General features: G+C 40.9%; 3 protein-coding genes across 5 annotated transcripts; 1 reads left to right on the top strand and 2 right to left on the bottom strand.

Annotated features, from left to right (window-relative positions):
* Window positions 1-7,154: 7,154 nt before the first annotated feature.
* tiparp (TCDD-inducible poly(ADP-ribose) polymerase) lies at window positions 7,155-26,145 on the bottom strand. 2 transcript variants are annotated; one of them, XM_026368010.2, is made up of 7 exons: window positions 25,842-26,145; window positions 23,782-24,837; window positions 15,381-15,570; window positions 14,739-14,926; window positions 11,387-11,701; window positions 9,693-9,950; window positions 7,155-8,563 (listed from the first exon to the last, which is right to left on the bottom strand). In XM_026368010.2, exons 2-7 carry the CDS (start codon window positions 24,810-24,812, stop codon window positions 8,374-8,376), a joined length of 2,172 nt encoding a protein of 723 aa, XP_026223795.1. In that variant the 5' UTR covers window positions 24,813-24,837; window positions 25,842-26,145; the 3' UTR covers window positions 7,155-8,373. The 2 variants fall into 2 exon arrangements, with proteins under 2 accessions (XP_026223795.1, XP_026223805.1); XM_026368020.2 differs by lacking the exon at window positions 25,842-26,145 and adding an exon at window positions 25,254-25,783.
* Window positions 26,146-43,181: 17,036 nt separating this feature from the next.
* ssr3 (signal sequence receptor, gamma) lies at window positions 43,182-45,896 on the top strand. The gene is made up of 5 exons (XM_026363801.1): window positions 43,182-43,398; window positions 43,828-43,954; window positions 44,464-44,562; window positions 45,154-45,285; window positions 45,588-45,896. Exons 1-5 carry the CDS (start codon window positions 43,266-43,268, stop codon window positions 45,652-45,654), a joined length of 558 nt encoding a protein of 185 aa, XP_026219586.1. The 5' UTR covers window positions 43,182-43,265; the 3' UTR covers window positions 45,655-45,896.
* Window positions 45,897-46,039: 143 nt separating this feature from the next.
* On the bottom strand, window positions 46,040-116,643 carry kcnab1a (potassium voltage-gated channel, shaker-related subfamily, beta member 1 a). 2 transcript variants are annotated; one of them, XM_026363302.1, is made up of 14 exons: window positions 116,304-116,643; window positions 71,184-71,227; window positions 63,203-63,240; window positions 58,883-58,962; window positions 58,611-58,655; window positions 57,198-57,242; window positions 56,293-56,336; window positions 56,082-56,168; window positions 53,895-53,980; window positions 52,331-52,451; window positions 51,955-52,049; window positions 50,707-50,827; window positions 50,401-50,489; window positions 46,040-50,180 (listed from the first exon to the last, which is right to left on the bottom strand). In XM_026363302.1, the coding sequence occupies exons 1-14, from the start codon at window positions 116,588-116,590 to the stop codon at window positions 50,091-50,093; spliced, it is 1,272 nt and encodes a 423-aa protein (XP_026219087.1). In that variant the 5' UTR covers window positions 116,591-116,643; the 3' UTR covers window positions 46,040-50,090. The 2 variants fall into 2 exon arrangements, with proteins under 2 accessions (XP_026219087.1, XP_026219096.1); XM_026363311.1 differs by lacking the exon at window positions 116,304-116,643 and adding an exon at window positions 97,664-98,295.
* Between the last annotated feature and the right edge of the window lie 2,388 nt (window positions 116,644-119,031).

Genomic DNA, 119,031 nt, shown 5'->3' with positions numbered 1-119,031 from the left:
GGACACGTTTTGCGTCCCAGCTCGTTATATTCAGAACCACTGCTGTGCGTCAAGTGAAAATAAGATGGGTGTATTGATTCACATGCAGTCATCATTTGCCAACTACTGTCATTTAGTCACAGTGTAATTGTTAAGGGTGTTCAGTAAATAAAGGTGCCTGGGTAAATAAAGGGGTGGAGAGGATTTGTTATGTTCTGGGTGTGAGACATGCAAAGCTAAATGTCTGTGCGTGCTAGATTGCCCATGAGCATCTGACGATGAGATTTGCAAGACTGAGCGAGTATTTATGAAAAGCCTCTGTGTGTGCATGAGCTGTAATCCTTGAAGCCTTAGGGAAGTGCACACACATTCGGTCTTTTCCTGTTGCTTCCCATTAATTCCACCTGTATACACTAGGAATGAGCCCCCGCTGGCCCTCACCCTTCCTGCCTCCTCCCTCGTTCCACTCCTCCCTGACTCTAAATCCCCAGATGTAGGCTTACTGAACACCCAGAGAGACTCGGCTGCACTCCTCTGCTGCATGCTCGTCTTCACACTGCACACTGTGTTCCCAGCCACAGCTCCACATACAACGATTTGAATGGATAGGATGAGCATATTTATTCAAATCAACGTTTGAACAGCCATTTTGCTGGAACATGCAAGGCAGCTGCCACATGGCTGCTGAACTTATGATAATGTTGCCATGGGAATAAACACTGGCACAGTGCACGAGGCTCACAGACATGAGGTGTTGCCAGCTGTGCTGAACATTTGCATTGTGTGTGAGTCTGCTTGCACTACACACACAAACACACACACACACACACACACACACACACACACACACACACACACACACACACACACAAGACATTGTTTTTCCATTCAGAGGTTACACCATACACCATGTGCTCTCACCATAATTAATTATTGTTAATTAATTAATATGACTATTGCACATATACATCATAAACTCCCACTAGAAACTGGGAGATGAGACTTTTCTAAAATACAGTAGGTTCCCCCCACTAATAAAAAAAGATTTGGATGTCGACACATTTTATGAAAATGCTTTACATAGAACTCTGTCTAGACAGGTTCTACGTAATATCATTCATTAGAAATAATCTAGAGGGCACAAAATACATAATGCCTGCTGATTGTGTTATCCAACATGTAAAGCGGATACAGATGCCTGAAATGGTCATGTCCTAAAACAAGAACTATTAAGATATATGAAATGTCTTTCCAGACATTGCTAATTTTTAAATCCTCTCAGACTCTAGTTGAGATGCAACAGGACAACACAGATAGGAGTGTTAGATTTATCAAGATAGCACCACTGCCAGATAAAAGAAAAGTGTATAGTCATGCTATGAAAGTAATACCGGTTTCTTCATTTTTCAGTGTGGTTGAAGGACATTTCACACCCTCCCTGTGAGGGAGATTCCTGGCATTCTCATTGGTGACTAATAGGCAAGTGGGCAGCTGTGTTCCTCCTACTGTACATTACAACCCTTTAACTGCAGAAACAACTAAAAAACACAAAGAAATTCCAGCAATACGAACTTTCCAAGTGACTGAAAAAGGAGATCGCGTTCACATAGGGCACGTGAACTGAACTGGTGAATAATTGTGTGTGAACAAACAAGCTGTTTTCTGCTCCTCTCATGTCTGAGCCATGACTGACTGCGAGAGGGGATCATGATGTGCTTGTTAAGCCTTAATTATTAAGGCAGTGCTGTGGCACAGCTAACCTTTTGAACTCAGCGCAGACGGGCTTGCTTTGCGTGCATACTGGCTTACATGCGCCTGTATGCACACACGCTCCATATAACCTTTTGAACTCCAAACAGACACACTCAGACAGATGCACATGCATGTAGCGATACGCACGCATAAGCCTACATTTGTAGGCTTTTACAAGCAATCTCGTGTGAGTAAGCAGGGGCATACTAAATGAGTTCTTGATTAGAAACCATCTTTTCTGTCTTTCTTCCTTAAAACGCCACTAAGTGATTTGAAATGAGGGAGCAGAAGCTAGTTTGTTCTTGAATAATAATTAATTGCTAGAGCGAGTTATGCTGTGTTCTTAGAAACACATTTTCTTTGGCTTTAATTGTCTCTTCGAAGCACAGTTATAAACCAAAAGGAGTTTTGTTTGAGGATTCAAGTCCTTTTATTACATATGTCTATACAGGACACCTAGCAGAGTTGTCATAAAAATGATTCTGCATTTTGAAAAAGGTATCAGATGGATGCTTTACATTTAAAATTGAATTCATTTAGTTAATGGTGGTAATGGCTTAAAGTATTTAAAGTACCTACACATTGATGGATAAAAACAAGTCTAGTGTATTGTTGCAACTTAAAATTTTCACTGTGTGCCCATAGGTCATAATACACCAAGTGTGAGCAAAATTGTTTCCAACGGGCCTCCTCCACAATCTAAAAAATAATTATCAATGAAGCTGACAAAATAGTTTAATTCACCTTCCAAAAAGCCAAAACTAAGAAGCTGGTGCTCTCAACTCTGCCTCCGCAGTAAAAACACTAACACACTGTAGTAAAATGTGGCTCAGTGGTTTGGACACCACAGAAACATGCTACATGCTCAGATTATACTATACTAACAAAAGTACAAAGTAGATAAATTATACCACAAACTATAAATTAACATAGATAGACCCTCGTGCTGCAGACCAAGCACTACAAACACATTAGTTTCCTGTAATTTGAATATTCCCGCCTGCTCGGGTTCCTAATAGGCCTGTTCCAGAAGTCTCTTTGCCTCTCTGTCTCTCCCTCTGTCCTCCTCATTCTCATCTCTTCTTCCTGCCCCCTCTGTGCCAGACTCAAGTCCTCTAAACACCAATTAGATAAACAGGAGATGACAGCAGGACTGGTGGAGCACAGAGAAATAGATGATAAGGAGAACAGAGAAAGAAAAAGGCGACACAGAGACAGTATCACACACAAGCAGAAACAGAAGGCTTTAATTTTGTATTGGTTCGCATCACAGTAATAGTCTGCTTTTAGTTTTTGGCCACAAGTGGATTTTTCTGTACACTTGCACATGTCTGGCACTTCCATGCCTCATCATGACATTGCTTTTTCACTTTTTGAGAGGGGAATCCATCAGAAGGAAATGCCATACCTCTCAGGTGGCTCAGAGGAACTTTGGTGCTGTGATGGTATCTACCTCACTTCCCGAACCATGGCACTGGAGCTCGTTTTAGCTCCTGTTTTGTAGTTTCAGGTGGCAAAAAAAAGACCTAGTCCTCATCTTTGGGAAATTTGGGGAAGTTTCATCTTTACTCCTTAGAAAAAGGAAAGGTAGTGAAGCTTTTCCACAAAATCATCTAAGAGAAGACAGGTGATATAGTGTGTATGCTTGGCTTGTTGGCTGTCAGCTTGCATCACCTGCTTAGAAATAAAACTTGCTTTCTGGAGGGAATTACCTCGCTGCACTACACAGTTCCATTTTCTAAATCTTTTACAGCTTTATGGGGAAGTAATTAAATGGCAGAGAAAAAATGAGAAAACAAAATAAAGTGCTGGAGGTAATTATAAAGCCATAAACCAAGGATGCAGAAACAGTATAATGAGCCTCTAAATGGTCAGAAATATTTAGTAAGACAAAGGTCATGAACTCTGTCTCAGATTTACGCTGTGCACACGTGCACATCTGATTTCTTTCAATGGTCCTGCAAAACGGTCCCTAAAGCTCAGCTCCAGGCAGGGTCTAAAAGGTCACGATCTCCATGCCGCTTTAGAAGGTTGTGCAAAGTTCATGACACAAGCCTGACCATACTTGGCTGCTGGCTCTCTTAAAGGCTTAGAGCTGAAATTTGAAATGATAGAGAGGGAGGGAGAAAAAAAAATGCTAACTGGAATGTTCATTGGTTGCAGCTGGGCATTGTTGGAGCAATATGGACATGGGCTTAATGCAGGAAGTGTGTGTTTGTGGGTCTGCGTGCATACACGTCATGCATGCATGTCAGTGTGTTTATGCATGCATGCGTGTGAGAGCAGAGAAACAAGATAGTGGTTTAATACAGACCAAAGCCTAGACATTTCCAGATATGTGTCTGAATGAGTGTGTGTAAGTAATAAAAACATGTATGCAGGATCCCGTGTGTCTGCAGTGACCGATTAGAACAATGTAAAACACATAAGACAAAAGTGTGGGGCTACAGGGAAACAGGAGCATTTTGGCTGAGTACAGCAGAGCAGCAGACAGGAATTTATCATTTATTTGAATTCAGAGCAGTGAAAATGTTTATTTTGAAAAAAGGAAAAGAAAAAAAAATGGTATGAAAACATTGATGGTTTTGAATTACCCTCTTTGAAACTTCCAGGACATTATCTCAAGTTGTGTGGACTCAGAAACCTGTATTCAAAGCTTCGTGTAGAGAGAGGCAAACCATGAAACACGTGAACTCCAGGGTTACCACGGTAATAGGAAATAAATCTAGATAAATGTTTGCATCCTGTGATGTGAAAAAAGAAAAAACTAGATACAGAGGTTCCATCTGTATGAGCGTCCTACTAACTGGATGTCATGTTGAGAAATAACACGTTTGCTTTGTTTGATTATGTTCTGCTGTTTTTCTTGGTAACAACGTCGTCTATTGGAAGTTGAAATAACACTACAAGTTTATTACAGCTCTTGATTGAACAATCGGTGAAGGCAATTTTGCACACGCTCAATCATTTGAAAACTGTGTGTTACAAATCAGCGTGGGAGTGTTTAACTGTCTCATTTTCCCACCAAGAAAAACTCTTTTTCCACTCTGAATAATTATGACTGGGAGGTTTAATAAGCTCAATTCGAACTGGTGTGTGTTTGTGTGAGGGTGCACCTTTGAACTTACTGTACAGTGAGACTCAAGCGATTTATAAATCTATCCGAAATGATTCAGATCTGTTTAAGAAGCCTGTTCTTCATTCAAGTCTTACTTTAGATGTGGGAGCAGCCATGTCTGACATAAACACACATACACAAATTGTTGCAATGGGCTGCATCAAACATCACACACAATAATCGTGACTCCTTTGAATAATTCAAAGTTCTGTCACTGCACATATAAAGACTATACTTTATCGTTCTCTGGCACACACACATACACACACACAATTCTTTATCTTGCAACCTCATCTCTCCTCTGTCTCTTCTAGTTTTTCTTTTCTCATCTCCTCCATCTTCTCCTGTCCTGTCTCCCCTCCTCTAACCCCAGCCAGCAGGTCTACAAAGTGGTGCGCTCTTATTCTGTGTGCCAGCAGCAATTCCTGGAGGACAGTCAGGCAAACAAACCCAGCCGGTGCCCGCTGCATGACTCATGGAGAGACAGAGACTGAGAAAGGAGGAAGAGAGAGAGAGAGAGACAGGGAGCGAAGAGGGCAGAATCAATAAGATGAGAGGGCAAAAGTATTTTAAGCTGATAAAAGCTGATGAGAGGGGGCAGGTTGGAAAAGGAGATTGGAAAAAAAGCAAAAAGAGAACGAAAGATTGTGAGAGATTAAGAGGAGGAAGCTAAGAGAGAGAGAGAGTGAGAGAGAGAGACTGCTCTGAAAGAGAGAGAGGGTGCAAGAGATGGGGGCAAATAGAGGGCAACCTGTGCAATGTTGCATGCACACGAGAAGAGCAGACAGGCACGCAGCTCAGCGAGGAGGCACGAAGAGAGCAAAATAACTCCTCCCTCTCTCTAGCCCTGTCTATCCCCCCACCCTCCGCTTCGCTCTATCTCTCTCGTTCCCCTCTCCTCTGCCAAAAAGCAAAGCTCAGCACGACAGTCTTACACGGCATGGTGACCCAGGGCCGAGTAGGGAATGAGCCTTAGAGAGGCAGAGACAAAGAGGTGCAGCCGGCTGATGAAGCAAGTTCCAGGAAAAGCAGAGAGCGACAAAACTTCTTCACTTACATATAAACTGATTTTGAAGCAGTATTAGAACAACATGTACCAGATGCAAGTGTTAGCTGGTGATTAAAATGATATTTGTTTTACATCATCATCAAAAAGGCTAGAGGCTACTACTTTAAATTGAGTCTGAATGCAATGGGACTTGAGTTACTTTTTATTATTTATGTTAATCCATATATATACAGATAGGTCATTAAATAACAAAACAAATATACGTTTTTTGGAATTTGTCCTCCTGTACACCACCATATTAGATTTCGCATGATGTGAGCGAAGTCAATACCTAGCTGGTGTTCAGAGGCCTAATTTATTCCATTATTTATGGACCTAACTGTAATACCTGCAAATGAAAACAAGCCAGAGGCTGAGAAAGGAAAGCTTGGTAAAAACGATAAGACACAGAAAGACAACAGATGAAGTGAAAAGATTCAACAGGAAGTCTGTCTGGGAAAAGAGAAGCGAATGAGCTGCAGTGCAGAAGTAGGGAGGTGTTGAGGTCGTCTGTTTACCCACGTGAACTATCTCTGGGCTGGGATAGACAGCGCTCTCCGCCAGCCTCCCTCTGGACTGCATTAGACATGGCACCAAGATAATTCACTGCTGGGGACAGAGGAGAGAAAGAGCCCAGGGTGGTGGCAGACAGAGGGAGAATTCTTTTCTCATTTTAATACCACTGGACCACGACAAGAACAATATTAAAAAAAAAAACTGTCCTAAAACTGCTGACTCTGAAATATCACAGAGCTCTTATTAAGTCCAGTGTTGCAGTCAACAGTTATAGCAAGTGAAACTACCTCTTTCCCTCCACATTATATTGATCGTGAGTTTTATTCTTAATTCTTAGCCATGTTTTCACTGTGAGTTAGATTATATTTATAATAGCCTTGTTTCCGTCTTGTTTGATTTATCCACACAGAAACCAAAGGCAACAATATGAGGTTACAGTTATTTTGATTCTTGGACTTGAGGTCTGGTTCTCTGCCAGCTAAAAATATTTTGCCCCTGCTATTAGACTAGCTGTTTCCAAGCTTTGTACTAATCTGTCTTGTGCTTTACGTTTACTGTGCAGACATATGAGGTATTGATCTTCTCATGCACTTCTAGCAAATTAAACCTTCTCCACAAACCATATGAAGATTGCAATGTTCACAGGAATATCGAGGAGTGAGGTTAGCTAAAGACCATTACCAGCAAATTACTAATAAATCCGACTTAGCAGGTTTAAATGAAGCACCGGTTCACAGATTAGTCATTTTCTCTTTTGGATTCTTTATTTAATCAATGTTACATTAAACTAACATAAATAAACATTTTTATGAACAAAAGGCACACAGTTCAAATATAAACAAAGAACGTCTGAACAGTTTGTCTCAATAAAACCTGTCTACGGTCTCTGAGAGATGAGTTTCGGTGGGGAGGGGAGTTGTCGACAAAACGCTAAAGCGCTGCCGTCACTGTGGCAGCGCTGGGTCTCAGCATAAAACTGTACACCGAGGTGGTGTGCGCGAAAGGCAAAAAAACACCAACTGGGAACAGCACTGGCATCATGTGAAACGTCTGCCTGGACGTCCACAGTATGTGTGTGTGTTTGTCCATGTAGAAAAGTCCCGCTGAAACTCACGTCCATTGTCTGTTTGAAGAGGCCACAAGAGTCATGTCCACTAAATTAAAAAGGTTCAAACACGCAGCACATAGACTTGAACAAATGGGCCAGAGGCTGGGTAAACACTCACTATGATTTTTGTAGGAGAATGATTTGGGAGGGGGCTCAGTGTTGCCAGTGTCTCTATGAAAACCTCTGACTGGTTGGTTGCTGCTTCCTTGGAATAATACAGTTGGTCATTCACAGTACGGACAGGACGCCAACTGTTTACTACAGTCTTTGTCCTGATGTGGGGTTCACACACAGCCATACCACTAAGTCAAAATGATAAGGGGACTAGATTTGGTTGTTCCTGCATCCAGAATAATAAGGTATTTAAATCCTCTTGTGTCCAATGATAAACAATAAGCTCCTGTTCATACTAGACAACTAAATGTTGTGCGTGAGTCCAGTCAAGTTTGTTGCAGCTGTTGTCAGTTGTCACCTCTGAACACTGGCCGATACAGGCATTGTCCTTTGCTAGTCCAGTTTTGTCCAGTTCCAGTCTGCACCAGTCTGTTGTTTCTAACTGGACTCCAGTCTGGACGGATCCAGTTGACTGCAGACCTGGATCATGGCGTATTTGCAAATATACGACATACTTTCTTTTAACTCGTTTCGAGCAGCAGATGGGTGGAGTTAAGTCTAACAGAGTGATTCCAGTACAGTTTGTTACAGCAGCAGTCTCTAACACTAAATTGAAGCTTTCTATGGTCTAAACTGTTCCTTTTCATCTCAAGTGGCTCCACCCATGTACCACCTTAACAGAGTTAAACAAACTATGAGCAAATGCAAATAAAGACAGATCCAGGTCTGATCCAGGGCTTAGACAGCAACAATGCTGGGTACCTCCTCGTAGTGAATGATAAAATAGGGGTAGCTCTGGTCATCGTTGAAAATGACATAAATCTGGGGATCCACCCAGTTGTCCACACAGGAGTCATAAAGGTCGCTGGAAGGGTCACGGGGGTTGATGGGTGGAGGTCGTCTCATGGAGGGATTTCCTACTGTAAACCTGTGTAGACACAACAAAGAGCACAAAGTCTGGGTTAGTTATGTGGGTGGGACCATAATGAGTTTAAACTGGAAAGCAACAGTCATTCTGAAGTTAAAGAAGAATATTTTTCCATCTAAAGGAAGAATATTCTACGTGCAGTGATCACCAGCCTGCTGCTCCTTTATTTGTTTTAAGGCATCTTAAATAATATAAGCAGATGCTGCAACTCCATGAAATAAATGTACTGTAATTACATGAAATGAGCCAGCACTCCAGCTACCAGTTTGTTTTTCTTCTCTTAAATATTCATGCCAAAGCCTGAAGACCCATAATTCATCGATCTTTGTTGCACTTTCGCTGGGGTCATAAATAAAACATTTTCAAAATAAGAACCTTTTCAGTTGCAGACAAAAGCAGTTGGTAAAGATGTTCAATTTGGGACAAGAGACTGAACCACACTGCACTGATATTTATTCATTAGCAACCTCTTTGTGTGGCCTTGGATTCAACACAGGTTTAGAGGAGAGGGTTTATGTGTTATATGTTTCCAAAGCACCACGACTGTCTGCAGCAGCATAGCAAAGCTGGTGGTGTATGATGGGTTGAGCCAAAACAGCTGTTTTACATGTGTGGCTGTAGATTTGACTTGCAGAGGACTTGAGAAGGGAGCGGTGTGATGCACAGCATGACTTAATGATGGAAAGGAACCTCAAGATTTCCATCATCCAAATGAATGCTGATGTGTTATGTATATTTAACCTATATAGCACTAAGTGTAAGAGGGAGAGAGGGCCATAAAGAAATATTATTTAAGCAAAGTTATGTGCTGGAGGGATCATTCTGTCAAACACACTAAACAGCACATTTAGGAAGAATTTGAATTGCACCCCTATAAAAGCTAGATACTTATGGCTTTGATTAAGTATTTAGAAAAGTATGTTCCTTCCTGCTAACACCTCAAACCTGAGCACGATGATTAGGAACTAAATGGACTAGATGTCTGAATAAATACTGTGATTGAAAGGAACCAATGCTGTGATTTTATCAGTGTTATAAAGTTGCAAATAGAGAGCTGTGAAAGATTCCATCAATCAAACTACAAACTAAAATAAACCATCATCTTGTCAGTTACTGTGCCCACACACACCTGCCGGTGAGGACTTTGGCCAGGAACATGCAGTGGACTCCTTTGGGCGAGCGCTTGGAGAAGTTGTGGGAGTAGACCGCCTTTCGAGCAAAGTAGGAGCCCTGCCCAAACATGGTGGCGTGTTTGCCGCAGACCCGGGGGTCGAAGTTGTGCTTGCAGATGCCGTCCACCACATCGGCCGAGGTACCGTGGAAGAGGTGGCGCTCGCTCAACAGCCGGTCCATCTCTGACATACGCCGTGACATGTACTCCTTCTTCCTGTTAGAGGAGCGAGAGAGAGACAAAAGGTGAGATGGGGGGTTTTAGCTGTTATTTCTTTGTGCTGACTTACAGGCTGTGAATAAACGTCTCTGCTCTTCATTAACGACAACGGGCTAATGCTCTCTGAGGTGATGCATTAGCATAAACTCTATTCTATTTAAAGGTTGTGATCACACGCCTGTTTTCAGTAATACCAAGTAAGAAGAGTGGGTTTGTAGAGCAGCACGCACGCACACACACACACACACACACACACACACAGCTCGTTTGACGTGAGCGGATCAATCAGGCATGCAGAGGTGAAAGCATTTGGAGCCGGAGAGGCTGCGACCCAGGCGTGACCTCCCGACCTGGCAACTTGTGAACTGACATAGGCCGACACTGAATGCATCCAATTATGCACATGTGCACACACACCCACTTCATTTTCGAACTATCCAATTTTAGGATCAAGCAGCTCCACTTACTTTGACACCAACAATTCAGATGCCAACACACACACACACACACACACACACACTAGCAGACACGCAAACAAGCAGTTTTGGTTTCCCCGTCATAACCGAGTGTGAGAAGAGGAAATCAACAGGCATTCTGAGAGGGCATCACTTTCACAATCTGCACACACACGCACATTATCACTCACTGTCAGTCATTGCGAAACCATGTGGTACCAGTTGGTGTGGGTGCCTTTAACTGTCACAGCTGATAGGACCTGCCCTGCTATAACCACAGCGGTTAACCCGCTGTGTTTGCGACCGGAACATCATCATCACCAAACATCTCTCCATCTGTAGCGTTCACACACCACTGTGGATGAGTTCTCACGAAGTCTCACACAGCTGGTCTCATTTGCTCTATTTTTCCCCTTTTCTTCTTCCTTCACACAGTTTGTTAGTCTCCCTGTGTTTGTTGTTAAGAGATGTTTTTTTTGTGTGTTTCTATCTGCAAGAACATGCAGCTGTGTCGGAGAGCTGGTTAAATAGGTTAAAGTTAACAGGGAAACATAAAACTAGGGCATCACTTTAGCCTAATAATGTTATTTAAACGAGCCTATCAAAGATTTATTTCATGCTTATAAAATACTACATTGTGTCTCCAAATGAGATCAAATCTCTTATCTGGTGAAAACAAATCATCCATTTGTTAAACGGTGGCCATTTCAGCGACTCTGCAGTATACAAAAACTGCAGCTGCATCAGCTGCATCAGCTGCAGCTCTCAACATGTAAAGGGAAAAAAAACATTTAAAAGAACCGAAGAACCTCACAACATTAATCTTTCTTGCCACACTAAAAACATTTCCTGTGTTACCATGTTTTTGTGCACGCTGGTTTTGTTTATTGGAAATGACTCTTGATTTGAGGTTAGAGAAGAGATGATATCTTCAGCAATGAGGACATGTTTCAAAACATAAAATGAGTTCATTCTCACCTCTTGTACTTCTCCCAGAGAAAGGGGTTCTGCACACGCAGGATCTTGATAATCCTGAACTTGGTCTCCGACACTGTCTTGTGGAAAAGGCTGTACACCGTCCGGTAGCTGCGGTCTTCACGTGAGACGGGCACTTGCAGGAAGTCTTGGCTCATTGTCATGGGCAACCATGTTTCTGGAAAAAGGCTGGGTGGATTGGTCGTGGTTGGCGAGAGGGGATGCGACGTCGAGAGATCCATGGACGTGGAGGATGACGAGGAAGAGGAAGAGGAGGATGGACAGGGAAGGGGAGATGAAGAGAGGCCGCTCAAAGTCCTAGAGAGAACAAGAGAGAAAGCAAAGCAGGAACAAGCGATTAGATGTTTTATTTGAGCACAAGTATGGAAGTGAAACTTCAATATGATATTTATCTACTTCAGTAGTGGATGCAGAATTTGTGATACTTCCAGTTAATGAGTTACACGAAAAAGGCTCATGTGCTTAGAAACAAGTACTTGTACACAGATGTGCCGTTTAGTAACCAGTTGTATATTTACATATACATAATATTTAGTATAAAACATTTGCTGGTCCAACCTACTCAAAGGGATGACACTGTAAGCTGAATACTAAGGCCTTTTGGATTGCTGGTTAGATAAACTAGACATCGGAAGGTGTTAATTTGGGCTTTGGGAAGTTGTTACTTTCAGATGTTTTATGAAATAACTAAATAATTAAATTTTAAATAAAAAAAACCCCACTTTAAGAAATAATAAATATAATTCTACTGCTCCGGATGCATTGGATGTAATTCTTTTACTCAAATATGCTAGCATCATACTTTATGGCTTGTAAGTATCAAAATGAATTATATAGTCTCAGATTTTTGTCTCTATTGAGACAAACTGACCTACTGTAGTTCTATACGTTTTGTTTTTTAGCAACGAGCTGTACATCTCAGCATGCTGCCTAACTGCACTCCATCCTACAGCTGTATTCCCATGTGCTTCCAATCAAGGCTGCATCCAAACATAAAACAAAACAAATCTGCGATGAACAGAAGCGTCTGTGCTCCCGAAATCACATCCCGGCAACTCCCAACGACGACAGCGCTGCAGAGTGGGGCCTCTCCACGGCAGCCTTCATCGACCAAACAGAACAGCGGGGCCGTGCAAAATGAAACCCAGACACCAAACAAGACAACGGGGAGGCAAAGTGAAGCAGAGACAGGCACGAGAACAAGAGAAAGGGAGAAGAATAACGTGCCAATTGCAGAGCTGTCAGGGAAGTGACAAAAAAACTACTGTGTCTGGCATTTGAGTCAATAACAGTGGTTTGGCTGTCAAGTTATCGCTCTCTAAGTGTAAATGCTGTTAGCCCTATCAGCTATAAGAAAGTGTGCATGTGTGTTTTGTCAAGAGACTGTGATCAGTGTGATTCTGAGTCAGCATGACAGTTTCTCATCTTTTTTCTCTCCCTCTCTCTCTCTCTCTCTCATCCTGTCTGTCCGGTCTTGATCTCTCCCTGCAATCGATGTCTCTATTCCCCGTGTGCTTTGAAGAGATCACAGACAGCCTGCTGCAGAAAACAAGTGTGAAATGAACAGGGACAGATAACAAGAGGCTGATGGAGACGGGGCAGAGAAAGAGTGGAAAAAGGAGAAAGATTAGGACAGATAACAAGGGAGGGGAGAGAGGGAGGGAGAAGGCTGAAAATAACATCACGAGGAGAGATGACAGAAGGAGAGAGAGAGAGAGAGAGAGAGAGAGAGAGGTGGGGCGGGGGAGCGAGAGCCAGTGCCAATCAAGCTAATAACCTCAACCTCTAAGCCAAGCACAGATTGTTCCTGATGCACACATACACTTCCTTCCCTGCATTGACTCATTCGTTGCCATAAAACAATTTTTAAAAAGTGTAAAAACTAAAACCTGAACTGGTTCAAGCACTCCAACCACAAATGGATAAAAAAAAAATGCCCAGAAACAAATCTCTTATTCTAAATTCCAGCTCCCCATCGTCCCGTTTCGCACCTCTTCACTCACCAGCTCCACTCTGCAGTGCACACAGCCTGGAAACCATTTAGACCTCTCTCACTTCCTCTCACTGTGCTTGCTATCTCCCTGGCACTCTAACTTGCTGTCTTTCTCTGTCATTCTTTCTCTGTTTCCTGCTTCCTCCATCTAATTTTCTCACTCCTTCCTCCTCCTCCTCCTCCTCCTCCTCCTCCTCCTACATCTCCTGCTCTCCATTTTGTCTCGTCTTGACAGTCAGGGCCCTGCAGGAACAGCTCGTGCTAGCATTCACTCTATGTGTGGGACACTGGCAGGACACCACCAGAGCAGCCTGCTCTGCAAAGGAAGTGGGAAAGAAAAATCTGCAAACGGGCTGAGATGACTCCACTCGTTTCCAGTCTGGTATCGTTTGTTTGAGGAATATGAGAGACCAATGCAGCACGGCAAATTGTTTCACTGCTATAAAGAAAATGGCAGCTGAAAATTTAAATTCCTGTAATCAGCTTTTCTTGTTCACAGATTTTCCCACTACTTCAGAGGACATTTCTTGAATTCTGCAGGCTAGCTGGACTGAAACTCTCCCTTCTTTGTGTATCTCTTGTCATCTGTCTCATCTGTTCTTGTTTGCCTCATTATCTCATTTTCCGTCTGTCTGGTTTGGGCCCACTTTTTTTTTTTTCCTGCGCAGGACAGTTCCTCTGTCCTGGTGGCTCTGTTTGATTTGCCAAAAAATCGGAGCTGTGATATTTGTTAATGTGGGTTTCAGGTTCAGCACAGGCTGCCAATGCGCTACGGTCTTGGAATGGATTAAGAGGTGAATGTAGTGTTCAGAAGCTTTTTGAGCATTCAGCCCTGACTGTGACATTAGCATTGTGTACCGACCTCTGTGTCCCTGCCTGTCTCCTAACAGGAACTCGGGACACTCACAGAACACAGAGAGCCATTGGGAGACATACTGAAGAGCCAGCTTTGTGTGTGTGCGTGCGCGTGTATGTGTATTAGTTTGTACGCGCAGCCAGCCACTTAAATCGAGGACTTTGTTCTAATGAACAATGTGGGTTCCTGTCCAAAATGCCAAATGTTCTTTAACAAGGTTGGCATCCGAGTGCTGATGATTGGAAGGTAGAAAGAGAATAAAGGGAGGAGTGAAGGATGGAGACAAAGCAAGACTACCAATCAAGCAGATAACCCCTACCTCTCAACTTAGGACTAATGTTCCTGCCACTTAACCTTACTATTCTCTACCAGTGGCTTATCATAATGCACTGTTATCATAAATAGAAGTTAATATAGTGCATGGAAATCATACTTCCTACTATTCAAATAACTTCCACATTAACAAAACCAACGTCATTACTCACTGTAAATGAGGTGTAAGCATCACAGAGGACATGAACATGGGTCGCTTCTTGATCTGACGTCGGAAGCCAAAGACAGCATTTTGCTGGAAGCCCTCCCTGATGTTGAGGATATACTGATTCTGAAGCGTAATGAATCGGACCTCCTTAAGACCCCTCGAGCTCGCCTCCTCAATGAGCTTCACCACTGGCTGTAGAGGAGAGAAGGTGGAAGACTTGGTTTTAAAATCATTTCATATAGCTGAACGTTCTTTATCCAGAAGGAAGACGGTAAAGTTTAGAGAGGAAAATGCCTCTGAAGTGTGCACATTGCTCACATAACAATGATCTATGACAATAATAAATGTAATCATGAGATGCAAACATAAGGTGGGGGGGGGCTGTCAATCTTTAGTTATTTGGTGGAATAAATTGCAATTGGCTGGGGACAGCTGTGTCACAGAGGCTGATTAGGTGTGCATGTGTGATCCCATCACTTCAGCTAGACAATTGATTGGGCAGAGTTAATGGATTTCGCCTCAGAGAGCATGCACATGCACACGCACACACACACACACACACACACACACACACACACGCGCGCACACACACACACACACACACACACACACACACACACACACACACACACACTGAGTGGCTCACCTCGGAGTATTCCCTCCAGCCAAAGTTGTCTCTGCAGTAGTACTTCCACACTGTTTGACAGCTGGGGGCGGGGTTTGGGCTCAATGTGGACGTGGGTAGAGGGCTAGGGGGAGTGGACAGTCGTCGGACGCGGTCAAATTCTAGGTCACATACTCGCATCGCCCCGAAGTCCAAGGTAAACACTCGGCCCCTGAAACACAAAGATAAATTCAATGTATAAACACCAACCTGTTACAGTCAGCATGAACAAATAAAACACATTCACACAGTCAGCTGGCATGTGGCTGTGACATGGTGACCTTGTTACTAAATGGCCACAGTATCTATTTCCATCAGCAGCCACATGACCAGACAACCTTAATTTAACCTGAGTGCCCTGAAGCAAGATGACCAAACCTTTAATTGCTCGGCCGGCATGAGTCACACAGGATGACACCATCGACCGTCCTGTGTGCCACATGTTAGCATGCACAGACGAAAAAAGAGATGCATAAATACCATAGACTCACATGATAATTTAATTTTACTAGCTCTTTAACTAGAAGCAACGAGGTTCTGTCAGGATTTATCACAATGACGTGGCAGAGACGAGGCCTCTGTGTGACTGTGGCTTTATACTGTACTTACTGTACAGATATATTTACCTCAACCCCAGTTGAGCTATTACTTTAAAGTTTTGAGATACTGAAATTCATCACAGATCACATGAGGTAGTGAACAGCAACTCACTCACCCTAATTTGATAGAGACTGTCTGTCATGTCCAAGCACACATTACATGATAGATGGTTAAACACAGAGGGTTATACAGTTCTGAGCTTTCCCGTGTAATTCTGCCATCAATTCATACTAATACCAATGACCACATGCACAACATATGCTATAATACAAGCATCTGCTAACTAACTATAGTGGAAACAATAAGTGCACACATACAATTGCCTTTAACTACTCTCTGTCTCACTAAGCATGGGTCAAAACCCCAATGTGTGTGTGTCTCTGTGTTTGTCAGTTCCTCTACATTTGTCCTCCATAGGGCCTCTGGCAAATCCTTTCTAGGTCAGACATACCACTGACATGAATGTGTGCATCAACATCACATAGTGGCACGCTATGCCATGGACAGCAGACAGAAAACACACACACACGCACGCCCAGCACACATTCAAACAGAGAGACATGCAGACTTTGTAAAGCACCGACACTGGCAAAAAAAAAGGAATGAAAGCATGCACACAGCCTACCAGTGGTAACGGCTCACAGAAACTAATTAGATATTATAATAAAGGTTAGACCTTAGTGGGCGGATGTGTGTCTGGAAATATGCGTGTGCATATATACAAAGCTGGGGTTCTGTTCTGGTAAGATGAGTCTATTTTAATAGGAATAATGTGCATTCAAGGCTGAGACATCTAAAAAAACATACGACAGAGAGAGGGAGTGTGTGAACCTGATGAGTTATTAGTTTAACAAACTGTAGAAGTGAAACCTCATATTATAATGAGAACACTGTTACAAGGACTCAGTTTCATTTACAATGCAATTACTGGGGTTACAGGCACATGAACACACATATCGGTTTCGGTCAGGACTGTGATAATTGGGGAGGGGGGGGGGGGGTTGCTGACTCATTTTCCCAAAACAAGCACTCCCTGATCACAGACTCGATGTTTACAGTGCCACTGCTAAGTCATAGTGTGACTGCATTTTTTGTAAGAGGAAGTGAAACAGGGATTCTTCTGCTGAGCACGTGCAGAAACAAAACAGCAACTGAGGGCAAGTTGATGAAACAGATGTCCACAACAGTTATCGTTTGCTAGTAACTACAACGTATGTTGGTTTCATTAAAAGGAAAACAAAGATGTATGTTTAGATATTATAAGGTAGAGACGGCAAAGAGAGGTGGGAGATGAAGGATTTTGGAAATGGGTGATACAAGATAAGACAGGCATAAAGAAAAATGACTAAGGAATCGAGCTATAAATGCAGCACGAGCAAATTAGCTGTGAAAACTGCGTTTATTATTTCACCTCTGGGCTTTTTTTTTTTTCTTGCTCACTTTGTCTTCTTCGTTTTCTCTCACTTTGTTTGCTTGTCATCTTTCTGCCGTGTGCCGTGTTTCGCTGCTTCTTCCTGTTTCTCCACACTTCTCTATTCTCTATCTGTCTAAAAAGGCCTCTGCATGCGTTTCTGTGAAGTCAAGAGTGACTTGATGCACACACACACACACACACACACATTTGCAGGTTTTATTATAAGGAAGCTAAATGATCTTTGTCATATTTACAGGCAGCCGCCCCACTTCGCCGATTACTTCTATATCTCTGTCTGTGCTGCTCTTTCACACACTCAGACAAAGACAGGTCCCCAGAGAGGTCAGTCAATGATTTTCAAAGAGTCATTTTCCCTCCCTTGCTCCCAGACTAGTTTGTGCTCTTCTAAAAATAAAATTCCACCGGTTAAATTAGGTGCACCGAGATTCTGGGCTTTCAACACGGAGGCCAACCAAACTTTGAGAGAGGAGAGAGAGAGAAGGTGGTTGAACCTTTCAAGACCACTCTTGAAATGCTCCAAGTTTACACACACAAAATTCAACTGGAAATGCTAATTCAAAGAACATTTAGAGGATTTTTTTAAAGAATAAAAAACCCAGCTGGTGTTTTGGGATTTGCTGTTGGTGTGGGTGAAAGGGAAAAGGCCCACGAACAAAGCATGCGGTGCTGAAAATGCACCAAACCTGCATTTGTTCTCGTACTGGGCAGATCCCAACTGTGAATGTGTGGATTGGTGTTGAATAAAAGAGCAGGGTGTTGCTGGGATGAAAGAAAAAAAAAAAAAAGAAAGCATGTTCAGCAAAACCTTTCCCTGAATAAATAAAGGTTAAGAAAACTCAGTGCACTGTGTAAAATGGCTGTTAATCCCCCACACTGCCTTCAGGTCATACACACACACCTTGGAAGTTTCTCACGGCTGCGCGCACGCACCAGTGCCCGCATACCAGCATCAGTCAAGCTATTATGAACATCAGAGCCTAGAAGAAAAATAACACGAGCGCTTGCTCACCTTCGCACACACACGCACGCACGCACGCAAGCATTCTTTTGACGGATTCATGTACACACACGCAAACTTCATCCAGTCACACCTAGATAAGTCAGTCAGTCAACCACATCTGCTGACGAAGGTTTCCTACAAACACTCACACCACCTTGATGTCATGAAGTTATTTCCTCATTTTTGAGCTATTCACTTTCCACTTATCTATTCAAATGTGCTTCATTTTACTGTGTTTCTCAGCTCTGCAGACTGTGAATAACATGGAGTCGAACACACCAAGAGAGAGGACAGGAATAAAATGTACACCGCCAGCTCCTGCATGTCCTAGATCGTGTATCTCAGTGTATCTCCCTGTTCCCCTCTACACCACATCATTAAGCTCATAGTTCAGGGTGTCCTCTCTGCCTCTCTGTCTTTTAACACTCTCATTTTAAAGCTGCCCATGTAGCAAAAAACATGCAAGAGGAAAAAAAAAAAGGAGAAAGAGAAATGAGTAAAGCGTTTAAAATATTCATTTAGAAACACTTGAAAAAAGATAAAAGGTGATAAAAAAAGAGAGAGAGAGAGAAAGTGAAAGGGAGAAAAGCAGAATGGAAGAAGACACTGCTTGAGTGCAGAGGTAAAGCACATTAGCATTTCTATATCTCTTTAACACCTCATTACGATGGCAAAATGGAAAAAAAAAGTCAGAGAAAGGGTGTTAAAGAAGTGTTCAACACAGGACAAAGAAAGATTCAGTGAGGAACAATTACAGAGAAAAGGAGGAAGAGGTGGAGGGAAAAAAAAGGATGAAGGATGAAGGCAGACTGAGTAATAAGAGGCAGAGCGACCTGGACCTTGCCCCTCTGATTCATGGCCTGGTCTGTCTGACACATTATAAGCACGCACGCACACACAGTCTGATTATCTGACACCACTTCTTTTCACACATGCAATCACCCCATGCGCACAAAAGCTCTCGCAGACAGAATCATCCGTAATTGTCTTTGATTCGTGACACGGTGTGGTAACATAAAATCCCATGCAATATAAACACATGCAAACACACGCACGCGCGCACACACACCTTGGTATCAGGTCGCTCTGCCCTTGGTACTCTGTGACTCTTTATGTCAGTTAATGACAAGCAAGGCTTTTATCACCTGGTCGAAAAAAGGCTCTCTCTGTTGCTCTCCCCCTCACACACACACACACACACACACACACACACACACACACACACACACACACACACACACACACACACACACACACACACACACACACACACACACACACACACACACAAATAGGGGAAAAGAAATGTGTGTTTTGTTCATGGTTACACAAAAATCAAGATGTTTTTTCAAGATTTAAAGTCTCCTCTCTCCCAGGTATTACAGGAAATTGGAGTAATTATGAGAGATCTGGTTGAGAATTTGTGCCTTCCTGTAAACAACAAACCTCACTCTTCATTTAAGCCTCGGAGAACTAAAAGCACAGATGTTGTTTTTCATATTTTCTCTTCTTCACACACACACACACACACACACACACTACAGCACAGCATAAATCTGCTAACAAGCAACTGCTCCATGGAGGATTATTACAGTATAACTTTTAGAAGTGATGACTGTGACATTCCTCCTTACTGCTGAGTTCATGACTGAGGCGGATTAGCCAGACTTCCATTCCTGCTTATCATATGGATGGGATTAACCTGTGCTATGGATCATACACACATGGGAAAGGCTCACTAAGGAACACACTCACGTACACACAGATACTCTACAGTCACACACAAATGCTGATACGTTCTCTTTACCGTCTGCTCCTCTGTGGAAGAGGGTTTAACGGGCCTATGTTGCCATACCGACAGTAGAGCTTGTTAAGTCATCTGCTGCTCTTTAGATCACTAACAATGTTATCATGTGGCTGTGGTAACCACGGTGATGCCCTCACCCTGTCTATGTGTGTGTGTGTGTGGGCTTGTGCGTATAAAGAGACAGGCTGGGTTGAGTTTCTAAGGAGAAGTATCTAAAGAGCTCTCACACACACCCAAGTGCAACACAAAGCTCTGAGGAAAATGACTGACCTGAGAGCTAAACAGCCCAAACAGTGTGAACAGGACACAAGTTTACCGCGTATCCCCAGGCCGTCTCTCACCGTTCAACAGGCTGCTCAGCTCTCAGAGCCCCAAACCATTTCAGAGTTTACCCAGCGTCAACATATCACTAAGGCTTAATTGAAATTAAATAATGTTGACACCCGCAGAGGCAGGCCAACCACCAATCTCAAGTCATGTGCACGTCACGTGCTTCAGGAGCACAAATGTCACTCTCAGACAGTCAAACCTGATTTTAAATTCATAGTTAGAAACACGCTGTTGTTCACAGTTCAATGAATTGTGTGCTTAGAAAAACAAAACAGAAATACACAAGAAACACACAATTGACAGTTATAGGCCTCTAATCCTGAATTGGAAAGTCATGAGTATAAATACCACGTAAATAAAAGCTAGTGTTAATTAATCACATGACATTAATTAAAAAAAATAACTGATAAAGGTGTTTTTTGAAATTTAGTTTTAAATTCAGTGTCAACATCTTTACAAGAAAGTTATTTTAAAACAGGTCTCAGTCAGGCTCAACTTCAACACACTAGCTCATAACAAACAGAAACTATTTGTGTTTTTAAACCGTTTAGCGCACATAACAAACCAACTGACAGTGACCTCTGCTCAATGGTGAGGAAAACAACTATTATAATGGCTGTAATAATATATGTGATTATATGCCAAATGCACTTATTCAATTATTGAGGCATTTCAAGTTTCTACTGGAGTTTCAGTCGAGTGAACCAGATGGTCCTGTCTGACTGTGTGAAAGCGTAACACCCTCAAAATGCTTCTGACGAATTCGGGTTGACGCTACCAGGTGTGTATTCTGTTTGTGCAGCAATATGCACTTTGAATAGAGTTTCAGTTGAAAACACAAGTCAACAAGTCTGACACACGGACACGCAAATGTTTTTACACCCGCTCACACAAACCTGTGTGTGTAATGTCCACACACAGACGTAAACACAGATAAACACAGAAGGCCGCTCAAAGATCAGGGGTGTGGATGTGGTTGATGGTTTGGGGTATAGTGCTGCGTCAGTGACTGTGTTCACATGCACTGCACTTTTAACCCCAGGCAATTACGTGACTAAGAAAGTGCTTAGGTTTTCACATAACATTAACACATTATGGAGCCATAACAATATTTAAATATGGCATTTTACTGCTTGGAGATTAGCTCTAAGACACATCTACACCTTAAACAAACAGTCACTAGCCTTGTGTTTGATGATTTTTTGGGATAAGGAAGACAGTTTGACTGCTTGACAGTGTCTGAAGGTGCAGATATTACTAAAGCAAAACTAATAACTATTCTGATATATCAAGCCGCTTCAAACTAAAAACTAAAGCACGTTGGTGAATAGTTTCAGTGTGAAATGAATGGGATTTCTCAGTGTTTCGTGCCATTTCAAATACCAAATGTTGATTTAATTAATTGACAAAAAAATCCCTAACTTAGTCACAGACGAATAATGACTACTACTCGAAAACTTCAGTTTTAAGGAGCTTTAACAAGATTTTTATGAACAATTTCAGAAAAATTAATCTGAGGGAGACTTAAACTTATTATGTGGGCTACTGTGGGGGATAAATGGATTAAACTGTAAACAACCTCAGCTGGAATATGGTCAGCAGAGAGTATGTAGATGTGCTTTTCGTGTGTGAATGCGCCTGCATATAGTGCCACAGGAAGCAGTGCATGCTCCTTTATGTCACCCCTGTGGGGCTTGCCAAGTGCTTGCATGTGTGTGTATCTATGTGGGTGTGTGAAGGAGTCAAAGAGCCGTCTATCTCTGTCTGTTAAAAGGCGTGCGTGTGAGCACTGCAAGCCGCTGAGCTGCTCTTTGCAGCAGATTCGTGCGAGCGCCTGCGTGCCGAGCAGTGTGTGTGTGTGTTTGAGTGTACATAGTGGTGTGCGTGCCTATGACTGAGGGAAGGAGAGAAGCTGCCAAGTGCGTCTGTGTCAGTGACCGCATAAGGCAACTGAGGGTCACGGAAGTTCACAGCTTTCTGCCATGAGTGCTGTAAAGTGTTGTTTGGATGGAGCTCCGACCAATCACGGGGCTCGGTTCGGGAGCAGGGGAATAAAGGGAATAGATAACCAATATCAGGGCTGGGGGATGAAGTGTCAGACACACAAGGGCACGATAGCTGATATAAAGTCATGCATGCAGGGTACACATTAACTAAAAAAGGCACATGAAGGCCAAACTCACACACAGCATATAAAAAAAGGACTAATACACGCTTTCACACACACGAATAAATAAACCATTTACTGCATTAGGAGCTGTGAAAGTAACACTTATACACGCACATTCACTTGGCCACAGTCCATCAGCTACACATGTACAGAACAGCTGTAGAGTCAAAGCTTTCAGTTTGTCAAGGGTGGGTGAAACCAAAGAGGAAGCTCAGGTTAAGGTCTACTGTTTCCAGCACACCAAACCAGAAGTGGCTTAACATTCACCAGCAGCCTATCAGCTTACTGCACCATTGTTGCCATGTCGCAAGTGCCTATCAATTTACCACACAGTAGCCTTTTCAGCACTGCTTACAACAGGACAATGCAGTGCCATGGCTGCAACACACTGTACTTTCCAACTCCATTGATCTAATGAGAGGGTTACTTCTGCTATAATGTTATTAAAGTGCAGAGAGAAATTATAGTTGTGAAGGGTGAGGTTGTGATTTTTCTATATTTTGTTACTGCCTGCAAATCTAATAAAAACACTAAAACCACCAATGAACTGTAACATCTGAGAGTTTTGAACCTCATTGGATTCGTCTGTGCCGTACAGCTCCACTGTTGTTCAGTCAACCCAACTGTTGCCCTGGGTGACACACAAAAAAAATGCAACCTTGGTGTTTTTGAAAGAAAGTGCTCAAAAAGTTAAGAAGGACCATCTGAAATCCACAAGATAGACGTGTCAGTTAAAGTGTGATGGCGGTTCTTCGACCCCTTGAGGTTATTTGTCTGTAGCCTTATCCTTTAAGTGTGTTTATTCTAGATAAGAAAAGATTGGTTGGAAACTAATGTCTTTTAACTAGGGTGAAATTTGGTTTCAGTTCCTATTTCAAATTAATTGAATTGAAAGTGAATTGACCCACCTCCCCACAGGCACAGATACAAAACAGAAATACAGAAGAACCCTGTTACCGGTTCCCCTAACAATAGGATCCTGAATTTAAGGGGGCATGAAGCACTTCCGGTTGCAGTAAACACTTCAGATGAGATACTTACTGAAACTTGAGCCTGACTTGCTCATTGTCCGGGTTGCAGTACAGTCTCTCGAGCTGTTCCTGGGAGTCGTCTGCAATGCTCTGCCATGTCTGACTACTGGTCCTGTGGATCTGCCAGTGGAAGGGCAGGACAGTGTGGTGGTGGGCACAATCGCTGCCGTAAACACACTGTCCTTGAAGGAAATCCACACAAATGTCCACTGAGTCTGACTGGTGTGTGTGATACTGGAGCTGGGTGAGCAGCTCAAAAACCAGGTCCAAGGAGGCCTCTTCACTTTTATCCTGAAATAGAACTCCATTGTCGGGCTGCAGCAGGAGGGGAAGGGGATCCTGGCCTCCAGTGCAGTCCTTGACTGGAAGGTTTTTAGCCCCAGAGGTTAAGAGGTCATTGCTTTTGATGGTCCCCTCTTGGTGAGGAGCCTGTGGTGCAGCTGTGGGAGGTATATCCCCGCCGGGGGGTGTTATTGTCACTGTGCTCCCGGCCGCCCTGAGGCTGGGTTTCAGCTTAAAGCAGTGGCTGTCGGGAGTGGGGTCGGTGATCTTGGGTCGCTCCCCTCTTCTCTCCGTCTCCTCCAGCTCCGCAGTAGTATCGGCTATTTCCACATCACCGTCCCGGCTCATCAACCCCGGAACTCCAGCCCCAGCTGTGGCGTCGTCCCCGGCTCCCTGGTCTTTGAGACACACCTGGTCCATGCAGTTCTGTTTCACCACGGCCGCTGCGCACAGGTTACCCGGGGTCCGGCCCGGTTGGTTCCGGGGAACAAACACCCCATCCCCGGAAACGAGCGTGTCCGTGCTCAGTAAAGTTGTCAGTATAGGATCCTCCAAGGCGCGGTGGAGGCATTTGGCGTCCAGCTTCCTCTGCTTCTGCTTCTTGAAATAAGGTTTCACCAGAGGGATTTTGTCCGGCAGCCCCACCATCGGCTGTTCCGTGAAATCTCCCCCTTCGTCCATATTCAAACTCACATCCAGGGAGATCCTGCTCGGTACACAGTCTGCGGGTTTCTGGAGAACGTGCAAACTTTTCTCCATGTTCTCCTCCTAAAGCCGGACCGTCCTGAGAGAAAAGAAACAGAAGAAAGAGGAGGTGGTCATCACAGATAACACATAATCCGGTTTTAGTTTCCAGAGTGAAGTCATCCCGGATCACGGAGCCGCGATTAATAGGGTGACTGGACGCGCTGCTGCGTAACTGCGAAAACTCAGCTTTCCTTTCCTGGAAAGGAAAAAACCCTCGCCCTCCGAAACGAAACCCGTTTAACCCAACTAAATACTAAACACTACTGGCTGCCCTGCCGCTATTAGGACAGGGATAATACAGTAAGAGGCAACACGGTCATCTGCGGCCACTGTCACACGTTTAACCCCGTTTAATGCCATTAAAACCTGCTGCGCTGAGGCGCGTTTGGAAAAAGGAGAAACGCTGGGTGCAGCTTGTTGCAGTCAACACTAAGTGAAGCGGAAACATATTACCTAATCCTGCTGTAGGAAACTCGAGCACAGAGTCATCCGTGTCCGATTAAGCATTAAAAGAAAAACAAGAAGTGGACAGTTTTCTTGCTATTCTGGTGTCTTCGGTCGCTCACTAACGTCACGCCTGCAATTACAGCTGCGTCTCTGTGCAGGAGCGATAAAATCAGGAGTGTAACAAAACCCCTCTCTCCCGGGACTATATATTTTGATCATGGGAGTCCGATACGCTGCCCCTGCCGTCTACGTGCCGCTTACACATCGCTGCCCGAGCAAGTCTGCACGTAGGCTCCAGTCGGCACACGCACACACACACACACACACACACACACACATTGAAAGGCACTGCGGCGGAGCAGCGACTCCGGGAGCTGTGTTTATCTGTTTTTCACTACCTAGACTACGACAGATCTCCTCTCTCGATCCGAAATTCACTTCTTCCGCGGAGCCGGAGCTTCGCCGCTGTGCGCAGCGAAAGATTTACGGAGCCGCGCACGGGAAGGCTGCGGTACGCAGGGGCTGGTTCGTTAAAGGACAGGATTTAGAGGAAAAAACACCAGCAGGCTCTCGACGTTTGTGACAAAACTGTACCTGCGCGACGAAGTCGGCCCCAGTCCCCCCCCGGTTTCTACACTCTTTGGTGTGTAAAATCCAGTGCGTACATCGGCGGAGCTCCGGATCCAGTGTGGATCTGATGGTCTCCGTGTCTGGACTATTCTGTAATCCAGTTAGTTTGCTCGTGTCCCTCTGCTGCCCCCGCGGCTCTCATGCTCTTTCTCTATTGCATGCTGTCTGTCCGTGTCTTTGTATCCTTCTGCCGGATAGAGAGGAGCAGCAGAGCACAGACCGACAAACAGCAGAGCACAGCTGTGGAGAGAGCCTCTCTGCCTGGCTGCCTCCCGGCTCCGCGCAGCCAGCCAGGCCCCACCCCCGTAACCTGGTCACAGGCGGGGCTTCAGGGGCCTTCGTGCAGACTCCCGGAAGTAATAAAGAAAACAAACTCAATGCCATTACAGCATAGACCACCGTAATCCAGCTAAAACCAGTGATTAATACACTATTTAGACTTTTAACTGATGTAAAATTACCTCACAAGCAGTGCTCCACTACAAAATCCACATTCAAATTTTCTGTTTAATAAAATAAATTATCTGTGCTTTCGAACATGCCTGGATTAACCAGGGGTAGGACACTGGGCATTTACTTTGTTTGGCCCCTAAAACTAGATTTTGACCTAGGACACCATCTACAGGACAACAAGCTCAATAGATTCAGTAATGATACAACATACGTCATAGTATATTACCAAAACAAAAAGACCAGTGAACTGGGTGTAGGCCCATGGGGCTCTGGGAATCCGGGGGTAGCAGCCCACTTTGCCTGCATGATAATCTGGACTGGCTTTGAGTTAAAGTACCCTGCAGATGTTCCATGAGCCTGTGGTGGGGCAACAACATGAAGGTGGTGGACACTAATAGACTATGCACATTTTTCAGGATGTCTGGCTCTCTTTTGGACTACGAGCACTCTCAGCTACATGATGTGGCTGAGAGTAGGGTGCTGTCTAAAGTCCTGGTCAATCCTGGACAATCCCTCCCATCCACAGCACAATGTATTGACTTGACAGAGCAGCACGTCCAACCAAAGACTGATTAGTGTGATGTGCTCCACAAAGCACCATGGGAGATTCTTTCTCCCAGTGGCCATTAAACTGTACAACTCATCCCTGCTTTGAAACAGAGAGATAGAATCTAACTGTAACTGGATCAGGAACTTTACTGTTATTGTTTCATCACACCGTTTCACCATCATCATAATCTTAATTTATGTCATTATTGTCATCACATTTTTAGATTTTCTTTTGAACGGAGAGCAGCTGTAATGATTCCCTCTGGGATTAGTAATTTTTTAAAATCCTGAATCTTGAAAGAAGAATAAGAGTATGAGACAATGAGAGTATACAAGAAATTAGTTACCTCAATTCTTGTAAAGAAGTGAAACTACACAGAGACCATTTCAACGTTTTATCACACCAGATTATTTCACGAGACTAAACACGAAACCTGTTGAGACATAACCATAATTCAAAAGCCAAAAAGAATGAGTTTTTTTCCTTATGCTTATCTAATATCTTTTGGTATTTAGGAAGCCCAACTCTGTCCTGTGCACCTGATTTGTCATGTTTCCATAAGGGAGTGTAATGTTTACTGACTGCATGTTGAGTCAGCTTCCCTCTCCTCCCTGTTTTACCAGAAGCAGTTTTTAGGAACCTGCTGTGCTGCACAGCCTTCCTGCATCAGTTTCGCTGTTTGCAGAAAAGCCTGCTCAACTAAGCAGTTCCTAGTTTCTTAAGAGTGGATTTCTTGAAAGGGTTGGTTTGTTGCAAACCTTGCTATGTAGTTTGATATGTCAGAATAAAACAGAAACAATTCAGGGATTTTTGTACGTTACATAAAATGCTTGGTGTGCCAACAAATGTAATTTTAGGCAGTATTATTTCCAAATAAAACTGCCTACGGTGCAGGACATTAGATGACTACCTTTACAAATAAGCCTGCAGCGACAGTCGCAAGCTGTGCTGAATTATTCCCTTTCACCTGGCATTAGAGACAGATTTCTAATGGTCGTTGAAGTACGCCTTCAGTACGCACGTAATAACCCATTAAAGGTTGATGTAAAGTGTTTGAAGGTGAGATAACAGCACGATGGAGCAGTCACTTTTGTACTTTTCCTATTGTTCTCCGAAGCGAAATAACAGGAAATGAAAGTAACCCTCATTTCCTCCTCATGATCCCTGTGGGGCCACTATAAAGGAAACACTAAATCAAATATAATATTAATGCGATTATCTATTAATAGCCTAATTTATACATTTTAATAATTTCAGCATCTTCCACCATTAACCCCTTGATCTTTAATGGCAATGGTCAAAAAAGGATAAACTCTAGCTAATGTGCCAAAGCCTTTAACACGCAAACCTCCTTACTCCACGGCACCCACAAACCACCAGTGGCTCTTTGCACTGTTTCGAACTCATTTATTTTTCTACATACATGGCACAAGCTGCAGTTCAAGAGGTCAGACATTAACTGAAATGTGTACAAACATCCTACAGACAAACACTGATGCCGTCAAAGCTGTTCCAATGAGGCTTAGTAATTTGGAAATTATAGGCCTGCAGCTGAAGACATGGGAGAGCTGACGTATATGAGAGTAATTGCCTGGTTGCATACCGACAGATCTTGAGCATTCCTCCTCGGCTGACATGCATAACGGCGTCCTATTGTTCAAGTTTTGACTTGTCTCAGAGGACGCCCTATAAAAGACATACCTGCCTGCCAACTCAACCTTGCTTGTTGTCTCACAAATGTCAGTGAGTGATCTCAGCACATGAAACAACAAGTTTTGTGAGGATCCTTTAATACATCTGTGAAGGAGTGCTGTTATAAAACCTAAAGGAACCTTACAGGAATATTGCAGTCGTATCGCTGGAGATGAAAAGTAACATAATGTGAGTGTATTAGTATAGATGTTAGAGCAGCTATCTGGCAATTTAGTGGACAGTTCATCAGCCCACGGTGGAAAAATTTCTGTCCACTCCCTTCTCTGAAAAGGAGGTCAAAGGTCAGAGCAGCAGGGTGGATGCTTTCAGGAGCAGGAACACAAACCCAGGTGTGATTAAAACACCATAGCATTCACACTGAGTCCCAAATCAAACAGACAGTAGACTCATTTTACGAAGCAGTACATGAAAGGGCATTAGGTGGGTCTTTGTAAGTAACAAGGTGCCATGTTTCAGCCCCCACCCTTTGAATCTTATCTGTCCACATGCCTGCACACAGCACAATTACTGGAGGCAGATCAGTTAACACTGGTGACAGGCCTTCGGCTTTGACACTCCTGTTTTACACACAAAACAGTTCCATGGCAGAGGAGCATAAAAACACATTTGACGGAGGTAATGGGTGTTGAACTGGCACTGGAACTTGTGGGTGCCATAAACGACAATGAGAGTCTCATTGGATAAGTATCGTCATTATAGCCAGTAATTTTGTCACTTTTACATAAATCGTAATGTTCACATTACATTTTTGGATTTTACCTCATGTGTTACAATTTTGCACTGTAATTTAAGTCCATTTTGATGCTGTGTGTTCTTTAATTTTAACAGTTTGGTACTGTTTAAGACATCATAATGTGTTTTTACATAGAATCTATTAAAGGATCTGATTACTTCCTTCATCAAAGATAGTCTTCACCGTGAGTGACCTGAGACTGTTTGGTTAATATGACTAAAGTTCCAGATATGTGTAACTTCCAACGCCCATAGCAGGTGTTTTAATGTGTGAGTCATTCACACAGCTTGTGCCATGCTTTCAGATTGAAACTGGTTCTGTGTGCTGTTTTACCTCCTGTGGGCTGTGCCAAGACTACTTTTTTGTGACTAATAGTTTTCTTGTACAAATAAAGGAATTCCTGGGCAATTTGAAAAAAAAAAACAACTAATTGTTACTGGAAAAATCTCATCATAATATGGCTAATTGTGGGGTAGTTCAAATATTTTTAACTAGGTATATTCCAACTGTTTTAACTCTTGTTCTTTGTAGGTTGTTCTACTCAAAGACAGAACAGAACAGATTGAAAATGGTAGAACCACCAAGAATAATATAAACGTTATAACGGCATCATGCACGCAGATAGTCTTAAAATATATTGAAAAATGTTTTTGCATCTCTCACATTTTAGTATTATAGGTTATCTTTGAACATAAATGGTTTTGCATAGAAAAAATTTTATATTATACAAAGGTTCGGTGACGATGTAGCTAGAACAGTTTAATAAGATGTTATGCAAACACACACACGTACAATAACACACTATTTAACCTCTAGCTCTGACATACAAAACACGTAAGTGTTCTTGTCATTATGATCTAACCAGTCAGACTACCTGGAAATTTGTCTCCCTCACTGACAACAGTATGCAACTTGAAATAGCTAGTAGAGCTATGATAAGTATGCTAGTTAAAATAGATTAGGAGGAATCCTAAAACACCATCTACTTTTATTGTGTGTGTGTGTGTGTGTGTGTGTGTGTGTGTGTGTGTGTGTGAGTGATTGGTTTTGCATATACATTCCTACACGTGTCGCCTGCTCTTGCCAGTACATCAAATTGTAGACATTAATTCTATTACACGGTGAGCTATGTGCCCTTTTACAAAGCTGAGTCAAATGCAGCAGCGTATGTATATATACTTGATTTGTTGTCAACATGTGGGGCTATGTGTGTAAGACGTGTGTAAGACTCCTAACCATACATTAACCTTTACAGTAGAAGAAACCATCTCAGCCGATGTGTCTGAGAGGAGCCCTAAAGGTGAGAATGACCTACTCGGTTCAAAGCCTGGTGTCAGGGAAACATAACAGAAAGAACAGAACAGAAAAGCATGTGTGTGTGTGTGTGTGAGAGAGAGAGAGAGAGAGAGAGTGCCTGTGTGGGCGTGTGTGCTCTGGTGGTCCATTTGATGATCAATTCCAAGAGTTTACCATTAGTGTATGTTTGAGGTTCAAGGAGAGAGAGAAAAGAGTTTGAGAAGAAAGAAAGAGGAGGAGAGGGTGATAGGGAGGGGCACAGAAGAGGTTGGGGGTCAGCTACACAAAAGCCTCTTTGGCCCTGGTTTCCCAGGTCAGGGCTTAGAGGCCAGGAAGTAGCGCCACAATATCCGGCACTTCAGGTTAGGAGCTCCCACCCCCACCATACCTCAGTCTCTGTGCCTCACACACACAGGTCACCCAGTGTGCCTTGACAAAGTATGTTGATCAAAGCTAAGCTCTGGTTCTTTGTGGGGTGGGGTGGGGGAGGCAGTACAGAAGATTAGAAGAAGTGTGAGACTGTGTGTGTGTGTGTGTGTGTGTTCATGTGTGTGTTCATGTGTGTCAGCCTCTTTCTATAGTATAATAGTCAGTTTTTTTATGATTATACAGCCAGAAATACAGAGACGTTTAGCAGTAGCAGCAGGTATTGATAGTACATCCTGTTGTTTTATTTTTCTATCTAAATATATGGAAACTTTCTGGGGCAAGTCAAACACAAATGTACTTGACACAGCTTGTGTCACAGAACTGATCACTTTGCTCCATATATAATAAAAGGACATGAATATCTACATTTTACAGACTGGTAAGCAACACATGTAAAAATCAAAGCAGTAAAATATCAAGATAAGTGGACACTGATGTATTTGTGAACCTTTGGATAGTAATAATAATCAACAGCTCAGTAGGTAAGTAATAATCTCTTTAGCCGAGCCAGAGTCGTTTTCATAGTATTTGTTTTTTCTGTCTTGTAGGTGACATTGGGAAGTGCTAGGAAGATCAAGTTGCCCGTACATATTTTAATCAGGTCATGGCTGTTTTTGTTGTGGTTGTCGTTGGCAGGGGATACTTAAACAAGTGGAAAGGAGTTTGGGCAGGTTTGACTTTTTCTTTGTTTGCTTCATCATCTCAGATTTGAACAGAAGTGACACTCCAGAGTATACTGCCCTACACGCTTAGCGAGGAAGGAAGAGAGGAAGGTGAGTTAAAAGAAAAAAGGGAGAATTGAAAGGAAGTGGGAGGGAACAGAGATAAGGAATGAATGAGTCTAGATCTGTACCATCAAGAACAGACTGTGACCACATCTGGATGGTGGACAAATTAAAGGAAGAATGAGTGACACGGAGAGAAAATATAAAGAGAAATTTATCCTCGTGACTTATGTTTAAGTGAGTGTAGTGAGTGTGTTCTGCAGGGGTGAGGTAACATATAGAGAGAGTGAAGATGGAAAACAGGAGGCTGAGCAGGTGAGCATGAACCAACACGTCGCTTGGGGCAGAAACTGTGGTTATGGAGAGGAGAAGTGAGGAGAGGAGGAATTTTAATGACCCAGAAACCAGCCCAGCAGGTCTGGAGAGGCAGAATGCCACAGATACCTCCCTCGTCCTCCTTTAAATCGCCTGATTCACATTGGAGAAATGGACCCCTCCAATCTTGTTGACTTTAATATCCCTAGTGTTATTTGCAGCATCTTATTTCTAACCCTGTCATACTTTCAATAAGCATTAACCATGTATGGTAGTGATTGTCTTCTGTGTAGCTCTGTGTGTTTTGAATCCAATAGACCTGTTTCCATTCTGGCACAAAAGCTAGTTAATGATTCCTTCAAGTTTCTGTTTACAGCGACCTGTCCCTTTCCCTCTTCAGCTGATGTCTCAAGCTTAACTTTGACCCGTGTGTGTGATGTGCTTGCCACACTTCCTCAGAGCGGTGTGAGCTGCTATTTTCCTTTCTGTGTCAGACTCTGTTCTCTGTTTCACTCACTCACTCGAGCCTCAGGAATCCCTCTCTCTAAACCTATATTAATCAGTTCAGGAGCAGATGACTGACTGCCCTGCTGTAGTTTTCCTGGCATGTGACTTGTTCGTGCTTGTTTGCGTTTGGTGGGAAAGGGGTGGGGGAAGTTTTGGTTTTCATTCTCCATCCAGATTTTGATCCTAGCCTAGTATGGTTGTGGTTCATATGATACCAGGTCATTATGCAATTGTTCAGTGTTGTTTATCTGTGAATCAGATTATAATGTTATTTTACTTGAAACACACCCTATAACAATCAAATTATATGAATAAAATCAGCACGAGAAAGCACATTTCTTTTATTTGATCAGTTTTTTTATGTTCAGGCTCAACTCAAAAAGTAAAATTCACCTGTTCATTTTATTAGAAGTAATTTTGTGTGGACACTAATACTGACTTCTCTCTGATTCAGTCGGTTTCAGAGCCAGTAATCACCTCCTTGACTGAAATTAGCCATCACTGTTGTGTCTTCCTGTTGACCAGGGACTGAACTCGAACAAGCAATGCCTTATTGCCATGATAACCAGCCAGCACCACCCACAGCATGCAGGTTTCAACCACAGAAACTCAAGGTCCCACGAAACTGACAGAAAAGAGGACATAAAACCCTTTTTTGATCAGGAAGTGGCAAAAGACGCTTTGCTTGCATCTCTAAAAATGGTTTAAATGGTGGCGTTTGATTGGATCACGAATATCTTTGTATACTGTGCAATCAGCCACATTTTGTGAGAAGTTATCTGATGGCATTAAGTTACAGTATTTGTTGTATCTAGTGTAGAAAGAAGAACCTCAATAAACAACATGATACTGATGATCTCATGTGCCATTTTTCTGCATCAAACTTGATTTTAATCTCACTAGTGATTAGTATGATTGCCAGGTTGCCAAGTTTCAGTATACCTCCATCTGCCAAAACTCTTTGGACTCGAATGGCCCTGTGCCTTTTGTTCTTATCTCAACATAAATACAAAAACAGTTCATTCCTAAAGCATTGGAACAGCAAGGCTAATTCATACAAATCCATGTAAATTTTTCTGTGCCCCTCTGCTGTTGCTCTGAATGTTTTTGGTCTCATCAGCTCATAAAACCTTGATCAACAACTTTTGCGGCTTATCGCTGTACTTTTCAGCAAAATCCAACATGACTTTCCAATTCTTACTGCTGATGAGAGGTTTGCATCTTGTGGCAAAAAGCTGAAATTCCAAACTTTTGTCTCATGCTTTTGATCTTAAAAGCCAAATGTCTTCAGGTTTCAGCAAACCCAGAGGAGTAGGCCGTTCCAAATACTTTTTTTAGGGGACTATATAGTTTTAGTTTAGTTGGATCTGACTGTAAATGTATAATTGCAGAAAACTACTAAACAAGTAGATAAAAAACTTTATTTTAAAACCATAACATAGTCTTTCTTCTTTAACCTTCTGCACACATCCTCCTCTCACTCTTGTCTCATACAAGTTTCTCAGTTTTATTTTTATTCCTTCACATCTTTCTGTTTTTACCCTGTGTTTTTCATGTTATCTTCTCTCTTACTGATCTGTGATACTTTTTTCTACTTATCCTGTCATATTATGTTTCCTTTTTCTCCTCCCTCACTGACCATCCATCAGCACGAATGACAAGCGTACAAAGACATCAGAAGAACACAGAGAGAAACAGAAAAAAAAAACAATGAGAAAGACAGATGAAGGGCCGCTGGCAAGTGTTAAATTTTCAGCTATATTGACTGAAGGAGTGGTGGAGGATGGTAGAAAGAATGACACTCCACCATTTTCTGATGGGAAAAAACTGTTTGGCAGGCTGGTTGTATGCTCACACACACACATACACACACATGCACAAACACAGCAATGTTGACAGGAAAACAGCTTGTTGCCAGGACGAAGTATTCATTTATTGCTTCCCCTCTGTCTCTGTGCATGTACCATAGGGTACTGACACACACAAGCATTGTTCTGTACATTGTTCTGCATGTGTTTGTGCTTGCATGGCAACCACAGCAGTCTTACAGTAAAGCAGCAGTGAGTGTCAGACATGAACTATGAGTAATGGGACTAAAGGTGAAAGGTTTGTGCATGTACATACATGTTTCTTATTACATTTATGTGAGTCTGTACTGTACGTCCACCGGTGCGGGCGTGTGTGTAGTTATGTGGGGGTTATATGACAACTGACTCACACAGATGGCGAACTTTAGCCCTTGTACGTTCTCCACAGGAAGTATGTGCACAGCAGTTGCCTTTGTGTTGCGGCGGAGTTTGAAATGGAGTCAACCACCTCATTTCCTGGCAAAAGGGCAGAGTGGCGGAGAGGAGAGGAGAGGATAGAGAGGAGAGGAGAGGAGGTTGTAGAACAATAAAAAGCAGAAATCAGCTTTTTATGACACAGTGTCAAGGAAGAATGGGAAACAGGGTGGTGCTTTGAACAACAAGTCATCCTCGATCCACAGTTCATGAACTCCTGAGCATGAACACACTGCTTGCTCAAGTGTCCTTGAGCAAGGCTCTAAGTCCCTAGCTCTCTGCAGGTGTTATTCTGTATCTGACCCTGATCTCTAACCTCCTAGTGAAAGGAAACAACACAGGAGACCGTTTCTCCACATGGAGCCACCAGTGATCACAACCATTTTATTACTAATATCAGTAATTTGTGGCCTGCATAGAGAAAAATGAAGACTTTAGCTCCACCTCCTGGCCTGTTGCCTTCATACACCAGCTGCATGGGAGGGAGACAGAAGGAAAAGATTGTGTCAAAAAACAGATCTTAGTGACTCAGTTCCTGTTAAGTAAGGGTCGACATACAAAAACGTTTCACATGCACGTACACCACTCTGGATTCTGTAGTCTAAACATGTGGGTAAGAGGCTATTCAGTCTTCCCAGAAATTATACACAGTCCTAATCTGGGCCATTTGGATTGTTTCTTACAAAGTACCACACCTCCCGTTTCACTCTCTCTCTCTCTCTCTCTCTAACGCACAAACACACCACTGCAGACACATAAATTAAAGGAATAGTTTGACATACTGGGAAAAACACTCTTTTGCACTTACTTGCATAGGCTTAGATCACAGCATAGATGCAGTTGTTTCACTGAGTCTTTATGCTAAGCTAACAAAACTGTCTCCTGGTTCTAGCTTCTGCTTGTTAGAGAGAGAAACAAAGTAAAAAGGTGCAATCTGCAGATAGATTGGAATAGAAAGCAGAGAACGCATGATGTGGAGGGGAATAGAAACGTATTAAACAGTTGAGCAGATAGAGAGAAGTAGATGTGTAGAGGGAAACTAAAATACAGACAGCAGTGGGAGTTGATGCAACGGTAGGGAGGAGGTGGTAATATGGAAAATGTGCTCCTTGCTACTGGCTTTGTGCAATGGTTAAGTCATAGAGATTGTGTGATTCACTGGAGGACTGATGACCCATCTGGAACACAGCTGCAAGTGTACTGTGTGTGTGTGTGTCTGTGTGAGTGCACATGTCTCTGTGTACACATCAGTGTCTGTGCAGCTCATGGATGTGTTCAAGAGAACGGTGCTGCATCCGTGTGGGAGGTAAAGTTATCGTGTAGAAACTGAGAGGGAAAGGGTTTATCCCACCACTTCACACTCTTCTATGAAAGTATAATAGAATAAAAAAATAACTTACAATGACTATAATGAATCACCTAGTCCACTTATCTGGGAACATTGAGGAGGGTGGCAAAAGCCTAAATACTAACCAATTAGACAGATTACTGTCTTTTTCTCTTTCTAATGTCACTCACATCCTTCGAAATACATATTTACTGCAAAAACAATCTATGTAATACCTATTTTCTACTAAATGCCTCGCACACTAGAGGCAAGGCTTAATTTGAGTTGAGGTGCTTTTATCCAAAGCGACTTACAAGTGAGGTCCAAAGCAAGCAAATATCTGAGCCAAGACAGCACATTTTCCACATGAAGCAAGTGTTCTGAGTTTTATCAGAGACACCTTTTCGAGTGTACTAACTGGACCATTGACGTCTGTTTGTTCAAAATTAACTTTGCTACTCCTTGTTCTTAATTGCTGCTGTTATTCCTCTTAAACTTTCTATTGTTGCATAGCATACAGTTTACTTCCAATGGTAACTGTAGAGATTTTTAAACAATTAATTATAAGACAAGGACTAATCACTGTGTTTGTTGAGCACACCCCAGTGTACAATGCTACACAAGGGATGTGTTAGATAGAGATAGAGACACATACGTACTGACAGCCAGATGCAGTACTGAGCTATATATATATATATAAATATATATACAGTATATACTTCATCTAAAACTAAAGGAAGTTAAGTTTGTTTATTAGAGTTATTAATTGATAGTTTTCACGAATAAAATATACAGCTTGAAATAATTTCATCTTCATCCAGTGACATAATGTTTTGCAATAACACAGCAGACTGTGACTCATAACTAATTTAAGCTGCTATGATGCATCATGTATTTTTTGTCAACACTTCTGCAAACTAAACAGTCTTCCTCATGTTAGTGGCCACGCTTTAATACAATGCAGGGGAAATTCCCCATGTAAGACAGATGAGTACAGAAAACCTGATCTTCTCTACAGACACACCAAGCAGCAAGATAACGACTCTGGACGGTTACTTACCTTTTCAGGATTCCTTGCACTTGTCACTCACTCACCTTCCTTGGCCACCTAACCCTTTAAATGCTCCTATTAATAAATAAAAATCAAATTCAATGTGACTAAAACAACAATTCTTGTGTGTGTATTTGACAACATCTATCTGATGCACCTTTGGTAGAACCAGACTGTCTGCAGCAGCAGCCCCGGGCAGATTTGAGCCTATTATTTTATATCGAGTTTGTCATGCAGTGTAGCTAAGAAGAATTCCTGTCACCTCACATGTTTTCCCAAACCACACTATCTGTTCCCTCCTGCTCGCCATATGGTGTATTGTACACATCCAAACACGTCACACAAGCACATCAGAGTTGTTCACCAAAGCATGTGTTTATACATAAACATGTGCGCCCATAATCAAACAGTCCCACATCGTCTAATCCTCAGTTAACACTTAATCCACTAAAATGTGTATTCTTTTAGAGGTACACCACCTACCTAACTAATATTCAGTCTTTACCAACATGGGTTTTAACTAACTCTCCTCATATGTTCACATTTAGAAACAGGACATTGTTCCAGAGAAGTGTCCAATTTAGGCTCAATAATTTCTATTGAGACCAAAAAGATGAAATCATCTGCACAAAAACAAGATGTCACAGTAATGTCACTAAAGTGGACACTTCTCAGAGCTCTCCAGCATCTTGAAATCTCATCTATGAACATGATAAACAACACATCTGACACCCAGCTTGGAACAGCTTGACTTGCAGCCAGGAATTCAAACACTGTCTTACTGTGTTTAAAGACTGGCTAAACTCTTGACTCTCCACACATCCCTCTCTGTGTATATATTTGTCATTCACCGGGCATACAAAACATGCCAACACAATCAACTGCGCTCATTATTCATGCCTTATCTCTGACACAGTGACAAGCTAGTCTATGGTTAAACGACCAGGGCTGAATGTGCATTGTCATTGTGAAGCTGAGACCCTGCATTTAGGCTCAATTATGACTACACTGTAACCACCATGTGAGGTATTCAAGTGAGCGCACACCAGGGTTGCCACTGTGACAGGCACTGAACATATTTTGGCCACGGAGCCTCGCAGCTGCTTCAAGTGCCCGACCATCTCGATCACCTCCTCTGGCAGACGTTGACTTTGAATCATTCCCAAAACATCCCCACAGCAGGCTATAGCCAGAAAGATTGTGGTTTTGTTCAAGGATTACTAAACATGATATGTGGGAGGTCACAGTTTTTCTCTATTAAGCCAGACCTGCATGCCCAAGAAATGTAATAATGCTGTGGTCAGACAAACTGGATCGCACTCTCTGGCAGAAAACATGGACTGGGAACATTTTATTGATGACATCAGTGTCAAGTTAATTTTCTTTTCATGTGAATAGAAAGTGTAATCCAGTTGCAATTTGGTGCCCTATAAAATGTGTCTGTCATTGTTGTTCAGTTGTGTAGAAACATTTTTAGGTGACACTGTTATTTTTAACAGTCCACAACTTTACCACTGTGCTGTATTCTTACAGCTCTGATGAATTTTTCTTAACCGCCACAGGCAGCTGTCTTACATTCACGTCCAGAAACACAGCGTCAGGCTGATGTCAGCGTCAGCGTAATGCAGCACATGTGCTGACTCTGGAAACGTCTGTAGTCCGCGAAAATTATTTGACTCAAGGGACACAACAAGTGGCGTTCTTTTTGATAAATAGAAAGAACTAAATAGATAAATGGTAATAATGGTTTGCTATTAGCCTGCTCCTAGAAAGGGCCTATAAACATCTTCAAAGAAAAACAGTATGTGTGTGTTTGTGTGTGTGTGTGTGTGTGTGAGAGAGGTGGGGGTGGATTCCTACTATCCTGTTTGTGCAATGCCCAACACGTCCGGCATCTTTGTTTACAGCTCTCCTCTGCTCTTTTCACACAGAACTGATGAGAAAGACACACACATTAAAACACATTGCTTTTGGCAGGATGGGGGCACACACACACACACACACTCACATACACTCGGCGCTCCAGAGCCCACCGCAGTGACCTTTCAGATGCAGATGGAACAGCAGCTTCCCTCCGCTGCCAAAATGTCAACATCTTCTGCTCTCTCTCCGCTTCCAAGACAAGCCAACTTGGCAGCAGGTTAGCCTTCACGTCTCTGCACATTGGTTAAACACTCACAGTCTCACACAATGTCCTGTGCACGGAGTTCTCATTATTACTATTTGTTTGAAGGATGTAAGTTCCCACGTTTCACTCCGGAGCAAACTGCTTTGCAAACAGATGACCAGGCCAGGTTGCTCCCTGTCGGTGTAGACACACATTAAAACAGAACAGTACAATCTTATCTATTTGTTTCTGGATGAGAACGCCGTGAAATCTGGGATTTATTGGAGTGGAGGAATGAAATCACATCAGCATTTGTTTTGGGACTGAGCTCTGTCTAGAGGGTCACTATAACTCCGCCAAGGGAAGCTGAGCTGGTGTCATCGCAATCCACATCGTTATGAAAATGCCTGGGTCTAAGTGACCCGATAAATAATGTCTATGTATCCACGGCTACACCTCCACACCTACAGTGTCAGAACTATTGTTGTGAGAACTAATACACACTGCAAAGGACAAAAGATGTCCAACTGTTCTTGACACAGACTTAAAGTGAAATTTGGCTCTTTATTTTACCAACAATAGACGATAAATGATCAAAAACTACTTTCAAACAGGCTGTGTTTTCACTGAAACAAAGTCAAGCCACAAGATAGTTTTATTATTTTTATGGCCCAGGCGCTCGTAAATGCACAATCAAGAAATGTGTCGAGTGTTTTAGGTTGCGTGCATTGTGCTGCTAAAACCTCTTAAAAAATAATCCCAAAAATCCGTAATCATAACAATTGTTTTGTATTGTAAAAAATAAACAACCAAACAATCTTTGCTTTGTCTATATGTTCGTGTGTACTTCTGGGAGTGTGTGTGTGTGTGTGTGTGTGAGAGAGAGAGAGAGAGCATGGTGGCATGCACACATTTTATTGCCTTAACTCAAACGCATTTTCCTACCAATGACGAGGAAAGGGAATGGAGAAAATAGATCAAAGTTCAGTTTTGGTCTCTGGGGTCTCTCCATCTTTGCCTCTTTCTGTCTCTCACCCACCCACACACACACACACACACACACGCACAGACTCATATGATTGCATGCAGGTTCACATGCAAGCGCACAAGCCTGAGGGTGAGGAAACTATTTATGGCGAAAGTGGGCAGAAAGTGTAAACACATGTCTGGCATCCTTTGAAAAGACAAATATTTCACTCGTTTTCCTCCTTTCACCTCTCTGAGGGATACCCACCCCTCACCTCCACCCTCCACGTCTACCACATCACATTCTCCTCCGTGCCTTTGAGCCAAAGGGGGAACATAAATCACAGGACACAAATGAGATAGGAGCGGAGACGCAAATGAAAGGGAGGGATGTTGTTAGTGGGGGTGGAGGCTGGGTGTAATTTGCGTGAGTGGGAGAGCGAACAGAGTCCCTTCTTTAAAGAAAGAAAGATACGACGTACGAGATGCCAACACTCCCTTCACAAGTCGACCCTCTCCTCCTCTAATTCGCTCTTTACAGTCTCCACTCATGTGTCAAACAGACACAAGCCCCCCCTTTGTAGTTCTGAAAGTTGACGGTGAATGAAAAAAAGGCCCATCAGGGACCCATCTCCTCACCTACTTGTTCCTTCTGTTCATCCAAGAAGTTACATAAACAACTAAGTCGGCTTTGACAAAACAGGGCCATGACAGGGCCAGAAAGTGGCCCAGCTAAGTTGTTGAGTAGGAAGTGGTAGAGGTTCAGCACAGAAGTAAGTAACTGGTGATGTAACAGATAAAATGCTAGAAAGCCAGGAAGGTGCTTAACTAAAATGCATTACTACAACATTTGATTTGATCCGTAGCCCATCGTACTTAAGTTTAACAGTAGATATTTCAAAAAGACATTGCAAAGTTGTAGATTGCTTCCTTTCCTTAATTAAAACAGTCCCCAACAGGAAACTAAGAAACCAAAGGTTTAACGGAAAAGGAAAAAGCCTATAAACTCCAACTTAAGAATCCACACCACATGTGTGATAAAATATTATTACAGTAAATGTTCCTCTTTTAACTAACAGGAGACAGAGGAGTTTGTGTGACCACATGCTTGCTCAGTGATATTTATACCATTTGCAAATATTTTTGGAGTGGCAGGGAACTTCCATAATATCCAACACAGCGGAAAATGCTGTGACCACTTTTAAATCCAGCAAGTGTGGGCTCTAATTTGTAGCCCTGCTGTTTCTGTGTGTGTCATAGGTATTTAGTGCCTACATAATGCCAATTAATAGAAGTAAAGTAACATAAACACTGATAAGAATAAAAAAAGTCAATGGCACAATGCTGCTATTTTTATACAGTATCATTATTTACTGGATTGATAGAGTTAGGTGGAAAAGGATGATTCACTGTGGCGACCCCTGATGGGAAAAGCCGAAAGAGAAGAAGAAGATCATTATTTACTGGAGTTAACAGTCACAGACACATAAATACAATGTTGTGGCATGAAGATATGAGAAGCATGGGGCTCCTAGAGCTTAGCTTTTGGCATGTGAGGGGAATAATTTGTCACTATGATAGGTGATCTGTCATAAATACTCCTTAGGGTACAACTGGGGTGAGCTGAAACATATCAGCACTGCCAGGCAAGCTGCTGTGGAATAGTGTGTTTTTCCCTTATTCCCCATTGCCTGTGGCTGGTCACTATGGGTGTTTGCTCCTGTGGTTATGTCTGTGGTGCCACCAAAGCCAAGTACAAGCATACACACTTGCACATGAGGGTGAGAGAGACATAGATCACCAGCCTTGCCTGGCATTGTGTTGGCAGGCTTTTTGGCATCACCTCCTCCCTCCTGCTCCTCCTATTTGCCTTGGTCCTGCACCCCTGAAGTGCACAGTTAATCCTTAAGCTCTAGCCCCGTTTTAAGACAGGGACATCACGCAAACCTGCCCGTCTGCATTGTGCTCTTAGCACGCACACTCACATGCACACAAACCCATCTACTCACTCAGTCGCACGCACATGCTGCTTGCAAACACAGAGAGAGAAAGGGAACAGCTCAGCAGGGGTTTAAGCACTGCAGTGGCAGCAGCAGGCCAAATATGTGCGTGTTTTTCTGCAGTCCTATAACGGCAAGCATGTGACGGACTTGGATGACAAGATAAAGAAGATAAGGGACCTTTGCTGATGTTCATCCTCTACTATTGGCTCGTGTCTCTGTGGCTGCAGAGTCACACTCTGTTGCGCACCACAGATTGCTGCACGGTTGTCAAATGAGGATCAGTATGTGTAAATGAAGAGTTTTGAAAACGATCTTGAAGCTATGTATGAATTTAGCCGGAGAAGAGTTCTACAGAAACACACTAAGCAGATACAGTTACATTTAGGACCTGCTGGCTTACTGTTGCACTTATAGCAGTCCCTCAGATAATCTGGTCAGCAGGATGCTCGCACTAACATGCAAAGACATGTAGATATTGACATCTAGTGGGCGCAATGTGCATCCTGCAAGATAGTAAACTGTGCACCCTGCAACATGTTAACATGTACAAAAGGGATCCCTCGTCACTTATGGACTCTGTGCCTGTGCTGTTAGTTGGGTCACTTCACGCCAAAGGTGTCAGTTTTACTTTATTGTGATCAGAGATACATAAATTAAAACAAAATAAATCAAACTAAGAGAAAAGTGAGGAACTATGAGAGTTTTCTGGCTTTATGTGACCAGTGAAACGAAAACGGTGTGAAACGGTTCCTCTGTCGTCCTGCGGAGGGCAGCAGTGAGCTGTTGAGTGTTATTCATAGTATAAACAAAGAAGAAGAAAGACGCGTATTTCCGGGTTTATGCTGACGCGTCCCTCTTCTTCGGCTACACCGACGTGTCAGTCTTCTTGTGTCCAGAGCCGAGCAGCAGACAGGCCGGTAACACCGCAGACATGGCTCCTAAAAGCAGCAACAAACAGCAGTCAGAGGAGGACCTTCTCCTCCAGGACTTCAGCAGAAACCTTTCAGCGAAGTCTACGGCTCTGTTTTACGGAAATGCACTCATCGTCTCTGCCATCCCTATCTGTGAGTGCAGGTTGCTAGAGTGCTAACTAGCTTAGCTAGCACTATTTCATTGAAGGAAGAAAACTGTAAAAAGCTAAGAGTCTGAGAGTACTTACAAAGTTTTAGAGACATATCAGAGCATAATAACATATAATAATAAAAATACTATGCTATGCTGTAATGATTTTAGCTTGCTGCATGTGTTAACTCTAAGCATGGTTAAGCTGCTGTAAGTTAGTCTTGTTAGGTCAATGGTAAAAAGTCATTACATTAGGTCTTAGTTACTGCTACTGAACTACTTACTTAAAAACAATTTAACTTCCACATCACCAGTGTGTTTTGTTTAGTTACTAAGGAGCACCCGGTTTACAAGAGAGCATATTGCCCAGCCACTGACTTGACTTTGTGTTAAAGTGTCTCCAAAAACTGTGATTGATTCTGTCTTTTAAGGGCTATTTTGGAGGATTTGGCACATGGACCTTGTTCAGTCTGCAGTTCTGTATGCTGTGATGACTCTGGTCAGCACCTACCTGGTGGCCTTCGCCTACAAGAACGTCAAATTTGTTCTCAAACACAAGTAAGCTGGGAAAGACACTGTGCACGTGTCAGGTTTTAAAACGGATTGATTCTCTTTCTAGAGTAATAGTCAGGTTAGAGAAGTGCACATATGTTACTTAGACACTTTGATACAGTTTCTTTAGAAACACAGATTACTGCATTTATTACAGTGACTAAAAATCCTGATAATAGTGATTAGTATTGATTGATCTGATTAAGTTGTAGCAACAATTCCTCCTTGCTTTGAATTGCTTAAGGTCATTGAAAGCAAGTGGCAGTGGTATCAAAGCATGACACCACTGCCACAGTATTTAAACTGTATATAATATCAAACTACATTTGAACTTCTGCAGGTGACTTCGTAACAATTATAGGTGGAGTACTTGAGGTTGCATGAATCAGAATGTACTACAGTCTTTTCTCTTGAAAATCACTCTTTATTTTTGTTTAGTTTTTTTTTAGTTTGACATCTTTAAGGGATTTTTCTCACTCGCTTTTTTTTCCTTTTTTTTTTTTTTTACTCTACAGAGTTGCCCAAAAACGTGAGGATGCTGTTTCCAAGGAGGTAACCAGGAAATTGTCTGAGGCAGACAATCGCAAGATGTCCCGGAAGGAGAAAGATGAGAGGTGAGCGCTATCCCTGAATCTGATTTATCACTTTTGGGAGCTTTCTAAAGATTTATAAACTAGGTCTAGTTTTTTGAGTGTATTGTGTCAGACATTTGCATGCATTAAGATTGAATATGGTGCTGACTTCTTTAAAAAAAGAAAAAAAAAGACCTACTTGCTGACTGGTACAGCATAACGCACTCCCTCTAGAGTCACAAAAAATGCATGTGTTTGAGGGAAAAACCAAAACAGGGGTTGGGTACAAAAACAGGACAATACCAAAAACACATTTTAAGAAGACAAACTGAGTTCAAAGTTCACAGTCCAAATATCAGAGATCGTGATATTTTAAGGACCAATTTAATTGCACAAAGCAGCCAGAACATTTATGCTTTTTTTCGCCATGCTGACATGTCATGTTAAAATACTGAATAAAGTTGAATTAGAAAATAGTAATCACCTTTTTTTTTTACAATGGCTGCTTTGACAGCAAAGAGTTAAGATGTCATTTTGACTTTTGCTCAAGTCTGTTCTCTGTAATGCCCCTAAATCACACACTGACCTGTATGACCATGAAACTGATTAACATTGTTTGTTTCCTCTATCTAGGATCCTGTGGAAGAAGAATGAGGTTGCAGACTACGAAGCCACCACCTTCTCCATCTTCTACAACAACACTCTCTTCCTGGTGCTCGTCATCATCGCCTCCTTCTTCTTGCTCAAGAACTTCAACCCCACCGTGTATCCTTTGAATAATTTATGTCGCATGCTACATTAGGGATCAGTTAGATTAGACAGAAAAACATGTTTGACGCCAGTTTAATTTTCCTGTTTTTGGGGGTTTGAGCTTGTAGCAGTCTGCAACGTTGCCTCTAGATGTCACTAAATCTCACACAAGGTACCTTTAACAGTGTTGTGGGATTCCTTGAAAGTGTGTTGTTGATGGAAGCCAAATGCTACACATTTCCCATTTAGAATCTCTCTAAAATGTAAACCAGTAACGCCCACTTTATGTGTTTTTTCCTTAACCCAACTTTTTCCAGCAACTACATCCTGTCCATCAGTGCCTCCTCAGGACTCATCGCTCTGCTGTCCACTGGCTCCAAGTAAAGAGGGAAGAACAGAGGGGTTAAAAAGCTGGAGGGATAACGGGGTGGGATTTGGTTAGAGGGGAGGAATTAGGTGAAAGAAGGGTTTACACTATGTTGTTTTTGAAGTTAGGAAAGGGGTATAAAGGGGGAATGATATCATGTCAGCTTCATGAAATTCATGATCAAGTGTCTGGACAGTATTTCTCCAGGTCTGTTTTCTGTTTTTTTTTTGTAACAAATAAAGAAACCGGCTATACTTGTCTTCTGTGCTGGTCGTTCTTCACAGCCCTTTTAGAACAGCATTATAACTGACAACTGTTCAGGTTTTCACACATTCAATAAACCTGTTGAGCAAAAGTGAGGCACAGTTTTCATCATCAGTGCATTTATTTATATCACACTTTCATACATACTATTTACAAAGCAATCACTGATCAGGGGACAAAATAATACACTCATGGTTAGGATGTCACCTCAACAAAAAATAGAGCCCAGTTGTCAGAGCCCAAGTCTTTTCCATCCATAAGCGTATATGTTGTAAAAACCAACGCTGATCTGAATAAAATAGACTACACTACGTTTTCATTAGAACTGTTTAAGACGGTATACCAGACCAGAAAACCTTGGATTAAAGCTTATGTGACACACTGCAGGACATGTGTGATCTGAATCAGTTATAATGGAAAATTAATTAATTGTATTGCTTGTTTGCTTCTTGAGAAAACAGTTCAGTTAGCTGCAGAGCCTGTGGAGCTGGTAGTGACTCAGTCTGCCTTTTTAGAAGACTGATACTTGATGAAGCGAATGACTTGTTGAAGGGGCAGATATATGTTGTTGTACCAGGAGAACATAAATTACAAGGAAATGTCAACTTTTTAATCCATGACTGAGCCATTCTGTGGAAACAGTCTCAATAAAGGCAACAATAGAACTACAGTAATCTATTACCATACTTAGCCATCTGCTGTACATCAAGACTTAACAGACAATCAAAATTCAAGGAACTGTGTACTTCATCTTGAGGTGGTTTCCCCCAAAGTTCTCCAGTGTCCAAAACAGAGTAATATGTAACATATTCTGTAGTTTTGACAATGAAATAACAAGAATCTACGTAAGTATTGTTCTCCTCTTACATTGTCGAGCGGGACAGCATCCGGACACCATTTAACACTTCATAATGAAAGACATCCCTGATTTTCATTTATTTTTATTTTTTTGTTCTGTAGCAGGACTAACGTCAAGGCACTCTTTGGTGTGGAGAAGTCTCCACACACACACACACACACACCGACAGGCCACAGTCCAACATAATCACTGACTCAAACTGTTGGGCAACATGACTTGCACACAAAGTATGAGGTGTGATATCACACATTTAACCAGTAATAATTACAATAAGAAATACAGTAGAAACTGTTTTTTTACTGTAAAGAAAATATCCACCGACTGTTTGTCCATTACTACTTTGTGTGGAACAGCACAGCACTTATAACAGTAAGTAGAGTGAAATGGGCAAAAAAGTTTGTTTATTATTAAATGGCTGCTTTTTGCATTACAAAGATAAATGGTTACTATCCCTTGTGTTTACCACCAGTCAATGCAAACAGGCACGAGGAAGTCTATTTATCATCCAAGGCCAGACTTCCATAAATAAGCCATGAGCTAAATGCTGTTTATTGATGTTTTCTCCATTATGTGTGACTGAAATTTCCTTTGAGTAAAATCTAAAGGGTATTTGTGCTACAAGTGTACAACAAATGTGCACAGAGGACAAGACAGTGACTCAGGTGGAACCTGGCCAACATTTCTGTTGATCCCTTGATGGCTTGTTTTCCAAATGTTAGAGAACAAGAAAAACAATGCATGAAGGTGACAACCATGAACTGTGGGAGCTGAGCCGCCTGGTCAGAGATAATGCTTCAAGGTTTAGTGATTAGACAATGCAAAGCTCTTTATAATTTCCCATAACAGAAGCTCATTCTTTAAATAATGCCACTATTAATACAGATTTTGTAATCTGACTTTACAATGCAAAAATAAAATGAATTAACCCTCACTCCTTATAAATCTATAAAATATCATTCAGGAGACAGAAATCAATTCTGTGACAGTGTAAAGTCAGGCTGGAGGAGGAGAACAGCATGAAGAGTGATTCAAACACTGCAACGGATGCAGTGACACTGCAGAGGAGCAACAAAATAAATCTATTTACATCTTAGCTATATATCAGCTGTACAGTACAGTGAAGTCCTCTTATGCGAGAGAGGCTTCTTCATAATATCTTCTTCATGGTGTGCCGTAACATTTTATATACATGTGACATCTTCAAATGAAAACAATATCTCAAAATGTTAAAATAAATGTTATATTTATTAACTACTCTATAATAAATACGATAATTCTTTGCCACATCCCAAAATACTTCCCCCGTATGCCACACTGTGCCATTAACAAGCAGTTTGTGCAGTAATTATAACCAGGTTGGAGGTCAGTTATAACATATGTGTTTTTTATGCTATCTGCACATCTGCAAGGTTCATTGATTTAATCAGTGATGCAGAGTGCAGGTAGAAAAAGAAATCCTTAATGATTGCAGTAGTCCACTTCTTCTGCAGAGCGTTCTCTCCTCAATAATTTAGTGAAGTAGCAGCAGTTTCTCAAAAGACCACATGGGGGCGACCTGCTCCACTGTCCCCACTGACAGAGCCCCAGTCCTGCAGGTCCTCAAAGTCCCACGAGCTTCTGTGTGGCAGGGGCTCACCGACAGTAAACAGGCTTGCAGTATTTATGATCAAACTCCTTTTTGTTTAACAATGTGCTTTTGTGTAAAAGAAAAAAGAGGCACGCTATAGTAGGGGAAACATGCATCTGTTGGTTAATACGCACAGGATTTGCAGCCCATACTTAATACTAGTACTAAACTAAATACTGTACTGGATACATTTTGAAAGCTATTTCAAGCTGATAGAGAGCTGGTTTGTTGAGGCCTCATTCATGAACCTCTTTGTCAAGAAGTGTGAGCAAGTCACCTTATCGCTGCTAAAACCTCATAATTCATGGAAATAACCTCCAAGACTTTATCCCACAACTTTAACCTCTGACACAAACAGTGAGAGGATTGAACTCATATGGTAATTGTGTTTGCTGCCCTGCAAAGCAATTTAACGAGAGTCCTAACTAAGTTACTGGGATTCTAGATGCAATGGAGGCTGCTCCATGTCCACTTCACTGAGCTTCCTCTTAATTAGAAGTCTAAGCTTACACTGATTTATTCAGCTGTAGTACAATGATTCTTATAAATAAAATATGTGCTCAATATGAATTTTATGCTCAAATGAAACTACTTGTGGGTGGAAATCTGGACTAGGGATGTCACAATAACAGAAATTCGGTAGTCAGTACCATTACTATTAAAATTCTACGATGCTCTAATGCAAAATTTCAAAATCATGCTAATAATTAACTAATGAAATTAATGTATTCCTGCAACAAGAGCGGGATGGAGCCTTCAAGTAACAAAAATGGCATTACTGTTATTTTGAACAAAACAATAATTACCAACGTACCAAACAATAAAACAACAAGTCGCAGGAGTCTGGTGGACCTGTTGCTGCACCATCCCACAAGTTGTTGTTAGTGTTAATGTCCTTATTCTCTTAGCATTTAACGAAGTGAGACTACCCTTTACAGTTGTATGCTGAGCCCTTCACTGCCTCTGTGGCAGCTACTGAGCAGCTTTCTGTGCCGTCAGTACCATTAAAAACAAGTACAGTCACATTTCCAGACATCGACTTGGTTCTCATGACATCCCTAGTCTGGACATCTTAAAGGAAATCTTAAAACTGGCTGATCTAAGAGAATGTGAATAATTAACATAAATCTCTCAGCAGCTACTACTACTTGCCCTTGAGCAAGGCACATTTACTTAAATAGTCTATCAGTGTGTTTCTGTCTTTATCTACATGCTCTAAGTAAATGTGAACAGGAATATTTCTACAGCTGTACTTGCAAATGTTGTTGTGTAATTTATAAGTTGGGGAAGATGGGGATCAAGGTGTAGTGCTCTAAATTATATCAGTGTGGCGGGGATGGATCTGAACTTTAACATGGGTTTGATTCTGCATAGATATATCTGAATGGACCACAGCTGAACAGAGTAACACCTTGGTAGGGGCGCACAGAGTTTCTGGACTAGGTTGTATTTGAGGCGGCATAAAGCTGAGTTTGTTGAGTGTTATTTGACTGAGCTGGACTGCACCTGAGATGAACCTGGTAGCTGGTCTGAGCAGGTCAGAGCCTGAAACACAGATGTTACACTGCGCTTAGCAAAGCTAAGACACAAGTGAGCTGGAGTTGGAGCTGAGCGTGGCCCAAGGAGAGAACCACGGTTGAACGGTGTTTCCATGGTAGCAGTATGGTTAAGGTTAAGTAGGTAGGTACAGTCTACCTCCTGGTCTAAGAGCGGTAATCCCTCTTACTGTATGGTCTGTTGCCCAAGATGTGGTCAATTTCAGACACCACATGAGAGGTCATCTTGGGCAGAACCTGGGAAGAAGGCAAAGAGCAAAACAGAAGCAAAGGAAGTGAAACATACAAAGAGGTGAAGGGGAAAAACAGTAAAAGTATAGAAGTAGAGAGATTCAGCTGGTCCTAGAGGCAGTGTTTTGATCTAGAAATCAATACAACTGGAGGACAGCGGAGGACACGCTGAAGGAGACGCAGGTAAAAACAGCAATGTGTGAGACGTGTTTCTGCATGTTCCCACCTGTATGGCCCCGAGGTTCTCCGTTAGCTGTTCAGGATTGGACGTTCCCAAAAGGACTGAGCTCACTCCTTCATTTCTTAGACACCATGCTGGAGAGAAACAATCACTGATAATCACACGGTGTCCACTTGCTTATTATCATCCTCTAACAGACCACAAACAAACGGAGCATTTGGTCTTGTCCTTAATATGTTCTACCTGTCAGCACATAGCAATTTGTCAAGAGATAAATCTGGCAAAGCTTTTCTTTGTTTTAGTCCATGTCATAGTATTTGTTCTAACACAGTGCAGGCAGGGACGTCTTACCCACGGCCAGTTGAGGCAGAGTGCAGCCCAACTTTTCCGCAATATGGTTGAGCTCTTTCAGCTTGGCTTGCTGCTTCCTTCCATCCTCACTGACAATTTTCTCCTTCAACCACTGATATGACTGTGAGAAGAGAATAAGACACTGAGACTGGGTGAGCAAGTGAGGAATGAGAGAGATCATTTAAACAAACAAAAAAACAAACAAAAAAAAACAGGCAGAACACGAATATAATCTGATAAAAAGAAAGTGCGAGAATAAAAAGAACAAGTGGAGAAGTGAAGTCATTGAGGAGAGAAAAGTCAAGGAGAAGTCAAGAGGTGGAGGCTTGGAGGAGTACTGACCAAAAGTAAGCTCCCCGGCCTTGTTATGTAACGGAAAATTATCCACTGCACCAACAGAGGATTAGGCATTACAGACATGACTTCATTTAAATCTATTTCCTCTGCACAGACCAGGATCACAGACGTACCGGATGGGATGAACTCAGGACAACATGACCTTGAAACTTGGCTTTGACTACTTTTAAAACTTTTTCAAGTCGTTCTACAAACATGTGACGCTCACATATTTTAAGTCTGTTACAGAAACTCCTGCAAAACATGAACTTGTTGATTTTTCTACTTCTGTTTTGGAATAAAGCGCCTTCCCCTCTGTGTTCAGTCTTTTTTGATAAGCTGCGATAAGCTTCCTAGCAAACACTCTGAGATCTGAGAGAGATATTGATCTTCTCATGTAAACTTAATTCCTAAAATGTCAAACTCTCCCTTGAAAACCTTCAGTGTTGCACATTTACTTTTTTGATTGTGACCCCTAAAATCAACCAGTGTCTACTTCTGACCTGTAGTTGGAGTTTTGTGCCTCAGTGCGGAAATAAGCTTTATGTTTAACAGGCAGGAAAAAGTACTTTTAGGGAAAACAAGCATAGTTTTGTATTTTCCTTTTATTTTTCATTGGTCATTGATTAAAAAATATATATAACTTTTATAAAGATATTCTGTATAGAATTAAATCCACCCTAATTAGTTCAGTGAAGCAGGTACAGTGAGAATCTCCATCTGTTACAGTATCAGGTAACAGATGGACCAGTTCCTTTATGTCCCAGCTCTAGGTTTTATTTGTCTCATGATGTTTGCATAAGTTCGTTATTGTGCTTTTACTCTGATTTACGCTTTTATTCTGGGAACAGAGCAGGCAGCCGCTCAGATTTTGTACACGAACCAAATAATAACAAAAAGGAGCTTTCCTACCTTCATGGAGGCCCGAGAAGACTCAGGGATGCCATTCTCGTATTTTCCTGTGATGATGCCGCACGCCAGCGGTGACCACGTCATGGCACCAACTCCTGTCACCATGGAGACAGTAGAGAGTTTTAGTAAAGACACGTCAAAGAAAAAAAAACATGCGAAAACTGTGTCAGGGAGACAGAGTGATTAAAACGGTGACGAAAGTGAACAACAGAGACTGATTCAAATTTCATATTCATCTGACTAACTCTTCCTTACCAGGTTATGACCCACAGACAGGTTCTTGTGCTTTATGCTTGTGTCAGCATTTTGTTTTAGTCGCATTTCGTCACCAGGCACACACACACACACACACACACACCAAACAGAAGATACTTGCCTATCTTGTGGTAAAGTTCAGGCAGCTGCACTTCCACTTTCTCCCTCTGGAAGAGATGGTATTCTGCCTGCTCACACACCGGAGGGATCAGATTAAACTGTCTCGCCACTGAATACGCCTCCTAGAGATAAAGAGAGAGAAGAAAGCATGAAAAGAACTGATGCATGTTTGTTGTGGTGTAGTTGAGGTTAGGGGCCAAAGGCGAGAGAGATTGTGATGGGGTGAACTCGTAAGACATGGGAGAGGGGTGGTGCTAATTGGCCTCTGGCACAAACTCCAATCCACAGCTCACAAGTGGTAAGCCAATCAATATTCTCATCCATATCTCTCGAATCTCCACATTCAAATTTTCTCACACACACACACACACACACACACACACACACATAAACGTGGTCTGCTTGTTGCTTCTTTAACCGCTCTCATTTTGTACGTTTCCTGCTGGGTCACACTCGTCAGGATGAGCGAGCAGTGGGAGGGTGATGCTGTTCAGTGTAATGCAAGGATAATGTCAGGGCCATCACTCAACTTACAAATTACAAGTTGCCCTTCTGTGCTGCAGCCCGCGACATGCGCCTCCAGCGTGTGTGTCCAAGTGTGTGTGTGTATGAATACTGTATCGCTTCCTTGTCACGTACACTTTAAAGCCGCGCCTGCCGCCCCTTCATTATTGATGCTATCTAAATTACACGGCTTTCATCGGGGCTTGTGTTCTACAAAGATATCTGCTCCCTTTCACCGTGATCACAGAGAGAGGATGTCAACACAACATGCTGTGCTTGGAGGGGGAGGGAGGGAGATTAAGAGACCAGAGAGAAAGACGAAGGAAAGAATGTGTGTTGGGTCCTTAAATGTCACTTTAGGCGTGTTCATTTCATAACTCTGTACTTTGGCTCCAAACCCCTGTCTATGTGGTGAGACTTAGTCCAGGAGGTCGATTTGTTCTTCTGCTGGGCCTCAGTGGGAACTCTTCCTCAAAAAAAAAACAAAAAAAAACTTTTTCCTCAAACTTTTAAACAGTCCATTTTTCCATTTGCCTCCCATTTTCCCTATATTAGCCATGAATTTGTATGAGCAACATGTCTTACACGGCACATAATAATAAGCTGCTAATAATTTGCCCTAAACAGGTCAAGGTCAGACCTGCTTTCTATGGATCCCTGGATGACTGAGTTAACAATCCTCTCAGTGCAGAAGAACAGGATTTCCTGTTTCTGTAAAGTGGCTCTTTTGTTCGTTTTCTATTATTCTCCTACCTAAGCTATGAGATCTAATCTGCTAAAACAGCATGAAACTTTCCCTTGACACTGTATTACAGAAGAACAATAATTGCACTCCTCATTTCTGACTTTCAGAATCAAACTGTGCGCAGCAACTCAATAATGGGTGTTTGCTTGACTACCAACTGTACTAATTAACACCTATTCTGCTCCTTAAGTGTTGTTTAGAAACAAATCTGTTTCACTTGAGTTAAAGACCTTTTATTACTATAATACAAGTTCACTGAATAATAATTATCAACTTGACGATTTTTATTTCATTCTGAAAGCTCCTTGTTTCTTACCATGATCTCCATGGCCGTCCACCGAGATGTCCCCCAGTACATTGCCATCCCTTGGTTGATCACATAAGTCATGGCCCTAACAATCTCTGGAGGGACATAGACAAATAGCAACATTACATTAGTCATACGGTATTAATTAACAGTCCCCAAAAAGAGGGATGAAACCAAGAAAACAAGACCAACAAACGGTGGCCTCGAAGGAGCTCCAGCTTTTTTATTTCGATTTTTTAAATGTTGTATCAGTTTGTGATGAACAGATGAAGAAAAGCGGCCCTCCCGCCTTCTCAGGTCTCTCTTACCTGCTGACGGCTCATAACCCATCTCTAGGACTCCGGGGACAAACTAACAAGCTCACATACTAAAGCCCCTCTGATCACATTCAAGCCGCTGCATTTTTAATGATGCAATTAGCTCCAACACATCTGACTGTCTGAGCCAAAGGCAGTCAGAGCCAACAAAAACTCAGATTAGGACTGTCATTAAGGTTATTCATCATCACCCCGCACTTACTCCAATTATACTGCAATCGTTCACTGTGGCAGGACCCTTGCATTTCACTTCTTGGAAAGACAATGAATTAGGAGGGATAAGAAGGCTGGAAAAAAAAAACACTGGCTGACAAGCAAGAGGTAGCGATAGATGGAGCAGAACTTTAGTAGGAGTAGATAAGCACAATAATATATAATTAAGAGCTAAAAAGCAGGTTTTCGTTTCGTAAGTGATCATTTTCAACATAAAACACAGATGCCTTACTAATGCCATCCTGCCAAGCGAAATAACACAGTACACAATTCTGTCTCTCTCCCATCTCTTGCTCGTTCTGTGTTTCTCTCCGTCCCTTTGCCCACCCTCCTGCCATCCAGCTCAGTGTGTCTTCAACGACAAGCTGCGCTACTATTTAAATGCCTCGATTTCCGGACGATTGAACCAGAGAAGAAGAGGGACTACAAAAGAAGTTTGAAGAAGCAAGGGCAATGAAGCTAGGAGCTCAAGGAAAAGGGGCAGTCAGTGCAGATGGTGAGCAAAAGAAAGCTGAGTTTGCACTGCACTAAAAATCTATAAAGAGGCGAGGGATGAGAAAAGGAGGAAATCAAGATATTTGTGAGTGTGCAATATCACTTTCTACACAGCTGCACTGAATTATAAAAAAAAGACCTTTTATCACATTTGTAGCTTCGAAAATGTAAAAATCTCTTAATGATTTTCAAGCAAACTGCCACATTACTAATGATGTATTGTAATTGAAGTCATATTAACTCGACTGGACAGTTGCAGATTCTTCTAGTTTAAACCTATGTGGATTTAACTCACAGAAACATATTTACAAAATCCCCTGAATGAGAGTAAACCTAACATTCTGCACAGTGTCCTTACTGATGATCTCTGGACACTATTTCATAAAACATTGTGAGAAACCTAATTGGCTATGCCACACAAATCATTTATAATCGTTAATGAGGATCTAATACAGCACTAATAAGCTGCTTCTTGAATGAATTATGTAACACTGTAGCTGTACTGCACAGCATGTGCAGGGAAATGGATCTTAAAGGAGTTTAACACAGCTCTAACCTCACTAGTTGAAATAAAGACACCACACACACTGATGATGTAAAACACTGCGTTTCATTATTTGTGGAAATTTGATTCATACGAAGAAGTTTGACAGAGATGCCAGAAACTCTAGTTCGTAAAAAACTCCTAAATGTCACACTTTTCGTTTTGGTCGTTTTATAATTACTCTTCTTCAGCAGTGGTTTAACACCACCAGCTGTTTAGCTTCATCTACTAACTCCCAGTATTCTAATAACAGCAGGGGGTAATTTGATGTTTCCATTTCACATCACATTTGCTTAATTTCTTAGAACTTAGCCATTCTTTTCATAGTTTTCTTTGGTCTTGTTGATAAAAATCTCCAAAGTGACTAACAATGTGCCTGAAGCAGATGTGGCTTTAATACCATTTCCACAGAAATACCAACCATTTGCTCTGCACTGCCTCATCTGAATGCAGCCACCTGTGCGTGTGAACTCTGAGCCCTGTGTGAGACGTGCTAACTCTGGCTGCTGCGCCGCTATATAAACAGGGCCCTGCGAAGCATCGCTACCCCTTCCTTGCTCGACATCAGTGTCAAGTGGTTTGATTACTCGCTTAGGTGTAAAGCTGAATGCTGATTAGCCGACTCACCTTCCATGGGAGTATTGCTGTCTGGGCGGTTGGCAAAAACAACATCTACGTACTCCAACTGCATCCTTTGTAGAGAGCCCTTCAAACCTGAGAGACATGCAAAGCTTTAGATTGTAGAAAGTGACTGAACTGGCACAACAAAGTACTAAGTAGAAGAAAGTTTGTTGTAAATGAAAAACTAAAAGACTGTGAGTGTGTTTGCACGTCTTACCTTCTATAATGTGTTTCCTTGAAAGCCCCCTTTCTGTCTCTGCTCTGATGCGACAAAACATAAATCACCGATAAGCTGCTTTTTTGGTCTTTAGTTCAACTTTTCAACAATTAAAATGGTAAAATTCACATGCATTCATACACTGTTTATATACAGTAAGTACTTGCAGTACTTGTGTACGACTTTGACATTCTGTGAACTTCCTGGTACTGAATCAATTACTTGAAAAGAGAACAAATAATACTACAAAAGTACTAACTTTTTGACCCCAGCCTGTTGACAAAATACATCAGAATGTGCATATCAGGCTGTTTTCTGTAAATGGGTCAGTGCCGTTTCAACTGTTCAGCATCCAAACTCTGGAGCAGAGAGACGAAGGGCTGAATCCTCCCTGCAGGAACGCTCAGGAACGGAGAGAATAACTTTATCCTTATCACCAGACCCAGCTGGCCAGTCTCTGTCGAGGAGCCTGACAGCCTGTGTGTGTGTGTGTGTGTGTGTGTGTTATAAAACAGATTTCTTTATACTCTCTCTCTCCCTCTCTCTCTCTCTACAGACTCAGCAGAGGAATTGGTTGTTCCCTGTTGGTTGTTACTGTATGTGACATGATGTTGCTCAGGCTGGTAACAGAGAGAAATTGCCACAAAAAAGCTCAAAACAAAGAAGAAAACTTTGGTGTCGCTGAGGTTTTATTGTTATTAAAATAAACTAACAAGAAACCTATAGATAATTTTTATAATGTCAACTGATATTTCTGGGCTGATGCACTCGTTTTATGCATATGATATATATAATGTGTTCTCAGGTCTTTGAGTGAAGCGCCCTGAATAAATAAAATTTAACTATATCACCAGACCCAGCTGGTTATTTACAATATGTCAAGCATGGAAATGTTTCTTACTTACTTTCCTCCCCAGTAGAGTTTAGTTGTAATAACCAAGCTGGATCGCCTGAGAAAGTGCAGACACAGATTAAGAAAGATGCAGCTCAGTGTACTCTCTTGTTTAGACATAGAGTCCATACTGTAAATGCATCTCAACTTTCAATCACGTGGTCCCATCCTGAACGTGTTTAGCACCAGCTCCGCTCCACTTGCTAATCCGTGCATTTAAAATCACATTCAGCTGAACTCACTGTGTCTGAAGTACATTAATCACCAATGTAAATGAGATAAACTAATCAGGGGTACACACTAATCAAAAAACGTACTTTAGTGTCATTACACGTCTGGAGCTCTGTTAAATCAATAAATCCATTACTTCTTCCTTTGTGCCGTAAAAATAAGCCAAGCACACATGATTTATGTTGTCACTGCATTAAGGGACAAACTCAACAGATTATGTTGAGATTTATTAATTAAATGTGGGAGATGATGAAGTCACGAGTTCCTGTTGTTTATTCAGTACTTAATGCTGTGGGTTAGACTATGCGTTCATTTCCCACAAATGGATGGAGTGGTTTATCAACTCTCCACTCATTAACGCGCTCTCTGACAAGCCTAAGATGTCAGGTTGAGTGTGTCTTTAGTGCGGCAGCATCAAACCGCCCAGTGGTGTAACGTTGTCAGCTCAGTATGTGATACTAAGCTGCAAAATGATGGAACCACTAGCCAACTCAGCCAGAAGAGAATCACTTAAATGTTATCACATTAGAGCTGCTTCGACTGACACATCAAAAAGAGAGAGCCGTACCTCAGATTACTTTTAGTTAAGAGACGAGGTAGAAACAATGAAACCACTGTTCTTTTGTTCTCTAATGTTTGTTAAGCTTAATCTGTATCTATTGTATAATACGAATCTGATACTTTTTAATCTACAGCACATGTATTTCTCTCAAACCCAACATTATACAGAAACAAGTGCACAACTACAAACACACATAAACACATTGGAGACACCACTTCCAGCTGAATTTCTTTTGATGTTACTTTAAATCTCTCCTCCCTGTTTCCTACAGAGCTGATCAATGATACAAATTGAGCATGTTTTTAAATAAGTCCACAAAGGGAATATTTGAAATCTATGGAAACAGGAAACGCCTGCAGACAGACTTTTATACAGAACTGTTCTGTGCAGAAATACCCAATTTGTATAAATTATAATCGTGGTCTGATTTGAAGAAATAATAATAATTAAACAGTCTCTGACGATGCAGGAATTGATGTTGATGTGTTTCACCTAAAGATCAAACACAACAGTCCATTACACATTCACACATTTATCACACTTCTCTTGCAACAGACATCGCATCGCCCTTCTCCATCTTCCTCTCTCAACCAGGAGTGATGAAGCAATCACACACATTAATGTTGCCATTACCTCCAGCATTTCTTCTTGATAATGTTTCCTAGAATGATTTCTGCCCTGCAAGGCAACACAAATGAGGAGCAGTTATTAAACAGAAATTTGAATTCACAAACATCTCCTCTACAATATCAACGCAGCAGTTCGCTCTCGCCTAAATGGCCCCAGTGCGGCATGAATAGACCGCGAGCTGCATCTTTAAGCTATTTCTACACATTTGGACGGGGGTTTTGTATTTCAGTTTTATTTGTATATACTGTATATGAAAAGGTTCACATGACGCCCACCTGCCACCTGCGTAGACCTCCGCTGTGTCAAACAGGTTGACTCCACTCTCATATGCAATTGTCATTAACTGCTCTGCAACCTGGTAAGAGGATACACACACAGAAACGCACACAGAAACACACACACACGAAGGTCAGTGTGCAGAATTTTTAAGGCTCTTGCCAAAGGAAGCTGCCTTTAAAGAGATGTACAGTAGCACTCGGGCTGTGTTTCCACTGCTACCATAACCCTTACTCAGACTCATGTTTTATTAAAATATTATTTCTTAGATATTTTGGAGTATTATTAAACATGGAATTATTTATACACAAAAAATCTAAATGGCCGAATCAAGCAGCCTAATTTGATACAACAGATATGAGACCAAACCCCAAACAGGGGCAAGAAGCCATGAAGGGACAGAGACCAAGGCCGTGCATCTTAACAATACACAATGTAGTTCAGAAAAAGGGATTTCTGGAAAGCACAACTATTTGTTTACTTATTTATATTTTAAATCTCAATTTCAGCCAAACACAAATAATTTAAACACGACTGCAGTAACACTATTAATATGAGTATCCCTGCCTGTCACCTGGGAGACTGTGGTTCAATTCCCTGACAGGGAGAGTTACCTTTAAGGGTAGCTCAGCCATTTCAACCCACAGCCATATGTCAAAGTGTGCTTGCATAAGACAATGGATCTCCAAGTAATGGCACTTTGAACGGCAGCAGTCCTCAACAACAGTTTCCTCATATAATATTAATTAATATAACTATTAACTATTCATTATGTGGCACTATTTATTTATATATTGTAAGTCTGTTGATATGCAGACTGTGAGCAAGTGGAATCACAGTTTAATTACGTGTGTGTTAAAATTATTTGACTGAACTGTCAACTTATAGCTCACTAAAAAAGTGCTTATGCTCTACATGTATGGCATATGTGCAGATATTCCACTGCATTTGTGCAGGCATGGTGACCGTAAACCATCAGACTGTGATCCAATTTCCCAGAGGTGAGTCCTATTACATGGGGACTTTAAGTGAATTTGCCATCATTTCCCTGCAGAGTATTGTGGGGACAGAACAATTAGTCTGTGCAGATGATGCTTCTGTGTTTGTTTCTGCATGTACGCCTACATGTGTGTATCTGTTTGACTGCCTTTGCGTATATTCTTGAAGTATGTAGGTGTTTGTATGAGTTGCAGTTTCAGTGGTGGCAGACAGTGGAGGTGTGTTGCTCCTGAAGAATTAGATAATGTCTCCTCAAAGAGTCTGTCTCAACCTTCTCTCTGCAACCAGTACACGCTGGGCAGCAGTCCAAATGTGTGTCAGAAAATGATACAACAACAGTTGTTATCTTTATTTTTGTTGAAATAAAATGTGTTTTTTGATGGATGCAATTAAAGTACCTGAGATGAGGCCAGACAATAAAACCACACAACAACTGAGACAAAAACTGAAGATAAAAAGATGTAATATAAGAAATAAAATAAAGACATCATAAAAGCTGATTTAAAGATTATACAGTAAAACGTTAAAAGAATCAATAAAAATGGGTGTTAAAAGTTATTTTTTATTGCAGACAGTGGATGACTCATTTTGTATTTTGGAACCGAGCCTGAACACAACCAATGACATCTTAAACCTACAGAGACGCATGTGATAGCCTGTGATCACCACCTGAGGTTAACAGACATTAATGCTAATGCATTAGTTTCTCTCAGGTACCAGGGGATGTAAATGTGTTAGCAAAAGTTCTGAGTGGCAGAAAAGGAGACAGAAATCCATCACTGACAAGTAGTTTAGTTGTGTTTGAAAGTGAAGGACAGAGCTGTGCCCACTTGTCAAAATGTCTCATTCAGTCTCTGAGCTGCAGGCTGCTACTGAGGCAAACAGAGCAGAATGAAAAGACAGAGTCGTATAATGGAAAGCTTAAAGAAAAAAAAACAGGGGTCAGTTAGGGAGAGAACAATGTTAAGAAAAAGGGAATGTCAGAGGAAATGAACGGCGTGTTCCTTCTGTAACCAGCCTCTGTGGAGAGTAAATGGGAAACAATCTCTGTCACAACTGGAGGAGCCTCGGGGGGGGGTAATTTTCAATAAAGTAAGAGGACGGTGGACTTAAAGTTTATTTTTGCAGAGGCAAGGCAGAAGAAATAAGATAGAAGATAAAGTTTGCAAGAAAGCGTTGGATGGACGAATACGTTGAAAAGTAGAGAAGCTCAAGAAGCACAAGAGTTCATAAACTGTAAGAAACATACTGAAGACAGATGAAGACACTTTGGTGACTGCTCATTCACGATGAGTCGCATAAACAAACCAAAAGGTCAATCACTGTCTTGGAGGGCGTACAGCGATATTCACAAGGTCGGGACGTTTGTGTTAGTGGTGACGAATCGCTGCTGAATCAGGCTTCTGACTGATTGCGACGTCTGGTCATTTCAGATGAACTGAATGTGACTGATAGCCTTGACGTGGAGGATCATAAAACACGAACATGCTGTGCACATGCACCTCCACTGCTACGTGCAGAAGAACACAGAGTTGTTGTGAATACACGGGTGGGTACGCTTCAGGCTTCTTTCTGTGGTGTTTGTTTGTTTTGCTGGGTTTGTGGGGCACAAAGGGTACAAGAGAACAGGTTTCTCCGTGCATGCAACAGATGTAATGAAAAAATAAAACACTGTCTTTCTCACCACCCCAAGCATCAAGGCCACAGTAACATCCCACATACTACCCACACAGCCTTGTGATGATTTTATGACTCTCTCCACACATGCTACATCAAAGTTAACATTGACAAGAGATACTTTTCTTCAACTTCATTATTTATGGATCCACTTTTGCCCTTTTTGAATGAGTAAGCAATGTAAACTCGCATCCCACGTTCACTCTTCTGAACTTTCTGTCTGGGAACATATTGGTGGTCAGACAAGACCGGAGAGAAACAAACTTTAAAATAACTTTCTCTGTTAGAGGTTTATAAAAGGTAAATATATCTTCTATCTTCTGTATAATAGTAATACAGCCATTAGTTACACTTAATATCCCCTTTCTATCAGAAATATTCACTATTTGCACGTATGTGCAGCCCTCACACGCAGTGCATGTATTAACTGTGTTGTGTGTCAGAGATGTCGTCCACTTGTTAATCAGGACAGGGACACTAAACTCTGCTGAGGACATGTAGGGTATTTTAAGTGCTCCTAATAACAGTGACATTGAACTGAGCACATTCAGGACACCCCAGTAGCATTGCATGTAATGGTAGAGCTGTAGCTGTTGTAGAATCGCTTCAAGTTGCATGTCCACCATTTCCAATAGCAGGAATGCCTGGTTTTCTATTGCTTGAGTTTAAAAAAGCAATGTGTGAAACAGATTTTCTGTGAGCCACATCAGCCCTGACCAGCGAGTCCCATATGAATGCCTGCTGGTATCCGAGTGATACCAGTGACATTGAACTGGGGACGTTTAGAATAATGGAAGAAAAGGGTTGTGAAGCTTTGAGCATACCACGTGAGTTGATGTCACTAAGCCCTGAGGTTAAAAAAAAAAAAATCTGTTACATAAACTCGCTGTTCTGTGTCGCCTGCGGTGCGCTCTGTTCTCTCCTCCCTAAGTGTCACTCTAAGTGTGTGCATATGTGTGTGTCCGTGCATGTGAGGAATAAGGCCAAGACCCCCAGCAGCAACATCAGCAGAGCATGTTAGAGTTCATAAACATATGAGTAAACAAATACATAAATGTACGTATAATATTGAACACAGTCATCGCAGCTGAGTCTTTGAGAAATTTGTGATGTTGAGTGTAGTAACATTCATCCTTGCTCATCCTAGCATGAGCAATAAAAGGTTGTAGGCTAACTGTGTCTGCAGGCTTTCCAGCTTTACAGCCAAACAAGTGTACTGTATGTTTTACTCAAGGTTACTGCAACACCACCCAGTTGAAAGAACATGGACTGGCAGATGTCCTTCAGTCACACTGACAGGGCTCTGGGTCATGTGTCGCTTTATTCTGACCAACTGGTGCAAAAGCATCAAGTCAAATGTGCATTAGTAATGTGCTGCAAATCTTTTAGCTGAAAATGCTCTGTTGTTACTTTGCATGCGAGATGTCCACGCCTACGTATGTGGCATATACTGTACAGTACCACATGTAATGAATGTGAGATCAAAGAAACTGTTAAATAAATATCCTGTGGGTTTGTACGATGTCAAACTGTACGTAATATCAACAAAGTCAATCAATAAACAGAATCCTTTAGAACTACATGAAGCAGAATCCATAAAAAAATCAAAGAAGAAATCGTAGAAATAAAAAATCGTTTCATACCTCGTCTGTTATCTGTCCTCCAAATGTCACCCATGTACCTGGAGAGACAGAGACATTTGAGCGTTAGGAAACATTTCTGTCCCGTCAGTTCTTTCTCTTGGTGCCTGCGTGTGTGTGTGTGTTCGACATCTCGAGGTAAACACTGTACTAATCCTGAGGCTGTGTCACCAGTCGAGAGAAGCTGTCAAGTTCCCAGGAGAAAAATCTGTCCTGTTCAGAGCTGCAGCTCACTACTTAAAGAATCACCTTGTGTTGTACCTGTTAGCACTTTCTGTCTTCACGTGTGAGTGTTTGTGTTTGTTACGGCCCGGTATCTTTGAAAGACCCTTTGTGCACTGTGCTTATATCAGTCTGTGTGTGTGTATAATGAGCGTATGTGCATATAAATCTAACTACAAGCTCCTGATTGCCTGTGCCAACTATGCCGATAATCCCGACAAAAGGCTAAACCATCCACGGCACGTTCCCTGACTGAGTTAAACGTGTAGCTTTGTTTTGGCAGAAAGCGTTTCCCATTGAAATTATGTCAAAACAGTTCTAGTTATCTAAAACTGTTCCACTGTGCCAGGCAGAGAGAGGGAGAAACACCTTTTTATATCAGGAACATGTCAGTCAAGTGCAAACCTTTAAACACAGCGTGGCTTAGGTATACGCTGGGATGCCTGACAAGATATGAGGCCCTGTGTGCTGCTTTGTGTTTAACAGAGTAGGACCAAGGACATTGTTTACCACATTTTTCCTCATTTGGGGTAAAAGGAACTTCATGAAAATGCATGAATTGCCTGAAATGACAGATTTATTTTTATCCAACAAGGTGCAGACCTGGCCCACTCGGTGCAGTTTGGAGTTCAGGTTCTAACACAAGGACACATATGGACATGTGGACAGTGTTATTGTATCTGTAGCAACAACAATACGTCACAGAGTGTGCAGAGACTAATACAGAGGCTGTACGCATAATAAAATGACAATGACTTCACCTGATCCGGTCAATATGTATTTAGTTTGAGTATAATATTTAATTTATTCGTTATTATTCACCTTCAGGCCATGAGATTCTCCACTTCTCCCTGCTCTCACTCACTCTGTTTCCCAGTGCCCACAGTTTCACACTAAATGAAAAGACTCTCGTGACTCGTCTGATTATCTGAATAAACAGAACCTGCTTATTTTAACTCTGTGGTTTCACCACACAGGTATCAGAAGCAGAAGAAAGCTGAAGTCCTCAACGTGCATCATCAACTATAACGTTTTTCAGCAGCGGCAGGTGGACCGCTGAGTGAAACAACGATAATCACCGGTGGATGAAGTTGCTTTAGTAGTAGCCATGGCAACCTCAGTAAACCTTAACTACACCTACAGCAGAGTCATTACAGATAATCATTATTATACAGTACTGTATTTTTAAAGTTTGTTATTTACCAGGCAGAGTTTGACCGTATGTGTGTCTGTGTGTGTGTAGCAGTGTGTTTGATCAGCTCTTTAAGCCGTCTCATAGTGGAAATATAATCCCAGTCAACAACATCCAGTCACAGCACTGGGCTTTGTGTCTGAGTGGGAGACTCAGCATGGGACGAACACCCCCCCCCCCCCAGACCTTCAGTGTCAAGACCACCGCTCTTACAGGCCCGACAGAACTTTCTGCATGATGGAAATTAAGGCCCCGTCGACAACAAACAGCTCTTTTTTTTACTAGTGGCTGGACGTGGAAAGTGCCAGAAGTGGCACTTGATGTTGCCATGCAACAACAGTAAATCTTTTCTGAGGTGTTAAAGTCAACAGGCAAATCTAAACTAACTCCTCATAAAACAACTTCAGAGTATGTACATTAATATTTTACTTTTAAATTCACTTCACTTTCTTCTTACTTCCCACGTTGTACTTTCATAATTTGCCATTTATGGTGAGGTTTCTGCTTTTTATCCCCACATCAAGCCTTGATAGGTGATGAGATGATTCAGAACTGACAGGGAAGAAATATCGGGGAGAAGGGGAAGTAAAGGGGAAAGCATAAGAGAAGCATAACAAATGAGAGGATGATGAGATAGAGTTGCAGATTTGGCAAGAGATTCATTTAGTCTTTCAGCTTTGTGTGAGTCCTTTAAGCCTGATTCGTGAGCCTTGAATCCAGTCCTGTGCCTGGCAGCGTGATAGATGGCACACATTTAGATGAAACATTTCTCTTTGGTGTCTCAGTTTAACTGACCTCCTAACACTCTTTTTCAGCGTTTTTCAGCCCGTCTGCCTACAGATACAGTAGAAGGGCTGAGTCATAATGTTTTCTTGGATAAATTTCTTGCTGCAATAAAAAATTGCAGTAAATCTCTGGTTTTGTTTGCGAAGTACTGGTTGATGTAGACAAGGCAAAAAAAGTTAATCATTTTAACTTATATTGTGCAACTACAGTATATGGAAATGATAATATTATATCATAATTGAGTTTACAAGGTAATTAAACCAAGTTAATTATGTGACTCACATGTAACTTAATAACAATGAATGGTTCAGAACCTGTTTCAAAAAAAGATTTGCAACTGAGTTAAAGTACAATTGTGCTTTTCATTACTGTGCGTGTGTGTGTGTGTTTTGTTAATGCTTAAAGGTCTTGCATGCTTCTTAAATCGTAAACACGCACTTACACCCTCCTTTTGCACCTATTTTCAGTTCTGCTGCATGCCCTTGTCTCCTCTGCTGCCTCTTCCACTTCTATTGATTTTTTCAAAACAATTCGACTTGAATCATCTTCATCTCCCGTTATATCTGTGTATGTTTCTGTCATGTCTACTCTTTGAACAACAATGCTGCTCACAGAGGGTGGGCAGAACAGCATAAATATCTTACAATGCAACACAATACAAAGCTATTACTTATTTTCTGCAAAACTGACAGTGCTAAAAAAAAGTTAAGGAAACACTTAATCATCACAGTGTAACGTCAAGACAGTTAGACTATAGGGACATCAATCTGTCCATTCAGGAACCACGAGTGATCAGTTTCACCTTCTTTGGTGCAAATGAAACAAATGAAAAGGTACAATAGAAAATCAAAAGCAAGACAACAACAATGGTTTTGCATATGGTGACCACAGACAAATGCTCTCTCCTTGTCCTTCCTGATTGATTTGTCTCATTGCTTGAGTTTTTATCAATATTGGTTGCATGAGGCAGAACCTGCTGTGTCTCCTTGCACAGTCTGAGGAGCACGGAGGAGATGCCAGGAGACCGGCCGTTACACCAGAAGAGATGGACGGAGCCACAGAAGGGCAACGACACGGCAGCTGGTATTTGCTCTTTTGTGAGAGGAGAGATAAAAGGAGCTCTGTGAGAGCCCTTTACGATGACCTCCAGCAGGCTACTAGTGTGTATGTTTCTGACCAAACTGTCAGAAACAGAGTGCATGAGGGTGGCAGGAGGGCATGACATCCTCCGGTACAACCTTTGCTCACAGCCCAGCACAGTGCAGTTCGTGATGTGAGATTTAAGTTTACAAGACACAGTGCCACTCTAAACCTTAGAGAGTTTAACCATCAACTCTCTGACGCATTGTGAAAAGAAGATTTATTAGTTTTAATATGATATTGCACTAAGGGAATGTGCTGAATCAATCAAATCTAAATCTAATTTTTGATTTAATGCAGTTAAGCAGAGCAGACAGTAAGAAAAGAAAAAAAGGCCAATCTCTATTATACTATGAACATGCAGTGGTCATGTATGTGTGTGTGTGTGTGTGTGTTAGGACATGAAAAAAAGTAGGTTCACACCAAAGTGCTGGTGGTTCAGTTAATGCTGATCATGAACTTCTGCATCAGCTTTGCAGTTTTGTTTTGTCAGCAAATTGAACTGAATATGATTATGCAAACACACAAACACTGTTTTTCCAGTTTTCCCACCAATTGGCATCATTGGAACTATCGAGTGTGTTGGCAGCACAGTGAAGCCACCACAGCCCTCCCTGAGGTCCCTGTAGAGATATTGAATTATCTGCAGCACCAGATTGCCTGTGCACAGGTCATGGTGAATACACTAATCACTTATCAATTAATCCACCCTCCAAGCCTCTCTCTCTCCCAGGATGATGCTGTTTTTTCTTTTTTAACAATTCAGCTAAAATTATCTAGTGAAAGGACAGAAAAAAGCTGTTACACAGGACATTTTCAGATAACATTATGGTCTGTTTGTATATGGGAAAAAACTATATTGCTAGTGTAACAGAAATAAATCATGTTGTAATGTCAGTGTGTGACTCTGATAATAAACAGAACACTTAATTTTAATAAGTCTACACTTAGTTTTAATGTAAAAGGTTTCTCAACCTGGAGTACTGCCAGCTGAAAGAGGCAGCATTACTGTTACAGTACATGCTTCCAGTGATTTTCTTATGGTTTTCTTGAAACCTAAATGAAAGTGTATGTGTGTGTGTGTGTGTGTGTGTGTGTGTGTGTGTGTGTGTGTGTGTGTGTGTGTGTGTGTGTGTGTGTGTGTGTGTGTGTGTGTGTGTGTGTGTATGTGACCCACTTGACACTCATCTTAGCTCAGCTCAGCACAAACCTCTATTCAACCTCTTTTAACCAAATAACAAGCTGCTCATACCTGCACCAAGAATGGCACGGAGTTGAGCGAAAATGTGTTTTAGACAGGAAGACGTGAGAATAGATTGAAAAAATAAGGAGAAAAAGGTAAAGCAAGAGAGAAACAAGTAAATGTTGGATCAGATGCTGGTTTAGACAAACAAAAGCATAAGAGGGTGGAAAAGACGAGGGTAATAACTATGTTTATAGAGAGAAAGACAGAGAGACATTAATACTGCCAGGACAAGGGTAGAGCGGCCAAGACAGGAGTAGAATCGATCCTCTTCAGGATCCTCTACATCTATGTCATCAACCCTCCCTCTGTCCAACGTGCAGAATGATAATTAATCTGCCTGAACAGATCCTGTAAAACATTATCATGCAGCAAATGAATCCAAAACAAACATTCACCTTTCATTTAAAAGATACTTTCTTTAGATTTCTTGGAATCCTCAAATTATACAGCTATTACTTATTCAGCCAAACACATTGACTATAGTTTATGTACATGCTAATTTGTATCAAATATGGGTGAATGAATCCAGCCAAGTAGAAAATTATCCAGGATGATGAATGTTATAATGGACTGCAATGAAACAAGCTCAAACTCAACAGCTAAAAGTTACAGTAACAAAAGAAGAAAGAAAAAGCAAAAAAAAAAGCAAAAAAAGACGATTTAAGATTTAAAGTACAATGACATGGTCAGTTTCACAGATAGTGTGTAATTGTGCATTAATACCCAACAAAGATAGTGTCAAACAGGACATATATATAAGGTACAGGCTTTAAAAAACTTTAACAATCATTTATTACTTTGTCTGTAGCTGTATAAAGGAATAATTTGTAAGTGAGCCACTCCATGTCAAAGTCTTTGTGCTCCTTTATCATTAAATAGCTAAGCTAAGTCTAAAACGCATCCTGCAGGTTTCATTGTTCTAAAAGCAGCCTAAGATCCTGAGTCACAGTGTAGCTGTGAACCATCAATCCATAAGAAATATATTTTCAAGAATATCCGTAAACATAATATATTCTAAAGCAGTAAAACCCACACTTGGCGGCTGGATCGTCTAGTGGTAACATCGCACGCCCTCAATCTCGGGATTTGCGACTACATTTGTGCAAACAGCCTGTGCGATTTCTGAACAGCAAAAAGACTGGTTTTCTGTGAAAAGAAGTCTTCAGCTGATTAAAACATTATGTAAATGAAGTCTGTGCTGGTGAGGCACTGTTTCTCTCAGGGCATCATCATGCGGTCGCTCTTTAAAGAGTGCGACTCCTGTGACAGTTGCATCTCCTACTGGCTTTAGTTCACAAAACCAGGGAGTAATGGAAACAATTGACTTAATCAAGATTTATTAAGAGTGGATATGTGTTTTATTACTTTTTCTATCTACAGCTCTGTCATGGGTGTTGTGCTGCTCAGTTTTGCTGTTAAACGGAGGTGGAGTTGTGTACTGTATCCACACACTGTATGTACAAACACTGCGTCCGGACAGTATTCCTTCAAGTGAGACAGTTCAACACCGTTGAGCATCCTGCTCTTTGCCCTCTCTTCCTCTCCCCTGCCAGCATCATGTTCGCCCAGGGCGCAGCATGTGGCAGGCAGCTGGCATTATACTGACCTTTTCTGCATGGTGCAGTTCAGCCAGTTTGAGTCAAACCTCTCTGTCTACCGTGAACCACCTGGGGTTACGGCGCTCAGAGGCGGCCTGGGAGCCAGACATTACACCATGAAAAACAGCAGTTCTACTTGGTACCAAGAAGTCTCTTTCAGTGTAATCTGCCAGCGACACCAGGAAAAATCCTTTTGATTCAACTTCACGGTACCTTTAATTCATTACATGTCTTGAGGCAGCTTTGTCACTTCTGTTTGTCCTCGTTATGATCATAAATGCACCTGATTCGCTCATTGAAACCACCTGACAGTAAATAGGTTTTAATCAGTTAATCTCACAGTATGTTGTAGGAGAAGTAGAAATACTATAAATCATGATTTCTTTGTCACAATTCTTCACATTAACTTAAGAATCCACGGATCTTTAAAAGTGAAAGCAGCTCTAAACTCTGCACATGCTCAATGTCAATCTGCACTAAGTGGAGCAACAAGAAAACACATTCCCTTCAATGCAGGGGGACATTTAATAATCAGGTTAGGCCTGTCAAAGTGAAAATAAAAGAAGTTTAACACCGTGCTTTCAGTGATATTTAATGCTTCCCAAATGATGCATTTATCACAAACCTAAAAATAGTCAGTACTCTGTGCCAAATGTGGTGAGATGGTGTTTCATGTGTAAACAGAGCAGACAGGAGCAGCTGAGAGAAGTAAAGTGGGCCATGCTGAAATCCATGCATGGGAAATCCCTCCATATGAAATCAGCAAGAGCCCCTCAGTAAATGTAGGCAGGCTTAGCAGCAGAAGACGTACATATTGACTCTAGGATTTGTAGACGTTAAAGGGAGATGCACAGGTCTCCGCAGTGTGATAAATAATCAACAGAAGTTTAAACCTGAACTGGAAGGTTTTCAAACTCACAGGCAAACCAGGTAGAAACAACATCATGATCCATCGTTTTCCCCGTCTCTTACCACTGCTGACCAAAAACAGACTCAGTGTTGTTTGTGAACACATCCTGCTGAAGGTCAGCCCATATAAGCTGCCTAAAGCTCATGTCCCATGAGCAGTAGACGATTTGATCCGATCTAAGCTGTGGGGGCCGATCTGCACCCTGAGGGGCTTCTTCTGAGCAGGTGAGGATAGTGTTTTTTCTAATCCCGAGGACACTGGCAGATCTGATACTGAACAGTACATCTTAAAGTATTATACTTCTGGTTGTGTCACTACTTTGAAATACAGTCATTCAGGATCTTCTGACTTTAGGACAGATGTGTGTTCACTCAACCAAGGTATCTGTGTCACATCTGCCACATCAGTTTCACACGCTCTTCAATCCACAATCACACGTCACACTGAGCACAGAATTTCTTCGGCTTTATTGTTCATTTACTCTGATTTGACTTCATTTCCTTTTTCTTTATGCATTTTTAGTTTTGAACTAAATTTCCTTCCCTAACAAGTAAATTGGATTTTAGGGGTGTGATGATTTCTTATTTACTGTAATTTCACATCTCGTGTTAGTTGAAGGACTGTGCTGAGTGTAGCAGGGCAGCGAGAGGGAGGGCTGAGTAATGAGGAGAGAATTGATATTTGAGTCTCGTGCTGCTGCTACAGTAGCTTGATTCCCCAAAGTTGCATTTTGTACCTCTAAGTGTGGAATATTACTTATAGGCAAAGCTCATCTATGACTACACATATTGTACTGAGTAGGGTAGACACATCAAACATACATACATATACATATGTATAGTTCATGTAGTGTGTCTTGTCATGTGAATAAGAGTGCAGAGTCTACTCACCCAGTCCTAAGCAAGATACTCTGAGTCCTGACTTTCCAAGATTCCTGCAAAAACACAGACAAACAAATAGGATTAACCACCTCGTCAAAAAGAGAGTCAGTTGTGACGATTCACGAAAATCCTGGTTCATCTTTAGATCATGTTGATAATATTAAAAAAGAATTATTATCAGTCATTAACCCATTGCAACCTCTGTCTTAGTTAAATTTATTATAGACATTTCAATCAGAAAGAGATTAATAATGGTGCATGTGAGATGACTTTGGGAATAATAAGAAAGTTGCTTGACGTGTCAGTGCTGTGCATGATCACCTGACTGCTTAACAGAATTTCTGCTTAACAGATTGGTTTATCTGACAGAGGAAACTGAATTCCTTTTTCACAGACCTGCAGATATAAGAAGTGGCACCTCCAACCATGTCTGATCAGGTTTACTGTATGAGTACAGTATAAGTCATGCTCTTTTTCCAAACAGTGAACAGCCTGTCCTTCCACAGTAGATGACCACTCACTGAGTTGCATCCTCATTAATACAAAAACTCATGGACATGCTGACTAAGTCACTACCTCTGCCCTCTTCATTCCCTCAGGAACAAATAAATAAATAATTATGATTGTAATTATTACTCACCCATCATGTACACTTAATAACCCTAATATAAATATCAACTACTTGGGGACAGCACAGTAAGCACAACACTGACACAGCAAGAGTCAGTTAACAGCTGCAACATTGTTCATGAGCACCTGAAAAATCTGTGAGGTCAATATCCAATATTCATAAGAGCAGTGAGACTCAACAAAACAGGAAAGTTGTGAGCTGTAAATTCAAAACATTGAGCTGAACTAAAATGTGTTGTATAAATGCATTTATTTGATTTGACAGGAGGGAAAGGAACGTGTTGCCTCTCATATTACATTTATACAGCTGAGCTTGTCCTTCCAGGCTGCAGCACAGCGACTAGACGTGCAAGCCCCTGCCATGTCCAATCAAGCTTGAGAAACCGTTATTGTCCTGTCATGTCAGCTTCCTCCGAGAGCGTCCACTGGACTGATGACTAAACTGATGCTACAGGACACACACACACACTTTTGAGGATACTTCAGAGTGTTGAGCAGGTGCAAAGCTGCAAAACTGCTGCTCCGATTCATCAGCTTGTTGTCAGTACAGGTGGCACAGTTTTCCTGGGGGAGGAGTTTACAATATGTCAAGTCGGCACTTTCCCACTTGCTCAGGAACCTTATTTGGAGAGCGCACTAGAGTTTTTAAAGTCCATGTCATCATTTTTATCTGGAAATATGCTGTGTTTATCACACTTTACAGTAGAAAGAACAAGTAACATCTGATGTTCTCTCTGTATACAATTAGAATAAGAACCAGGTTAGAACAGATTTAATGTTTGTACAGCTCATAAAACAAATAAAGCAGAACTCTTTTTTAATGAGGGCATCTGAAATGCAAGAAACCAAAGATCATATTTGATCTTTGAATAATTCAGTCACCTGCATTATTCACAATACATGCATGGTCTCATTAAAATCACTGAGATTTAGAGGCTAAGCTGTGTGTACATTATTCACTGCAACCAGCAATCTTTCATTTTTGTTCACCTGTCGAAACCAATTAAGTTATTGATTGCTGACCTGTGTCCTTCCGAATAGTTAATTGGGCATGAAAAATCACACCAACCTCATTTTTGGATGATGTGTATTACACTGTTTATGCCATGTTTCTGGTATTTCCACCCACAGCCAAGGTGATGCAGAGGTTGTTGAAAACAATGTAAACTGTCCACAGGAATGGCAGAGAGTGTAATTGTTATTATAATGTTTGGCTGAGATGAACTAGAATCCTGGAGAGGGTAGAACCAGGCTCAGCCCTCTCAGCGGACCTGAACAAGAAGAAAAAGATTATATAAAGTTGTGAAAAAGTAACTTTTACTGTCAAGAGTTAAGGTTTGCCTATAGTAGGAGCAATCATTTGAATTTAGATCATGGAGACCAGAGGTGCTGAGTCAGGCGGAGGACGCCCAGCCCACGATTAATGATTATGCTGCTGTTTCCCAGCTATGACCATGACTGATGATGATACAGGTGCACTCTATTTCAGGTCTAAAAAGAAAAGCTTGGCTGAAGCTAGAGCTGAGCCAGATCACCTAACAAAAGAAACCACAATTCATTTAGACCAAGTGCATCAGTTCAAATTGGACCAGTGTGGGCTATGTATGAGATGGAGCTGTTTTCACTGCTAAACTTCTGGGTTGTGACTCTACAGCCTTACAATTATTTAAGATTATTGTTTCCGGCAGTCTGCCCTCACAAACTATCCACATTATTTAACCAAATAATTAGAGTAACAGCTTCTCCTAAAACACACATCAACGAGTAGATTCACAATATAACTTTAACTCGTCAGCGCAGCTGTAAACTCACATGAATCCACTCCTCATTATGCTCTTCAAGAGGAGGCTGGGAGTTATATTATATCCCATATTGTTTGAAGTCATAAAGGAACAAATAACTTTTCTCAGATCAGCTTGGCTGATGCAGGTACTGCTGAGCGTACACAATACATCTCCTCAATCAGCCTTCAGAGGGATAGACCGGAAGATGGATGGAGGCACGAGCAGCAGTGAAGAGGATAATAGAGGAGATGGAAAGAATGATGCGGAAAGGAGAATAAAATAAGATTTCCCCACTTGGGAAATGGAGGGAAAAAGTGATGTCCCTAATTTAAAACTCCTTTCAAATGGATCTTCATAGATATGCAAACACTTCTAGTCACACATAAAAAAATAGCCAACCCCCCCACCACACAAACAAACACACACCCTAATTCAGCCACCCTCGCCCATCAAATATTTATTGGAATATGAACCCCCCTGTAGCTGCTGTAGCAAACACATCTACCATAACAAGCTTTCCCCATCAACGAGGCCATTCATCTCCACTTGAACATGCCTTCGTTCGCCTGATGATAGACAGTCATGGATTTCTCTAATACCCTCAGCAATATTCTTCTCTCTCTTCATCTGCCAAAGCACTAGCTCTCTCTTTCGCATGTCAGCAGTCAGCGCCGCAGATCTGTCACTGATTCACCCAGTTTCTCCTCCGCTATGATCGCAGAGGGAGCTGCTCAGTGTTGAGGAAGAAAAACACATATAGGTTGTGCTTACTGGATGCATTTTAAACAACATTAGTTTTTACTAGACAGTTATTGGCTAAGAAGTAGTCAGTGATTGATCTAAATGTTTTAATGTTAGGAGCTGAGTGGACAAATTGCCTTTTTGCTCTTATACTAATAGGCCCTATCATCAGGAGATTAATGACTAAATCTTATTAAAGCACTTTACAAGTGTGACTTATCAAATTAAACTGATTAACTTTAATAATTTGTAAACACTTTATTTCACAAGTGGGAAGGTGAATAAGAGCTGCTTTGTATGTTTTATTTAATCAACTGCATTGAGGTTAGCGACCTCTGTTGTAAAATGAAACTGATGATACAAGTATTACATTTTATAGTATTGGGTTATGTGAAACAGAATAAAACTGCAGACCTTATAAATAGATGATGGTCAACATTGTTGTGCTTGGTGTGATTATTGATTCCTCTTTTGTGACCGATTTGAAAGTGAAAATAAAATTGATGTTCATGATACAGAAAAAAAAAAGCCACAAGAGACCACCCGACACACTTTTCCAATGAGTGTAAAACAGCCATGTATGTGTGTGTGTGTGTTAGTGTGTGTGTCAGAGATAGGACGAGGAGAAGGCAGGGGTGCATGCCTAGGGCCACCTGAGCTCCAAATAAAGTAGGTTAAATGTTACAATAATTACCCAACACACAAGGTTTGTCTGTAGCAGCTTCACAGTTATCGCACTATTAGTCAGGTTACTTATTATAACTCTATTTTACAAGGATTATTTGTGCTGTATATCACTGTCTGTGAAGGCATCATTGGAATTGGCTAACATCCGTGCTCATGAGTCTACAGTACATAATACATTGAACTGGCAGGGTGTCTGTGGCAGGACACTACAAAGGAAGCTGCTGCTTACTAAAAAGAACATTGCTGCACGCCTGAAGTTACAGCACTACATCTGGCATAAAAAGGCCACTGCATATCATGAAAACATCATCCCAATCAGCCTGACCAGCTTGCAGAGATTGGAGGGAAGATGAATTCCCAAGTGTATCAAAAAATTCTTCAGCATAATGTGAGAATGTCTGTACGTCAGCTGAAGCTCTGGTGAAGTTGTGTGGAGCACGTCCACAACAGAAGGGCTTCAGAAAAACTAAATCCACCTTTTGGAGTGGCCGAGTCAGAGCCCAGAGCTCAACTCAACAGAGTTCCTATGAAAAGACTTGAAGAGAGCCACACACGAGACGTCCAAAGAATATGACAGAGCTAAAACAGTTCTGCAGGAAGAATGTTCAGGTCTGATCCACAGCTACAGGAAGCACCTGATAGAGGTTATTGCTGCTTAGTGGGGGTCAACTAGTAATTAATTTCAAGGGTTCACATACTTTTTCCACTATCACTTAGACACTTGTTTTTTATAGTTGTTCTCAATAAAGATCAGACTTTTTTTTGTATGTTAGTTGTTGAGGCATCATATTTGTTAATATTCTTGACTTATATAAAGATCAGGTCACATTTTATCACAAATTAATTCAGAAAACCATGAGGTTCACACTTTCCACTGCATACTCAGTGGGCTTAACATTCAAGTTAATTATAGGTGCAGTACCCTGTCAAGAGATACCCATAAATAATAGGTATTATTGTTACTGGAAAGCAAGCTGCCGGTGTAGAAAATCGCCTGTCAACACTATAATCTATACTGACTTTATTTGTGGTTGAGCAAAGAAAATAGAAGACATACAGTTTTGTGTATCATTCATAAGCATATAATAATCTTTAAAAACTCTCCAGAACTTGTCTGCTGCGCTCATCAACTGTCAGATATTCAACTCTGAAGGTCTGACAAGGTCCCAGATTTGAAACTTAGGGTTTCTAACTGCTCCTGCGTTGTTTGTTCTCCACAATCTTCTATCACAGATTCCTTCAACACATGTCCGCTGAATTTAAATTACCCAAGGGAATAACCGCTCCTGTTTGAAGTATGGTCAGGTGACAGTGATGTAAAGAGGAAGAGACAGGCAGTAGAAAGCTATTATATCCTCCTAAGTAATGTTTGTCTAGTAATAATTAGGGAGAGAGAATGTGACACTTATGTTGATAATCTGTAAAAGAAACTTATAAAAATAAATTTGCATAAAATCTATTGGTAAAAAAAGCTGCAGTACTAATGACTTCGGTTGAGAGGAAAAGAGAGCCATCTGTAGATGATTATCATGTTATGTGGACTAATTATCTCTCCATATTTAATTGACTGAGTAATTACACTAAGAGAGGGAGATGGGAATGATGATTGATTAAAAAAACAACAAGCTAAAACAGATTTTCTGCAGTGTCAACCATGAGACAACCTGTTAGCCAATATCAATAAAATTCAGATGAGAAACCTTTGAACTTCTGAAATGTCAGATTAAATTAAGTTTACATGGTTATACAATAGATGATGTACCATTTAAAATAAAAAATATATATAACATGTAAAATAAACACCTAAATACACAATGTTGAAAGTAAATCATGTGTGTGGAAACAATACAGTATATGAATATATTTGTAAGTTGCAAACATGTATTTGCACCTGCTTGCATGTTACATGTACATATAGCATGTGGTTTTACCTGTTCAGCAGTACAAGCTGAACTTTTTCTTTGAACTAAAGAGCAATCTCAGCAGTGGGGCTATTTTGTGCCTATCAAAACCTGGGCACTGTGTGGGTGGGGGGAATGTGTGTGAAGGAGGGTGGTAGCTCTTAAAACCTACATCCAGGCAAAGTAATGCAGCAGTCTGAGTATGAGAGTAATATAAAAGCTGTCACCTAGCGAGTGAAGCGAGACAACACTGCCAAAGGGACTGGTAGCAAGCGCAGTTTCAGCCAATCAGTCTTTTGACACCTTCACAGTTACAGCTACAATATATATACTGTCACAAGAGCAGATCATTGTGAGTATGGAGAGATTTGCATGCATATGTGCGCATGTTAAATCTGGGATTGAACCATTTAAAGATGCATTACTCATTATTTATAAGTATGCTGTGCAGCTATTTGATGACTGCGGAGTATACAGAGTGTATTTGTTGCCATGCGCTGAGTCATACATGTGTAAAAAGAATCACAACAGGCTTTTCATTGTGCTCCTCAAGAAAAATAGCAGAACTCTACAGCTCCAGGTACTCCGGCTTCCTCCCACCTCCAAAGACATGCATGTTAGGTTAATCGGTGACTCTATATTGCTCATAGGTGTGAAAGGTTGTCTGTCTCTGTATGTTTGCCCTGCGATGGACTGGCGACCTGTCCAGGGTGACAGGCCCGATGACAGCTGGGATAGGCTCCAGCACTCGTGTGACCTTTGAGTGGACAAGCGGTTAAGAAAATGGGTGGATGGATGATTCAGCACTTAAATTTGTATTTCATACTTGCTCATTTTACTAAAACATTCATACACATCTAAACTGCAATCACAAATATGTTTAGGAGGAGACTTATGTGAATGTTGGATTTTATTAAGACCTAATGTAGGTTTATTTTGTGGATGCATGAAGCACTGCCCTACACTGCACAATGTAACAGTGGCCAGTGGTGGGGAACAAGCAGAGTCCAGGACTTTCATACCAGCAGACTAAATTTGAGTCTGGGTTAAGTCATAATAACACAATAATTTCACAAAACACTGCTATTTTGAAATAATATGTGTAACTACAGTGAGACAGGACCAGTAAAGTTAATACATCTTGAATTATGTTAAAATCAGTCTCATGTGGACAGCACACAAACCATTTAGAGTTTTACACCTCTTCCGTGGTCTGGCTTCTTAACCGGGGGTGAAACAGCCACAGAATATTTTTCACAACTTTACAACCCCCATTGCAAGTCAGAGCCACTCATATACTAATTGTCGGCTGTAGCTCATTGTTGTTCTAGATGGGACATTCTCACCATGTCTGCACCAACCCTGTTCAACTGAGTGTCCACAGCTCAAAACCAAAGGACAAGCATCATGATGACTCTTATGAATAGAGTTCATGTCATTTTATGGGGAAAATGAGGAAGTTACGCTGACTGAAAACTTTTTAGAGGTAAAAAAGTGCATGTTGCACACATTTGTCATCACAGTACGTGAGCTAAATGTCCTCCCAGCCTTCCTAACTTTTTTGGTAATTATATTTGATTGCTATTTGCTTTTAAAATGTTTCCAGTCTCTCTCAGATGGCCCTTACATCATCAAGGTAAGTGGGTGTTGTACATGAGTCAGCGCATGCGAACGGTTGCCTGAGCATGGTGGTATGCAAATTAACAACAGAAAAACAAAAACAAAACTTATTTGGTTGTGGTTTAATTGTATATTGAGTAGATTACCGATTTCTAACAAAAAATGGAGGCCTGCTGTCATTTTCATCAATAATTCATGAAGTTACTGCTGTTGTTTGGCACAGATTCGGGAATCAAACTCAGGTTGCTGAAGTGAAAGCTGTAAACCGCTCCTTCACCACTGTATAACTGTAGGTTAATTTATTCACAAAAGGTGTTACATCTTAATAAAAGCCAACACACATCATGTTAATTTTAATAGTCATAGTAGAATGAACAAATGTATTTAAGCAGGACTCAATGTCTATGAGATGTAGCACAGCACCCACACCAAAGCAAAATTGCTGACGCTTTCAAGTGCTACATCTGCACAATACCTCTTTGCATTACACATATCTAACTTATATACAAATGTATATCCTTTACCTTGCCTACAGCATCTGTATGTAGCCTGGTGCACATATCTCAGTTTATACAGTCACTTTGGAAAACATTCACACCCTTTCAAGCATTAAAATGGAAAATGCTAATTTAACTTGGAATTGAATAAAAAAAATTGCTTTCCTTAGTGACCATATAAACCCATAATACCTTGGTCAGGTGGACCTTGTTTGGTTTAATTAAAATTTTAGTTATTTCCTGAACTTGACTGTAGTCACCATCACCTGTGACAAACTGAACTGATTGGAAATAAACTCAGAGGCCACTGGTGGTCGGTGTATCTGTACAATCTCATGCAATAGTATGCCTCAATAACTGTGAAATTAGTGGTGCCAAACAGCACTTGAAAGACTGTGAGAGCATGATGGAAACCAATCTATCTCATGTTATCATTATGAAACTGGCTGTTTTTCCATTTTTCATTTATGTTATCAAGTTATTGAGTCATATTCTTTCTTGTGCACCTCGTTTTAGCAAATATAAATGTGTCAGCATTGAACAACTACAACTGATGAGGTCCTTCCACATGGCTGAGACTCATGGGAGTTGTAGTGCTTCAGTGCCAACAACATAATTGTGTCTTTCTCTGATGAGGTTCTTAAATTTTACTGTCAGTTGCAGATCTAGATAATAGATAATTTTGTGTTTCACCTTTGTGGAAAGACAGATAAAAGATGTCCTGTAGGGGAAAATAAAATAAAAAACTAAAAGCTATAGGGGACTAAAATAAATAAATCCAGCTTTCTCTATACAAAAATAACAAAGAACATACAGTGCACTGAAATGTAACCCCACAGTTAAAACATAACACTATGAGCAATAATGGATTGTTATGTAGCAACATCCATCCTTTTTGCACTGTACAAGTAGGACGGCTGTCCTGGTGGAGGTTTGAAAAAATACACGCATACCTCTTGATTTTTCTCCTGAGGTAAATTTGCATTGAGTTGGATACTTAAAATGCAAATTACCCACAATTAGCTTCACACTCCAGAGAGAAAAACACAGCATGTATCTGCACCCTTACAACAGCATTCTTGTAGTACATTCGATGATCAAACACGTTTTCAAGCTATTCAGTTACAACTATGCATGTATATACAGCTACTGCCAGTCATCGGGTGTACGTGTCACAGGCACAGTCGACTAGTTATAAACGGACGCTACCAAGCTCAACTCTATGTGTGCGTGCAGTGACTCAGGGTGTCTGCGTGGGCAACAGAACCTCACATTTCATGCCTGAATCGTTTCGGCAAAACTCTCTGATCTATTTGTTGTCAAGTGGCCTTGCTGTTCAGCAACAGAGCCTGACTGGTTTCCAAGGTTAAGTAAACCCAGTACATCTGAGAAAGCACAAGCCATTTCCACAAACCAACGCTGCAGAATCTCTTTTGAAAGAGAGATAATTCTGTCTTCTGCAGTCCTATTATTTTTCCTTTTGCTCCTTGTTACAGCTGTTGAACCAAGCAGGTATCAATCATCCTAAAACAGTGCCCCATCTTCCTTTCACACATACAATATACACACACAAATCAATTTTCTTTCAATTTTCCGAGGTGCTGATGGGAATACAAAGCTTTTCAAAATGCTGTCAAACACTGTACTTCAGGGGGCTTACTGCAGAAGATTATGAAAAATTGTTGTGGTGATCTGCAGCTAATTCAAGTGCAAACGAAGGACAGAGTGTGAGGAAAATGCTGATGAAGAAGAAGTGGTGGAAGAAATCCCTTTCTTTTTGCAAACTGTGTGTTAAGAGTAGAAACCTTGCTGTTAATAGCACTGTTTGTGTTTCTGACAGCAGAGTTCTTGTGAAATTCTGTTAAAATCAAAGATGTGGACGTCGTGCAAACACAGTGGTTTGAGGGAAACTCTTTAAAAACAACAGTGGCAAAGTCTCAAGAGGCAAAGAGTCAAGATTTTTCTACTGAACTTGTTATTACACCAGACACTAGCAGCAGAATCAAGCTACGTGGGCTCATGCATGGTCAACATATATATTTCTGAACATAAAAAAACCTAAAAAACATTGTTTGGTGTGAGTTTTTTGTCAAGAAAAAAATCTATGTACTCTTCATAGAGTGTAAGAACAGCAAGTTCTGGTTTAATTTTCACCAAACCTTGACTGTGGACAGAAATGACTCAGAGCCTGGAGGCAAAACAAAACGAGTACCAAATGTAATTCTTAGAAGATCCCAGATTCTCCCTCAATAGAGACAGCAGCCGCTCAGAGAAGCAGAGGCACACACTCCAGCTTTAAAGTGGTAATGTAATTCTGAATGCAAATATGCAAATGTGCCGATTTCTACTTCTGCTTACTGTACACGAACAGCTGGACGATCAGCTGGATGTCAAATGCCTAATGTAGTGTTGTTTTACATGTTAGACTAAATCAGTCTGTAAATAAATAAATAGGGATTTAATTCTTCTGCCGGTAGTTTTTGCAACAAAATTAGGAATTACCAAGCTAAAATCAAAGAGTAATAAATATAACACACCCTTCTTCACACATACAGTAGATCTGTGGATTCATCACAAGTTTAAAGGGCTGCTACAGTAGCAGGAAGTGGAGACATCACATTAATAAACAGACTAGAGCTCAGTCACTTACAGTGATGACTTTGCAAACTGCATTATTAAAACTTACAAATTAGGCCGACAAACAGGGATGTCAGCCAGGACAATGACTGCAAAATAAAAGTCAGCACAATTTTTCCTGTCGGATGTCCAACAATCTGTCGACTTACTGCTGCCACCTAACCAGCATCTCGGTTGTTGTAAAGGGGAACACAAGGTTGATTTGTTCCCCCTGTGTTGAGGCGCACTGCTGTGCTGCAGAGATCCAGCCAGGGACAGAAGGAGGTGGACGCAGCGAGACAACTTAGAGACTGCACCATCAGTTGAAATCCCTGAAGATAAAATCTAATGAGTAGCATCTAATTTCCCTCAACAACCTCTGCCAAGATGGCAGGCAGATTGTTTAAGTACTGTATCTGAATGCGAGATCGGGAGTATTTACAAATTGCTTTAAGCCATAACTGTACCACCCCTAATTGGAAATTGATAAATCACCAAAAACTATAGACTATTAGACTATTAAGCAATACAAAGTGATGCTGCGAGTCAGCAGCATGTTCAGATCAATTGGCCAATAAATACACTAATTAAGACTTTAATCAATAAAGGAGATTAACGAATAGACACACACACATATACAGGGACACATGTTCACACACAAACAGACAACAGGTTAAAAACATGCATACGGTAAAGCCTAAAGATTTAAGCTGCAATTATCTGTATTTGACAATATAACCTGCTGTATAAAACGCCTGTTAACATGACATTTGAAAACACATCACATGATTTATGTGTAACTTACTTGCTTTGCTATGAAAAATGTTCAATCTTTCCAAAATGGGCTTTCATCTAATTTACTGCAGGTATACTTGGTAATAATTCTTATGACCTTACTCTACAACAAGTCATTTTCTGCTAGGAAATGGAAATTTGAACCTTTACACTTTTTTTTCTATTAAACAAATGGTAATTGACTGTGACCTGTGACATTTTCATACATACTGTATATGAAATATCGCAACTGTATTAGGAATTGTGTGTTGTGTAGGCTACATCCTTACCATGCCATTTCATGGGGATTAGTCTGTGCAGTACGTCAATAGTCAGTGAGTCTGGGAACAATACTATGAGATCAACCTACAGTACCTGATATTACACCCTATTCACGTGGTCTAATCCATGCAGCCTAAAGCAGGGAAACTATGCTGCCCTAATATACATACACACAACAATGAGACCAGACCTATGATTAAATATTTAAACGGGTGAGCCCATTGTTCATCTACTGGGTCATGACTGTTACATTAGAAAAGCACAACAGTAAAACCTGTCAGTGCATTAATTCAAGGGAAAGTACACCAGGACTGTCCTAATTGAGCAGTGACTAAATCAACATTCAATAAATGAGAACATGTCAATGGTCAAAGACACACAGTGCAGAAGCGATGAGGGAAATCAATTGTAGGCTGATGATTCTTATATTTATATTACGGCTTCTTCTGAGAAGTGAGATGTGCAGTAGTTACTGTATGCAGCTTCCAGCAGGCATTTTCCAGGAAGGAGTACTGTAGTTGTCCTCAGTTGATGATTACTATCACATTTTACGTACTTAGAGTTTACTGTATTGTTAATATTAGCCTGTTGGCTGTTTATAGGGTGTGTATTCTATTTCCACACCCACAGTGAAATCCCACTGAGGTGGTTGTAATTATTTTTTATCGTCTGTATATCTCATAATGTTCTGCTGGCTAATAAATGTCAGATGCATATGGTAATAAACAATATGCTAATAAAACTATGTGTGTGCTTTCATTTTGTTGGCAAAGTCCCATCCTTACCCACAATTTGTGGTAGAGGACTAAGGCTGCACTGAACTGAACTGAAGCAAACCTAATTGCTGCATCTTAGGGAGGGAATGGAATTCATATAATTTGATATCCATTTCCGTCAATGCAGCAAAAGCAATATAAATAATAACTAGTTCCTTTTAAATTAGGGGAAATCCCATTTAAGACTCTTTCCCCAATGACACAGTGACACTTGCTGTTGAAAGGAGCAGATTAAAAGAAAACACGTTCAGTTTGAAAGGCTGTGAAATCATGTAGGGGCATTTCATCATGTGTAAAGCTGCAACCAAACTCGGACAACTCTGACACACTCAAACACATCCACACAAACTAACACACATACACACTCACAGGCAAATACCCATAAAAACACACACTACCTAAGCAAACACTGTTATTTGAATGGAGCTATATAAACATACAAAAAAACTTGCACATAGCAGTGAGAATTGAATGTGACAGACACTTAGTTGTACAATCATACATACACTAACACACACACACACACACACACACATCCAAGTTGCTATTAAATCAAATTTTCTTGGATTGCTGGTTTGATGCAGAGAAAAGTTGGAGCCAGCAGATTTTCTGGGCATCAATGAGTGTGTGTGTGTGTGTGTGTGTGTGTGTGTGTGTGTGTGTGTGTGTGTGTGTGTGTGTGTGTGTGTGTGTGTGTGTGTGTGTGTGTGGTCTGCTGTTATTTTCTATAACAGCAGACCAGACATGCTCCAGTGGATTTTCAGTAAATGACTTACACACCAAAACACACACCATCCATAAACATCCACATGCACACATATTGCACCATACAGAAACACACTCACACAATGAACAGTTTAATAAATATGATAAAATGCTGTGGACCATGAAAAGTGTAATATACAAATACATATTATTATAATAAATAAATGACTATAAACAAAGGAAAACTAAATGAATAAGGATAGTTTTTACAAAACATTTTAATAAACATTACAAAAATGATTGTTGGAAATGTTTTGATGTCATTCTGTAAATCCGTGTGGACTAAAAGACCATGAGAGGAAGACAGAGTTTCTCTTTTCATCAAGGAAAAGCAGCTGCAGCCTTTCAAAGAGCTAGAGGTGGCAGAGTTCAGATGCGTGTATTGTCTTTTTACACATAAAAGGACAATGTTGTTGCTGTTACAACATAGAGACTAAAGATATGGGTAAGCACTTGTTTTCCTTTTTTACAGTATGCATGTGGGCATGCTCTACTATTAGTTCACAGTACTTTTCCAATGTGTGTTACAATAAACATGGTGACTGACATTAAAACCGCAGCACCAATCAAAGCAGCTAAATCCAGCCTCAGTGTCCTGGCTGCTAAATCCCTTTAGGGATCAACAAATGTCTTCAGCTCTTTGATTCAGTTCTACAGTAAATAAAGGTTAATGAAAGAAAACAAATCTTAAATGAATTGTAACAAGATGACCTTTCCGCTAAAAACCACCAATGGGTTTAGAATAAATATTCTGGTTTTGCAACAAAAGCAAACTGCAATGCATCCAGTGCATCCGTGTGGAACCACCAACGACACTCACCAACAGTATTATAGTGACTAACAACATCTGGCAATAAAAGGAGGCGTGAAGAGTGAAGAGGCACATGGACTTCTGTCTTTTTGTGAATTAGATTATGCTTGAAAATCACCACTTTTTAAATTAAATTAAAGTAGCAACTTCCCACAGTTCGGCCTATAAATGAGTTCATGCCGACACATTCAGAAACCCTTGTCAGATCATTTCACCTTACACCATTCACCAACACAGCATCGCTGCCCACTCGGACGTGCACCACACTGCAGATGTCCTGGCTGTCTTTCCACCTACATGTATGTGCTACCATATGTGCTGTCTATACTCTATCTATAGCAAGAGGAGTGAAGTGAGAGCCGCAATTATTCCATGTCATGGCTGACGTTCATTATTTCAACTCATCCTACTGCGCCCGACTGCATCTGCTGTGAACACGGTCCTGTCAGAGAAGTGACCATTAATTTACTCACTGTCAGACATGCGGACTGGACTTCCCAGGTGTGTTTGTCTTTGCCAGGTGCTTATGTAATGTCTTCATTAGATTCTCCGGAGTGAATGTGAGCCACCATGCTTCAATTAAAAAATGCTTGCTAAGTAATATGAACTGATTACTAATGTGCTGACTGGCTAAGCACTAATGAATTGCAAAATTATTTCTAAACAAAAGAAATTCACATTATTAGAAATTGAATCTCTGATGAGTCTCCCTTTGCCTCTTTGCTTCTTCATTTCCTCTCCAATCCAAAAAATGTGAGTAGTTTTAAAATTACACTGTGGCTCTAATAACTGGTTTACTATCAAAACCTCCTCATTGCTCTTAAATATGCATACAGGATTATGACAGTGTCATTAGAATACAATTTATCTTGTGATTCGATTAACATTTGACCTTTCAGCATAAAAGCTATATCACAGTCTTTCCTGTCTTTCTTTAATTATATTGTATTGTATCACAACAGCATGAAGCCTACTGTAGAAAAAAACACATCTCTTGAAAAGTGAAGTAAGACCAGTTACCACGGAACAGTAGTCCTGACCTGGATAACTGAGAATCACAAGTACTTTATGCTGGATGTGCTACAGTGGGTTTAAAATTACAGCTAAAATTACGTAAGAAGTCAAGACTCACCACAGGAAGATTTTATTGTGACAGCTTTGAAGAGGAGACGGAGGAGAACAAGCCAGCACACACCTTTTTATCTCCCTTCAATTCATCTATGCTCTACTCAAGACTCACATAGATACAGATGTTCAATATGAAAGAGTGTGTGTTTACAGGCCTGTGTGTGAATATGTGGTGTGCATTTTCAAAAAGAGAGAGTGAGAGAGCGAGAGACATACATGAAAGAACAACCTGCATTAACATTTAATTGAACAGTAAAATTGATAAATTAAATTAGCCACAAACTGCATTTTTTCAGTGCCACACTGTAAACCTACAGTCTGCAGCAACCACAAACACAATCCACCAAGTCAACACTCACAAACACATGCATGCACACACACACATACACTCACACAACAGAGGCTTTTGCTTGCAGCTTTTGCCATCATTCAGATCTCCATGGAGACGGAAGTCAATTATATGGCCTTCATATAGATACACACACACAAACACACACACACACAAATACACAGTTTCTCTTGCTCAACTCTACCACACATGAAGATACAATGGAGCGAGAAAACTGGTGTTGATGCATGTGTGTGTGTGTGTGTGTGTGTTTATCGCACATACAGTAACTTACTCTCGTTTAATGTGACTTTCCTTTTCCTCATCCATTACACATTGCAGGTTCAACCCATTCGACCAGTCGAAGCAATGCTGTTTCTGGAAACTGAGCCCACGTCTCTCAGATGCTTATTCAAAGAGAGACATTTTGGAGGAGTAAATACACAGCATGGCCAAAAGAAAATCACCACCAGCCACCAAAGATTTCACAAAGGTGTTACGTGTAAGCCCTTCATTGGCTTCCATTCATTACTGCAGTGATTAAAATGTTTCAGCTGGATACGACTACCTAAATATACTGAATGACCAGTTTTCTCCATCTTTGGATTTTTTTTTTTTCTCTCTTCCCTGATGGCACGGGCATTCCAAGATGACAATGTCAATATTTATCGGGCTCAAATTGTGTGAGTTAAGGGAGCATGAAACATCATTTTCACACATGGATTGGCCATCATAGAGTTCAGACCCTTACCCCCTGAGATTCCATGGGATGTGCTGGAAAAGACTACACAGCTGACCATTCCCATCATCAATACAAGATCATGTTTAGAAATAAATGCAGTTCAGAATGGAAATTAATATGGCAACATTGCATAAGCTTAATGACATGACACCACAGCAAAGACAATCAATTTATAAATACATCTTTGTTGGTGCTTGGGGCAAAGAATTTAATGTTAAAGCCAATCATCATGTGTTGATGGAGAAATTGCGTCCGACACAAAATCTTTCACAAAAAACTTTCATTTTTTGTCTAAGTTTTTAATGAGTTTTATATTAGGAACATCTCCTCCTAAGGAATCTGTGCACATCTTGCTGTCTTAACACCTTTTTTCTTGCAAGTCCTAACCAATTAGGTCACCTTCAGGTCTCTTCAGATGGGTCTCCTATCTTTTGGTGGAGATACAAGTAATGTTGTAACTTGGGAATGTTGTTAACATCAGGGTAGGACTAAAAACCCCAAGGCGATAGTATTAAATTATTTATTTAGTCCTACTAATAGTCCAAAATAACCAGTTTATGATCACATATGACAAACAAACAAAACTTCAACAATAAATTAAATACATTTGGGCATTTTTGTTTGAAACTATTGATCAATAGTTCTGGTCAGCACTTTAGTAATCATCCAATCATTCATACTCTGTTTCAGTTAATCAGATATAACGGATTTTCTTTTCACTCAATTCATCATCTTAAGTGTAAAATGCAGATGAAACAAGTGGGTGTTAATAGATTTGTTGTCATCTGTATGTGTGCATGTGTGCGCATGTCATATGGGTATTTAAGAGTCTGCCTGTGCAGACAGAAAACATGACATCAACCCACAGTTCGGTGATTTTCAGCGACATGGATCAAAGGACACAGCACAGTAACACCTATTGCTCACAGCGCTTAGTAAGTCACTGCTGTCGGAGGGACGGAAAGGGTGAAAAGACGAAAAGAGAAGGATATAAAAGGAAAGGCATAAATACAGAAAAGGAGACTGGAGGGGTATAATCTGAGGAACGAAGAACAGGCAAATTGAAAAAGAACATCTGTAAGGGAAGGAAATGTGTTGCACTTTCACTGAGTACATACTGTATAGCCCAGTGTCCAGATCCCAGAACTGAGCATTTGCTCAAATTCTAATAATAATTATTCTGTCAGCTTCTCTCATTTTCTCTCTTTTTACTTCACACTGCATTTCAGCCTGCACCACAATTGGACAGAAATTCAGTGTAACTCCAGTATCAGCACGTCAGCAAAATGACTACCCCATTAAAAATGATGCAGAGAGGAAGAGAGCATCAACAGATGACAGTAACATCGCCTTCATCAAGCTGGATGTTAATATTCGCATTACAACATGCCAGAGATCAAAGCACAGTGAAGTCGAGTTAAACCGAAAGGCTGTACATCCTCAAAGGTTGTTATGATCTTTGATTTCTAACAGACATATTACAGAGCAGGCAGAGCAAAGAGCTTTATGTTGTTACCATTTCCTCAGGATTTGTGAATGTGCAAGAGGGAAAGAAAGCGACGACAGCATGAAGACACAAAAGTCATCTGCAAATACTAGAGCCGACTCAAAACTCCTTCCCCGTGACTATTTGTTAAAGTGAGAAATGAGGATAATTGCTTTAATTAGCTCACATACAAAAGTTGGCAACAAGAAAACACCTGACTGAGACAAATTAAGCAGCGGCTGTAAAAATATCCTCTGTACATCAGCAGCAATAAAGTCCTCCCTTCATGTTCCTTTTGTTTCAATATATTAGAAAGTGATGGATGTGATTTTTAGACTAAGCCACAAAGGATGTAATGGCACGTTGCTGTAGTAGCACCCTCAATAAAAATGAAATAAAGAGAGTGAAATGACGTACTTCGTTGAACCCTATTGGGAGTTATTGTTGGACAGCAGCCAGACAGTAGGTTTCAGTGCTACTATATTGACATTTAACCAGGAGGAACCAGGTATCAAACCACTGACACTGAGGTTTGTAGATGAATACTGCTGCCCCATTAAAGAGTTTTTGGATGTAAGGGTGACTACTGTGACAAACTGCTCTGATCATCTATCATAACATAAATGTTTACATTTAAAATGAGCCCGTGTCATGAAGTTGTTTGTTACTTTACAGCCAACAATTATTCACAGCTTCGGAAGCTTACTGTAGTTATCTATGAAGTCTTAATTTTTATTTTTATTTTATTCTTCCCACAATCACTTATATGACTTTTTGCATGTATAACTGAGTACAACGCCACTGAGAGACCTTGGTAAAGTGTGTGTCTTTTGGCCATTTGTAATATTTGTTGGATCAAAACTGAAATGGCAGTTTAATGCAGCTAAGAGAAGGTATCATGGCCAAACGTCTTTGAAAGCAGCTTTTTAAAGAAGGTACAAACTATTTTGCCTTTAGAGGTGATTGAAAGATGTGCATTTCATTTTAAACATACCGAACCTTTTAGTCATTCAACATTTTGAATCTGGAGTGAATATGGGTTAAACTTAGTTAGACCATCTTCAGGAATACGATAATGGCTACCAAACAGAAAACTAGAATATGTAAAAGTAAGCCACTTATATGAACATGCCATCTTAAAGTCAGTAGTTGATTCTCATTTCTACTCATTTTGTTTCTCAAAGATTTCACTTTACTTTTTCACACTTTGACACAAAAAAGCGTAAACCCACATCATGTGATACAATGAAATTTTGTATTTATTTTATAAGAGAGGCTGCTTTGAGTTTTTAAAGTCAAGTTAGGTTTTGATCTAATATTGTTAATTATAGAAGATGCACTTGCTCATTATTCATCTGCAGTGTTTTTAGAGTGACATGGTAAATTCTTTAGTCTTAGTCTACTCAGATTTTTGATAAATATTCAATTAGAGTAATTTGGGCAGTCTACTGACAGGAAAGAGCTGGGATCCTGAGGGTATCAGTTGTTAAACATGTTAGAAGTGGCTATAAAAACACTTGTTAGGATGTTGAGCTGTGCTTACACTAAGACAGATTTAACTAGCTGGAGATGTATTCTGTATGAGAGTGTGGAGTAGAGTAGGGTGCTCCAGCTCAGTTTGGGTAAAAACATCTGCTCTGACCATCTTGAAACTATCCACTCACTTGGCACAAACTGTGCAGTGACATCCCACAAACTTCAAATGGCAAACAGTCAAGAGCAGGCCAGACCCATCAAACTGCTCCTTAATCACTCGGCCTTTGAATATTTATATGTGCTAATTAAAAGGCAAACACACTTGTGTTTTATTCTGACACACGTACATGTCCTTCAAACTGATATTCATCTTGTTGCATCCCAGTTAGTTACCGCTGCAATTAAGGGAACATCCTGCTGCTGTTGGGCTTCGAGCAAGCAACACACCACAAGAACATGTTGCACTGTACTTTAAAAACAAAGACTCCAAGAATAGGCCGATAACAATGACTCAAAAGAGAAAAAACCCTGTTTGCGTTAATTGCTACGAAGCCTCTGTGTTTACAGTGACACAGTTTTTGTGATGAAGGATTAATTACCAACTTAGGAAAGCTTTAGGGGAGAACCAAATTTCATGGGAGGACGGATTCTTCTTGAGCTAAAGATCTGCACTTTCAACGGATCAACAGGCTGGTAATCACAACAAAATGGGGGTAAAAAGAAAAGTTAAATTACTGATGAACGTTCTTAGTTCACGTGATCTGTTTCACTTTCTTTTGTGCTTCCTCTCACAGCGCCTCAGTAGCCATATATCGGTTTTGTTTGTCAGTCTTTCTACTAATACTATCAAATAAAAGCAAAAATGCCAAAAAGCAATCTTACAGTTCTGTGCTTGTTCTCTTTTCTATTCTGTTGGGCAGCCAAACATGGAATCATTAGCAAGTGCTGCAATAAGATCTGTGATGTCATCCTGCACTTCTTTCTTGCTTCCCGGCCGCTGAGCTCACTACTCAACAAAGCTGACAAGTCATTCTGCCACTTCTTGTAATTAAAAAGCCGAGGTGAGTGGAGTGAAGACAGCACCAGAAGCATTTGAGTTGAGATGACCTTGGGATGAAATCAGAGATACTGCAAAAACAATGGGAACAATATGTTACTATACCTTCAATCTGAATCCACAACAAGCGAATGAGCAGGCTGTACATTCAGAGTCAGCTGCCACTGAGATTGAAATATTTTATTCAGCAAACAATGACGTACAATTCTTATCAACTGCTGTCAAATATGAGATAAAAGATTTGTACTTGGAGCTAATCTATGCTGCAGAAATGTCACTATAATTAATAACGCTACACTATATTTATCAGGACACCCAAGGGCACAGTTCACAGACTAACTGACAGACTACTAGCAACAATGATTGTTTATTATTGGGCGCACAGTTCAATATAATAACTATCATTTTTCTTCAATTTGACACATTGCCTGTGATGTATTTCACTGTTGCTTTAATATTCCGATGCACCACTCTGCACAGCTCCACAGCACTAAAACTTTTACATTATATTTCTTCTGCCAGTGATCAGCAGGAATAAGTAAAAGTATTTAACATTTGTATAAGGAGTTACATCTAAAAATCATGTTGACTGTTTAAATGTCAACATCCTTTTGTCAATGAAAACGTTACAAAAATGTTAAAGTTTTTAAAGTTGACTAAAATTAGTTTGTTTTGTATATGTGCGTGTGTGTGCATGTGGATGAATGTGCATGTGTGTGTGTTGTAAAGTGTTGAAATGATGGTACTACTGAGCCAAGGACATTATTACCATAGCAACAAGAACAGATAATGCGTTGGTTAGGGCCGTTGAGTATTTGTTGTGTGGTGGTTTGGAGCATGACCAGAAGGCATAAAGAATTCCTTCCTTTATTCATTATCACCACTTTATCCTTTTTTTTTTTTTTCTTGTGTATAATCAGTTGTTTGTCTGAGAAGAAGCCATGTGGAATTGAAAAGCCTCCATCTTTCTAGGACACGAGCACATACGAACACAGTGACTTATGGTGCCCATATAAAATATAAGATAACAAATCTTAAAGGAGTCTTTCATACACCTTTACACCTCCCTTATGGAAATGGTACACCGCTCAAACACACAAACATACACACACACACACACACACACTTTTACAGTAGTTGCTAATCTGGCTTTTCACACCACTGCACTGTGCAACCTCTCTCCAGGCGATGTACAGTAGCTGAGCCGACACACAGCTTCATCTGCCAAATTAACAGTGTGTGATTTGGCTCATGCAAAAGCATGCCCAATTTTCACAAAACCTTAAGGAAATTTTCTCCAACACATGTTGAAGGGGTTTAGCTTTTTTGTTGCAGACTCTTGCATAATTGTTCCACATACAGTCTCATCAGAGGAGACCACTGATAATGCTGTTTTTATCTTTCATTCTACCAACTTGCACTGAAATATCAAACTCAAATCATTTTTAATGCAACAAATCTAAGTGCACTATTGAAAAGAAGCTCTTTACGAATTTGAGTTGTGAAAAAAATGTACTATTTTGCTAATACTGCATTTTCATTGGTTCATGTTTTTTAGAATCACTAGTATTTGGCCTTGACTGCTGTAGACCATTAAACGCCTCCCATGTTCTGCATCTGCTGCCTCTTCCACCCACCACCGCACAAAAGAGACTTTGTCCATTTAAACCTCTTAAGGCTGTGCAGGGAGTCCAAAAGACAGAACGGCTACAGAGAGCTGAAGTGAAACAGAACATCCAGGTCCTGTTATTCTCTGATGTTTCAAAAGGTGTTTCAAAAAATCCCACTGACATTTGCAGAACGTCATAACAGAGCCTTTTTCAGCAGCGTGTGTTGTTTCATGCCACAGGTTTACACATGGATGATATATTGCTAAGCCCTTGAGGTACACCATTTCCCATACGCCCTAGATCATCGTGGGCTAAACACCACAGCTCAGTGAAAGAGGAATTGCATGTAGCTCATACATGTTTGTAATAAAAGCAGGACAGGGGAGACTGCGAGCTGTAATCATTTTTAGGCGAAAGAGGTAACACACTGAAAATATAAAAAAGCACTGTAATGAGAGTGTTGGTGAATTTTGTTGATACTATCAAAACCAAGTCACGACGACAAAATCACTGCTTTTTGGTGAGTTGCACCCCGTTAGCTCAAAACATATCGCATACATGAATTTTAAATCTTTTCAGGAAAGCCGTACATTTACTCTCTGAATCTGCTTCACCTATGTGACTGATTGACTGATGCAAATGTTTACTGAGACTGACAGTGAAGGAAACAGTTATCTACTGAATGAGTTCTATCCCGTAATGCATCAGTGTGACAGTGCACACTTTTGTGACAAACTCAAAAACATTAACCAGTGGATCTTTTGATGCCATGGATGTGTTTCTAAAGTCACCATAATCTAGTATGTTATTACTGTATTTAGATATTCAGAGATGCACCCACCACCCCCACCAGTCCACATACTGTATGCACTAACTAAGCCTCCTCTACTCCACTGCTCTGCTGGGGTCAGAACTTATTAAAATTTAAATGATTTCCACTCAGTCAAGCTTGCACAGTGTGCCAGTAAACAACATGTTACACCAGCCAATCAATTAATAACCCAAGAATTTAAAAACAGTAGATGCAGTTATAGTATAGAGGCCTCAGCAGAACAAATAAAAGAAGAGGTAAACGATAATAAGCACAGATTTTCATCCATTATTCACCAGCTAGGAGCTTGTTCTTGTTAATACAGACAAATACAAGCTCTACGATGTGTCATGGTTATTAACAGAGACAATTTGCCACATCTTTGATGTGTTTCAAATATCAATAATTAAAAACCCAGAACCATGTAGATTGTGTGTGCGTCACATGATGGAAGCTGCCTAACAAGCACATGAAATGAAACTCACACAGGCCCACACTGAGAAGCACACACATCTTGTCGTGCTCTCACCCACACTGCAGTGCCAGAGCAGATGGTTTATACAACCCTGGGTTCACATCCTGAAACAAAAAGAGAGGGAAAGCAAGACAAGGGACCATCCCAAAGCATTACTGTTAGCAGAAGACACCGCAGCACTGAATTTCAGATTTCCACTCGTAGTCTGTTGCCATTTAGCTGAGGAGTCTTTGACCTGACACCGTCTGCAAAGAAGAACATTTCCGCAAGCCAGAAATCTCCAACAAACATTTAAGTTAAACTCAGTGGTGACATGTTGTGATTTTTTTCCAAACTTCATCTTCAAATGCACGCACTTTGTTACTATCACAGTCAGGGGGAATGTTAGCAGCAATAATACATCATCATCATCTTAGTTTTAAGCTGATACCTACAGTAGTACCTCATGTATCAGTTTTCTTATTAACAAGATTCTGTCAGTGTGATGTGCTCGGAGAGGCAATGGTCGCTGACATCATACATGGCGGCGGCAGATCCACTGCCAGTGTCTATTTCAGGGCAGACTGGTCAATACTCTGAACAATCAAACCCCATCAAGAGGTGTCAGGAGATTTCTCATTTACAGACAGACGCCTGTCAGTCTTCCCAGCCATGGGGCCCTGATCTTCACAAACCTTCACAAAGCTAATGTCATGATCAATTTTCCCTGTCAATGCTGATTGACAAAAAAATATTTGATATGATTACACAACACTGGCAAGGGGCCATTGAGGTACAGAGATATGGATCCAAGAAATGTCACTTAGGTTTATTTAAGACTTTCCGACATGTTTCCAAAGGTCCTTCATAGGAAACATAAAACTGAGGTTTTCTACTCTCTCTTCTTCAAAACTAAATCTGGTTATTGCTACAGTAACTAAATGAACGTCATTTGTGAGGTCACTGCCCCAAACTTATGACCTCTCGTTTCCAAAGCAGGGTGACGTGGCATCAAGCCGCAGTCACCTGTTTCCTAGCTCTCATTACTGGTCAAGCCACATCTCAACCCACTTACATTACATATCGTCTAGACTGCTTCAGAGTCTAGACAACATGTAATTTAAGGAGTCCACAGTGATTGACGCTCAAAATTAAGTCTAATACTTTGTAAAGGAGTTGAAAAGACCACCAGGTTTGGATCATTAAATAGAGATCTGCTACATTCTGCTGATTTTCAATTTCCTTCATGTCCTCTGCTGCCTAGTTAAAAAATTAAGTTGATAGATAGACTCTTATTTCCATGTACAGAAGGGTACTAAAGCAGAAGAAATTGTGCATGATGATAAGCCAGCAACACAGTTACCGAAACAAAGGATATCCAGATCAGTAACTAAATTAAATTTACAGTGCGATTTACTGCAATCTGCTATAGAGCCACTCACATTTTGAACTGTCTCAGATTTGTTTGCTTTAATGGTGCAGAATAGGTGAAAATTATCCCTTAAATAGGTCAAAATGTCTCTGAAGGAAAAATAAATTTCCCTGCAAAGCTTTGCAAAATAAGTGTGCCTCATTAACCTGGCATGACAAGAGCTCACGTCGTATTCCAGCAGTCTGCAGAATTTTCACTTTAAAGTCCTAAATTTTACCTACAGCAAAACTGTCGTCAGATTGATGCTGAATAGTGACAACGTTTATGCGAAAAGAGTTTTATTAAGTGGCTTTGTTTAATAGAATATTAACAACCCTGTATATGCTGAATAGTGAGCTCTGCCTTCAGCCTGCAAACTGCCACCGTGTCTTCAGCGTGCACGCACAAAACAAAACTCTGGCGCACACACCAGCCTGATTTCACAGCGATCTGCCGAGCTTAGAAAGACAGTAATGGCACCATATTTTTACGTAAGATTCGCAGCTTGAGGCCATGAGAGTCAAACACAAAAGTCAGCTGAGCAGCAGCACTGCTGAGGTCAAATCCGACTCAGACGCTCTGCCCACACTGCAGAGCAGCCTCACCAAACCACAGGCAGAGAGGCAGAGAGAAGAGAGGGAGCTACAAAATGTGTTTAGGTGTGTGGGAGAGAGGCAGAAGCAAAGGAGTCCTTTTCCATTCATGGCATCTGAAAGCATCAGAATTCGAAGAGAAACGAGAAAAAGAGGGAAAGAGGTGTAGGATTTATGTGAGACAGCAAGTGTATGTGTGAAACATATGAGTGTAAATGAACTGTGGGAAGAAGGAAAGAAGGAGCGTGGAGACATAGTGATAGACAGAACAGACAAAGAACCTGTAGGAAGTGTCAATAACTCCCCAGGTAGCAGACAGCATTTATTCACAAACCCTGTCAGGTTTCCTTGTGACATCCAGTTTGAATGAGCAGCTGCTGTTCAAGTCGGTGTAGCAACCAGAAACTGAGGATCCCATTTGAAATGTTCACTGAAAACATGCTGCAGGCTTGGCAGGAGGTGCATCAGAATGTGCTGGCAAATGCTTTATGAAATGACACAATATGATAGCAACAAAAGACATATGATGGATTTCAAGAAGGATAAAGGGACTTTTGTGGGTTTCAGAGATGCAGTAAGTCATTTAATGCAGTTTTATTGTTTGTATAAGAGGATCATTTAAAACAGTACCTAACAAATATCTCTGTATTAGGCATAGCTGGTGGTGGATTACATGGTTAAATCAGTCTCAACCCTTTCATGCATAGTGGTCAGTACAGTGGACAGCTATTTAAAAGCTGTGTATGCACGGGTTAGAGTTAAGGTTAGTGGAGCCGTGGACAATAGTTCTCTGTCTTTTTGTAGAAAATCCTAGAAACTCTGCAGTTCATCTGTCAGCAACTACATTTAACATTTTTGAAAAGTATTAGAATATGTTAAAATAAAAAGATATGTCAGATTATTATATTAATAATAAAAATTCATAATTAATGTTAATATTACTAATTATTTTTAATCATATATTATTTTTTCATAGCTTTTACACAGTATACGATTTTCTGCTGTTGGTTTGTTAAATGCATGTTTTGTTTTTTGTTTTTAGACTGAGGTTCTCATAATTCATGAATGAAAGGATTAAGATTTTTCTCAAATATATTCATTAGCATGATATAAAGTAGCAAATATGTTCAAAATCCTATATCAAATAATATTTATTAAAATTACCTTTCATAGATACTTCACATTCACATGTGTAAAAATTAAAATTAAATTAAGTATTCTGATAATATCATGACACAGTGCAGCCAAAAGTTAATTAACAAAATTAAATAATTGCAACGTCATCCCGGATCTTCAGAAAACTTGACATAAAATCTGTTCTCCCTGTATTTTAAACAACTTGCACCACAAAGACGTGAATACGATGAAAACATGTGTGTATGTATGTAAGTATGTAGCAGATTAGATGAAGTAGATTAAAAACTACACCTAACAACAGAATACCTGGTGTTTTACAGGAAACATAGATGCAGCACAACATGCACACGGTCCTAACTCCGACACACACACCTGTACTTCATGCCCGTGTATTTCCCCGTCGACTCTTTGAGCGAGATGTGGCGAGGGGTGAAGGAGCCGAAGCTGCGGGCAATGATGGCCACTGTCCGGAACTTGGCCCGGGCTTGGTTCACCACGTTGGGGCTGGTGGCGCTCTGCTTGCTGTGGTCCCCATTGCCCCTCTTCAGGTTGTGATCCGTACAGGCGATGGACACCTGCATGGCTGACCTCCAGTTAAGGGAGCAGAGTCCGAGATGCAAAGAATAACTACAGACGACGGAGGTGGAATGGAAAGAGAGACCAGCAGGGAAACCTGCCTCAAACAGTGCGTCTCTGTATGCAGTTTGATCCTTGTCCTCTTTTATTCAAACTTTGTTCTGTGAGGCAAAAGAAAGACACAAAAGCCTGTCCTCTGTTTTTTTGCACTCACATCGAGTCTTCCATTTTATGTCTTTTTCGTTGTAGAAGAGAGGCAGCGGAACAGGTCAATCATCAAAAGCCCAAAAAGAACAAAGACTCCTCAGTCCTTAGTGGGATCCCCAATTAATTCCCTCACCAGTCTTCCTTTCTCCTGTGTCCTGCCTGTGATGCCGAGCTCGAGGTATTGTTTCAGCTGCAGAATGACAGATGATCAGAGGAGCAGGAGAGAGTGCACAGGAATGAAACAGAGAGAGACGGAGATGCGACCCAGGCGCTGTGCTGTGCCTGGTCTGAGTGTGGGAAGGGAGAGAGAGAGAGCGATAGCATGTGCGAGAGAAGGGAGAGGAGGGTGAAGGAGGAGGGGACAGGGTCAGAGAACTGATACAAAAAGAGGGGAGACAGGATGGAGGAAACAAGGGAGGAGTCACTGTCACATCCTGGCAGTGGGCACCATCACACTTCTACCATCAGCACTTTTTCCCATCTTGTCCACTTCGTCCACTTTCCGATGTTGAAGCGTGTCACTAACGTGCTTATGCTCCAGTTTCTCCCCTTCCCTGTTTCTCCCTCTTCTCTGTCTTACTGATATGTGCTATCTATCTGATGTTTGGAAGTTCTGCTATTTATTCCCTCCTCCCGTCGTTTCTGTTTTTATTTCTGAGCCGAGTAGATCCTTCGCCAGCAGCGCACCTTCAGGGAACTGTGAGGCATGTAGTGCAACACACAGCTCGCTCTCTCTCTCTCTCTCTCTCTCCCTCTCTCTCCATGTCTCTCACTCCCCCTGTCTTTCTGTCACCCTTTCTCTCTCCGTCTCTTTAGCTCCCACTCTACCTGTCTCACTCACTCTCTCGCTCTGTTTTATCATGTCACCCATCACTGACGGTTCCTTCCTCTCCTCCTCCAGCTATAATTCCCATGCTGTCAAGCTTTTCCCTTTATTCCCCCTGTTCCTTACACAAACTGTAGGTTTTGCTTTTTCGACTCTTTCCTGTCTCTTTCTCCCTCTTCTCTAGACCACCAAATCCTCGATGAAACAAACATTGGTTGGCACTGTTTGCCTCCTTTGGCAGTTTTGCCTCAAAAACTGCTTCATAGTTCAAACACTTGGCTTTTAACTGTGAGGTGTATTGGAAGGCAATGCAGTGTAAAAAGTGGATTTAATTTTTTTTGTACACAAAATAATATGAAAGCTGTATTTGTAAGTCACAAACACACATGTGCTGACACCTGAGTCAGATTTACCAATATGATCCACATCCTCTCACACACTGTACACACAGCACCCATAGGAAGCTACAAATCAAAGCAAACAAGAGGAGAATGGATGCATGATGGGGATGGACCTCCACACCTTCCCCCATCTGTATGGTTGGGGGAGGTGTGAAGAGGTTGGAATAGGGAGAGGAAAAGCGATTAAAAACAGCACACTGAGGCATACAGTAACAGAGCTGAAAGCATAACGACAATCATTGCATGTAGTGTGTGTGTGTGTGTGTGTGTTTGATTAAAAATATCCAAGTGTGTGTGTGTGTGTGTGTGTGTGTGTGTTTAAACAGTAAGGTGTTTATGTTGTGTACTTTCCGATAATTCTATAAGGGGTGTCAAGCAGAGGTAAATGGAGCATTTTGCTCCAGGGTCTCTCAGCTGCCTGTGCTGTGTGTCTGTCTCTCTATGGTTGTACGGACTTTAGCTTGATACTATCTTTTTAAGGTAATTTTGGCAGCCCCTAACACTTTAGAAGTCTGATTTGGTTTTAGGGTTACATTATCCATGCTTAACATCACCACGTTCAAAATAGAAAGGAATTCCTTGAATAAATAACTTTTTATATTACCTCCATCGTCCCTGCGCTTCCTTCATTGAGAACACAAACACAGCTCAGATCAATCTCACACCTAATGGAAAAGCAGTTTTTTTCAGGAGCTCATACCAGATCACATCTCGGGGGGGAAACACACATTCCCAACCAATCCCACATATGGAATTGGAGTTGGCTTAAATCCTCTTTCCATTAATGAGAAACGGATATGTGCTGAGTGAAAAAAAGGGCTACGGTTTTGGTGCATTACTGTACTGGAGTGTGTGCAATACATCGGTCTCCATCCATCACTGTCAAAACAACAAAGCCGCTGGATTAAATTGGAGAAAATTGTTGCAAACAAATAAATGTCACACTTAGTGCAGCCCTCTCTCTGTACTGTAGTCCCTGACACATACATTATCTAATTTTATATTCAAGCTGTAAATCACTCCTGTGACCTGCAATGTCCAACACAACACAAGTGACCATTCACACATTCAAAAAGCTGCCACAGCATCAGCTGCTATTCATCGTGAATGAGACATTCCTTTGCAGCTTTTCACAGACTCAAGGCACAACCAATGTGGACTGATCATAATTTAAAAACATGGGGTCTATGTTATTTTATAATATAATTTCCTTCTGTCAATCAGTGTCACCATAGATCCCAGCCATGCACCAAATATAAATACATACAATGCATTTTAATCCAACATGCTTTTTTTGTTGTTGTTTTCTTGATGCGCAAAACAATTCAGTTTATTAGATCAATCAACCAATAAACACAATTTGCCACTATTTTAATTACTGAATGACCACTTAAGTCACAATAAAAAAAAATAATTTCTTTGGCTAAAATCAAAATTCCTGATTGTTCACTACTAAAATAAAATCAAAATTCTGACTGCAGCCGTCTTATATCCAGAAGAAGAAATTCAAGCAGTCTGATGTTGTTGTGAAAACTCTAAAAAACATAGGAGATGCTTTCCTATCTCCTTTAGATGTTGATTAATTCATCCATATTTATGAAGTTGTGACAAAGAAAAGCAACAAAGAGGGGTACGTAATAAAAATGAAGACACACAGATATAGTATTCTGTGAGTCAGACAGGTCAACACCATATCACCATGTCAAAAAAAACAGCAATATGATTAGAAATGAGTGATGAACTCCCACCCAGAGAGGAGGTTGAGTAAGAAGTCTTGGTAGATCATTAATCAGCATTTAAAGGTCACTTACTGCTGTTCTGTTCCCTGAAATCACCACCATGACACCCTGAGCATGATTTAAAGATTAATGATAATGTCTCTATGTGTGTGTGTATGTGTGCACAGGAAAAGCAACTCAGATAATCCATGATGTATCACAACCATCATTACCCCTCCAGCCAAGTTAAACTCAAATTGATTCAGCAGTCAGCCACTCTATATCAGAGTCTTTGTTGTTTGGGTCTCGTAACGGTGTCTGTGCTGTAGAACCAACCAACCAAATGTCAGAGTGACTTACACTTGTTTGCTGGTTGTATCTAAAAATAAAATCTCGTAGGTTTAAAATATGCCCCCATTCATACACATGATCTATTAGTCACATTGCACATTTTAAGTTTATTTTTTTTCACATTTTTTCTGATTATCATCTGTTATGTTCTTGTTTTCCCAGCAGCTGCTCCATGACACACTCATAACTCTGAGTGTAAGGCAGCGACTGTGTCCTACTTACACACTATGTGTGTGTGTGTGTGTGTGTGTGTGTGTGTGTGTGTGTGTGTGTGTGTGTGTGTGTGTGTGTGTGTGTGTGTGTGTGTGTGTGTGCGTGTGTGTGTGTGTGTGTGTGTGCATGCTCCACTTCATGCTGTCAAAAAAGTCAACACAATACACTTTGAAATCTCCATGAGATGTAACATACCATGGACTGTGTGTATGTCTAGCCCTCCACAGGTCAATGTTGTCTGACCAAATGCTATGTGAGTTTTATTTTTAGGGATTTTATATTTATTTGAAAGTTTGATTGCCTTATAGACATCTTTTTTCTTTTTCATTTAAACATGGTTTGGTTGCCCTTTTTCTTCTTAGCACATGATGTCAGTAACCAGGTGTTTGTGTCATGTTCAATAGACATCATCATATTTTAAAATGAACCAATTTGTTATTTATTAGTTTATTTTTTTGCAGGTGATACAAACATAATCAAGTTTTACAGGAGGACAGTCTCGCAACTGTTTGTTGAAGGTTGATTCTTCCACAATGTTCACAAATATAATGAGTAGATACTGACTGAGGAGGTACCATCCTCAAAGTAACAGTGTGGTTCCCGACATGTACCTGAAACCCATGCTGGATTAAAGATTAAAAAGGTTGAGAACCACCACATTAGAAGGCGCAGATAAATTTTTGTGGCAAAGGAAACAACAGAAAAAAAAAAAAAACAAATAGAAGAAAAGAAAGAAATGTCCCACGAGCTGATGTTCTTCAAATCAAAGAGCGATGCCCCTTGTCCATTCCCTCTACAAACACACGCATTTAATGACAGGCTTTCTGCATAATTTGTTTCTTCCTGCTAAAACTGTTGTAAATCATATAGTAATGACTGAAAGAGATATCAAAAAATGCCTTTTACAGAATTTCAATAACATAAAAAGATTCCTATGTAATCTGGGTGGCTGAAGACATGATCAGAGAACAACATAAAGGAAGAGTGCAGAGCAAAGGAACAATACACTCAATACACAGCTCTTTGTAATTACACGCATAGTGTTGCTAAATCTATCTAAGTTTTTCCAGCCGTGACTGACGGTGCAGGTCAAAGGGCAGAAAGAGAAAGACAAAGACAGAGGAAGGGCACGAGTGCTTCATTAGTCAATCATGTCCATTAGAATCCATAAAAGCAGCATTTCAATTTCACCTCTGTCCCTGCCTTGATCTCGTTCTCAGTACAAATGTAGACACCATGAAGCTGGAACACTTCCCTCAGTTCCAGGACTTTCCACCTTTTTATTTTTGCAGAACTAACATTTGGTTACTACAATACACACTCACACATTGTGAGTCAGAACACAACTGACGTCTGTTTTCAGTCACGTTGTGGAGCTTGCCTTCTCATTTCTTGTGCTAATATTATTTTTATTGTATAAATTATTCTGCAGATTTTTCCAAATGCAATGGGGAAACAATCATAATGTGTGAATGTGGCAAATTTAAACTACAAGCATCAACATATTGATACATTACAGTTATTGAGACCACAAATTATTTTGGCGAGAGCTCATATACATCACTGGGAATGCAGCGTGATTTTATTTCCCTGCGCAATGGGGCATCTAGGATAATAAAATTGAAAATACATCTCCATAATTCTGCAGATATATGTCACACGTACACCTGGGGATTTATTCCTGTATTACTTCTATCATTAAAGCAGTTTAAAAGTTGAAGTGGAATACATCAAGGACACTACAGCCATAAAGTGTATTACGGTGATGAGTCTTGACCTGTAGGTCATCGTCATGTCCATCATGTGCCATTAATCATTTTCATGAAGACTTATAGCCAAAAGGGCCTTATTCATCATGCACATGTATGTTGTGACTCTGCACCTGCAAGTCAAAAAGTGCTTGGCAAACATTATTCCACCAATATGAATGTGTGTATACAGCAGTGGCAAATGAGCAAAGGAACAATCATCCCCACACAGCTTTGCATAAAATGCTGCATTTCCGTCAGCCAGTCACTGAGCACTGAGGTGTGTCATAATGGGCAGATGCCAGACCCTCTGCAGCTGCCACCTCCACACACAATATCAACATTACCCTTGAAAATAAAACCACATCTCCCTCAGACCAAAAGGAGCGCAGTGCTGATTAATTACTACAGTACATGACACCACTTGTCCTAAAGAACATCTCACCTTTAATTTCTGATAAATGTTCGCCTTCGTAAATCATGTCAAATAGCATAATCATGCCCAAACAACACAGAGACAGCCCTCACTGAGAGGACCTGCAGCACTACCTAACACACACAGCATACAGTACTTTACAAAAACACATCTGCAGTGCATCAGAAACTCTGGACTATTGATGATAAGGAGAAGAAAGTATTTAATGAGTGTTTAGTTCCATTAGGAATCTGACTATAAATACTAAAAATAACCACATGGGCACATGTTGGCTGACAGCCTAATAACATCTCTCTTTACACACACACAGAGGCAGGTCACCACGGGGTCATATTCCCAAGTGTATCCATTTAGCGGCTGGCATTGTTCACAGAGGAGCATTGAATTACAGCAGGTTATTTAGACATGAAACTGGTGATGATAAGATGGGTCACAGTGTCGTGACCTATCTGTCACTAACAAAAGCAGTCACCTCCCCCCCTGTGATGAGGACAGCCTTACAGTGGATTTGTTGCAAGGAAAACAAACTAAATTGCAATGCAGCACTTGTGTATCAAAAACAATGGCACCTGTTAGGTTGATGATTTAATACAGTGTCTCCATTGCCTTTAACGCTATAATTAATTTCATCAATTTTAATGAAACACTTCAGCAGAGCCAATTTCAGAGTAAAATTAATTAGTGGGGATGCACTAGTAGTAATGTAGGTAAAGTGCGGGTGGTGTAACAAGCAACTGCATGTCCATGCAATGGAAATGAGAGATCAAAAAATAGCTTACCACTGTTACAGGGTCAACTCTGGACTGTGTTACTAAAAAGCAGCTTATGTAAGGAACTATAGGCAGACGGCATGACGCTGGCAAAACTTACACTTTCTTATTGAACTGGCACAACCTGTTTCACCTGAAAGATGGTGAATCCCATATATCTTAGTAACAATTCGCTGAATTAGATATTGTAGACTAAGTACAGTACAAAATGCTAAAACCTGCTTACTCTCTATTTTTAACCAAAAGCTATTGGCTGTCAAACTATTACCACCAACATGTTATATATGAAGCCACATCTGTAAAGGTTCTTGGTCAACTGAGGTTCAGGGTTCAGGTTCAGGGTGGGAGGCCTGCAGGCTGATTTCAGCTGAGATCAGCCAGACTCATTTAGGCCTGCAGCCTTGGTCCTGTGCTTAAATTATCGTCATAATGTATCACTATCTCTATCATAAAGGACAAGGCACCATCTGCTACGTTGGGCCATTTGCTAATGTCTATGACGTATCACTGTAAATGACAACAGTACAAGGACACTGATGAACGTCCATGGTCAACATTCGTTTAACCTACAGAAAGTCCTGTTGGTGGATGTGCATTACTCATATTCAGTGTTAGCTCCAGAAAGCTGTTTAGATACACTTTGTATTCTGTTTTATGTTTTTTTATTTTTCTCAAACTTAAAGAAAACAAAATATCAATGGATGCAGCTCTCCCCCCCCAGTGTGTACCATGAGCTAGAACAAGAGAGTGTGAGATGTGATGTCATATTTTTCACAGCGTTGGTCACCATGGTAATATCTGTGCATAAAGTCATAAGGGCTGTTAACACAATATGTGTGGGGTGAAAGGTTTTTGTATGCACAATAAATAAAAGATCTCATTATACAGTGCCTGTAAGCAAGGCACTGTGCTCCCCACACTTCTCCTGGAGAGCTACTGCAGTCCTATGTTTGAAGTGACTGTCGAGTTTTTCTCCTGTGTGTGTGTTTGTAGGTTAATACTTTTCTGTATCCATATAGGATCAATAAATCTGTAAATCTAAATCCATAGGAGTCATTTAAGTGAAAAAACAAAATCTTTACTTTGTGTCCATCTCTACTTTGTGCCGTATGACACGCAGTACAACATACAGTAGATCTCAGCACAGAAAATGGTTTAAACTGTAGATAAGAGAAAACCTACCAGTCCCCGACTTCTTAAGCCTTTAAAATATATCAATGAAAAAGGGTCTGAAACGCTACATGGTGCATTCAAAGAGGAATTTCTGAGAGCAAAACTGTAAGTAACTTTTTGTAAACTTTTGTCTATTGTACCTAAAAGCATGACATAATGAGGGTGTTCTTCAACTTCAGACTCCTACACTACCTGCACCACAATTAGCCATTTGTTGCGGAGAACAGTGTTCCTGACTGCTAGAGAGTCTCCAGATATGGACACTTGATAGTCAAGAGTGGTAACAACGAGAGAAAACCGTCATCTCAGTAATAGCATTGCTATGGAAACAGTATGGAGGCGGCATGTGTGTGGGAAAAAGCAGCAATAAAATAACACCAGGAAAGAATAAAGATGCCAGATGGCAACCATGCAGCATCTGGAGAAACAAAGTGTATACTGGTTACCTTACCAGAGAGGAAAGTCTACATGGAAACTGGCATAAAAAATGTTTTTACTTTAATCTGCCATTGCATGACTGTATTACACGACCAAGGGGATGTGAAGTATGCTGCTAAAATGTCATTTAGCATTACATTCAGCTCTTAAATCACTTTTACAACAATTCAGTGAGTACTGTCAGTGCTAGTGTGCTAGACAGAAAAGAAAAAAAGATTAATAAAAAAATTAAGCATCTCTAACAGCAGAAATATTTCTACAGTTTCCACTTGGCTTTTAGAAAATCAAGTCAACTTTTAAAAAGAAATCTACAGCAAAACGCTGCTGCATTCCTGCAGAGCCGACACTGAGAAGATTAAGAACTTGCCTTTGTGTTTATGACCTTTATCTAATAATTCCCTTGGATACATACACTTAATCGCTCTCTCCCCCTTCCTCTCTCTCACATGCAAAGATTTCTGCTGCAGGTCCTCTCTCCTCATCATGTTTGTGTTGGGTTTATGTAAATGTACTGTACTGAATGTGTGTGAGGCGCCTGGGTGCACATTAGAAAATGCAGTCGGACTTTTAAATAATTTTGTGCAACAAACAGTCATTTATTGTGCTAAAATCTAAAACAAATGGGCCAAACACAAGTAATGACATGTTCTTAAAATCACAGGGGGCACTGAATGTTTTTTGATGAGATATCAAATAGCAATTTAGCTCAAAATGCTCATTCCTATGACATACCTGAGGTGGCTCTTTCTGTGATCTGGTTGATTGGGAAACTCTGCTCTGAATTATTTTTACATTGAAACCTCAGATGAAACAGATGGCACGCCTGTTTTGCATCTGTATGCATCATTTGCATGTGCAATCATGTATATGTGCAGTTAAATCAGCGTTTTAGCATCTGTTGGAGGGGAGACAGAGCCAGAGAAAGGGAAGTTGCATGTGCGTCACCTACCAGCTCTGGTGAGTTCATCGGTTTGTTAATTGGATTCTATCAAACACCTGTGTCTAGTCTAATGTGCAGCTCCCTGTGCTTCAGTTTCACGCTCTAATTACCTGATGATTACTGGCTAGGTCTGTAAAAATGTACTGTGCCATACATTTACTTTTACTCTTGCAGCACTACGGGAACACATCTCATTGGAGATACAGTTGTTGTGAGCTTGGCTGTGGGTTGCCCTGGCCTCTTTTAATTGTCATACAGTTTTACCAATTTACAGAATTATAAATAAAGAGGGTGCATAATTAAGGACTTTAAAGTTTCTATTATTGAATTGTTTTGATGATTAGACCACTGCTCAAAATTCAAGTATGTGTGCAGACAACCCATGGTCTCCCTCACTCAGCTGCTACATTTGATGGGACAGGATAAATTACACACAGTAGTATTTAACCAACTAGAGTCTGTATTTACACTCCCACCAATGTATTTATTTGAGTTCAATGTGATAATTAATTTCATACTAAGGACACATTTTTAAACTTGGGTCATAAGCAGCCTCTCTTATCTATCATCTACTAACAAGTTTTTGGTTGCAGAACTTTTGATAGCATTCACTCAGTTTGATCTCTTCTCCCATAATAATCATTAATAAAATTACTTAAACCATAAAAGTGTTAAATTAAGCCACTCGAGGATGAAGGGAAGGTGAAGCAGTTCTATGATGGAGGGCTCTCTAACCCTGCCAAGCCACTTGGCTCACCTGATAAGTGCTTTACTAGGGTCGTGTTAATCACTAAAGTGACACCACATAAGAAGTGTGTGTGTGTTAAAGCTGCAAGGTTGCTTTAAGGTTGAAACTAAAGCCAAACTTTAGGGGGATATAACACAACACATAAAGCAAAGATACAGTACTTATCATTGAAAGGCAACTTTTATTTCTGATTATTTCAGCAACTACACTAATAAAAAACTAAGAAGCAGCTTTTGTTAAACTGACCTGAAAACAGCATGAATACCAGTGATGGATGACCTGGGTCATGGCTTTTTAAGCATATTGTGGAAAAATAAAATTAACAAGCAGCAAGACTACCTGTCGGTTCTAGTGTACACAGCCACTGCAGAGGTTTGACAGCAGATGTTCTTTCTTTTCTTTGTCCTTGATAAAATCCATTTGAATGATCTGCCCACAGTCTTCTAAACAGCAGAGAGAGAGGACACTTTCCAAAAGCCTTTTATTACTGTAAGGTTATTATACTACAGGATCAAAAAGATCTTGTAATGATGCTGATATGTTTGTAAAAACTGAAGTCTTGTTACTGTGGAGGAATGTGTGAAATCTTGAAATCGTACATTGCAGTGGGATACTGCAGTCAGCAGCCACAGATCGCTGCACCTGTGCTGCATTGCTGCACCGAAGCCACTTAAACATGTAACTGGCATCTGAAACAGGAGAATCTGCACCGGTTTTTTAAAGTATTGCTGACCATACAGTATATTGGCACAGTGTTTTTCTACATTTGCTGCAGTATTGATACAGTGACACACAATGCAGTAAAGTCAAATATGTGTGTGTGTGTGTGTGTGTGTGTGTGTGTGTGTGTGTGTGTGTGTGTGTGTGTGTGTGTGTGTGTGTGTGTGTGTGTGTGTGTGTGTGTGTGTGTGTGTGTGTGTGTGTGTGTGCGCGCGCTACGTCTACACTACACTTTAGTTGTTATCTTGACAGCAGTCTTTCCTATCCCTCTCTTTATCCCTCTTCTACCACCTCTTTAAATAGCCCTTAAGGGAAACCACAGTGTATTACCTTTTCCTACAAAGGATAGCACTGCAGGAACACACATCCTCAGTCGCACCCATACACACACACACACACACACACACACACACACTGGCAAAGACTCAAGCTACACTCCCTTATATCAGTGAAGACACACTTAAATATATATACACTAAGGAAAGATGAGAAAAGTGCTGATCTGAGGAAGTATAAACTTTGCCTGCAGAGTTTAGAGCTGTAAAGTGGATATTAATGGTGACACTGTCTGGTCCAAGCGTGACTGCACAAAAAACATATAAAGAGCCAATTAAAGAAAGAAAGAAAGAAAGTGAAGAGAAATGCACAATGGGAAGGTAAAACAGCAGCATGAAAACAACAATAAGACTGAAAGGAGAAAATTGGTTTAGTGGAAGTGAGGGGAAATGAGAGAGAGAATTAAAAATAAGGAAATGAGGAGGTAATTGTTTATCTGCTCAAAAGAGCTGGGTTCATATTGTATTGCCCCTTCTTGAGCTTTGGTTTCAAAGACCTCTCAACAATCCACAGGAGGTGACAGTCCTACGGAGTGCACCACTGCATGAGCACTGCAGCATCTCTGGAAGCTCTGTTCCACTTTGGTACAATATTTTCTCCTTTCTCAGCAAACATACAGACTCATAAATAGCTGACGTTTTGCTGCTTTGATTCACTGTCATCGTGGATGCAGATCTTTGTTGCTTTTTGTTTTGTAATCGATAAATGGAAAACTGATATACTTTGTGATAAATGTGTGCACAGACAAATAAAACTGTGAGTGTAGTAAAACTGACTGCAGACACTCACTGCTAATCAATCTAACGTCAACAGGTGCTCTTTCTGTCTCTCACACACAAAGAAACAGCTTGATGCCTTCACGGCCATGATCAAAGTGATGGCAGGGCCACAGCACCCCCTAGTGGTATCAGCATTAACTAGCACCATCCGACAAATTACTGTCAACATGTAAGATACAGTATCACTCTGTCTCTCTCGTTTGATCTCTGTCTCCCAGGACTCTTTTTTTGCATCTCCTTTCTATAACTAACCCACACATGCACTTTATTACTATTAAACATGTTTTAAATGTGTTTCCATTGTATCTGCAGGGGTTTGTCCCACCCCCACACTGTTAGGACCTCATGTGTCCTGTAACATCATCACAAATTAAGCATTTAACTGCTCTTATCTTTAAAGACATATGTTAAGTGAGCAGAATATGTTTCATCCTTGCCACAAATACACAGAACTATTAGTAAATCCATGTGATGATGAGTTACATGCATGTGTGCTCAGACCTCAGAGTCTGAGAGTTGTGTTACTTTGGCTGTGGACTCATTTGCAGAGTCACCTTGAACATCACCTAACAGATTCATATTTTAAGGACTGAGCATGTGTGTGTGTGTGTGTTTGTTGGCACAGCCTTTTTTACTTTTACATGTAGCAGTGAGGAAGAGTAAGATGAAGCTCCATGGGACGTTATCCTCATGGGACCTGACTAAGACTGAAGGAGAGAACTGCCTCTTAAATAACCACTTATCAGTCCTCATTAATAATGTACAAATACCAAGAGAGGGGAGGAGCGAGGCAGCCATACCTAAAGACCAGAGCAGAGAGCGAGGAAGACAGAGAAGCCAAGACAGAGCGATAGCTCAAGTGTGTCTTTATACAAGAGGTTTTAACAGTGTGTACCCAGTAAATCATAAGAAAAGAACGATGACAGATTAAAAGGGGGAAATATTGTTATCTCGCTTGTAAGTCACTTTGGATAAAAGTGTATGACAAATAACTACATGTAAATGTAAATATAAATTCTTCTAAAGTACATACTTAACTACAGTATCTAACTGCAGTTTATAATAAGATATTCTTTATTGGACAGCACTCAGACCTCTGTCTCATATTGGGTACTTCAGATCTTATAAAGCAACTTTAACTTTGGTTTTTAAAGTTTTTTTTTCTCAAGCTGTAATCGTTTTTAAAGCCGAGAGCGTTTCAGGGACAGGTCAGCCAGACGAGGTGATCCACAGTGACAGTTTGTCCAGTCACAACAGCAGTCGACTCCTGTCTGGCACGCTCCTAAATAACCACAAGCAAACTGATGCCCTATTGATTCATGCAGTTGGATAGTGCTGACACGGTGTGTGTGTGTGTGTGTGTGTGTGTGTGTGTGTGTGTGTGTGTAGACACTCTACAAAAGAGATGCTCCCATAGAAAACTTGTTTTCTCACTGCAGCAGGTAGAAAATTGTGCTTGACTGACATCTACCCACTTCACTACCCATTTGTTTTGCACCTGTTCTGACAGAGCAATTACAGCTTTATCATTTATGTATATTAGTGCATAGAGTTTCGTGTTGTTGTGGTCTGTAATTACCAGGGTACAGTAGCTCCATCGAACTTGTGGTGAAATACAAGATCCTAACATTCGCACTTCAAGCAACACTGAAATCTACAAACACCTATGTAGTGACTAAAAACATCACATATTTAGATCGAAACAAACAGAGGTGCAGCGTGTATCACACTCACACCATAACTCTCTGATTTAAGTCCAGCACACCTTAATCTAAGAACAAATTAATAATCAGCTACCTGACTGTCAGTATCTGTTTTGAGTGTGTTTGAGTGTGTCATGATATAATTGGACACTTGCATCCACACACAGACATGTTCCTATGACTGACTGATCAATTAAGTATTTAGTGAGGATACCAGCTCCTGTGTTAAATATTCACTTGTTTTCCAAGATGAATAAAGGATGAGCAATTGACGCATTTATCTGCATGCTTACGTGTGTGTGTGTGTGTGTGTGTTACTTGCTCTGTGAATCACTGTTTGAATACACAATTTTGCTTTGCAAGTGTTGAATAGTAACAAACCGCAGCTTCATCAATCTCCCACCACTTACATTCCTTTAGGCCAGTGCTAAAAACTATTTTACCTAATTTTATCTTTTTATTTCCAGCTTCCTTTACTTTTATTTGCATGTTTTTCATCTCTCTTTGTCCCTCCATCTCACCTTCTCCCCGCCACTCATTCAAACTAGCTGTTTCTCTATGTTGTGCACCATAACAAAACAAACGTGCATGCCTGGACAGCTTCTCCTTACATAGGCAGATGCCAGAGTCTAAACACAGTTAGAGAACAAAAGACTCCACTCGAGAGAGAGCACGGCTCTGTGAGTGGCTCTGGTGACTAAACTCTCAGTCTTAAACATTTGTTCTGGTTTTGTTTTGGCTCAGAAACAGTGTCATTAATCTTAGAGAAGAGGGTTGAGGATTTTTTCCTCAGCCAAAATGCATCCATTTCACATTGTTTGTCTAAATCCCAAAATACAACAAAGAAAGAACGAAAATACAAAGAGAAGGTGAGTGACAGAGGAGAAGAGAAACAACTGTTCACACTGTTGCTCTGTCACCTTCACACCACGGCCCATCAGCAGGCACAGCTCAGTCAGATGGACCGACGAACACCCACACTGTCCACACACACACACACACAAACATGCACGCTGGTGCACCAGTGAGCACATGGCATATGCTTCATAATGTGACTTCCTGCCCCTTGGAGGCCTAAATGCCCTCTCACTGTCACTGCCCTGTCCAGTTTTGCATGCACTGTATTTAATAGTATCATGGGCTTTTGATTAATCTGTTCCACTACTGGACTGATTGAATTGACTTCCACTTTAATTAAGTGTGTGTGATCCAAAATCAGCAAAGTGCATTCGCCTCTGTATCTTATTTGGCATTCAGGCTAAAAGGGGATGTACTCATAGGCAGACACACATTGGCAATAGTTAATTTCTGTCTGAATATTAATTTAGTTTCCCTAATGACAACATGGTCACTACAAAACTTCAACTGGCATAATCAACATTTTAGAAATATAACAAGAGTAATGTACGTTCAATAACCCTCCAATGCCCATTTCGAGGAAGTGATCTATCTCGTTATATATACATTTCTGCAGACTTAATTTCTTAACGTGTTTCAGCCAAAGCGAGACGACAACTTTCTCTTGAAATGACAGATGGTAGAAACGTTGAATAATAGCAAACAGCTGTATCCTCTGTACCCTCTTCAATTCAAACAAAGAAGACTAGTCTGTAGCAAGTAAAGCAAAAGAGAAGAATGACAGAGCTGAGATAGACGCCAGAATGAACCTGTGGCGGATGTTCATTTACAATTAGAGAAGACATGCACGCTGGCAAACTGTCAGTCAGCTTTTTACTTTTTTTATTATTATTAATGCTTGCCAAGTCTGTCTGAAACAAAAGAACTGATCTCTACTTTTCTAATATAGTTCATAAACACTGTCACATAGCATAGAAGCAGGCAACATCTGGACCAGTGGAAATACATATTGTATGAATACAGCTCCATGTCACCATGGCCTACATGGTCAAAATGCACATTAACTATACAATGAACATGCACAAATAAGAAGCAGCAGTTGCTGTCTCACAAACACACACACACACACATACACAGTTATGATCATTCACGACTGAAAACACACACCACGCTCAGCACAGATGCAAACGCTCGTGAATAATAAATTGTAGGGCATGTGAGGGCATGCTGTGGAGCTGAGGGTCATATCAGCATGTCTCTTATTCCTCTTTTCCATCTGTGCTCTTTGTATAATTTAAAAATTGTGCATGTGAGTGTAATGTGCAGCCTGCAGTCAGAACCCCTCCAAGGAGTCACATGATGATCAATAAGATAATAAAGCTGTGTTATGTTTGGTACACGATCTTAGTTTCTGCTGCCCAACTTTTCTCCAGTCTTTAACTTTTTATTTCTAGTGAAATATTGGATATTTTTACCTTTTCAAACCCTCATAAAATATTCAAAGGAAAAAAAAAACTTTTTAGTCTGACCATTATAATAACCTACAAAGTGTGTTCGTAAGGAGAGCTATCTTTGTTTTGTTACATGCAGGCGGCCAAAAGGGCTGTGTTATGAAAAGCTTCCACAGACTTTATCATGTCACGACTCAGTCCTGTCTACAGAGCCAGAAGGGTTTCAAAGGAAAGCTAGTTGCAAGGGTACTGAGGGCACTGTGCTGATTTGCATCTCCTCCTCTGGGGTGTTCACATGTTAATAATAGCTTTTATTTATAATTATTGCATTGTTTTTCGTTTGTGCGTGGTCTTTGTGGGGTTTGTTTGTTTAATAATTAGTGAGAGATAAGGTTTTCCAAATTTCAGAGGTTCTGGGTAAAGTAATGGTCTTTCACTCTTGACCACTAATTCACACTGACCTGGAAAAGGACGTGGTCAGCCAGCTGTTTTATTAGGTTACCATGGCAATAACCACCAACCTTCAAACACACACAGGTCCATGTACACACATATGCCGAGGTCCCCGAGGCGAAACGCTACGAGCACATGGCCATATGAGCTCCCACAGCCAGACTGACCCAACTGGGATACAGACTACCGCCACACTCCTCCTCCCTACTTCCCCCTTTCTCTCTCGTCATTGGTCAGACACGGAGGGGTGATGGAAATGTCACACTCTGTGCTGTCGTTTCTTCTGTGCCAACACAACAACAGAGTAAGTTTAGGTTGTGTTATGTTTGCAGAATATAGCCAACGTTATTGGTGATGAGAGAGCCGGGGGAACGAACGAGCAGTATGAATAACCAAAATACCGTTCATGGAAACTCTAAGCCAGCGGTCTCTCTAAATATAAAACGTGCATGGAATTTTAAACCACACTGTGCAGCCTGGTTTAGACATTGTTTGCATAAATTTCTTATGATTAACAAGTGTATTTTGTTCTCTTTATCAACCTGGAGCTCGGCTTTGTAGTGTTGTTTTTCAGTATAGCTCATGACTAAGTAGATAAAATAACATAATGCAATTAAGAGCTATTAATGTATTGTGGTTTCTGGGGTGATGCTACTGTAAGTATATGTTGGTTGCATAGGACAGCAGTGAATAAGTGTTACCGTGTCAATGTGAAACAAGTGGTTGTAGTAAAAGACCATCTAATACAGGCAACACTCACGGATAAATACAGGTTTAAGCACATTAACAAGCTACAACCAAGAGCAGAAATCTTATCAGAGAATGAAATGCTTCACTCAAAGTCCTCCTCCTCTGTTCTTCTCAACAACGCAATATAGGCAAAGCAGCTACATGCTGCTTCTTAGCCTGAAGGCAGAGCAGAGATCCACAATGTCCCAATCACACTCACTTTAACCACTCACCAACATGATGCTTAGTCACAGATGACAAACTAGAAAGCAAGAAAACAACAGACAGCAGTGGGTCTCTAGCAGCGCCTCAGGAACGCTCCCTAATGAGATGCATTTTCTTCAAAACAAAACCCATTTCAGTTTGAACATGATCAATTTGGAGAAAGATTGAAACCATTTTTCTTTACATTGTTGCACATGAATAAATTCTAATTATGGCCATGATTCACTCATTTAAAATACATACAACATTTTGATTTTGAGTTTACCTTTAAAAACTCTGTGTAGACTATAACATATTTTATTTCCTGAGTTCTACCTTTTAAACTGTTTGTGTACATTAAGTTATAAACATTCATACTCAAACATTTTGAGCTTTCAGTTTGGTAAAAGTTTGAGATATTTAACAATTTGTGTGTCACATTTATACACAATGTGTCAATTGTGTATAAATGTGTTAAAGCTTTAGTAAATTTATTACAAATGTGTTTGCATGGGAGCAGTGTAGACAGAGTGAGGCTCTCCGTTCTAACCAATCAGAGAACTTCAACAATTTCTGCTTGATTTCGAAGTTTTGCTGCTTCTTATTTATTTATTATAAATCTTATTGGATTACCATTTGTTATAAGAGTGGTTTGTGAAGAAGCATTGAGTTGTGTTCAGAGTTACTAAACTAAATAGCACCCCATGACATAAACATATCCCTTCAGTGAGGGATCAGTCAGCTGGTGAGCTTGACATTGGGATCAATGGGGACGATTGATGCATGAGGTAGTGGTCATTACATAATGCAGCGCAGGTGACCTTAACATTGTTGAACACTGAGATACAGTATGTGGGACAATAGCTGGGCTCAGTGGGTAAAGGTGCAGATCACTCTTCTCTCAATCCAGTCACGGACACGTAAACTTGTCAATCACTAATAAAATGAGAAAAATGTGAACACAACATCAAGAAAACAAACATGACATCATACGCGGGCCAAAAAAGGGACGAGCCAGGCAACCAACAATAACCAGAGCGACGCATGACGTCAAACAGTACAACAAACAAAAGAAGGTCCAGGCAGTCAAATCAGACAGAAACATAACAGCAACTGTCAGACCAATGCATTAGTTGTCATGGCAACCAATTGGCTTGAAAATGTAGACCTATGAGTATTAAGTCTCATCACCCCCCCCCCCCACACACACACACACACACACAGGTGAGGTTACCTGTAAACCATGCTTGTCTGACTCTTCACTGTGTCATGTAGTGACAGCGAGTGGAAGTTAAGGAACTCCTCCAGCCGTTTGAGCTCCACCACACTGTTGTGTTTGTTTCCCGTCCACAGCATCAGAGGAGGATACAACTGAGGCCCTGTCGTCGCCGTCGCCCGCCTGACGAGCCTCCCCTGGCCGGGGCCTTGGGCCTGGACACTGCCCTGGCCTCCGCTCTGCCCTCTGGACGCCTTCTGCTTCGGATTGGGGATATCCGGGCACGTTGCCTTGTATAAGTACATCTCCCTGCTCTCTGCTTCACTTTATGGTCTCTTTCAGTCGCTCCCTTCTTCTGTGAGTCCGTCCCACAAACATGTACGCCCAGACTAATCCAGGTAGGCCCCTCGCCCACGCAGCGCTACATGGAGCTGAGGACTGTGCATGTGAGTGTGTGATTAAAGCTCAAAGGAAAGGGAAATGTTTCCCTGGATGAAGCTCCACATAGAGGAATCCTCTTTTTTCAGGTAAAAGAAATGAAGAAATTCACAAAAATCAAACGTAATTTATGACAAACTCTTAAAGTCCATTAATAAAATGTAGTCCACACTGGAAAAGCATGTCTACTCCTCACATGTTCTCCTCCATGGGCTGTGCCACATATGTTCTCTGTACACATGCAAATGCAGAAAGAGACTCACAGAGATAACCTCCTCTTTCTGTCTCTCGCTCCTTTCCCCTTTTCTCCTCTGCTCTCCCACTCACACAACACACAGGCTCATGCCGTCACTTTGCCCCCTGCTCAGCCAGTCTACATTATAAGCTCAGTTTGGTTTTGCTCCCTGTTAAATGGCATGGGAATCTGGGACATTTTTTCCCGCCCTCCCTCTCCTTCTCTCTCTCTCTCTCTCTCTCTCTCCTCTCTCTCTCTCTCTTTTTCCTTTTCCTCTCCAACTGCCTCTTATCCTCTCTCCCACTCTCAGTTTCCCCATCATCCCTCCTCTATCTCAGAGTATTCCCTCTGTCACAAGCCCTTTCACTTACTCCTGATTTCCTCTGGCTGTCTTCCAGCTGTGTGTAACCTGCTTTTCTTTTTCTTCACCTCATCTCAAACACACTTTATACAGTATGTGTACATTTTGTGTGACTCACTTTTCCATCCCCAACCTCCAATAAAATTTCCTTTTAACCTATTTAATGTCTTTTGTTTTTATTCCATTGCTCTGTCCTCCCTCTGTCCTCTGTCTCTCTCTAAACAAAGTGTACTCTGGAGTTTTGCACACAGACAAACACCTAAATTAAATGAACGCTTTCGCACACATGCTGCCAACAGCATGTTGTGCACAACTGTGTAAAGTTCGAGGGCACTGTTTTTGTAATGAAGTGAAGCACACAATGAAACGAACCCCGTTCTCTGTCAGTTTCCTTCTTTTTGTCTTGTTATCTTTTGCAGCACGCACACACACAGAATATATAATCTCTCACCTCTGGCCTCCTCATGGGACTGTTCAATGACATCATGTCTGGTCCTTTAGTGGATTGTGGGAATCATGAGGAAAGCAATTCTCCCATATGAGGACATTTCAGTTTAAACACAGACTGTTCCTCTTTATATATAAACACACACACACACACACAAAGGTCCAACTCTGTGAATTCTTCCATTCATCATTCTGTTCAGCAGATAATTATACACTTTTGATTAATACACATGCACAGAGAAAAATTTAATTATTTAAAAAATTATAATATTAGGAGTTATCCCAGACACTACTGACACATGGAAACATCAACTAACTAAGTTATGTCCGAAACAAGTTGTTGCTAAGATCAAGTTTCCTTCTTCTCTTAAGCTGGTGTCAGGTGCAGGTGTCATTTGTTTCTTACTCTTTAGCTCCCATCCCAAACCTGTGTCAGAAGCTACTAAGGTTAAGGTTATAAGTTTTGTTTTGCTTATAGCACATTTGTAAAAGCCATACAACAGAAGAAACGAATCAATGAAACTTGCAGCTGGTAAATGTTCACAACATGACATTTTCAGTCCCTAAAATCTTTGTTTACAAGTGAAGCAATAATTATTTCACTGGAGCTGACGTCTCAGAATGCTATGCAATACTGACTTCTCTGCTGCATCTCAAATGAAATGAATGCATACTGTATGATCCGCTTTCCTACACCCAAATGCATGTAGTAATTAAACTAATATAACAAATAAGACCTCAGTGTACATGCACACGCATAGAAACACACAGAATTAGGGAGATGTGTTGGCAGAGAGACAGCTGTGTCTATTGTCCAGCAGGATGGATGGAAAAACTGATCCTGCCTGGCAGCAGGAATGTCAGCTGAGTTTATGCAATGCCAGAGTGTTTTTACAGCGTATTTATAGATGCCTACACATCCATTTATGTGGAGCTGTAATGTACACATGCTGAATGGATACAACAAACTTTATTATGGACACAAAAATAATCAATGCTGCTTTGCAATAAAATCAATATCAACAATCAATAACTTGTTTGTTTGTTTTTTTGTTGTTGTTGTTTCCCTCTTTGCCTCACTTTTGTGTTATTTTCTGGGTTTTATTTTGGTCTCTGTTGTTGTGAACACATTCTCCCCTGAGCCACTCAGCAGGTGGGTCACTGACAAGAACACCAAAAAAATCGAGGAAGGGGAGAGATGTGAGGACAGTCTGGGGGTGCATTTCAGGGCTGTGGGAGTAACCATAAGAGCCCTGTCTTATGAG

Source organism: Anabas testudineus, chromosome 13, assembly GCF_900324465.2.
Source record: "Anabas testudineus chromosome 13, fAnaTes1.2, whole genome shotgun sequence".
Classification (NCBI taxonomy): Eukaryota; Metazoa; Chordata; class Actinopteri; order Anabantiformes; family Anabantidae; genus Anabas; species Anabas testudineus.
The sequence above is the reverse complement of the archived record's forward strand: the minus strand, read 5'-3'. Positions and strand labels throughout refer to the sequence as shown.

Coding starts and splice junctions, on each gene's coding strand:
- tiparp (XM_026368010.2), bottom strand. CDS start 24,812: ATGGAGAAAAGTTTGCACGTTCTCCAGAAACCCGCAGACTGTGTACCG. Junction 9,951..11,386: donor CTCTGGGAGAAGTACAAGAG/GTGAGAATGAAC, acceptor CTCCTCTAACAG/GAAGAAGGAGTACATGTCAC. Junction 8,564..9,692: donor GCCAAAGTCCTCACCGGCAG/GTGTGTGTGGGC, acceptor GTGTCTACACAG/GTTTACAGTAGGAAATCCCT.
- ssr3 (XM_026363801.1), top strand. CDS start 43,266: ATGGCTCCTAAAAGCAGCAACAAACAGCAGTCAGAGGAGGACCTTCTC. Junction 43,399..43,827: donor CGTCTCTGCCATCCCTATCT/GTGAGTGCAGGT, acceptor CTGTCTTTTAAG/GGCTATTTTGGAGGATTTGG. Junction 44,563..45,153: donor CGGAAGGAGAAAGATGAGAG/GTGAGCGCTATC, acceptor TCCTCTATCTAG/GATCCTGTGGAAGAAGAATG.
- kcnab1a (XM_026363302.1), bottom strand. CDS start 116,590: ATGTACTTATACAAGGCAACGTGCCCGGATATCCCCAATCCGAAGCAG. Junction 71,228..116,303: donor CAGACAAGCATGGTTTACAG/GTAACCTCACCT, acceptor GTGTTTTTGCAG/GAATCTTGGAAAGTCAGGAC. Junction 50,490..50,706: donor TCTGCCTCAACTGGCCGTGG/GTAAGACGTCCC, acceptor GTTTCTCTCCAG/CATGGTGTCTAAGAAATGAA.